The sequence below is a fragment of the Capricornis sumatraensis genome, chromosome 17 (assembly GCF_032405125.1).
Source record: "Capricornis sumatraensis isolate serow.1 chromosome 17, serow.2, whole genome shotgun sequence".
NCBI classification, from domain to species: Eukaryota; Metazoa; Chordata; class Mammalia; order Artiodactyla; family Bovidae; genus Capricornis; species Capricornis sumatraensis.
The window spans coordinates 68,858,300-69,002,478 of NC_091085.1; the positions used below are offsets into that span (position 1 = coordinate 68,858,300).

At 39.2% G+C, this 144,179-nt stretch overlaps 3 protein-coding genes, 1 non-coding gene and 1 pseudogene across 4 annotated transcripts; 4 read left to right on the forward strand and 1 right to left on the reverse strand.

Annotated features, from left to right (window-relative positions):
* Positions 1–1,131: 1,131 nt before the first annotated feature.
* On the forward strand, positions 1,132–1,778 carry LOC138094096 (claudin-6-like; annotated as a pseudogene).
* Positions 1,779–16,722: 14,944 nt separating this feature from the next.
* NAA25 (N-alpha-acetyltransferase 25, NatB auxiliary subunit) lies at positions 16,723–79,784 on the forward strand. Its single transcript, XM_068989904.1, has 24 exons — positions 16,723–16,780; positions 25,909–25,994; positions 26,440–26,578; positions 30,446–30,564; positions 35,223–35,297; positions 36,388–36,495; positions 36,866–36,944; positions 38,469–38,580; positions 39,117–39,206; positions 40,220–40,389; positions 44,528–44,640; positions 51,943–52,150; positions 53,009–53,098; positions 58,973–59,153; positions 59,808–59,907; positions 64,493–64,644; positions 65,172–65,297; positions 67,599–67,842; positions 68,512–68,635; positions 69,783–69,848; positions 71,698–71,795; positions 72,927–73,037; positions 77,350–77,496; positions 79,543–79,784. The coding sequence occupies exons 1-24, from the start codon at positions 16,723–16,725 to the stop codon at positions 79,663–79,665; spliced, it is 2,919 nt and encodes a 972-aa protein (XP_068846005.1). The 3' UTR covers positions 79,666–79,784.
* Positions 79,785–85,513: 5,729 nt separating this feature from the next.
* Positions 85,514–92,994, reverse strand: ERP29 (endoplasmic reticulum protein 29). Its single transcript, XM_068990004.1, has 3 exons — positions 92,733–92,994; positions 87,594–87,732; positions 85,514–86,277 (listed from the first exon to the last, which is right to left on the reverse strand). The coding sequence occupies exons 1-3, from the start codon at positions 92,868–92,870 to the stop codon at positions 85,775–85,777; spliced, it is 780 nt and encodes a 259-aa protein (XP_068846105.1). The 5' UTR covers positions 92,871–92,994; the 3' UTR covers positions 85,514–85,774.
* An 8,978-nt stretch (positions 92,995–101,972) lies between these two features.
* Positions 101,973–129,942, forward strand: TMEM116 (transmembrane protein 116). The gene is made up of 10 exons (XM_068989621.1): positions 101,973–101,986; positions 102,465–102,528; positions 110,480–110,611; positions 122,091–122,195; positions 124,249–124,298; positions 125,398–125,481; positions 125,824–125,962; positions 128,162–128,306; positions 128,905–128,978; positions 129,736–129,942. The coding sequence occupies exons 1-10, from the start codon at positions 101,973–101,975 to the stop codon at positions 129,940–129,942; spliced, it is 1,014 nt and encodes a 337-aa protein (XP_068845722.1).
* Positions 102,246–102,350, forward strand: LOC138094218 (U6 spliceosomal RNA). The gene has a single exon (XR_011146246.1). It is a non-coding gene; the product is annotated as a U6 spliceosomal RNA (small nuclear RNA).
* Positions 129,943–144,179: the final 14,237 nt, after the last annotated feature.

Sequence of the window (144,179 nt, forward strand, 5' to 3'; positions counted from 1 at the left end):
TGTTTCAGGGCTCTAGAGCACAGGCTTAATAGTTATCGCTCATGGGCTTAGTTGCCCTGAGGCATGTGGGATCTTGCTAGACCAGGGATCAAACCCATCTCTCTTGCATCGGCAGGCAGATTCTTCACCACTGAGCCACCAGGGAAGCCCAGGTTTCAGAAGTTTGAAACAGATTTTCCCATAGCAGCTGTATTACACTGGCAATTACAATCTCAAACGGATCCGTGAAATGTTATTCAATTTATAACAAAGCTGTCCCCTAATCCTATGAACTAAACAGAATCCTTTCAACAAAACTTGATTTTCACTAAGTCAACCAGAGTTGGGTTTTGTCTTGTCATTAATTATCTTGTCTGATTAAAAAAAAAAAACCACTATAAGAACCTGAATCCTTGAGAATGTATCTCCTTTTCTCCCTTGCCCCACCCCCACACACATATCCTACAGCCACAGGAACAGAAAGGGAATCATTTTTTCTCTCCTTGAAGCTGCTTTTTTGACCAAGAGACTTCTAGGAAACTAACTTACATATAGGAATCTTCATGCTGTGTAATTACAAGGATGACTAACACTGTTTTCAGCAATAAAAAATAAATGGACTTGGGACTTCCCCGGTGATCTGGTGGCTAAGACTCCCTACTTCCAAAGCAGAGGGCCCAGGTTCCATCCCTGATTGGGGAACTAGAACCCACATGCCTCAGCTGAGAGCTCATATGCTGCAACTAAAGACCCCGCATGCAGCTATGAAGATGCCCCTCGAGCCGCAACTAAGACCCGGTGCAGTCAAATAAACACATGGACTGTGCTGTGCTAGGTTGCTTCAGCCATGTCCGATTCTTTGGGACTCCATGGACTTTAGCCTGCCCAGGCTCCTCTGTCCATAGGATTCTCCAGGCAAGAGTACTAGAGTGGGTTGCCATGCCCTCCTCCAGGGGATCTTCCTGACCCAGGGATCAAATCTGTGTTTCTTATGTTTCCAAAGAACCTTGGCAGGCAAGTTCCTTATCACTGGTGCCACCTGGGAAGCCCAAACAAATACACAAATACAAATAAATATTGAAAGAAAAAAAAATAGACGCAGCCAGCTACTCCAAATCTCTGTGGACTCCTTTGCTGCTCCTCAGCCTCACCATGGCCTCCTCTGGTTTGCAAATACTGGAGATCATCCTGATGCTGCTTGGCTGGGTAAATGTCGTCATGTCCTGCACCCAACCCCTGTGGAAGGTAAACGTTTTCATCAGCAATGGCATTGTGGTGGCCCAGGTGGTGTGGGAGGGGCTTTGGATGTTCTGCGTGGATGCAGTGCGAGGTGTGCAACTTGCTGCTGGTGCTGCCCCAGGACCTGCAGGCTATCCGAACCCTCTGCATCATTTCTCTACCTGTGGTCCTGCTCGGCCTGCTGGTCTACCTCGTGGAACCAAGTGCACCCCCTGAATGGAGGACAAGAATTCCAAGGCATGTCTGGTGCTCATCTTCCAGATCATCTTTGTCATCTCAGCGGTCCTGACCCTGATCACCGGGTGCTGGACAGCCCACACCATCATCTGGAACTTATACAATGCCCTAGTGTCTGAGGCCCAAAAGCGGGAGCTGGGGGCTTCCATCTACCTGGACTAGGTGACTTCTGACCTATTGTTGCTGAGTTGGGGGCCACTGTCCTGCACCTGCCCTCCTGGGGTAGGGGGTCCTAAGGGCTCCAGTCATTATATGGCCTGATACTCACCATCAGCCCACACATTTGGGATTCTTCCAAGTGCCCCACTAAGAATTACATCTAATTCGAGTAGGGAAGTGGGGGTTCCTTTGACAGTGGAGCCCAAACCTTTGAGCTGGAGTCAAGGAGATGGTGATCCATGACAATTTTGGGGCTGTTTTTGCTTTTTATTGAGGGTGGGAGGGCAGTGGTTACTCCATTTGATAATCCACGTGGGCTCTGTTACTGGCGTTTCTCAGCTTTGAATGATGGAGCTAAAAAGGTGATGCTTCTGAGTTTCTGTATCACTCTCCACCCTGGACAACCCTATCTTAGAGGCCAGCCTGGAGCTTCGGGCCCCATGTGAAGGGTGCTTGCTGTCCAGGTGCTCTCATCCTGTCCCCTGCTGATGCTGGCAGCAGGGCCTCCTTAGGTGTGTGTCATCGCTGCAGTCCTGACCCTGATCACCGGGTGCTGGACAGCCCACACCATCATCTGGAACTTCTACAATGCTCTAGTGTCTGAGGCCCAAAAGCGGGAGCTGGGGGCTTCCATCTACCCTCCTTAGGTGTGACACACACGCCTTCCCTTAGTGGTCAAGCCTCTGGAACCCCCAGGGGCTCTTGAGCCTCAGAGAGCCTCCAGAAGGGCAGGTGACAAGTTACTGAAGACCCGCCTGCAGCCATGTCCTCTGATCTCTGGCTCCTGTACCCTGAGTCATGGCCCCCTGTACTGGCCCCTAACTCTCCTGTGCCCAGCCCCTGTGTACGTCTGCCCTGTCCTGCCCACACTCACCAGTTTTAGTGAATAAAGCATGTTTTGTTAAGTTAAAAAGAAAAAAAAAATAGATGGACTTCCGTGGTAGTCCAGTGCTTAAGACTCTGCCTTCCACTGCAAGGGCGTATAGGTTCCATCCTTGGTTGGGGAACTAAGATCTCGCATTCTACACAACTTTAACTTCTTACAAATGGGTTACTTTTATAAGCACACACACACACAAAGAATCAAAATTTCTCCCTCTTCTCCCGATCTGCACAAAATGTATTGATGAGAGAATCCTAAGTCAGACTTTTATACTTGCTGACTGCTTTGTATGCCTTGTTGGTTGAGTAATCTGGCATAATATAGTTTTCTTTTTTACCCTATTTTTCAGTTTTATTGAAGCATAATTTACAAACCCAGCAGCCATTTTAAGTGCACAGTACAGTTTTGACATCTGTAACTATGGCTACAATCAAGCTAGAGTTCCGATCATTCTTCTCCGTCTACACTGCTCACCCAGACCCTGGCAGCCCATGTGATGCTTTGTATACTTCAGAGTGAAATTCCATAGAAGTAGAATCACACAGTATGTCCACTTCTGTGTCCAGTCTCTTTCCCTCAGCATAATGTTTTTTGATGCTCACCTATGCTATTGATCATATCAATAATATATTCCCTTTCATTGCCTAGTAGCTTTCCGTTGAGCTTCTCCTGTGACTCAGTTAGTAAAAACTCCACCAGCAATGTGGAAGACCTGGATTTGATCTCTGGGTTGGGATGATCTCCTAGAAGAGGGCATGCCAACCCACTCCAGTATTCTTGCCTGGAGAATCCCCATGGAGAGGACCCTGATAGGGTGCAGTCCATGGGGTCACAAACAATCGGACATGACTGAGCAACTCAGCACAGCACTAGCTTTTCATTATATGAATATACCACAATTTGTGTTGATAGAATTGATTCCAGTTTTTCATTAATAAAGATAAAGCTGCTAGAAACATTCTGTACAAACCTTTTGGGAGGACCTATGTTGTTTTTTATAAATTTTTTTAATATTTACTTATTTGGCCACATAGTGTCTTTAGTTGTGGCATGTGGGATCTTAGTTCCCCAACCAGGGATGGAACCCCAACCACTTCCTTCATTGGGAGCTCAGAGTCTTAGCTAATGGATCATCAGGAAAGTCCAGGACATATGTTCTTATTTCTCTTGGATTAATACTAAGAAGTGGAACTGTTGGATCATATGGTAAGTTTATGTTTTAATTTTACAAGAAGCTGCCAAACTGTTTTCCCAAAATGACTGTACCATTTAACATTCCCCCCAGCAGAGTATGAGTTCCAGTTGTTCCACATACGCACCAACTTGATATAATTATGCTTTGAATAAATAAACAAAAGAATAGCATGCTCCTATCTCCTGGGAACAACTCACTTTCTTCCCCTGCATGGGTGACCCAGAAGTTCCTCTGAATTCAGAGTTTAAAATGGGAGGCATCATCCAGGGTACCAAGGAATAAAATAGAAATAATGACAAGCTCCAAGTTCACCTAACTCCCAGGGGTGTCTTACTTTTACTGGCCTGTGTCCAGCAGCAGAAATTTAAAAAAGTTTATCCAACATTTTATTGCTAACCAAAAGAGGCAGGTAGCGTGGGGTGATTTACAGCAACAGCAGAAAGGGTTTAGGTGAGACTTGTTTACTAGACAACAATCCGTAAAAGACGATTAGATGCAGTTCCTCTTCAGCTCAGTTCACTCACTCAGTCATGTCTGACTCTTTGCAACCCCATGGACTGCAGCCACGCCAGGCTTCCCTGTCCATCACAAAGTCCCGGAGCCTTGTTTACTAGGAGACAATCTGTAAAAGAGGATTAGATGCAGTTCCCCTTAGGCAGTATTTCTCCAACTACAGTTTAAGAAACTTCCTCCCACCGCCTCCCACCCACTTGTGCCAGGATCATTTGGGGGCTTGTTGAAGAACTGCAATATTTGATGCCAGACTACCCCTCATCTCTCATACGTGCAAACGCCACTCGGCTTTATAGATGCTGAATTTTGGGGAACAGGACCTGAACTTTTCGCTTCCTGGTTCAGGCAGATGCAGCACTGACCGGAGTGGAATTTTGTTAAAGCCCTTGGGATAGGTATTGCCTTGCTGGTCCTGGCTCTGCCAAACTCAAACTGTTGGATCACATGGTAAATCTATGTTTTAATTTTACAGGAAACTACCAAACTGTTTTCCCAAAGTGATTGTACCAGGATGGGGAAGTGGAGGTCCCTCTCTTCTAGCTAAAGCTGTCTGAGAAGCCAGAATGGACTTCCCCCACCCAAGCACTTGCCTGACTTTCCCAGTTCACAAACACTGTCCGCCTCCCCCATCCTCTACCCCTCTCAGCCTCAGCCCCAGCTCAGGGTTAGGGCTTTTTCTAGCAGAATGAAGCTTTTCCTTGTGTCTTCAGCAGGCACCCTCGCTCTTCCCTTCCTTGCACATGCACTTGGCAGTAGCTGTCTGGAGTCACATATTCCTGGCCTGGTGCCTCACCCAGACTCTGACACATAGAAGGCGCTCAATTCATACTTCCAGGATTACAGCAAGGTGTTCCTGATGGTCATCTCTGATCTGTAGAAGTTGCTGATTTTCTTTATGAGCTGCTTCATATGAAATGTTATAGTTTTATTTTTGTTTGGCCAAAATCAAATTTGTTTTCATTGAGTTGAATTCCGCTTTATTCTCAGCCATTCCATTTTCCCTTCCCTCAGGTCTTCCCCAGCTTCATCCATTTTCAGGTACCTGGTCCCACCTGTCTGCATGCTTAGTCTCTCTGATGCTTTTTCAGATACACTGAAGGGCAACTCTGCCACTGAGCAAGTCCCCAGACAACGGGGGACTATCTTAGCTAGTTTTGCTTTTTTTTTTTGCCACACAGCACAGCATGTGGGATCTTAGTTCCCTAGGGATCAAACCTGTGCCCACTGCAGTAGAGAAAATGGAGTCTTAACCTCTGGAATGCCAAGGAAGTCCCTCTGTTTGTTTTTCTTGAAGTATAATTGATTTACAATGTTGTGCCAATCTCTGCTGTATAGCAAAGTGACTCAGTTATACATATATATGCATTCTTTTCATTATGGTTTATCCCAGGAGATTGGATAGAGTTCTCTGTGCTATGCAATAGAAACTTTTTGTCAATGGGACAATATAGTTTTGATTTGTTTTAATTTGTATTGAGACAAATGACACAATAAAGTGCAGAAATCTTAAGGGTATAGTGCAGTGAATTTTTCATAACAGCTCTCCTGGGATATAATTCATGTATTAATACAATTCACTCAATTAAACTTTTAGTGGTGTTTAGTATATTCACAGAGTTGTGCAACCATCACCACAATTAATTTTAGAATATTTTTGCTACCTCAAAAGGAACTTTTGAGCTCATGAGTTGTCACTCTCTATTTCTCCCTTTTCTCCACTCTGGGCCTGGAAATCACTACTCTGTGCTGGACATTCATAGGAATGGAATCGGACAATATGTACATTGTTGTGACTGGCTTCTTTCACCTAGCATGATGTTTTTAAGATCTATTTATGTTGTAGCCTGGGTCAATGCTTCATTTTTTTTTCCTGCTGAATGATATTCTTTTATGATGGATATACCAATTCTGTTTTCCAATTGTCGGTCGATGGACGTGTGGGTTTGTTATGACCTGAATTATGTCCTTCAAAAATTAGGGAACTATACTCAAGAACCTATTAACAATGTATAATGTAATAACATATAAAGAATTTTAGAAAGAACACATTCACTAGTGGCTCAGTGATAAAGAATCCACTTGCCGATACAGGAGATGTAGATTTGATCCCTGGGACAGAAGATCCCCTGGGGAAGGAAATGGCAACCCACTCCAGTATCCTTGCCTGTAGAATCCCACGGCCAGAGGAGCCTGGGGGGCTACAGTCCATGGGGTCTCTAAAGAGTCGGACATGAACGAGCGACTGAACAACAATGAATACACATGTGTATATACATATATATCTATAACTGAATCACTTCGCTGTACACCGGAAACTAACACAACACTGTAAGTCATCTGTATTTCAATAAAATAAAAAATAAAATATTCACATGTTGAAGTCCTAATTTCAAGCACTTAAAAATGTGATTGTATTTGAAGACAGGGTCTTTAAAGAGGTAATTAAGTAAAATGAGGATGGGCCCTAATCCAACTGACTGGTTTCCTTAGAATAGGAGGAAATAGGGACACAGACACACAGAGAGAAAACTATGTTAGAATACAGGGAGGAAACAGTCAAGTAGAAGCCAGTGAGAGAGGCCTCAGAAGAAACCAACTCTGTTGACACTTTGATCTCTGTCTTCTAGCCTTCAGAATGATGAGAAAATATATTTCTATTTACGGCACATAGTCTATGGTACTTTGCTCCAGCAGCCCTGAAAGTGAAAGTGTTAGTCACTGAGTCGTGTCTAACTCTTTGCCACCCTACAGACTATAACCTGCCAGCCTCCTCTGTCCATGGAATTCTCCAGGCAAGAATACTGGAGTGGGGAGCCATGCCCTCCTCCAGGGGATCTTTCGACTGAAGCCAAGTCTCCCGCATTGCAGGCAGATTCTTTACTGTCTGAGCCACCAGGGAGCACCTAGCAAACGAATAAAGGGTTGTCTCCACCTGTTGGCTACAACGAATAACGCTGCTATGAACAACGTTTGGGATTTTGTTTTGTTTTGTTTTTTGTTCTTGGCCATGCCACATGGCATGTGGGATCTTAGTTCCCCAATCAGGGATGAAACCTACACCCTCTGCAGTGGAGGAGCAGAGTCTTAACCACTGGAACCGCCAGGGAAGTCCCTGAATATTTGTATACAGGTTTTTGGTGTAGACATATGTTCTCATTTTGCTAGGAGAAATTCTACCTAGAAGGGGAGTTTACACGATGAATTTTTACATATGTTTACATGCCTGTTACCACCACCTAGATCAAGAAATAGAATATTTCCAGCTCCAGTGGGTTCTTTTAGGCTCTTTCCCTATTTAACCCTATTCCCTATTCCTACAGGATAACCAGTCTTCTGACTTCTATCATTGTTTTGTGTTCTCACCACAAAAAAGAAATAATAATTTTGTGAGATGATAGAGGTATTAGCAATTGCTAAGGTGGTAATCATATTGCAATATATGAATGCATCAAATTAACATGTTTTATACCTTAAATTTATACAATATTTTATGTCAATTATAGCTCAGACAAATAAATAAAGAAGTTTTACCTGTTCCTGTATATCATGTAAATAACTTATTATATACTCTTCAGTGTCTGACTTATTTCATGCAATATTTGATTTTATATTTCATATTTCATGCAATATATTCACTCATGTTCTCACATATAGCCTTAGTTTGTTCATTATCATTTCTGCATAGCATCCCAAATAAATTTTGAGCATATCACAATTTATTAACCCATTCTACAGTTGATGAACATTTGGTTTGCTCCTATTTTGTTGAAGAATGAATTTCTAGTTCTTTGATTAGATATGACATTCATTTCAGTTAGATGTGCACTCAAGCGTGGAATTCCTGGGCAAGCCTGTAGGGTATGCATTTATCGGTTATATAAGTTCCAGCCATCCATGTATTCATAAATATCTCCACTTCTCATGAGTTGGTGATTCTCAAGTATTTATGGTTAGCCTTTGCTTCCCCACCCCCCCAACTAACCTCTTAATTTCCACCAATGAGTTTTGGGTTCTTTCTTCTTCTATCTCTCAATGATCCCAGGAGGTGGCCTATTAGTTGGTCACCTTATGATTACCTGGAGGTACTTAGACAATTGACAAGCTGGGAAGGGGAAATAAGGCCTTTGGCAGGGAGTAAAGGGGGAGGTTGCCATTTGGAATGACTTTTTTCCCCTTTGGCCATGCCACGGGGCTTGTGGGATCTTAGTTCCCTGACCAGGGATTGAACCTGGGCCCTCGGCAGTGAAAGCCGAGGGTCTTAACCACTGGATTACCAGGGAATTCCCAGGAGGTTGCTATTAGGGAGTCATCCTAGTGTCTGCTACAGGAAGTGCACTCATACACACCAACCCTGTCAGTGAAGGTAGAACTTTCAGGGTAGTCTTTAAAAAATCCTTTTTGTTTGATATTTTCCACATACTCACAGGTATATCCATCTATTACGGAAGAAACACTTGTGAACGCACTGGTAGAAAATAGTCTCCTAGTCAAGGCGCCAGGCCGTGAAACACGCTATTGGTATGCCCTTCAGGCTCCGAAATGTTTACATTATTCTGTCAATTCTGAAGCAGGTGGCTAGGAAACTGCTGACTTCTGGGGGCTCATACATACTCATAAGGAGAATGGACATTGGACCTGAGTCCCCAGGGCATGCTGGAAAATCGTCCAGAGCTCCTGGTTACTAGGCAGAGTTCCCAGAAGCTGCTGCTCTCTGCCCCCTGGCTTCCTCATCCCTTAGATGCTTCCACAGAGCCCTTCTAGATCCAGAGAAGGAGACACCAGGCTCACTTGCGTCATAACCTGATTTTCCAGAAAACTCACAGCTGTCTTGGCCCCATGCTGCCGAAGAAAGTACTTCCTGTTTCCCAGGGGGAAGAACCTTAGTGCATAGTCATTGTTTTCCTAAGGGTGGTTTGCTGGCTGGCAGAAGTAGTGTCATGGGGGAGGCGGGCGGGGTTGCTCGTTAAGATGCATTTTCAGGCCCACTTCACACCTACTAGATAAATAGGTAAACATTTCTGCGGCAGAGTCCCAGAATGTTCATTTTAGAAGTTGGTGGGTTCATTTTAGAATTTTAGAAGATTCTTGTGTACAATGAACTTGGAGAACCAAGTTCAATTACAGGAAAATTAACAACATAGATACATTCTTGAAACTATATCCAGTCCCAAGTACCTGCTTCCACCAGCTTGAAGAGCTTGCAGTTGTACCCACCTTCTCTTGTCCCTGCTAGGACTTTGAAAGCAGTTTCTGTCTGCTTTGACTTGTCAGGCTTTCCTTATCCTTCAAGACTTGGCTTTGATCTCACATATTACAACAAGCCTTTTAAGAACTCTGGGTAAGGTACCCCTCCTCTGGCCCCCACTGCCTCCTGTGATCACCAATCAGAGCCCCTAGAGAGCTACAGTATTGTTACTTGAGGAGGTGCCTGTCTATCCTCTCAAACTGAACCAGCTGCTCCAAGTCTGGGCTGACATTTTTTCATGGGCATGTCTGGCACCTAGCATATATAGTGCCCAGTAGGCACTATACAAATATTGAATAAAGGGAAGAATTATCTATTATAATTTGTGCTTTTTTGTGCTTATTTTAAAAAAACCTTGCTTACCCCATGTAACAAAGATATTCTTCTATGTTTTCTTCCAGAAGTCTTATTGTTTTACTTTTTACATTTCAGTCTGTGACCCATCTTGAATTAATATTTCTGTATGGTCTGAGGTTGGGGTAAAGGGCTTTTTGTTTCTTTGCCACACTTGGGCGTGAGGGATCTTAGTTCCCCAACCAGGGATTGAACCCTAGCACCCTGCAGTGGAAACACAGAGTCCCAGCACTGGACTGCCAGGAAAGTCCCACAGGTTTTTTGTTTGTTTGCTTTTAAGGTATATCCTGTTGCTCCATTTACTGGGGAGCGGGGACTTCACTCTTCCACTGAACTGGACTTGGGCCTTTGTCATAAATCCAAGGACATGTATCTGGACTCTCTATCCTACTCATCTATTTGTCGGTCTTAGGCCAATAGCACACTGTCTTAATGACTGCGGCTTTATGGTGTGTCTTGAAATCTCATCATGTAAGTCCTGCTACTCTGTTCCTCTTTTCTGAGATTTATTTGGCCACTATAGGTCTTTTGCATATAGATTTTAGAATCAGTTTGTGAGTTTTAATCTCTTATCCTTTATGCTTTATCTTCACCAGAGACCTGACCACACAGCAGCACTACTTCCTAGCAGCTCCTTTTTCCTAAATCAAAGACTGCCTTCTTGGCAGCTAGCAGCCATTTGCAGCTGACAAGGCTCTTCCCAGAGTTCAGCAACCCAGAGGCTGTATAGATCAAGTTCAGACTCAGAACACAGCTTCCAGTCAGCTCCGCAGAGCCCTTATTTGTGGCCCCAGCATTGACCTGCCCTTGAAAGGATCCTGCAGACTGTCCTGTGACTAGACAGAAATGCATATGGAAATGTAATATATGATAAAGATGGCATTGTGTGCTTTGTGAAAAAGATGGATTATTCAAAAAAGAATATATTTGAATCAGTTCTAATGAGGTGGATGAAACTGGAGCCGATTACACAGAGTGAAGTAAGCCAGAAAGAAAAACACCAATACAGTATACTAACGCATATATATGGAATTTAGAAAGATGGTAACGATAACCCTGTATGCGAGACAGCAAAAGAGGCACAGATGTATAGAACAGTCTTTCGGACTCTGTGGGAGAGGGAGAGGGTGGGATGATTTGGGAGAATGGCATTGAAACATGTATAATATTGTATAAGAAACGAATCGCCAGTCTAGGTTCAATGCAGGGTGCAGGATGCTTGGGGCTGGTGCACTGCGATGACCCAGAGGAATGGTGCTGGGGGGCAGGTGGGAGGGGGTTTCGGGATTGGGAACACGTGTACACTCGTGGCGGATTCATGATGATGTGTGGCAAAACCAATACAATATTGTAAACTAAATAATAATAATAAATCAATAAAAAGATGGATTATTCAATAAATAGGGTTTGGAGCAACAGGAAAAGATAAAATTGGAACCCTACCTCATTATTCATGCTGAGTAAAATTCCAAACAGGTCAAAGGTTTAAATGTTAAAAACAAAACCATAAGATTACTAGAACTCCTAAAGCAATTGAAAAAAAATACAGCAGTGGGGAAAAGGCTGCAAAAAAAGAAAACACTTCTTCACGGCAAACCACCCCCTCCCCATATCCCAGAAGTTAAAGGGAAAACAAAAGGCCTTCCCTGGTGGCTCAGTGGTAAAGAATCCCCCTGCCAGTGTAGGAAACATAGGTTCTGTCCCTATGTAGGTTCTGTCCCTACCCAGATGTTGTCAGGCAACTAAACCCCCTACGTCACAACTATTGAGCCCATGCTGTAGAGCCCCGGAGCTGCAACTGCTGAAGCCACGTGCTGAAGCCCACACACCCCAGAGTCCATGCTCCGTGGGAGAAGCCACTGCAATGAGAAGCCCATACACAGCAACTAGAAAGTCACCCCTCGCTCACCACAACTAAACAAAATCTCACGAGCAACAAAGACCCAGCACAGCCAAAGGTAAATACACTAAAAAAACATTATTTTGAAAGAAATAAAGTTATTAAAAGAATATGAAAACGTAGAAGGAAGGATACTGGCCAATAGCAGAATGCTGCTTATCGCTGAGGAGCCAGGGAGATGGGAAGATAAAGAAATGTACCTACAATATCAAGTCTATGCTTGTTAAAGGTAACATTTGTCAGACCTGTGTGATATGTATACATGATTATTATTCTCTCCAGCTTTAGATTTTGAAACATTTCATTATTGTTAAAGTTAGGAAGCATAGTTTATAGAGGAATATTATTAAGAGGATGTCAGTGTTCTCAACTTATATTAATGGCTGCACAACTTGGTAAAATGTAGTAAAACAGCATTGAATTGTGTTCTAGAAGTGAGGGAATTTTATAGTGTATAACTAACACCTCAATAAGAAGTTGAGCATAAATATTGCAAAGATATAAGGAATCCCTGGAGGCTCAGTGGCTGGGACTCAGTGCCTTCACTACTGGGGCCCGGGCTCAATCCCTGGTCAGGGAACTAAGACCCTGCTGTAGCCACGTGTTCCGGGAAACAAACTCACTCAGAAGACAATGCAGATAGTGGAGCGCAGTTTATTACACCACCGGGCACAGGGCAGAGTCTCCTCTTAGCCAAGGACCCTGACCAGCATTTGTGAAAATCTTTTATACCCCATGTGTACGTGTCTGAACCCACCATCCCAAATTCCTTGAGACTTACATAAACCAAGGAAAATACAATCCCAATAACCCCATCATTCATGTGCTATGTGCTCATGTGCTCAAACAGTCAAACAATTAGCCAATAATCAATAAACCCGAGGTTACACTCTGACAGATACAGAAAAATTTATGGCTTGTGTGGAGGAAGGGGTGATTAGTGTATGTTTTCTCTTAGGCGATGAGTAACCTAGATACGATCTTCAAGGTTCCCCTGTCTGGAGCGGGGCTTATCCTTCTGTTGTTTTCATAGGCACTAAACACGGAGTTCAGAGTCCATTGAAAAGCTGGCTGAGCATGATCAGCATGAACAGGCCTAGGATGGAGTCCAGGCCCTATGAATTGCTTCTTCAATCCCACAAGCCTTGTGGGCAAAAAAGAAAAAATATTTACAAAGATAACTGGGCTGCATGCGGCCTCTTACTTACACAACTAGGGATTGAACTCACATCTCCTAGAAATTGGGAATGCAGAATCTTAACCACTGGACCACCAGGAAATGTCCTCTGTTTTATTTTTAATTTTTTACAATTAAATTGAGATCTATCCCTTCTAATTTGAAAGAGGCCTGGACAATTTAGCATCCATATGCCACCTGGTGGACAGAATTGGAAGTACTAGAGTGAACAAAGGCTGCACCTCTGGGACTGAAAGCTGAAAGGGGCTCTCAGACCCATTCTCTCTTTTTCTGTTGGGAAAAATGAGGCCCAGGAGTATATCTTAAATTATTGGCCAAAACAAGACCATAACCCTCAACTCTTAACTCTTGGTTCTGTATTTTTCTGCCTTCATCTCTGTCTACCTTTAATTCTGTGCCTATTTGGTATTTTTGTCCTTCTTTATACTAAGCATTGAAGCGACTTAGCAGCAACAGCAGCATACTAAGCATTGCAGGAAATTCCAAGATATTCCTCGTGTGCCACAACTACTGAGCCAGTGAGCCACAGTTAAGTAAGCCCAAGCGCTTAGAGCTTGTGCTCCACCAGAGAAGTCACTGCAATGAGGAGCCCTCACATTGCAGCTTGAGAGTAGCTCCCACTTTCCACAATCAGAGGAAGACCTAGCGCAGCAATGAAGACCCAGTGCAGCCAAAAATAAAAATAAATACATTTTAAAAAGGTCGAGAAATCCATGAAAAATATGAATTGTGTCACTGTTCTGTTTATTCTGTGGAGGATAAGGATTAGGCATTGGATCAAGGTGGAAAAGAAAAGCAAAGGAAAATTAGAAAAGTTATCCAGTGGAGATGCTCACAACCACTACATCCAAGTAACGCACAGCCCCGCCCTGTGTCTACCAGCACGCCCCAGCTACCAGCACGACACACTGGTGTGCCTCACGGCTCCTGAGCGAGAGGGTTTCCTACCAGATCAAATCTGCCACCAAATAGGATAAGAACGAAGGGCTTAGCCCCCTGTTCTAAGTCAATATAATGGAAACCACCACTGAATGAACATCTGTTGTATACCAAGTATTTTCCCATAACATCAACTCTAAGGTACAGAGAGAAGGATAGGCTTTTGGCTCCCTTGGGGGGCATCTCATTTGATACCTGAAATTATTTAGGCCAAAGTATGTGAAAGGTGCCGCTCAGGGAGCAGGTAAGGACAGGCCTAGACTCAGGTGACTGCTTCAGTCTTAGGCTTTTGAGGACAAGGAGTAAGAAAAAGAAAAGAAAAAGGCTAATTCATCCTGCTTGTATGCCAAACAGGCTTTCAGGGTGGAGGGAGACATATTCTACGTAGCATGGTGACTCAAGGATCTAAAGGCCTCTCTTAGGTGGGTCCATAAGACTCCAGCCCTGCCAAGTTCAGGTAGCAGGGTGCCAAGCATCAGCATTCCTCTTGGGCCAGGCCAACAAAGGTAATCTAATAACATAGCTGAGTAACCACAGTCCTGGTCAGGAGCCTCCCTTTTAAGGTGCTGCAATTTTCCATTCTGGGAAATTCTTGAAACTCAGGTAACTCAACAGCTCTCTCCTTTGTGTCACAGATGAGCCCCAGGTCTCCTCCCTTCTCCCCCTCTCCAAGCCCAAGTCCAGCCCAGTCCTGCCTGGCCGCAGCACCTAAGAGCAAGCCTGGGATCAGCTTACTGGAGGCGCCTGACCTTCATTCTTGCTGGTTAACATGATTTGGGAAACATGGAGTTCTCCCTGGGATAGGGTTTAGCAAATAAATGTGTAGAACCCCTGTGCACCTGAAACTGATACAATCTTGTAAATCAAGTATTAAAAACTCTAAGTCACCTGGCTAAATGTGAATTTCAGATAAACAGTGAATATCATTTTAGTGTAAGGATGCCCCAAATATTGTACCATATTTGACCTGACAACTCTACCCTGGAGGTATCTGTTTATTCATTTATCCTGAGCGTATTCTAGAATAGCAATTGGCAAATGTTTTCTGTAAAGGGTCAGATAGTAAATTTATTTTAAGCTTCTGGGCCACAAGGTCTCTGTTGCAACTACTCAATTCTTCTGTTGTAGCACAAAAGCAACCACAGACAATGCATAAATGAATAGTTGGGTTCAATAAAATTTTACTTATAGACACTGACCTTTGAACTTTATATAACTTTCACGTTGTGAAATATTCTTCTTTTATTTTTCCCCAACCATTAAAAAATGTGAAAATCATTCTTGGCTCACAAACTGTACAAAAACAGTAATAAGGTAGATTTGGCCTATGGGTCATAATTTGCCTGCTTCTGATCTAAAAAAGGATAAAACTTTTGTCTGAATCCAAATCACAAGAGGATTTGTAAAGATACAAATCGCCGACCCTACTCCCAGAGCATTTGATCCAGTATGTCTGGAGCAGTGCCTAATAATCTTTCTAAGTTCCCAGGTGATGCTCAAACCCGTGTCCTCTGGAGTGGAATGGGCAGTGAGGTCCCCATCTAGTGTATTTTAAACTCTCCTCAGCTTTCGGAACTATTTTCTATGAGTATCATAGATCATATCTTCATTTGAGGGACTCTCTCTCCCCAACCATCCCCATTCTCACTAAGAATTTTTCTGTGTAATTGCTTCTGGAATTTTCTCTTTCAGCTAGAAGTCAGGACAGAATTGGGATGAGAGTTTCTAGTGCATTTGGTTTTTAAAAAGTAGTCACCTCCCCCCCCCCACCCCGGCCGCAAGTGCATTTAGGGACCTTTGTGGTGGTCCAGAGGTTAAGACTGTGCTTTTACTGCAGGGGTTCTATCCCTGGTTGGGAAAATAAGATTCCAAGTACTGCAGGGTGCGGCAGAAAATTTTAAAAAACAAACAATAAAAGCACTCTAAAATCTTTGATTTTGGAATAATTTTAGACTTAAAAAGAGAGTGAAAAGAGGATTAAGTTTTCATATACCCCTTAACCACTTAACATCTTGCATTACCATGGTACGTTCATCAAAATGAGAAACCAGCATTAGCAAAATACTATTAACTGAACTCTAGACTTTATTTGAATTTCAACTCTTTTTCCACTGATGCCCTTTGTTCTGTTCCAGGATCCCAAGGAAGATATCACATTATGTTTGGTTGTCTTGTCTCCTTAGGTATTGCTGGGCTGTAACGGCTTCTCAGTGTTGCCTTATTTTTCATGACCTTGACAGTCCTGAAGCCTACCGGTCAGGCATTTTGTAGAATGTCACTCGGTGCGATTTGTTTGATGGTTTCTTTGTAACTAGTCTGAGTTTATGGGTCTTCCAGAAAAAAATACTACACAAGGGAAGTTCCTTTCTCATCACCTCAAACTGGTAATGTTAACTTTGATCCCTAGGATGCTTCTTAGCAGGCTGAGCACCGAGGAGAGGGTGAAGGGACCTCGAACTTTTCTGGCACGTTTCTACTTGTCGCTCAGCACCCTTTTCCCCCTACTGTCCCCGGGGTCACCCTCCCACAAGAGTTTCCGGTTCCTCAACAGTGAATCAAAGGCAAGTCTAACTGGTCCTTCAGCACAGAGGAGAAACAGGATGAGCAGCAGCAGCCGAGCCCTGTCTTTAACCAAGTTTCTCCCCCACCCCTCCCCTCACTTTTCACCAGCAAAAGGGAGGAAAAGGAGCCACTGAAGCGACACACCTTGGGGGGCGGGGGGCGGGGATGCGGTTTGGGTGTCTGTGTTTTCCGCGCCGGCGCGTTCTGTCGCAACCCCGCGACCATCGCGATAGAAGCGCGAGATCGGCGCTGGCCCTTTAACAGCCCCTTCCCGGGGGCCTGCCCCGCGCGTGCGCACTGCGGTCCTGCGCTTGTCATCATGGCGACGCGGGGCCATGTGCAGGACCCTAACGACAGGCGCCTCCGACCCATTTACGGTGAGTGCCTGGGGCCAGTCTGGTCGCCAGCCGAATGCGCCGAGGGCTTCCGAAGCCGGGGCGAAGGCCCGGGAGGGGCGTTGAGGGGCCAGAAGCCGAGCCGGCGGGCACAGGGGGCGGGCCGCGCGGGCCTCTAGGCCTCAGCCACGGGCCTCGCGTAAGCGCCGGCCTGGCTTTCTCGAGCCCTGAGTTGGTGGCGGCGCGGCCACGGCGGCCGCAGGTCGGCAGAGCCGGCCTGACAGGCAGGCCCTGTGAGACACTACTCTCGCCGGGACCTCCGCTACCCGCAGGCTGCGTTGTCCGTCCGCAGGTGGAAGCTGGCTCCGGCATGAGGGTGGAACACCCCAGCGTGAGGGAAAATTCCCCACTAAAGACTTTTTACTTGAGGGAGCGGGGCCTAAAGGGTTGTCTGACTAACTGTGCTCGGGGCACAGGGAGAAACAGGTCCAGAGAAGGGAAGGGGCTGACGCAAGGTCAACCCATATCGAGTCAGGAGCAGGCCCGGATTTGAGGCTCCCAATACAGAGCCCTATGGTGGAGGAACAGCTGCTCTGGGCACACGTGGGAAGTGGGGGCGGCGGGGCGGGGGGGTCTTGGGTCCAAAATAGCCGTGAAGCGACTCCAATAGCTGGTGTCGGGGGGCATGCAGGGAGGGCTCTTCCTTCTTGTAGCTTCTCTGGTCTTTCCTTTGCAGCCTGCCTTCCGCGTGCTAAGTGGATCCCCTTTCATAACGCTTACCTCAACCCTCAGGCTTTAAGACCTTGGTGGCATTCTGCTCTTCCAGTTGGGAAAAATCACGTATTTGAGTAAGGGAGGAAAACCTCTTCAGTAATCGAGACGTTCTGTAATTGGAAAGTGGCCCCATTTGTATTTCCTTTCCCTTTAGATGCTTCTGTGGTCTTGGTCTAGTTCATAGTGAGGAAGACTTCAAGGTCAGTGGCTTTCCGAAAGGAGGCCTCGTGTTTATAGGGTAGATGTTACTTATATGGAGGCTGAGATGATTTAACTTTTTTGGATGGGGGTAACTTTATGTTTCTGGTACAACTGGTAGTGCTTTTTGTAATTTGTATAATGTTTTGCTCTTGAGTCTTATTTGATTCTAGCAACAGCTTTGTTGATAACACCAACAATAATAATTATTATTATTAACAGCAATAATGTGGATAGTCTGCTAATTATGTCAGTCACTCTCCTTGGCCTTTTATATTTATTATTGTTTGATCTTCACATTTTCTTCTGGGGTGGGTGGTTTTTCCCAGCTCCTTCTCCGTTCCTCTCCCCTTCTTCTTTCCACAGATGAGGAGACTGGGGGCTTTATTGATGTGTAATTCGTTTAAGGTCACTTACCTAACATGAAACTGGTATCTTAACCCCTGGGGACTGTCCCAGACTTTTTAACCACTGTGTTAGAAATCACCTTAGTTTGCACTGAAGACACTGATTTGCCAAAGGTCACAAAGGTGGAGAGTGGTAGATTTCCATTTTCCCAGGGCTGTAAAGTCCTGTGTATTCCAGTATCCGTTTTAAAGGGCAGAGATGAAGTATACAAGGGTGTCTTGAGGGTAAGTTCTGAATCCAGAGTTCACAGTGGGTAGCTCATCACTGCTTTATAGCAGCTGCCTGCAGACTTTTTCTTTTTTAAAGACTGAATATTTTTAAGAATAATTGGATTTCTAAAAATTGTTCTTGAGGACCAAAGAAAATGTCTTTGGTGCCCCATAAATTGCTTAGAATTAATGTTTTGAACTATCCAATAGGAAAACTAGTCCCTTTCACATTGTTAGACATCAGGCTATGTTAACCAGATATGTAGGTCATATTAAAACTGAAGTCAGAATTATGTAGCTTTTCTTATAGTTACATGGGAAGAAGATTAGAAGATAGTTTCTTTAGGAGTTCCAAGGCAATTAATATACACTGGCAGAATTAGGGAAAGGACTGCCCTTGACTTCAGCACTTCTGACCTCTGGACCTTGGGACAGCCTCTGCTTTTGTGTTTAAATACCTTGGCATCCCTAAACCACTATTGTCCCTTGAATTTATCTCGTTGGCTGACACATGAAGGAGCTAATGCTTGGCGGTGCTTACCCACCAGCCCAAAGTCCAACAACACTCAGCACTGATTGAGTGCTTGTTTGTGTGCTGACTGTCCTGTTTGGTAGGTAAGATTATTGTGAGCATCGTACTGAAGGCCAGAGATTAACTTGCTCAGGGCTGCAGCTAGTAAATTGTAGAGCTGGAATTTGAACGTGGCCATTCTCACTGGAGAGCTCAGCCCTTACTGAGACTCTGCAGCCTTGCTGTCTTTTGTGCAGCATTATTTATATTACAAAGGTTTAGGATTTTACAGCTGTTAGAAGCTTTGCCTATGACTTCAGCTTTTGCTGATGCAGTTGAGGGTAGAAGAGGACAGGGTGATTAATTGTGAAAATTATGGTAGGTTGAAATTCTGTTTTTGATGTCTCTGTATGTAATAGCTAGTTGTTTAGTCTAATGTCTTTAGAGTGTTTCTCTTTACCCATAAATTGGTAAGTTTGGGTATTGCAGTTTTGGTTTTTGAAAACCATCTTAAGTTTCTCAGAATGCCTACTTTATTGTTTTCTCCTTTCAGTAAAATTATTCTCTTGTACTTTGTGGTTCTGAACAGATTTTCTATTCCCATGTGACTTGGTGAGCTCTAGTGCTTGCTTCTACCATTATTATTTTAAAATGTTTTTAGTAGTTAGTAGGGGTGTAGAGTTGGTAGTGATGGTCAGATATGGTACTTAATAAATTTTTATAGGATGCAGGAATTGTAAAATAAAAATAGAGAAGTTTCAAAGAAAAAATATCTCTGTAGTCTTTAGAATACACACACACATACTTTTATGGCACGAGATCCATTCTAATCTTTGTTACTGACTTACGGTCTTTTTTTTTTAATATACTCATTTAAAAAATTGTGCTGGGGTATAGTTGATTTAGAGTGTTGTGTTTGTTTCAGGTGTACAGCAGAGTGACTCAGTTATTCATGTATCCATGCTTTTTTAGACTTTTCTCATGTAGGATGTCACAGTGTTGAGTAAAGTTCCCTGTGCTACACAGTAGTCCTTGTTGCCTACTGACTTGCAGTCTTGCTCTAGCCTGAATCATGTGTGACCTGTTTCCTAGCTGTGTTTCCTGAATGATAATCACTTCTTTGGTGCTTTAGGACATTTCCCTTCCATGTGTAGCCAGACTCCAAGTAATTATTTTGCTATAGTTTGTTATTAAAACTTCCCAAGTCTTCACATGATTGTTCTGTATATTCTGAACCTTCTGTTGGGCGGTGTTAGCTCAGTGAGTCTTGTCCTGTTTCGCCCCAAGAGTGACAGGGTGTCTTGGTGAGTGAATATTATCTTTTCTTTCTGTAGAAAAGTCACTTGGCACAACCTGTAGTCTTCTGTTCTGAAATCTTGACCTTTTAAAAAGCTCTTAGACTTTGAGATTCTAAAAACATTTTAAGCTTAGAAAGACATGATGCATAGAAAAATCCTAGAAGAATGCACGGAGTAGAGGGTAGTGGGTGTGTAGGGCAAGATTACAAGACTAATAATTCTTTTCATGTTATACCTGTATAAATCACTTTTTTTCCCACTATACTGTATTATTTTTATTATTTAAAAATTAACTGAAAAGACTTTTAAAAGTCCAGTTTGATTACAGGAAGCCATCACTAATCATTGGTTCCTTGAATATCCTATTGTGGTCACTTTGTATTTATGTATCTCTTTCTCCCGCATTGTAAAAGGATGACTCTGGGAAGTAGGTTTAAAAAGGACAGATGCAGGATGGAAGGCCATCAGTTCGAAGGCATTATTTGTTTTTAAGTTCAACCATTCATTTTTAAGTTCAACCTCACCACCCCCCGTCTTGCACATTAGGTATTTAAAAAAGGCTTGTTGATTAAAAGAATGTTTCACCTACAATTTGTGTTCTTGGTAAAAGCAAGACTTCTGTTCTCAAACATTTAGGATTTTTAAGCAAAGAACATTATAATTTGAAAGTGGAGCTGTCTTGTATTCAGTCTTTTTCTAAATTTGGAGCAATATCTTGACTAGTCTCTGAAGTCCTTGTAGAAAGTGAAAATAGTGCAGGTTGTCAATTTCAGCTACTCTGCAAGGTTTAAAAGCATTTGCAAGGACACCTAATTTAAAGGCTTTCCTTTTTATTTGTGAGACTGATCCCTTTTCTATTGTCAGTATTTGTATGATTGGACTTATGATTCTTAAGTATGTTGGTCCCAGGGCCTCTCTACAGGGCCCGTAGACAGTAGGCCTGTGTCAGGGCCTACTGCTGTCTGTCTGCACCTGCAGGGAAGAGGAGCTTCTGTTGGCCGTATTACCCAGGAACGGGGCTGGCTCATTCGTTCAGTAGATTTTGATAGTCTCTTACCAGTGGTTTAACCCCGTGTTCCCCAGATTTTTATCATTCTTTTATCCAGTCTGATGATTTTAGCTATATTATAGTATCATCTGTACTATTAATTACTTAATATTTTTCTCTAAGTTGACTGTTAAATTTATTTAAAAATAATTTGTATTATTGGGCTTCCCTGGTGGTTCAGTGGTAAAGCATCCGCCTGCCAGTTCTGGAGACGCAGGTTTGATCCCTGGGTCAGGAAGATCCCCTGGAGAAGGAAATGGCAACCCTCTCCAGTATTCTTGCTTGGGAAGTCCCGTGGGCAGAGGAGCCTGACAGACAACAGTCCATGGGGTTACGAAAGAATTGGACACGACTTAGCGACAGGGCTTCCCTGATAGCTCAGTTGGTAAAGAATGCGCCTGCAGTGCAGGAAACCCTGGTTCGATTCCTGGGTTGGGAAGATCCCCTGGAGAAGGGAAAGACTACCCACTCCAGTATTCTGGCCTGAAGAATTCATGGACTGTATAGTCCGTGGTGTTGCAGAGAGTTGGACACGACTGAGTGACTTTCAGTTCACTTCACTTAGTGACTAAACAACAACAAATCTTTATTGTTACCATTAGTGGAAAATCTGTCACTTGCCCTGAGAAAACAAATCATAAGAATAAGTACCTACAATGAAAAGAAAACAATGTTATTAAAGTCTTAGAGAGTTGGACACGACTGAGTGACTTTCAGTTCACTTCACTTAGTGACTAAACAACAACAAATCTTTATTGTTACCATTAGTGGAAAATCTGTCACTTGCCCTGAGAAAACAAATCATAAGAATAAGTACCTACAATGAAAAGAAAACAATGTTATTAAAGTCTTAAATTTTTTTTTTTTGTTGAACCAGTGGCATGTAGGATCTTAGTCCTGTAACCAGGAATTGAACCTGCGCCCCCTACAGTGCAAGCACAGATTCTTGACCACTGGCCTGCCAGAGAAGTCCCTTAACTAGTTTCTGATAGTTGTGGAACTCTCAATCTGAGACCTGTTGCTTCTCTGTTTGAAAAAAATGGGGGGGGGGGGACATTAGCAAATATTAAAGAAGTGACAGGCAAATGCCAATTTGAGTATCTCCTTAATATAAAGGAAATATTAGAAGTCAACTTTCTCACTGTGTTATCTAGTACTGCCTACAGAGATCACCTAAAAACAGAGTAGTTGGAGTGATAATTGTACTTTGAAAAACTGCTTTAACTGACACATATCATCTTATTTCCTGTGTCTGATTCGTGGATGGCTGACTGGCTTACTCTCATTAAGGGAACCATACCAGTCCTAATGGTCAAGCCACAGTTACCCTTGAGTAAGCTTTTAAAAAGACTTAAAAAAATAGAATTAGGATATCATTTTTTGGCCTTTTTTCACCAAATGCTACATAATTTATATTACAAAGTCAGTGATGTAAAGTGGAAATAAACATTTCCCAAAGACTCAGCAACCAATTAATCAGTAGGCTTCCAGGAAAGGGGAGCCTGACAGCAGGCTGAATGTGGTGGGGTATCTTAGCTAAAATTCTTTTGGGTTCAAGGAGCAGAAACCCTTTGACACAAGCTCAAGTAGAGTGAGGTTGTTTATAAACCCTGTGGGAGCCTAGGGCAGGAATGCAGTGTTCTAGAGCCTGATGGAAACTGGAAGGCTGTCAAGATCTGAAGCTTCTTTCTCAAACGCTTGTCTCTGCTGCTCGTATCTGTTTGTGTCTATTCTTTTCTCTGCTAGGTTCTCCAAGCCTTTTTTTTAATGTGCTTACTCATCACTTATGCAGGGCCCAAGTGCTGGCTGAAGATAAAGTAGGGAGAGGTTGTTTGCTTAATCAGCACCGCCCCCTATCCCCCCATCTATTTTTTGATAAAGATAACTGACATTATTCTTTTATAAATGTTATATGAATGAAGAGCCAAGAGATAACTCCCTTTTCACTCCCCATTAACCAATTTGCATCTCCCAAGGCTCCTTCCAGATGGAAATTCTGGACCTGCCCCGGATAATCTCAAACTGGAAATATTTATTGCCTTCTAAATGGAGTTCTACATAGCTTTCTGACTCCAGGTTTCAGCATTGCAGTTATAGATTACCAGGTTTACCCAGCTTGGGTCAAATGTCCATTCCATTGGGCTTGAGTTATGTGATCTAGACATACTCATCCAATTCTACCCCTTCAGCAGAGTCTGTGGAAACCATTCCCAGAGAAGAGGGCAAGGGTACAGGATATTAATATATCAGAGCCTTGTCAACAACAGAGAGGAAAAGTTAAATATCCTTGTAGTCCTAATCTCTGGTCTGATCTGTTTATGGGGAGATCCTCAGAGTTGGGGTTTCACCAAAGATACCTACTCTTTGAGAAGGCTTCAAGATGTGGTCCATGAACCTGGAGTCTTACAGGACTGAGTCAGACATAACTTAGAACTCACTCTGCATAAGACCAACACCAGGTTATTAGAAAGAGAAGATATCATTTATTGAACTGAAATGTCTCTCAGATATTCTATAAGGACAAATGGTGCCCTGTCGCCAGAACTAAGAATTTAAGAAAACTGGTATTAGGTATTCAGGCCAAGATTTTGTGTGCTTTTAGATTTCTGTGATTTCGCTCTGAGTATTAAGTCTTTGATCTTTTTTAGATTGTGATTCCTCCAGAGTAAGTCGTCTTAATCATTGTACCTAGCATTATTGGTGCTCGTTGGTATTAAGTGCATTGAAGAGAGACTAGAGATGAAACTCATGTATTCATGTGGTTGTTTTTTAAAAGTTGTGGCAAAGTATTCATTGGAGAAAAATTGAAGCCGTCAGGTAAAATGATAGTGCGTTTCTGTTATTTGGCCTTGAGCCACCAGGGCCGTAGCTGATTTTGAATTGTCTTTGCCTCCTCTCTCCCTGTTGCTAACGTGGGACCTTGACGAGCAAAGAGGGACCAGCTGTAGTAGCCGATTGTGAACTAGCTTGTGTTCAGCCATCTTTCTGTGTTCTGAATCAGCAGCTACCACTCGATTTCCCATTTATAACACTTCTTTCTTTCCTTTTCTAGAAATGAATCTTTGCTTTTATTAGATAAATATTTTTCAAGTTAATCAGCTTTGTTTTACTAGAGTGGTTTTTCCTATTCACCCACACACCCCTCTCTTCTCCCGGCAGTTTCCCGTGTTACTAACATTTGCAGTGGTGTGGTGCATTTGCTATAGTTGCTGAGCCAATGTAATATGTTATTGTTAACTCCCTAGTTGACTAGTTTACATTAGAGTTCATTCTGTATGTTGCGCATTCTGTGGGTTTTGACAAATGAATAATTGAGGCATACCGTCATTACAGGATCATACAGTTTCACTGCACTGAAAAATCCCTGCTCTCCAGTTATTCATCCTTCCCTCGGCTCCTGGCATCCACTGACTGTTCCACTGTGCCTATAATTTTTGCCTTTCTCAGTATGAAGCTTTGTCTGTTGGCTTCATTCTCTTGGCAGTGTGCATTTAAGAGTCCTCTGTTTTTTCCTTTGACTTGCTAGCTCATTTGTTTTTATCACTGAATAATATTTCATTGTATGGAGGGATGTACCACAGTTTTTTATCCATTCGCCTACCGAAGGACACTTTGGTTCCTCCCAAGTTGTGGCAGTTAGGTACAAAGCTGCTGTAAACATTTGTGTGCAGATTTTTGTGTGAAAGTAAGTTGTCATCTCATTTGGGTAGATAACAAGGAGCTGGATCATATGGTTAGAGCATGTTTAGTTTTTTAAGAAACAGCCTGTCTTCCAAGGTGGCAGTGCCGTCTTTGCATTCCCAGCGGCAGTGAGTAAGAGTTGCTTTGGTTCCCTGTCCTCACCAGCCTTTGGTCATAGATTAGTTTGAGTTGTTCGTGTTTTGTCAGTTCCCATGCTGATTTGGGACCTCAGTGAGCCAAGAGGGACCTGGTAGTAGTCGCCGCGTTTAGTCATCTTGTATCTAGAGTTGGCATCTACCACTGTTGCCCATTTAACACACTTCTCATTTTCTTTTAGATCCTCTCATTTGGAAATTAATCTTTGCTGTTATTCTACTTTTGAATAATAATTGATTGGTTTTCTTCCTTAACAAAATTTTATAACAAGTCTCCATATTCCTTGAGTTTTGGAATGGATGCATAGGTTAGGGAACTTATAAGTCAGTTTTTTTCAAAGTCAGTGCTAGTTTCTGTTTCAACTAACGTATATGAAAGAACTGTTTTTCCTACCTTGTCTACTCCTAATATTGCTGGATTTAATTTGCCACCCCTGTTACTGTCTCTTTTTTTTCCCCCAGCAAATTATTCTTAACTCCGTGACATAGTAAGTACACGTTACACATTTTATTGAGGGAATGTGGTCCATTTGGTAGATTTGAAGTTTGAGTATAATAAACTGTTTTTTTAGATATTTTAATTTTTGTGTGACTAAACCCATTTGTTTCACATAGGTAAAAATATTAGTGTCATCTGTCATCTAAATATATTTGGTCTTGAATCTTCATTAAGGACTAGTATAACTGGATTATATTGCTTTTGGATGAGAAATGACTATAACAAAATATAAGATTGGGTTCTGGACCATCCTGGCTGTTTAGAGTTCATATCGCTCCATGATATTTTTAAATACCAAATTAGGACACTTTTTGAAATATCTGATACTAGCCTATACATTTTTCATATTTGTTGTTGAAATATAATGACCCTAACTTCTGTTTTCATAGATTATCTTGATAATGGTAATAATAAAATGGCAATTCAGCAAGCAGATAAGTTGTTGAAAAAGCATAAAGATCTTCATTGTGCTAAGGTAAGTTCATTTGCCTTTGAGTTACTTATATTGGTCGGTTATATATTATAATCTTTAAAGGGAAAGATGTTTCATTAATCTCTTTAGTGCCTGTGTTTTTCAGAGTATTTCTTAGGCCATATATTTTCCTGGTCCCTTAAATGCCATAAATAGTATTTAATTAAAAGCTCACTGCTTTTTTCTTTGGACATGACTTCTCTAATTTAATTATTCAATTTTCACAGGTCCCTTTAAGGGCTGTTGTACAGTTTTTTTGTCTTGCTTTGTGCATTCTTAATATGACTGAAATAGGAAAGAATCTTTATTTGCTGATATTTTTAGTGAAATAGTTGATTCGCAACCTAGGCATATCTATCTTGTAATTTACCTTGTGCTTTCAAGTTGCCTTTCTTTGGTTCACATTTCCTTTTCTGTTCTTTAAAAGCAGTCTTGTCTTTTCTCTCAGGTGTTAAAGGCAATCGGTTTACAGAGAACTGGAAAGCAAGAGGAAGCCTTCATCTTGGCACAGGAGGTGGCCGCTCTTGAACCCACAGATGACAACTCGCTGCAGGCACTGACCATTCTTTACCGGGAGATGCACCGACGTACGTTTCTTTCTTTTCACTGTTTTTAAAACTGTGCTTAATTTTTTGGATATTTCTGGTTGACTTCTATATTTGTCTAATTTACTTACCACTCATGATTTGATGGATGACAGCAGGTAAACTAATGCATTAATCATGGCCTGCAAAGGCTGTGGACAGAGTGGCTATTTTGCACATATTAGGATCCTTGAATTGGAATGAGGACTTGAATTTCATTTATGACATTTTTTTTTGCTAAATGAAAGAGTTGCTTTTTCCCCACTTTAAAAATCCATATATTTTTGGCTCTGCGGGGTCTTTGTTGCTGCTTCGTTGGCTCTTCTCTAGTTGGCGTGAACGGGGCCTGCTCTCTGGTTGCAGTGTGCAGGCTTCTCACTGTGGTGGCTTCTCTTGTTGCAAAGCACGGGCTTCAGTATTGCAGCTCCTGGGCTCTAGAGCAGAGGCTCAAGCATGTGGCACATGGGCTTAGTTGTTCTGAGGCGTGTGGGGTCTTCCCGGATCAGGGATCAAACCTGGTCTCCTTATTGGCAGCTGGATTCTTTACCACTGAGCCACCAGGGAAGCCCCTTTTCCCACTTTTTATTATGGAAGATTCCAAACATAGAAACAGAACAACATAATAAACCCCAGTGTGCCCATTACTCACCTTCAGCAATTATTGACACATGGTCAATTTTAGTCTATACCCCTCTGCCTGCCAGATTATTCCTGACGATATCCTAGGTAGTGTTCAGTTTCATCTGTAGATAAAGTTTTTCCTTGTTGATTTCTTAAATGTTTTGTTATGAGATATATATCTTTAATAATACATGTTATGGAAGAGTATGTTTTATGTAACACACTAGAACATTTGATATGAGGTAAATGAACATTCATAAACCTACCACCCAGCTTAAGAAATCGAGCATTACTAGGACAGGCATACCTTGGATATATCATGGGTTTGGTTTCACATTAGAGTGAATATTGCAATAAAGTGAGTCACATGAATTTTTTCTCCAGTTCTCTCAACCTTTATGGAATTAAAGAGAGTTAGGGTCTGCTTCTGGGTTAGGCTTTGGCTTAAAGGAATATCGTGGCTGGTTTGATTGTCTACCCAGATCACTGAAACTTACTCCATGTCAGCAATAAGGCTGTTTGACTTTCTTATCATTTATGTGTTCACTGAAATGATACTTTTTTTTAGGGGAGCGCTGCACCTCTTGGCTTGTGGAATCTGACTCCCCATCCAGGGAATCCCTGGAGTAGTACTTTTAATTTCCTTCAAGAACTTTTCCTGTGCATTTACAACTTGGCTAACTGGCACAGGAGGCCTACCTTTCAGCCTGTCTTGGCTTTCTACATGACTTTCTCACTAAGCTTAATCATTTCTAGCTTTTGATTTAAAGTGCCAGTCATGTGACTCTTCCTTTCACTTGAGGCTGTTGTAGGGTTATTAACTGGCTTCATTTCAATATTGTGTCTCAAAGAATAGGGAGGCCTGAGGAGAGGGAGATAGACAGGAACAGCTAGATAATGGAGCAGTCAGAACACACGAACATTTGTTGATTAAGTTCAAGGTCTTATATGGGTATGATTTGTGGTGCTCTCAAACAATTCCAGTAGTAACTTCAAAGACCACTGGTTGAACTTGCCTAGTTGTCCAGTGGTTAAGACTCTGTCTGCCAATGCACGGGTCACAAGTTTGATCCTTGGTCTGGGAAGACTCCACATGCTGCGGGCACCTAAGCTCGTGTGCCTCAGAGCTGGTGCTTTGCAGTTGGAGAAGCCACCGCAATGAGAAGCCCGCAAACTGCGACTAGAGAGCCGCTCTCACTCACCACTGTAAAGAAAGCTGTTCAGCAGCGAAGACCCAGCACAGCCGGATAAATTAATGGACTGAAAAAGAAAAGATCACTGGCCATAAATCACCGGAACTTTACAATAATGAAAAAGTTTGAAATATTGTGAGAATTACCAAAAATGTAACAGTGACACAAAGGAGCAGATGCCGTGGGGAAGATGGTGCCAGTGGATTTGTTTAGACGCAGGGCTGCCGCAAGCCCTCAATTTGTAAAACACACAGGACCTGCAAATCTCAGTAAGGGGAAGTGCAATAAAGAAATGAGGCATGCCTGCGATGAGAGGACTTCCTGTCTGTCCTTTGTCAATCTCATTTCCCCTTTAACTTTCTAAGAGGGATTTGCTATCCTGAATTTTTTTTTTAATTCTCTTGCTTTTCTTTAAAAATATTTTCACATTTGTTTTTCTAAGCAATACATTGCTAGTTTTGCTTATTCTTGGACTTAATGTAAATGGCTTCATACTGTGCATCTTCTGTAACATGCACTTTTCATCTAATATCCAAGTGCTTGTAGTTAATTCATGCTCACTGCCACAAAATACTTTTTTGGGTGAGTACACTAGAATCTAGGAATGGAGGTGTTCGGTCATAGGGTGTAGGTTCAGCTTAAAGATAAACATGATGTCAACTTGCTTCTAAATTTACCCTCCCACTAGTATCACCAACTCAGTGGACGCGAGTTTGAGTGAACTCTGGGAGTTGGTGATGGACAGGGAGGCCTGGCGTGCTGCAATTCATGGGGGGTCCCGAAAAGTCGGACACGACTGAGCGACTGAACTGAACTAGCAGTGTATAAGAGTTTTAGTTGCTTCACATCCTTGTCATTGGTATTCTTAGACTTAAAAATTTTTTTGCCATCAAACCATCATGTTGTGCTCCTAAAAATACACAGTTTTTGTCGATTATTTCTCAGTAAAACTGGGAAAAAAACATTTTTTGCCAACCTAGCAGGCAGAAAATGTTATTTTATAGTTCAGTTTTGTTTTTCATTCTTATAAAAGATTAAAACTTAAGAATTGAGGTATATCTGATTATTCAGGGATTATGTCAGTTTAGTGCTATGGATTCTCTCCTAGTGTTAATTATCCTACAAGTATTGATTGAATGTTTTTCTATGACAAGTATGTACTAGAATCCTAAAGGAAAGGTATTCTTTCTGCTCTCATGTTACTCATAGTCTATAAGGAAAAATAGATCAATAGATAGTATATTGCATTATATATTAATACATTGTATAAGAAAGTTATTTAAAAGATTTAAAAGTGGCAGAAGGAAGAAAGTGGCAGAAAGAAGCAGTGTTCAAACTGAGGTGGAGGGGCAGAGATGGTGTCAGGAAAGGATTACATTTGAACTTGCATAGTTTCTGGCAGCGTGCATGGGTGTGCGTATGCTACGCCTTGTCCGACTCTTTATGACCCCATCAACTATAGCCCACCAGGCTCCTCTGTCCATGGAATTTTCCAGGCAACAGTACTGGAGCAGGTTGCCATTTGCTTCTCCAGAGGATCTTCCCTACCCAGGGATTGAACACACATCTCCTGCCTTGGCAAGTGGATTCTTTACTGCTGTGCCCCCTGGGAAGCCCTGTCCTGGCAAGAGGGGATTACATTTGAACTGGCTCTGAGGTGATGTTCTCTCAGTAGAAAAGAGAGGAAAGGGGAATCCAGGCAGAGGAAATAATGTGAAGTCATGGAGATATGCTACAGCCCAGGGCATCTCGTGGAACTATAGATATTTTGATGTAGCTGGAGCGTAGTGTCAGGCGGAAGGAATTTGGAAGAAGACAGAAAGGCTAGAGAGACCTGGAGAGTCTTATATGTTGTAAATGTCATCGGGGGGCTGACCTAGTCCATTCTTTATTGAAAACACCTGAGCAAGGGAAGAGTAATGATCAGGTGAGGCAAAGCAGATATTTCTTCTTCCTTAATGATAGGAGACATCTGTTTCCCCCAAATAGGAAAAAAAAATTGCTGCTAAGATTTGTTACACATCAGTAATTAAAATCCTGTTTCTCTTTGTCTTAGCGGAGTTAGTCACAAAACTTTATGAGGCAGCTGTGAAGAAAGTTCCCAATAGTGAGGAATATCACTCTCACCTCTTCATGGCCTATGCCAGAGTGGGCGAATACAAGAAAATGCAACAGGTAACTTGATAACCCAAGCCTCCTGGGCTGTGCGTTTTCTCTGAAAGCCTTTTCACTGTGGTTGAACTGCAGTTGTGTGTGTGTGTGTCTGCACATGTATGCTTGCATACTGTATAGGAGTCAGTCTATGTATTTGTGTGTGTGGATCAACCAGATATTTGTGTGTGTGTTTTAAAGATGAACAACTATTCAGATTCTTTAACTGATTTATTTAACTGATTGTTCTTTTGTGGCTTAATATATGTTTTGTTTGTTTTGTTTGGTTCTAGTAAGTACAATCTAAAGGACAATCTTTAGATTGTCCCACTGCATCAGATCGCTGGTATATTTTCAGAAAATGGGCAGAAATCCCAGAACAGTAACTGAAAAGATTAGAAAAATTGGCTTTAAAAGTTTACATCTATTTTGTAAATTCAACTGTGTATATAGCCTGCTAAGATTTTTAAATCCACAGCGGGGGGAAAAAGTCCCTGTTGCTTGGGATGCTTTTTTTTTCCCCTGGATGCAGCTTCTCCTTCTCTGCTAGTTAGCACATTTCCCATATTTCTTGTATACCTGTGAAGGTGCCTCATTTGGATACATTGGGGCTGATATGTAAGTAAAACTGCCACCCCAGAGAAATGAAATTTGCCCAGTTAAGCTCATAAAGGGTTATGATGTCAAGCTAGAATTTTTTAAAGAAATGCTTTGTGGATATAATATGTTTTGAAGGCAGATATTTCCTACTTGGGTTTTTATTTGGTCTTATTTACTTGAAATATCAGGCTTCCCAAGTGGCTTGGTGGTAAAGAACCTGCCTGCCAATGCAGGATCTCCTGCAGGAGACGCTGGTTTGATCCCTGGTCAGGAAGATCTCTGGAGAAGGAAATGGCAGCCCATTTCAGTATTCTTGGCTGGAGAATCCCATGGACAGAGGAGCCTGATGGGCTATAGTCCATGGGGTCGCAAAAGAGTTGGACACAACCTGAGCAACTAACACTTTCACCTGAAGTGTCAAACTGTAACACTAGATAAAGCAGGGAAGGTGGAAGATACTGTATTAAGATAAATCCTTTAAAAATCAGTCTTTGTATTCACCTTGGCAAGTTTTTAAACTGGAAGAATTTTGAGGGGCCTAGATATAATTCTTTGAAGAAATTTTATCATTATTTTCATGTATTGTTGGAGTATATTCTCAGGAAAAGTATTCAGAAATTATAATTTTTCTTCTGTTGTAAAATGGGTGTATTTTTAAAAATTGGTAACACTAACATAAACATGTAAATCTTTAGTATGATTTTTGCTTGTAAGAGTATATTTTAAGTAAAGCATATTAAATATACATTAATATGGACACAGGTAAATAAATTACCTGTGTTTTTCTACCTATATGGTAGAAAAACTACAACACCTCATTCTCACTCCCTGCACCCATCCGTGGTACTGTGTGTCTTTATTTGTTCACATAGAAAGATATTCCCAGTAGTGATTGAAAAGAGCAGGTTGTAAAATGGCCGCCTCCCCCTTCTCTCCCATCCACCTCTCCTTAATAAAAGATAGTATTAGATGTATGTACTGAAATATTGCTAGGATATAGGGCTGTGGTTACTTTCCAACTTTCTGTTTTTTTTAAAAAGCTTTTGTTAACTTTATGATCCCACAAAATACATTTTTGAAATATATATTTTATAAAATATAAACATAAAATAACAAAAAGTAGAAGTTCATGCAATGGCAATATTAAGGTAAATTTTGAGAAGAGGAAAAAATAATCTGCCACTTGATCAGTTTTATTTTTGTAAGGTTTAACTTTACTTGTTGCCAGAGATATGTATAATTTTTCAGCTTGCTTTTTGGAGACTGTTGCTCTGACTTGGCTTAATAGTTACAGCTTCTCAGTGTTTTAACCATAGCTTGCTTTTGCATTGTCTTAGTCTATTGTATTGGAGGAATGGAGTCCTCTAGTGTTAAATGTCTCAGAACGGAGTTTGTTAGCTCTTATCCTACCTTTGTTGCTGCTCAAGGTAGTCACAGTTCTTAGCTCATATGTATGCTTATTTTGAAATGGGTATGTCCGTCTGGGGTAATAGGTGTTTTATAAATTACGTGCTATGTTTCTTAAGAATAAAGGCTTTTGTTCACTAGTGAATCCTCAGTTTCGAGGATAACATATGCATGATAAATATTTGTTAAATAATGAGCGCTTTGCATAAACTGGTTTAGGTAAGAGGGAGGGAAGCCAGAGAATCAGAAAGTTTAAGGATTTCTGCCGCACAGATATCTCCGACAGGTAACATTAAAGCCACCTTGAATAAAGAGTTGCTAGTTATTCACGTGATAGATGACTAGACTTTCCTTTTTCTGTTAGTGACATTCCTATTCTCTGAGTCACCAATTTGTGGCCACATTTTTCCAACTTCTCTGTGGTTGGAAATTCTCCGTAGCAACAGAATGATTGCACCTCTAAGACATTAGGGTATAGGCATGAAAATTTTCTTTTATGTTAGAAATTCATATTAATATTCCTTTTTATTTCTATATGTCATTATAAAATGTTTTCTTTACCCAAATTATTGAAAAAAAATTTTTTTAATGCTTTGCACTTCATTTCTCCAGTTTGGTTGGTATTAGAGACAGGGACCTCAAGCAATCCTGGACTCTCCTCCTTATCCTCTATGTCCATTTTGTCTCTAGAGCCTTTTTTTTTTAAGTTTTTTTATTAACATATAGTTAGTTGCTTTGCAGTATTGTGTCAGTGTCTGCTGTATAGCAAAATGAATAAGCCACACATACACATATATCCCCTCCCTTTTGGTGTTTCACTGTCCAGATCATCTTGATTCTGCCTCCAAGGGGTTTTTGAGGTTTCTCTCTCTCTCTCTCTTTTTTTTTTTGGCCACAGGGCTTGTAGGATCTTATTTCCTGACCAAGGATCATCCCATGCCCCCAGCAGTAAGAGCATGGAGTCCTGACCACTGGGCAGCCAGAGAATTCCCTGTTGCATATATCGATTCTTGGTTTAGTTCTTCATTGCCTCCCCCTATTCCTCCTATTTTCTTTCTTCACAGTACTGCTAAAACACTCTGGAGGAGTATAGATTTATACAATGTCACAGTGTTACTCTGTATAGCTTCCTTTTTGAATGCCTTAATAACAAAGGTACCTCTGTCTACCTCTTAGCCCTTTTCCCTTCTACTGCTCTTAATTTTTTGCTTCTGCTAGATGTCCTACTTGTTCTTGTCAGCATGTCTTTTCTTTAATGTTTTTGTTTAGTTATTCATTTTGCTTCTACTAAGAAATTGATTCACTCCAAATGATTATATGTATTTTTACCCCCACATCTTTGGTTTTAGACATTGTGTTTGACCTTCGAGTTCCATCTGAAAGACTGCTACTTTGGAGAAGGCTCTTCTCTGCTTTTCCTTAAAAAAAATAAAAAGGAATAAACAAACTTATTAACCTTATTTTCCTTGGAAACGCCCTGTTGTTTAGTTGCCAAATTATGTCCAACTCTCAGAAAATCCCGTGGACTGTAGCCTGCCAGGCCCTTCTGTCTATGGGATTTCCCAGGAAAGACTACTGGAGTGGGGTGCCATTTCTTCCTCCAAGGGATCTTCCTGACCCAGGGGCGAAGTCTCCTGCGTCTCCTGCATAGCAGGCGAATTCTTTTGCTGCTCAACCACCTGGCAAGCCCCTGGAAACACCCTAGCATGGTGTTTCTGTATAGGATGTTTTTTTTGTTTGTGATTGTTTTTTTCGGTGGCTTGTGGGATCTTATTAGTTCCCCGACCAGGGATCAAACCCCGTCCCCAATACTGAAGTGCTGAGTCCTAACCACTAGACTGCCAGGGAATTTCCCCATATAGGATGTTTATTTTTATTGCCAAGAATATTTTTAGTTGTCTGAATATTTGTCTTTTTCCCTAGCTTTTTTAAGTGCCTTGGGGATCAGGACTCAATCTTTGTGTTCTTGGCAGGAATAGACATTTCCTTCCACTTAATGTAATAGGGGCTCCATGTATTTTTTTCAATAGTAACTGTGATAATTAGCTCATAGAGTTCTTAGCATTGATTACTAATTGGGCAATTATGGACAGATTCTCAGTTTTACTTGAATAGATTTTTGCTTCTTTATGCCATGTTTCTGCTTTTAAGTATTTGAGTATTATACATTATACAATGAAAGGGTTCAATTCTAATTAATGGTATCTTGAAAGAACTTGAATATTTTCCTAACCTAAGAATTATTTTTTGAATGATGTCAGAGTAATTTTGTCTAACTTTGAAGTTTAAATATGCTGTATTTTTTAAATTTTACTGTAATTGATTAGTGCAGTGGCTTCAGTAAAGTTTGTTTATTGATACGATAAGCCACATTTGTTTTTGCTTGGTAGTCTACGAGAACTATATTGGAATGCAGTATTTTCTAGGAACATTGGGCTTCAATTTGAGAAAATGTGATTTAAAAGGTGAAATATTCCTGATCTTGTAAAAATTTGCTGTTTTGATTACCTCTCTTGTTAGCCTATAGAGCATATCCATCAAGTTACTAGGCATGTACAGTAACTGGCATATGTAAACATGTGGTTATTTTCCTTGGAAACTTCTTGCCACATATCGTTAACTGCTTTCTGTCTGATGTTTTCTAAACAAAATATTTATGGCTCTCTGTCTTTCAGGCTGGCATGGCTCTATATAAGATTGTCCCCAAAAACCCTTACTACTTTTGGTCTGTGATGAGCTTAATTATGCAAGTGAGTATGGCATTCAGAATGGGATTGAGATTTGTTTTTATTTTTGTGTACAGTAATTGTCCTTAATGTGTCCTCTGAACATCTTGGGTAATGTGTTGCAGCATGTGTCAAACAGGGAGTTGATACACTGTCAGCTGATTTTTTTGAATTGAGGAGTTTTGGTATTCTTTATGAGTTGATATATTGGTTTATTTGTGTGTAATACACAGTGTATTTCCCCTTATCCTTAGATCTATTACTAGGTTGCTTGATCAAGTTATGAGCCTAGAAATGTTTGCTATTGTTGGTTAGTGAACAGATCATTGAACTGGGTGACCTTGTTTTGTCACTTCTTTCTGAGCCTCAGTCTGCTCTTTTGTCTAATGGAGATGCTTATCTCCCAGAGCTACTTTGAGGACAAAATAAGATACTGTATGAGAGGATGGGGAGGAAGGTGTTAAAATGTAGCAGTTTAGAACAGAGAGGCTCAGACTAGCCTGCTTTTCAGATACTGGCTTTACCCCATGTCTTGAGCTGTTGGGAAATCTTTTTAACCTTAGTTTATCTGTAAAATAAGCATAATAACTACTCTGAAAGGTTGTTTACAGGAGGCAAATGAGCTCAGAGCAGAATCTTTGGCAATGTTAAAATGATTAATATCATGTATCGATTTTAATGATCAGTCTGAGGTAACTGTAGCTGTTAAGTAAGCCATGCTATAAATAGAAGAAATTGGCATTTCCTTTATAATATATGAACATCTCAAGAAGACATTGCAAAAGCTTTTCTCTTCAAATGCTTGGTACCGTTTATCTATAATAAACAGTATAAACGTAACCCCCCTTAATATATTTCAAGAAAAATGTTTGAATGACCTATATAAAAGTTAGTCATATGGTAGAAACTGTTTCAAGAATGTAAGATAATCTTAAGAAATCTCTTGTAAAGCAAACCATCTCTAATGTATCTTCTTGGTAAATTCAAACTAGGTCTGATATTTGACATAGTGGTTTGTTAATTATGGGCCAGAGTCACAATAATAGTCTGCATGGTGATAATATGAATAGTGCAAACGGAAGAAATTTGACTGAAACATGTCTTTCTCCTCCAGTCTATATCAGCACAGGATGAAAACCTCTCAAAAACAATGTTTCTGCCCCTAGCTGAGAGAATGGTAGAAAAAATGGTGAAAGAGGACAAGATAGAAGCAGAGGCTGAAGTGAGTAATTTAAACCCCACTTTTGTATTTGCATGTTTTTGATACTGTTACAACATTATGAATTGTTGCTTTATTCCCTTTAGAGAACTAGTTCCTGGCTCTTGTCTTTTGTGTAAATGTGAAACTGTGGAATTCCCCAGCCTAGGTGTAGTGAGTGAAGGAGCTATTGTTTCTTGCATGCTTCCAGCGAGTGTTCTCTGTTGAGATATACACAGATAGGGGAGATACTATTGCCTGATTCTCACTGTTAATTTCATCTTATTTGAAGATAGTGTTCTTTTCTATTAGACAGCTTTTTAAAAACATATAAATGACATATCTCTATTATTGAAAAGTTTCAGTGGTTACACTTTTTGTTTTTTTCTATAAGGTTGAACTTTATTATATGATCCTGGAACGTTTGGGAAAGTACCAGGAAGCCTTGGATGTTATCAGAGGAAAATTAGGAGGTAATTGAGGGTCTGTTTCTTTACATACTTACCCATCTATATTATCAAACTTTTTGTTTTTCAGTTAGATAAAACATACCTTAACAGTTATTTATTTAGCCACGAGGGAGCATAATTATTTTTTCAATTGTTTAAAAATCATTAATGTTTTCTTTGAGCTGCTTTTCCATAGTCTTTCCTGTTTCTAAAAATTTGGTTAATCTTCTTATTGATTTGCAACAGCACTTTACATGTTAAAGAAGTTAGAGCTCTTTTCTGTTGTTGTGAAAATACTTTTTTCCTTTTTGTTGGAAAATTATTTGTATGAACTTCATAGATCGTGTTAAACTATTTCTCTGTTTTTAGACATTTATAACAATTTGTTTCCTAAATATTTACACATTTTTAATTTCCTTAGGAGAAATTCATGGGAATGTAGTTATTGTTTTGACAACTCTGGTTTTTAATTGTGACTTTTTGGTCAGTTTCTTTTATGGCCTCATAACTCTGATTAGGTCCAGCCATGAAAAAGATTTTGTTTCATACAAGTAATGTATATCCTTTACTAAAACCATAACAGTAACTGATAGTTTTAACTATTTTAATTATATAAAATGTAGGAAGAGTTTTGTTTTTATTTTTAATGTTACTTTCTAACTTTGGCCTCCTTGCAGGTGAGTAGAAGTCAACTTTGTATTTTTATTCAGTTAGGTTGTAGTTCTGTGGATAAAGTTTAAATTTTCTGTAGAAAATTCATAATGTAATTGTTGGCATGCTTAATCTGCTAAACTGTTTTATTTATTGATTGATTGATTTTTATTTATTTATTTTTAATTTATGTTAGATGTGGTGGGTCTTTGTTGCTATGTATGGGTTTCTCATCACATGGCTTCTTATTGCTGAGCACGGGCTCGGTTCTTGTGGTGCTCAGGCTTAGCTGGTCTGCAGCATGTGGAATCTTCCCGGAGCAGGGATCGAACCCACGTCCCCTGTGTTGGCAGGCAGACTCTTAACCACTGCGCCACCAGGGAAGTCCTGCTAAACTGTTTTAAAAGAACAGGGCAGATATAATTTGGTCAGAAATTTAATCCTAGTTTTTTTTGTTCCCAGCTGTTGAAGAATTTGATTCATTTCTTTTCTTTTAATCTTCCTCCTAACATCTCCCCTTTCTCATCTTGTTCAAGTCCAAGCTTATTCAATGTTTTGAAAGTGTGGGTGGTGAGTCTTTGGTCTAAATATACAAGTCCTCAGATACTCTTGGGATTTTATGTGTATCCCATATACTAGATCTTCAACTCAATATGTTCTGGATCCTTTTATTTTATAGGAAAACAGGATTTAAAAGTTTATATCAGAAATATACTATTTTTCTTTTCAGGAAAATAACCTTTAGTGAGATAGATCTTTGTATCTAACCGTGATCCCATTTTCTGAGAGAGTGAATTTTAAGAACATGTGACAGTTTCCTTCTTGTATTTGGACTTTGTTCTGATTTCTGAGTGAAAATGAAACCAGCTTACTAACTTTTATTACTTTTAATTGTAGAGAAGTTGACAAGTGAGATTCAGAGTCGGGAAAATAAATGCATGGCTATGTATAAGAAACTGAGCAGGTGGCCAGAGTGTAACGCCCTTTCTCGGCGTCTCTTACTAAAAAAGTAAGTATTTGCTTCTTGGACTATGAGAGTAGAGTGGGGCTTTTTGATTTTTTTGGACTATATCTTTAGATTTCTGGGCATAAAGTGAAGTCCTTTTGTTGTGTGTCCTGGATATTTTTTAAAAGTTTTTGATGAGCCTTCATCTTTCAGTAAAGAAGTATAGTGAAACTTTTGCCACCAGGATGCTAAGTATTCAGAATGAATGCTGAAATTTCATTAATTTGTTAAACTAAGGATTGGTCTCCCCCCAGCCCACCTAGGAAGCACTGTGGCGGGTTTTCTATAAAGAATATTAGGTTTTTAGACCTGGTTATTTTATTGAAGGAAAAAATAGCTTCTTAGAAGTGTTTGACCTTAAAAATACCTTTGGAGTTGCTGCCCTTTTAGGGCTGTAGAAGAAACCCAGAGGGAAGATTGGATTTCTCCTAATGAAGACTAAAATATCACTTAGAAAATAAGTTGAGTATCATGGTTCCTCAGGCAGATTTGTCACAACTTGGGTTTAATCCTGTGTGCACCATTCAATCTGATTTTAGCTCAGATGACTGGCAGTTCTATCTGACTTATTTCGATTCTGTCTTTCGACTGATTGAAGAGGCCTGGACTCCTCCTGCTGAAGGTGAACAGTAAGTTGTCTTTTTTCCTGAATTACAGCACTTTTTAATATGTTGTAGCAAAAAGATTTCCTTATAAGCCGAATTGAATTTTCTGTCTCAATAATGTATCTCTTTCAAAGAAAGATTTTTTTTTCCATTTTAAAATAAATACATGTCCATTGTAAAAATCCTAGATTAGGACAGAAACGTATGGTGTGAAAAATGTTAGTTCCTAGTTACCCTATCATCCCAGGATGTTTTTTTCCCTAGTTTTATCGAGATATGATTGACAGAAATTACTCTTGATAATAGTTTGATATCTTCCAGATTTATTTGAAAAAGACTTTGATGTTCTCCAAATTTATTTATATTATGCATATACTAACATAACTATTCTTATTTAACATAAAAATGAAATTCTTTTAGATGTAATAATTTACCACTTGATAGTCTCCCACCTTAAAATGTATCTTGGCCGTCTTTCCATATATAGTAAACACAGATTTGATTAATCCTTTTTAGTGACTTAAGAGAACTCCGTTTTAGAAATGTACGAAATTCATTCAGTCTGTCTCCTGTTGATGGGTACTTGTATTGTTGCTGATTGCTGTTAAATAGGATCTTTTAAAAAAGTGAATAAGGAAATAGGATTTATGGTAACCAATTATGAAATGATGCTTACTTTATAATATTAACTAAGTCTCTAATTCTTCTCAGACTCATTTTCTTAGCACTAAAATTTACTTACATTTTTAATTAGGTAATATTTTATATATGCAAAATATATAAATAACGTTTTTTTAAGAAAACAGTAGAGGTGGTTAATCTCTGTAATAATCAGATGCCAGAACTGGGAGGAATCACGTGTCATACTAACCATCAGAATATGTTCATAGCTTTTGTTCTCATTTGTATTGTTTTATTGTTATCAGATACTTACTGTTATTTTTAATTTGTTTCTTGAAATCAGTTTGGCTTGACTTGTAAGTTTTGGCACAGAACAATAGAGGCACAAAATACCTTTTTCATGTGTTTATACCCAGCTCTTTAGAAGGAGAAGTACATTATTCTGCAGAAGAAGCTGTGAGGTTTATAGAAGATCGGATAACAGAAGAATCTAAAAATTCTCGCCATCTCCGAGGACCACATCTAGCTAAACTGGAGCTGATTAGACGTTTACGACGTCAAGGTTTTAATGATGAGTACAAACTGGGTAAGAAGCTGTAGTAATATTTGGGAACCAGGGAGAAGGAATAGGGACACACTTGGTACCCAAGGGCGGTATCTGTTCTCTGAGGCCTACAGTATAAAGTTGTGTTTTGCGAAGCAAATGTCTTCATAACCTGAAAAGAATTACTGATGACTGGATCACTAATAAAATTAGGCCTCAGTCACACACGCAACTTAGCTTAACTTTAACATTTCTCTCTATGCCATCAGAGTCTTTGTCAGGCATTCTTTTGCTGACCTAACCATAATATCAAAATAAATTTCAAAGTAAAATAGCCAGTTCTGTAAAAGTTTGAGGATTTCAAGAAATGAATGAATGAATTTCTTGAAAATATGTTATAAGCACTCATAAAAACACTGACAAAATAACTTCTGGCCAAGTTAGAGCAGTTAACAGTTGAGAAAATTTATAAGGATAATGACAAGATGGGAGAGAAGAATGATTTGGATAGTAGAGGATTAAGAGAGACCTTCAGGAAATTTGATGAAGCACTTAGATGTTTTTGTAAAATGGTTCTTGTTGAGCTTACTGCAGAAGAGTGAATGTGGTCATATTGTACTAGTTCACAGTTTTATGGGGAAAAAGCACTACTCCCAGCCAAAATCTGCTCATATTAAGAATTAGAATTAGCTTTAGTTTTAATTATACCCTAAATTTTGTTAGGTTTAGAATCGTGAACTTTAAAAACATTTTCAGTTTCTTTTTTCTTTTTGAAGACAAAGCTCCAAAGAACCTTTCCCCTTCCCCCCTACCCCATTCATCATTACAGAAATTTGGTTCTCATTAAAACTTGATTAAGAGGGTTTTTTTAGGGACCAGTTGTCCTCAGATGATGAGCACTTCTCAGTACCTAAAACCTATCCTAGAACATCTCTTTCCCTTCTAATCATGTAATTAGTGTTCTCTGCAGTTTATGCTGAAATTAACTGGCTATCTCTGTCATTCTATATGTCGATTATTCACAGCCAGTTTTGTATTCCATGTTGACTTCTTTCTTTGGGTCTACCTCAGTCACTTTAGTTTGTATTTATTCCCGAATTGCAAATGAAAATCGTTCATGTGACTTTCAGCAAAATATTGTTAAAATATATTTCAAAGAATTGTTTTTTTTTTTTTTTCGGATTTCCCTGGTGGTCCAATGGTTAGGACTCTGTGCTTCCACTTCAGGGGTCCTGGGTTCAATCCCAAGTTGAGGAAGTAGGATCCCACAAGCTGCATGGTGCAGGCAAAAAAAAAAAAATGCTTTCTTTCCAAAGATGGAAAGAAAACTATTTGGATCTGCTTTTACACTTGCTATTATATTCATCTCCTATCTTCCTCTTCCCTCTCACCCACCTGAATCTTATAAATTGGATTTGTCTAATGGTTTAAGGGACTAGATCTGATAGACCGCCTGATGAATTATGGACGGAGGTTTGTGACATTGTACAGGAGACAGGGATCAAGACCATCTCCATGGAAAAGAAATGCAAAAAGGCAAAATGGCTGTCTGAGAAGGCCTTACAAATAGCTGTGAAAAGAAGAGAAGTGAAAAGCAAAGGAGAAAAGGAAAGTTACAACATCTGGATGCAGAGTTCCAAAGAACAGCAAGAAAAGATAAGAAAGCCTTCCTCAATGATCAATGTAAAGAAATAGAGGAAAACAACAGAATGGGAAAGACTAGAGATCTCTTCAAGAAAATTAGAGATACCAAGGGAACATTTCATGCAAAGATGGGCTCAATAAAGGACAGAAATGGTATGGACCTAACAGAAGCAGAAGATATTAAGAAGAGGTGGCAAGAATACACGGAAGAACTATACAAAAAATATCTTCACCACCAAGATAATCACAATGGTGTGATCACTCACCTAGAGCCAGATATCCTGGAATGTGAAGTCAAGTGGGCCTTAGAAAGCATCACTATGAACAAAGGTAGTGGAGGTGATGGAATTCCAGTTGAGCTATTTCAAATCCTGAAAGATGATGCTGTGAAAGTGCTGCACTCAATATGCCAGCAAATCTGGAAAACTCAGCAGTGGCCACAGGACTGGAAAAGGTCAGTTTTCATCCAATCCCAAAGAAAGGCAATGCCAGAGAATGCTCAAACTACCACACAATTGCACTCATCTCACACGCTAGTAAAGTAATGCTCAAAATTCTCCAAGCCAGGCTTCAGCAATATGTGAACCGGGAACTTCCAGATGTTCAAGCTGGTTTTAGAAAAGGCAGAGGAACCAGAGATCAAATTGCCAACATCCGCTGGATCATGGAAAAAGCAAGAGAGTTCCAGAAAAACATCTATTTCTGCTTTATTGACTATGCCAAAGCCTTTGACTGTGTGGATCACAATAAACTGTGGCAAATTCTGAAAGAGATGGGAATACCAGACCACCTGACCTGCCTCTTGAGAAACCTATATGGAGGTCAGGAAGCAACAGTTAGAACTGGACATGGAATAACAGACCGGTTCCCAACAGGAAAAGGAGTACGTCAAGGCTGTATATTGTCACCCTGCTTATTTAACTTCTATGCAGAGTACATCATGAGAAACACTGGGCTGGAAGAAGCACAGCTGGAATCAAGATTGCTGGGAGAAGTATCAATCACCTCAGATATGCAGATGACACCACCCTTATGGCAGAAAGTGAAGAGGAACTAAAAAGCCTCTTGATGAAAGTGAAAGTGGAGAGTGAAAAAGTTGGCTTAAAGCTCAACATTCAGAAAATGAAGATCATGGCATCCAGTCCCATCACTGCATGGGAAATAGATGGGGAAACAGTGTCAGACTTTACTTTTTGGGGCTCCAAACTCACTGCAGATGGTAATTCCAGCCATGAAATTAAAAGACTCTTACTCCTTGGAAGGAAAGTTACGACCAACCTAGATAGCATATTCAAAAGCAGAGACATTACTTTGCCGACTAAGGTCCGTCTAGTCAAGGCTGTGGTTTTTCCAGGAATCATGTATAGATGTGAGAGTTGGACTGTGAAGAAGGCTGAGCACTGAAAAATTGATGCTTTTGAACTGTGGTGTTGGAGAAGACTCTTGAGAGCCCCTTGGACTGCAAGGAGATCCAACCAGTCCATTCTGAAGGAGATCAGCCCTGGGATTTCTTTGGAAGGAATGATGCTAAAGCTGAAACTCCTGTACTTTGGCCACCTCATGCGAAGAGTTGACTCCTTGGAAAAAGACTCTGATGCTGGGAGGGATTGGGGGCAGGAGGAGAAGGGGATGACCGAGGATGAGATGGCTGGATGGCATCACTGACTCGATGGACGTCAGACTGAGTGAACTCTGGGAGTTGGTGGTGGACAGGGAGGCCTGGTGTGCTGCGATTTATGGGGTCACAAAGAGTCAGACACGACTGAGCGACTGAACTGAACTGAACTGAACCTCCCCACACAGAAGAAGTTTTTGTCTTTTTCTTACTAGTGAGTGATTCTTAGTCTCTTTTGGATCACAGAGACCTGTGAGAATCTGATTAAAGCTATGGAATATCTGTTTCTAGGAACAGAAGGAACTGAGGCCTGAAATCTTACAGAGATCTTATTAAAAATCTCTGCTTCCTAAGTCTAGTTCAATTTGAGAGCATTCTACTTTTATTATTTTTATTTTTGATTTGAGGAAAAATAAAATGAGCTAGTAGCTTTCTGCATATCGAGGTTTAAATTTTACATTGTGACTTTGGAGTTATTGGCCCATGGCTCTTCCCATTGACTTTCTCTTCTGTTGGCGTGCCTGTTAACAAACATTATCTTTCATGCAGTTAACATTTATTTAATATTTGTTAAGTAGTTCAAGAACTGGAGAAAAGCATGTTTGTTTAATGCTTGTGTATAGACTCAAGTATTTAAACTTTAATGAACACTTTTTAACTATTTAAACTTCAGTTGAATGAAAAACTTCACATTTCCTCAGTGTAATAACTGAGTTGGTAAGATTCAACTTCTTTTTCAAGTATTCGTTTATTTTTAAACTAACAAGCCATCTTCCGGCCCTCATTGTCATCCTCATTCTCATTGAAGCAAAATTTTCATTTAATTGAAATAAATGTTTCTCAAATCAGACTTTTCACTTAAATTAGAAATTTCTTTAGTCCATGAATTATTTAGTGATATTTTACCCTCTTCTCTCTTAGGTGATCCAGAGGAATTAATGTTCCAGTATTTTAAAAAGTTTGGGGATAAACCTTGTTGTTTCACAGACCTCAAGGTGTTTGTTGACCTCTTGCCTGCTACACAGTGTACAAAAGTAAGTAGGGTTCTGTTGGTTACCTGTATTTATGGTAACTAGGGTAAGAGTCCATGTTTCTTTTCTAAAATGGCTGAAAGTAGTGAACATGAGATTATCAAGATATTGCTCTATCAAGCCAAGTAGTCTAGGTGCTGCAGATACAAGGCATAATTTCTTATAAAGCTGGACCTCAATGAGAATAAGCCCCTGGTAGGTAATTGAATTCTCCTGGTGTGTGTGTGTGTGTGTGTGTGTGTGTGGTAATTGAATTCTCCTGGTGTGTGTGTAGAGAGAGAGAAATAATACAGAGAGATTTGTATGTCTTTCACCCATTTTGCCTATTCAGATTTCACCCATTTTAGGTGCATTCATTTGTATGTATATGTGGGGTGTGTTTGTGTGTGTGTATTTAGTGTGTGTGGTGCATGTGGATTCATGTGGCCACTGCGTAGACAAGATGCATAGTAGTTCTGCCACCACAGTGCCCTCCATGTGTTGCCTACCCTTTTCTGCCCACAGCCACCTCCCTGTATCTCCTTTACCCATCCCTCTCCCTTAGCAACTGCTAACATGTTTTCTTTTTCCACATTTTATCATTTTAAGAGTGTTATGTAATGGAATCATATTATGTATAACTTTCTTTACTCAGCATAATTCCCTGGAGTTCATCTGTGTTGTTGCATGTAACATGTTCATTGCTGGTACAGCAATATTATTTTGAATAATATTCCTTGATATGGATGTACCACAAGTTTCTTTAACTTGTTGAAGAACATCTGGGTGTCTCTGGTTTTAGGCTATTACAAATAGAGCTGCTGTGAACATTTGCATGCAGGTTTTTTATGTGAACCTAAGTCTTCATTTCTGTGAGAAAATGCCCAGGAGTTCAGCTTTGGGGTCTTATGGTAGCTGCATGTTTAGCTTTTTAGAGAAAAGGCCTAACTTTTCCACAGTGACTAGGTCTCTTAAATTCCTGTTAGCTATGTATGAGTCATCTGGTTTTTCTGCATCCTCATCAGCATTAGGTGTTACCACAGTTTTTTATTTTTGCCCTTCTGGTAAATATGCAGTGATGTTTCATTATGGTTTTAATGTGCATTTCCCTAATGGTTAATATTGTTAAACATTTTTTCATGTGCTGATTTGCCATCTGTATTTTCTCCTCAGTGAAATGTCTGTTATTATCTTTGGCTCATTTTCTAATTGATTTTTTTTTTTTTTTTACTGTTGAAGTCGCTCAGTCGTGTCCAACTCTTTGTGACCCCATGGACTGTAGCCTACTAGGTTCCTCCGTCCATGGGATTTTCCAGGCCAGAGTACTGGAGTGGGTTGCCATTTCCTTCTCCAGAGGAGCTTCCTGACCCAGGGATCAAACCTAGGTCTCCTGCATTATAGGCAGATGCTTTACTGTCTGAGCCACCAGGGATTTTTACTGTTGAATTTTGAGAATTCTTTAGATAGTCTTGATGTAAATCCTTTGTCAGATATGTGGTTTCAGATATTTTCTCCCAGACTATAGCTTGTCTTTTCATCCTCTTAATAGGATCCTTTGCAGAGCAAAGTTGTATTTTTGCCCATGTCATGGGACTTACAGGATCTTAGCTCCCTGGCTGGGGGTCAAACCTTAGCAGTGAGTCCTAGCCACTGGACCACCAGGAAATTTCCAGAGTAAAATTTTAAAGTTTGATGAAGTCCATTGGGCTTTCCTTTTAATGTCTTGTCTCTGATTTTTTCAAAACTGTAGCAGTTAATTGCTGAATTTGTCAAATCACGATTTATTCTTGCTGAAGCTGTCATCAAATCTTAGGGATTTTTAAAAAATAAACCTTGAAGGCCCAAATAGACATTTCTCTGAAGAAGACATGCAGTTGGCCTACAGGCACATGAAAATATATACATCACTAATTATTAGAGAAATGCAAATCAGAATGGGCTTCAACAAAAAGTCTGCAAAAAAAAAGTCTGCAAATAATAAATGCTAGAGAGGGTATGGAGAAAAAGGAACCCTCCTATACCGTTGGTGGGACTGTAAATTTGTGCAGCCATTGTGGAAAACAATATGGAAGTTCCTTAAATCATTGAAAATAGAACTACCGTGTGATCCAGCAATCCTACTCCTGGCATATAGCCAGAAAAGATGAAAACTCTAATTTGAAAAGATAACATGCATCCCAGTGTTCATAGCAGCACTGTTTATAGTAGTAAAGACAAGAAGGCAACCTAAGTATTCATCAGCATATAACTGTATAAAGAAGATATGGTGTGTGTATGTCTATGTCTATATGCACACACATATATACATATATTGTTGTTTAGTTGCTAAGTCATGTCGACTGTTTTTCACCCCTATGGAGTGTAGCCCACCAGCCTTCTCTGTCCATGGGATTTCCCAGGCAAGAGTACTGGAGTGGGTTGCCGTTTCCTTCTCCAGGGGATCTTCCAACCCAGGGATTGAACTCACATCTCCTGCATTGGCAGGCGGATTCTTTACTATTGCACCACCAGGGAAGCCCTTACATACATACATGGTAGACATACACACACATGAAATGAGATATTCACTATAAAAAAGAATGAATGTTGCCATTTGCAGCCCAGATGGACCTAGAGATTATCATACTAAACGAAGAAGTCAGACAAATATATGATATAACTTATATGTGCAATCTAGAAAATAACACAGATGAACTTATTTACAAAACAGAAACAGACTCACAGATGTAGAAAGCAAAATTATGGTTACCAAAGAGGAATAAGGTGGGAAGGGACAAATTAGGAGTATTGTTTAACAGATACACACACACTACTATATATAAAATAGATAAATAAAAAGCATAAGAAACTATATTCAATATCTTATAAAAGCCTATAATGTAAAAGAATCTGAAAAATAACTAAGTCACTTTTCTGTATATCTGAGACTAATACAATATTGTAGCAACTATACTTCAGTAAAGTTAAAGAAAAAAAAACCCTTCATTTTGGAATAACTGCATTTATAGGAAAGTTACACTAGACCCTTCACCCAGCTTTCCCCAATGTTAACGTCTTAAAAACAGTGGTACATTTGTCAGAACTAAGAAACTGATACTGTTAATTGGCCTTTAGACTTTATTTGTATTTCTGTAGCTCTTCCATTAGTGTCCTTTATCTCTTCAGGGATCTAAGCCTGGGTACCATATGGTAGTTAATTGTCAACTATCAGGATTTTTTTCATGTGATTAAATCAATGCAAATCAAGTACATGCTGAAGTGGCGTACCTTTAGACTCCTCATCCACAGCAACGTGTATTGGATCAGATTGTTCACCCATTAATGAGAATTTCACACCTTCTTGCATATTAAAGGTTTTTAAGCTTTTAGCCCCGAGTATCCTTGGGTAATGGGCAGTTGGAGTAGAACACCAGTTGGAAGAACAGTGTGCCCAAGGTAGGATAGAGCACTATATTAAGAAATACTAGTGTCTGTCAAGAAAGTCTGTGACCTTTGGGTCAGCTTTACTTATAAAAAGCTCTTAATTAGTGGAGGTCGGAAGTCTTCCTGTCACAGGGCTCCCACCGTCTGTTCTTCCAGAAAGCTCTGTCACCCCATGTGGAATGAGTGAAGCTCAGTGGGAGAGCAGTGGTGAGGACTACAGCGTTTGTCTCGTGACCTTCCCCTTAGTCCACCTGCACTCAGTGCTCTGGCAGTCTTGAGGTTACACATCTAGGGCAGATGGAGCAGTGCTTTCCCAAACTGGTAAGTAGCCAGTGTTCTCTGTTGGATTCTGAAATGACTGCCACCATTCACTTTGGTTTAGAAAAGGTTAGTCTTGGAGTGGTGTTAATTAAGCTCAGACTAAGCTTTAGAAGTTTTCTAGATAAATTGTAACATATCCAGAAAAGAAGGTTCTGGGTTATACTTGAAAACCTTTGAGAAATGGTTATTGGAAGAGAGATGTTTGGTCTGGTGCTAACAGTACTTTATTTCTCCTAATTTGAAAAGCTCTCCTGTAGAAGAGGGATAAGAACAGGGACCAGCAGGAAGTTGTTGCAGGAAATTAAGAATTTGGCTCAGTGAGAAAAAGATCTTTTTTATAGTCACAATTCTCTAAAAACACAGTGTGTGAGTTTCATGCTATTGGAGGGATTAAAGCAGAAAATAGAACCATGTGGGAGAGAGAGATTCATTCAGTAAGTGTCACCTATGTTATGTGCTGAGTGCTAAGGTAGGGAACAATTGACCATGCTTCATAGTGCTTACCATCTTGTAAATTAAAGCATCAAATGATGGGAATGCATTAGAGGAGTGCTTACATCTCATTAAACTGAGATTCGTATAGGTTTGCTAGCACAGTTTCAGAACCAGAAACTCTACTTTATCGACATGTTTGAAAATCTTAGGTCACCTCTGTGACCCCATATAGTAATAATCTACTGGGAGGAACCCTCTAGAAATAGCGAAATACCAGCAGTGTTGAGGTGGTCATTGTTCAGTGAGACAAAGGGTTTGAAGGCTATTGCAGTGAGTTTTGTAGTCCTGTGTAAACTTTTTAATTGAGAGGGGTAATTATGCTGCCACAACTTGTTAAATGTAGGATGACTTCAGTAGCTAAAAATTCCGCCACTCAGCAGTATGTTTGTCAGAGGATTGTGGACTCTCCAAGTAAGGTTCACACAGAACTGCTGTCCGGCTGAATTAGGAGACACGTTCTAAAATGGAACTGGTCCCTAAGAATGAACCATACAGTTCAGTTATCCCAAGTGTCTCACCCCTGGTGACATTTTTATATTTTGTTTACTTTGTCTTGGGATTTTAAGTTAACAGTAAAATATTTCCAGTTTTTAAAGAAGCTTTTTGTATAGCAGTAAAACTGTAAAGTCTAAAACAGAGAATGAACATATTGTTTTATGACAAAACCTGTTGGGAGGCCTTAATAATAAACATAACTAGATATATAAAATGGTTTACAAGAAATATGAAATGGCTTATAAGAATGGAAGAGCTGGCAATAAAAATTATGTGGGCATTTAATAAAAAACATGAAAACTAATGCCACAGAGTTTTTGTTACAGATGTGGTTATCTGATCATAATAAAGTTAAAATTCATACAATTGTAGAGAAATTGAAGCAAAGTTAAGACAAATGTGAAACTGCATGATAAGTAGGAATTTTAATTTTTATTTCTATCTAAAAATTACATGTATAAAATTGAAGAAGTCAAATGGTACTACAAGGCTTATCTTGAAAAACAATTGCAGGTCTTTGCCTTCTCCAGCCCTGGTTCTGGCTCTGTGCAGACAAATTACTTTGAACTCTTAACTGTTTCTTTTGTTATTTAATGCTGTATTTCTAAATTTTACACTCATATAGTTCTTTATTTTTATGATTACAGTCTTCATCTGTTGGTATCCTATTGTGTGTGTGGGTTTAGTTGCTAAGTCATGTCCGATTCTTTGTAACGCCATGGATTGTAGCCCACCACACTGCTCTGTCCATGGGATCCTACTGTGGAAAGCAATAATTTAATTTCTAACATCCTACTTCTCTTACGTACTTTCCCCTCAATATAGTATAGTCATTATTCACTGTTTATATTTTTATGACTAAATATTCACAGCTGAGCCACTTTATATATGGAGATTATAGCTTTTTTACACAACTTTCTTTCTTGGAGTTAATGTTTTTGTTTTTTGTTCATTTCACCCCAATCAGTCTGACAGAACCATGAACGTTTAAAACTCCTCTTACCGGGTTGTCTGAAATGTGAGGTTAATAGATCCGTTCCAGTCTCCCCTTGAGTCTACAGTGTCTCTGGTTCAGCTTCTCCTGGGGATGAAGGGAAACCCTGACTTATACTGGGTTTAGGAATTCACTCAGTGACCTTGGGAGGGGTCTAACTTTTTAGAATTTAACAGATTTTCCTGTTGAAATTTCACCAGAACTTTAGCTTTAAGACATACTTCCTGCCTTTAATTTCTGAGTCTTCCAAGGCTCCGCAGCTAGAAGAGGCTTGCTGTTTATTGGTGGTCTCCCCATTGCATACTACTGGATTCCAGTGTTCTTGACCCCATACATTGGTTATTACCTACCACCTGCCCTTGTGCCTTGTATCTTTTGAAATCTTGTTAATGCTTTTTACTTGCTGTCATCTCTTCACATTTCACATATTCTAGATCCTTATGGGTGAATCCTTTTTTGTTCTTCACTGTCATCTTCATAGGATCTTGGAAGGGAGTGAAAATAGCCTATGTTTAATAAATGTGTAGTTGGAACTTTTTTTTTCCTTTAAAATAATGTATTAATTTTGGATCATAAAATAGAGGGAAGACACAAAATATAGTGACCCCTTGGCTGGATTTCTCTTCCATAAACACCTTTAGAACCCCAGATTTGTGCTGCTCAAGCATTCTCTCACATCCTGACAGCTGCAAAGTATAGCATCCAAGCATGTGTGACATGTAAACTGGTACTCTGACTGCAATGTAGGGGTCCCTTCCAGTTAAGTCTTCTAACTCATTTTTGCCAGTAGTGCAACTGAACTGGTTGTGGAACTCACGTTTTTAAAAATTTATTCTATATTTAGAGAATTAAAAACATTTTAATACAAGATGTTACCATAGGGATGGAATTTCCTAGTCCAGTGGTTAGGACTCTGATTCCACTGCAGGGGACCACAGGTTTGATACCTGGTTGGGGAACTAAGATGTTGCACGTCACACGGTGTCCCCCCCCCCCCAACCCAAAAGATGTTACCATTGGAAAAACTGGGCGAAGGGTACACAGGATCTGTGTTATTTCTTACAACTTCATGCAAATCTATAATTATCTCAAAGCTTTAATCAAAAAAACAATTTAAGGCTATTGACATTCCCTTCAGTATATAGTGTTTCCTTTAAGAATTTATTTGTAGTATAATAGAGTATTTGTTTTAGGGTAATTGTTCTTTTTTACAGTCTTCCTAAATAAACTTTTTCATTGCTACATTGTATATTATGTTAATGTGTTGTGATTTAAGAAACATTTTCACAGATCTTTTCATCTTTTAATGCTTATACTGCATGGTGTTAGCATTAACACTTTTGACCAGCAGTGAATGTTTCACATGTGCCTGTTTTGCTGGAGTTTCACCAGCAAGTGTGCTGTTAGGAGTGTTTTGTTGGCAATTTTGGTAGACAGAAAATGGAGCTTTAATTTGTATTTCTCCTTGATGTCTTTTTCTAGACCATTTCAGTATTTGTTAATTGTGACCTACTAACAATTAACATGAGTTAATTGGAACTCAATTAAGATGAGTTCCATTTTCAGACCTGTACTTTTTTTTTTTTTCAACTTTGCAGTTCATTAATCAGTTACTCGGAGTGGTTCCTTTGTCAACACCAACAGAGGATAAGCTGGCACTGCCCGCCGACATCAGAGCTCTGCAGCGACATTTGTGTGTGGTGCAGCTGACGAGGTTACTTGGCTTGTACCACACGATGGATAAGAACCAGAAGCTGAGTGTGGTCAGAGAACTGATGTTAAGGTACCAGCATGGACTGGAATTTGGTGAGCAACCTTTCAAAGTGTTCAGTAGTTCCCTGCTCTGCTAAGACTTAGAAGTCAAGTTTGTTTGTTTTTTTCCTTAATGTCTGTATACTTTTTTCTTTAATTGGAGGCTAATTACTCATAGCACACTATTTTAATGCTTTTGGCAGGAAAAATATTTTATCAAGTGGGAACACTATCCAAGTAATAAAATGCAAAGCCTTTCTTAAGCTTGGAGTTTTAAAAAATTTTGATAGGCCCCCAGATAGCCATATTCTTCTTGAGCTGGTGAGCCCACTTTTCATCACATTGGGACTCAGATGAGTTGCAGAGTTTATGATAATTGTCACATTTTCTGCTTGTAGGCCTTAGTATTCTTAATATATAGACTGTGTAAATGAACAAAAAGAATGTTGTAAATTGTGAGGTATATATTTAGTTTAGAAGTAGATGATGTTTGAATTATTTATTGTGTGATAAAATATAAATTAAATTATCTAAGTGGATGATATTAGTATTTCTCTAACTGTATTCTAAAAAATTAGGTGAGGTAATGAGCATATTATATTAGTTGTACGTGGCTCTTGATGTCTGTTCTTTCCTTCTCTTGAAACCTTTCACAACCTTTCACATAGTCCTTTTGGAACTATTTGGAGTATAACCTCTGTTCTGAAAGCCTTTTGCTCCAGCTGAGTGTAGTTTCACCTTTTTTTGACTCTTTTAATTCATGGCTTATATTTTCTTCTGTTATTTACTTTATTCTTAATAGTTTCTTTTACCCTTCTTCCTGCTGTCGTTTTCCAGCTTTACATAACTCTTTGGGGACAGTAATCATTGAACAAATCTTAAAATACAGATATGATTTTTTTTCCCCTATAGGGAAATCCTGTTTGAAAACCGAATTGCAATTTTCAGACTATTACTGTCTCCTTGCTGTCCATGTGCTTATTGATGTATGGAGAGAAACAGGTAAAAACCAGTGATTTCAGTTTAACTTTATTTTTACTCTTTGTTTTTATTGATTATAAATCCTTAAACTAATTACATAATCCAAGACTTTGATTTATGCTTTTAGGTTTTTCTTCTTGCCTTTCTCCAGGGTGCTTCTAGAAGAACCCAAGTCTCCAAATATCCTCTGTATATTCAGGATAATCTTAAATCAGTGGATATCTGTTCTGTTTTAAAATGTTTCTGAATAGTGAGTAAACAACCTATTGCAAAGTTACAATAATTAAAATGCAGAGAAACTGGTTTAGAGATAGATGTATGAATCCATGGAATGAAATAGCCATTTTTGTTCATTTAAAATTATATACACGGGCATATAATTTTTTTTGGAATATAGTTCAGATTAACCCATTTAAGACAAAAATAAGACTACATGGTAAAGGAAACATCATGACTCATTGAGCAAGAGAAGAACGATTCAGCAGATGATTCAGCCTTTTCTTTAGGTCTCATACTCTGATATTTTCTCTTATTAGCAGTTTTTGAGAAAAAATAGCTACTTATTGCATTATTATTAATGAAAATAAACTGCAGAAGAAACAGGGCTGGTGAGACAATGGTGTGTGCAGACACAATCCTGCTCTTGTGGATCATTTCACCAAGCACTCAATTTTGATGTCCTCCTCATGCTTAAAATCCTTCAGAGATGCCCTATTTTCTTGAGGATAAAGGTCAGCCTTCTTAGGATGGTTTACAGTGCTCTCTAATCTAGCATCTGCCTGCATCTCCAGATTCTTAAGTACTTAAAGCCCTAAATCTACTTCTTTGTTGTTGCTGTTTCTGTCATTGAACATCATGTTGCCTCTCTTTGAAATAACCGTATCACCTCCTTCCTCTAACTTTTACTCAAAGAGTGCCTCTGAGAAGTGTGTCTTGATTTCATCCCTTTCTCATTGCAGATTTTATGCCCCTTCTGAACTTTTGTAGGACATTGTATATACCCATATGCTGCTGCTTGTTATACTGTGTTCTGCCGGAGGTGGGGAGGAAATTCTTTTCATCAGAGTACTTGATATCAGAAGCCCCAGATTCAGGAGGTTGCATAGAGCTGTAAAAGTCATCTTAATGTAAAAACCGTAATGAACTGATTACTTAGTAATTTGATCTCTACTCAGATACCCTTCCGCACTTATTCGTAGCATCTGTTCTTGCTCATAGTGACATGGTTTTCCTAATCTCTTGGTTTTCGAGCAAGATATCTGACCATATAATAATAATAACACTTGACACTTATTGATCATCAGGCACTTGAAAGTACTTTATATGAATTCAGTTCAGTTCAGTTGCTCAGTCATGTCTGACTCTTCGTGAACCCATGAATCGCAGCACACCAGGCCTCCCTGTCCACCACCAACTCCCAGAGTTCACTCAAATTCACATCCATCGAGTCGGTGATGCCATCCAGCTATCTCATCCTCTGTCGTCCCCTTCTCCTGCCCCCAGTCCCTCCCAGCATCAGAGTCTTTTTTTCCAAGGAGTCAACTCTTCGCATGAGGTGGCCAAAGTACTGGAGTTTCAGCTTTAGCATCATTCCTTCCAAAGAACACCCAGGGCTGATCTCCTTTAGGATAGACTGGTTGGATCTCCTTGTAGTCCAAGGGACTCTCAAGAGTCTTCTCCAACACCACAGTTCAAAAGCATCAATTCTTCGGCACTCAGCTTTCTTTACAGCCCAACTCTCACATCCATACATGACCACTGGAAAAACCATAGCCTTGACCAGATGGACCTTTGTTGGCAAAGTAATGTCTCTGCTTTTGAATATGCTATCTAGGTTGGTCATAACTTTCCTTCCAAGGAGTAAGCATTTTTTAATTTCATGGCTATAATCACCATCTGGAGTGATTTTGGAGCCCCCAAAAATAAAGTCTGACACTGTTTCCCCATCTATTTCCCATGCAGTGATGGGACCAGATGCCATGATCTTAGTTTTCTGAATGTTGAGCTTTAAGCCAACTTTTTCACTCTCCTCTTTCATTTTCATCAAGAGGCTTTTTAGTTCCTCTTCACTTTCTGCCATAAGGGTGGTGTCACCTGCATATCTGAGGTTATTGGTATTCCTCCCAGCAGTCTTGATTCCAGCTTGTGCTTCCTCCAGCCCAGCGTTTCTCATGATGTACTCTGCATAGAAGTTAAATAAGCAGGGTGACAATATACAGCCTTGACGTACTCCTTTTCCTATTTGGAACTGGTCTGTTGTTCCATGTCCAGTTCTAACTGTAGCTTCCTGACCTGCATATAGGTTTCTCAAGAGGCAGGTCAGGTGGTCTGGTATTCCCATCTCTTTCAGAATTTTCCATCGTGTATTGTGATCCACACAGTCAAAGGCTTTGGCACAGTCAATAAAGCAGAAATAGATGTCTTTCTATAACTCTTGCTTTTTCAGTGATCCAGCGGATGTTGGCAATTTGATCTCTGGTTCCTCTGCCTTTTCTAAAACCAGCTTGAACATCAGAAAGTTCAAGGTTCATGTATCGCTGAAGCCTGGCTTGGAGAATTTTGAGCATTACTTTACTAGCGTGTGAGATGAGTGCAATTGTGCGGTAGTTTAAGCATTCTTTGGCATTGCCTTTCTTTGGGATTGGATGAAAACTGACCTTTTCCAGTCCTGTGGCCACTGCTGAGTTTTCCAGATTTGCTGGCATATTGAGTGCAGCACTTTCACAGCATCATCTTTCAGGATTTGAAAGAGCTCAACTGGAATTCCATCACCTCCACTAGCTTTGTTCGTAGTGATGCTTTCTAAGGCCCACTTGACTTCACATTCCAGGGTGTCTGGCTCTAGGTGAGTGATCACACCATTGTGATTATCTTGGTGGTGAAGATCTTTTTTGTACAGTTCTTCTGTGTATTCTTGCCACCTCTTAATATCTTCTGCTTCTGTTAGGTCCATAGCATTTCTGTCCTTTATTGAGCCCATCTTTGCATGTTTTAAACCTTGTTAACAATACAGTTAAGGTTGTTACAGTTTTACAAATGAGGGAAATACGGAGCAGAGAAATAAAGAAGGTAGGTTGTCCTAAAATCATACAGTGTAAATACATGGAAAGTTACAGATATTATAGATGCAAGGTTTCTTTCTTACTGTTTTTTAGGATTTTCATTTTATTCTTTTTTCTTTTTTTGGTTTCTTGAAGTCAACAGAAGTAATGCTGAATGTTCCAGTTGTAGACATAGTGATTGTTCAAGGTGGAGCTGATAAAAATTAGAAATGTTATAGAGGGACTTCCCTGGTGGCCCAGTGGCTAAGACTCCACGTTCCCAATGCAGGGGACCTGGGTTTGATCCCTGGTCAAGGAACTAGATCCCACACACCGCAACTAGAAGATCCTACATATCATAACCGATACCAAAGATCGTGCATATCGCAACTAAGACCTGGCACAGTCAAATACATAAATAGATTAAAAAACAAAAGAAATGTACAGAAAATTGGGAGGATGTCTAGAGAGACTGATTTGAATGTGAAAGGATTAAGAAGAGCACTTTAAGATTAAATTGATGATGCTCTCAAACACTTATTCAGGGACTTCCCTGGTGGTCCAGTGATTAAGACTTCACCTAATGTAGGGGATGGAGGTTGGATTCCTAGTCAGGGAGCTAAGATACCACATACATGGGACCAAATAAACTAAAATATAAACACAGAAGCAATATTGTAACAAACTCAATAAAGACTTTATGATTCTGCTACAGGAATGAAATGAGGCATGAAGGATATAATTTTTCCCCCTCTCTATTTTTACTGGGATATAATAGATAAGTTACATTATGTTAGTTTAAGGTATATTATATGATAATGTGTTGCAAAATGATTACCACAGTGAGTTTAGTTACAGTTCATCCCCTCCCATAGCTACTCCCCTTGTGATGAGCATCTACTCTCTTCAGTTCAGTTCAGTTCAGTCGCTCAGTCGTGTCTGACTCTTCGCGACCCCATGAATCGCAGCACGCCAGGCCTCCCTGTCCATCACCAACTCCCGGAGTTTACCCAAACTCACGTCCATCGAGTCAGTGATTCCATCCAGCCATTTCATTCTCTTTTGTCCCCTTCTCCTGCCCCCAATCCCTCCCAGCATCAGAGTCTCTTCCAAGGAGTCAACTCTTCACATGAGGTGGCCGAAGTACTGGAGTTTCAGCTTTAGCATCATTCCTTCCAAAGAACACCCAGGACTGATCTTGTTAACTGTAGTCACCATGCTATACATTATATCCTCAGAACTTAATGTATTTTATACCTTTTTGTTATATTATAAAAATTAATTAGAAAAATTTTGTCCCCAAGATCCTCATCAACCCTTGATGTTCTTTGATTTGGTGAAGAATTTGCATAGAGTTATAGTTATATTCTAAATTTTGCAAAATAAAATAGGTTGATAAATGTCTTCATAATGTTGGGTGTAATAGTTCAGAAGTGTGCTATTTACTTTCAAATTTTGTTTCCATTTAAAAGAGATTATTAAAAAACAGAAGTTAAAAAAAATTCTTATGGTTATCCTTGAATAACATTGGACTTAAAAAATTTATCTGTAATTGTTCAACTGTCTCTTCTGCTCAGTTCTGAACCTGTTGAAGCCAGCAACCACCTATGAGTCTCTGGGTCTTATATCTAGTGTTACTGCAGAGTTTAGGTTACTGAGTGTTGAATTAAATAAAATTACAATTGTGAAGACCAGTTAGCCACATGAGAAAACACAAAATTGGATGTATGCAGTGATTACTACTGTGTAAAAGTAATTATAGTTCAAAAGCAATACATTAATCATAGTGGTAGTTTGAGTAGATCTTGGGTAGTTTACATAGTTTGGGTAGGATTATAGATGATATTTATTTAAAACCCCAATTTTTGGTTATATTTTATTTCTTTTCTCTTGGGAAAAAAGCATATAAGATATAATCTCAGAAGCTCAGTGCTTGAAGCTTTCCATTTTAGACATTTTTTTCCTAAACAAAAGTAAATGGAAAATGGTATATTTTAATCTCAATTTTCCAGGTTCCTAAAGATACTAACATTTTTGCATATTTCCTTCTCTGTTTGTGAATGCTTTATATACTTGAGATGAACTCTTCATACTCATTTGAATTCTGTATTTTTTACTGGTCATTACTGTTTTTTTTTTTTTTTTTTTTTGCTATTAAAAATTCCTTGTTAATGTCAAATGGCTGTATGATATTTCCCTGTGTGGGTATAGCTATAGTTTACTGTTCCTCTCTTATTAGTACAGTGGATGTCCTTGTATGTAAAACTTTATCTGCATTTCATATTATTTTCTTTAGATAATTTCATAAAAGAGAAATTACTTACCCATTAAGAATATTGATGTGTGTAACTTTTTGAATTTTGGTACTCCAGAAAAAGTGTATCATTTTAGTTTAATTATTAGAGGGCAATTTTTTTTCAAATATTAGTTGACAGTAGAGTTACATGTGGAAGAAAAATGATGTCTAGAGAAAGCATCTGTCTGGGGTTTTATAGAGAAAACCCTGTACTGGGAAGGTTGGTGGATTCCAGTTCTCCTTCGAAGTCCATCTCTTCTCAGAATCTATGATTCTGTGAGATTCCAAACTTCTCTTTAAGACCCAGCAAGTTAAAGTTGCATCGTTTTTGCAGATCTTACCTCAGTTAAGAACTGAGATAACTATTGAGGGACTGTCTATTCAGGGAAATTCCCTATTTTGCTTTCAGGTTTGTATCTAAAATTTGTTCTATGCCACCCAGCCTAATCCTTAAAATAGTTAGTGGAGGGGATGATATTACTAAGTTTTTGTTTTTTATTTTTGAGAACCCTCATTTGCTGTCAAAAACTGGATAATGCTATTATATTTTGGTTCTAGGTGATGAGACCGCTGTGTGGCAGGCCCTGACTTTGTTGGAAGAGGGACTAACTCACAGCCCTTCCAATGCTCAATTCAAATTGCTGCTTGTTCGAATCTACTGTATGCTGGGGGCGTTTGAACCAGTGGTGGATCTGTACTCCAGCCTTGATGCTAAGCATATCCAGCATGACACCATTGGGTTGGTAGTATATACTCTGAATAATGAGCAGCCCAGCAGGGTGGAGTCCTCATACATGGAACTCCAGTATTTTAATTTTAGCAGAAACGTTGTTCCTGTGTTATGTTTTGTAGATTAAATAATCGCCTGTTATGTATGACCCATTGCAAAGCAGATTTTTATATCTTTTAGCATTTTGTGGTAATTTTAAAATTGTACAATTTAGAAATGGTTAAAAAATTTTTTCCTCAGTTTCAAAAGAACAGTTAACGTACTTTGAACTCTTTTTCCTTAGCACACATTGTTTTGAAGTCTACTTCTGCCTTGCAGTTGAGTTTGAGACTTCTACATTATGCATTGATCTCAGAGATCCTTTGAATTTGTATTTTGATTGTTCTTTGTCGTGAATCAAGGGTATTTTCTCTATGTCTCATAGAGGTGTTTTAGGAAGACAGCATTGTATAAAACTGAATTAACTTTGCTGTTTTTTTTTTTAAATTTGATTCTGTGAATTACATCATTTCTTTAGCACAATTTTTTAAACTTTTCTTATGCCTAGCTATTTGCATAATTTGAAGTGTAGTATTTGATACTAGAGGTGGGTAGTAATTTGAAGTGCAGTATTTGATACTAGAGCTGGATGGGTGTAACATTTTTTTTTTCCTTCCGACCTAGTTATCTTTTGACCCGATACGCCGGATCCCTAGGTCAGTATGCTGCTGCGTCCCAATCGTGTAACTTCGCACTCAGGTTTTTCCACTCCAACCAGAAAGATGTAAGTGAAAACAACATTTCTTTTTTTTTTTTTTAATGTGGTCTTGGTCCGGTGAATGCACATGATCCAGAGAGCATCTTCTTCAAGTCACAGATGCACACATGAGGGCGCACCATTGTACTTGCCAGCGCCTTAGGCCATACCTTCCTGGCGGAAGGCTGGTAGGCAGAGGTAGAGAGTTATCTGTGGTTGTTAGAACGGGTGTGTTTAATAGAATCCTTGCAAGTGCATTTAAAAACTGGTTATTAACAGAATAGGAAGTGCCTATTAGGTCTGTCTTTTAATCTCTAAGAGACTTTCTAAGGGTATAAGAAATAGCCCATAAGAGTTTATAGCCTGGGATGCCAAATATGATTTTATAATAGCATTTGTTCTCTATTTTATGGATTTCTGAAGTTTATGGCAACTGTACTGATTATCACAGAGAGTACACTTACCTTTTCTTCAGTTATAAAATTGAGCATTTGAAGGACATTTTAAGAAACTTAAGTCAATAATTTGTATTTTAAAGTGACAATAAATAAGATAGAGTTTTTATGTGCCATAATGAAAGGATGGGATTTGCACCATATTTTTCACTGCAAGCAGATGTTGTCTCCACTTGTCAGTTAAGCAGAAGCCTTTGTGGGAAAGCCATATGGTCTCTACTAAGTCGAAGTATGCAGAACCACTCAGGAACATACGTGGAGAAAAGACACGCCTCAGCAGTGGCCACTACCTGCTTGCTTCTTGTGTGCTTCTAAGACTCACCACCTGGAATCTGGCCATGCCTGGTGTCTGCCCACAGTGTTCCATTTTCATGGTCTAATAGCAACTAAGAAACAGCAACAAGGAAGCTGGTTTCTGAGGTTCTTCTTGGCCAACACTCATGAAGATTTTTTTTTAAAGCCCTTTTGTAACTATGACTGCCACACCTGGTTATCTTTCATCCTTCATGTGTATATTAAACAGGAAGCGGGCATAGGATAGAAGCATTTCTAACCACTGGAATACAGGTTTGTTGCTCTCAGCTTGTGATAATTAAATTCTGCCACACTTCAAGGCATGGCCTAGAGGGCAGGTGTAGCACAGAGTGGCAATCTTTGCATCATCAGTTGACTTTTAAGCTCTATCCCTCTTCCCCCATGACTCCACTTCCCAACAGTGATTGTGTCTGTTCAGATCTCATTCTGTGCCCTAACTTCTGATTGGGGAGAGACAGAAGTAGGCACCTGCATTTAAATATATTGTTCAGAAGCTGCTGACCTAGCTTTAGGGTCAGAATGGAATCTCTAGGACCTTGGTTCTAAAATCTCCTAGCATGAGTGGGCAGTCAAATTATAAATCTGCGAGTTTTCACTGTGTATTCAAATGTCTGTGCTTGCCATTCTCTGTTTCACTACCTGAGGAAAAACTCCGAAGAAGAGTATATTTCAAATCTCATTCTGACTCTCATTACTGTGTTTCTAAGGGAAAGGTTAAATAAACATTTGAGATCCTGAAGAATCCTTTTCAAAGTTTTGTTTCTCAAATAGCTTTGATGTGGGAGTGGGGGGTTAATTAAGGGATTAATCCAAATCTGGAGTTTGGTTTTTGTCCAGTTTTCAAACATCCAGTGTTCTAGAGGAACTATATTTGTTCATGAATTGGTCAATAAAGGCACATTATTTTATGCTAATAAAAATTAAGCTTTAATATTTTCCCCCACAAAATACATTTTACCTGAAGAAATGTTCTGAAAACAATATACTCACACATAAAACAAAACAAAACAACCCAACTGAAAGTACTGTAATAGGGAAAGGAGATCTCCAGGAGTGATTTGAGAGAGCACACTGTCCTCAGTGGCTTTTGGTATCTTTGTTTGGTATTTTGCCGATGGCCATGTGTGGCAGGAGTGACTAATTCACCTGAATATATGAGATGCTGAAGATGATAAAAGTAAAGCATTTATGAATCTGGGACTAGAACTCTACTTGAAATTTATTCGTATTATTACTAACTAGGGAAAACAGCTATTTAATCACATTAAAGTATATAACTGAGGGGGAGGAGAAGGTGATGACTAGGTCCTGGGGCTAAAAGCAAGGCACGATACAGCAAGGCAAACACCTTAAACTGTACTGCCTAGGCCAAGTCCCAGAATAGGAAAATGGAGACTGTGGTGTGGACTGTTCCCTTTAGGAGTCTGAAGTTAAGAAAGGTCATGGTTGTAGTGTTGTACTGTCTGTGTTAAACCTCCTGACAGTATTAGAAATACCTCTCTGGAAAGCTAAAGCTCTGTGTTCTACATCTTTTATGCTCAGTAGTTTTTGGCATCCCCAGATGATTTTTTGCTTGAGTGACTGATACATTTCAGTTCCCAGTTTGTTCTTTGAAAGAACACCTGCTCCTTAAAATCCTGGAAGATCTGCTTTGTAAGGCTTTGTGCTGTGGGATTGAAAGTTCTATTTGGAAATCTACATAGGGATTTTCTTTTTGGAAAGGTCATTGTCTGCCGTCATCTTATTTGGAGTAGATTTTTATAATACAAGAATTAAGAGCTTATATTCACATATCTCCAGAAGTAACGTACATGTTCATACTTTTAAAAAATTGCCTTTAAAAGTCTCTGTTTTAGGTATTCACAAAGATCATCATTCAGGGATTTAATGTCCATGTATTAATATTCTACTAATTTTCACAGTGACCAGGGTTCATTTCAGGCATCCATATGGGATCCAAATAGCCTCATTGGTGCATAAATGAATAGAAATGGGTACGGACAATACTCTGTGATATTCAGAAGTCTTTAAAGTACCCGTGGCTTCCAGTTTTGCCTGCAGTTCCAATAAGGCCTTGTTGCTTCAAAGTGTAGTACTTCCTCAGTCTTTGTCCTGTTGGTAGCTGCCCAGGCCCTTTCCTAGCTCTGCAGGGATACTACACTGCAGTATTAAAGGAGGACTATTTCAAAAACAGAAGCCAGAGAACTCTGATTACGCTTAGTTAGTTAAAGAACTGCATTCCCTTTTTGTGGCCTCTTATTCTCTTGCCTTTTTTTTTTTTAAGTGGTATTCCATGGCCCACTCAGGAATTAAAAACTTCCTTTGCACTCGGTAAGGCTGAGTTCTTTCCTTTAATCACAGTGTATTTTGCAACTGTAATTAATAAATTTGATTGGAATCGCCAAAATAAAATCTCTGTCCCGATTAGTCTCTGGATCATATGTTCCTAACCAGCTGCCTTTCCCCTCCCAGCCCCCTCCCCCCAAACTATAAGGTCCTATTGCAAGGGCTGATGTTAAACCTGGCTTTTCCAAGCCAGGAGGCCATTGGATAGGCATACGTGTTTAGGGAATCCTGGCCTCTCCTTGATTGGGCGTATCACTGTCAATCAGGCTAGAAGGTACACTTGAGCTTTTTCAGATAGTCCTTCTTTAAACCTGCAGGATCACAAGTAATCTTTTTAATTTTCTTGTGTCCGTCCGTCTTTAATTTCTCCAGATACTGCAGGCAAACAGCTCGCCGAGGTGTCCCATGGGGGTTTAAAAGCCGCATCGAATGCAGTTGAATTAGCGCCCGTGGCGCAATCCCGCGGCCTGAAATGAACCCTGCGAGGCTGTGTATCAGAGGGTATGTTGTTGACTATTGGCCTATTTTCCTATTGGGCAAATTACTCGGTCATAATGGAGATGGGGACAGAACTGACTGAGGCTGTGCAAAAAGACTAGCTTTTCTGTAAAGGATCTTTGGGGCAGACATCAGCTTTGAGCTTAATACTTTCCTTAGCCCGAAAGGGTGCTCTTCTGACTTCTGATCCTGATGGCAAAGGCCCATACCCATGAAGTTCTTCCCTGAGATTTCCTTCTGTTGTGCCAGAATTTCTGTTTAGTATTCTTTATCTTGCCTCTGTTCATGTTTCATCTGTATATATATATTAATCTAATTAAAGTACATGTGTTGAGTGTTCCCTTTATTTACCTGTTTATGGCATTTCTAGCATAGTAGTTTGGATGGACTGGTAACCTGGTTTTTGAATTTTCTGTCTTCAGAATGGATTATGACATGAATTTTTTTAGGTCTTTTGTTTGATGAATTCTATCTTGATGCAATGCACGTATATCCTGTGTTTATTCAGAAGTAAACAAAACCAAGAGGCAGCCTGTCATTTTTTCTGAAGGAGAGTACTTTTTACTTCTGATGGTAGTGGGATGGTTATATTATACTGGTGTTTTGGTATAAAAGAAAGTGTATCTTAGATGCAGAAAAATATGGAGTAACATTCCTTCCACTATGGCACTAATCAAAATTTCGACTGATGTGTATAACAAAACTTTCAGTCCTGTTTAAATGAAAGGCACAACTCCTAGGAGGAAGTCTGTGTGGTGGTAGCAGTGGCTAAGTATTATTAGTAATAATACTAGTGAAGAAGACATTTGACTCCAGTATATGATAGAAGAAAAATAACATTTTTAAAAGCTGGTATTCTGCTTGGTGACCAAAAACTTTCAAGATTAGGTTTCAACATCTTAATTTTAGTTTGAGTGTTTTGTTTTGTCTTGCAAGGTTTGTCTTCATTGACTGACATGTGAAATATTTATACCAAGGTGATGTCTTTCCTCCCCCAGACCTCAGAATATATTATTCAAGCTTACAAATATGGTGCATTTGAGAAGATCCCAGAGTTTATCGCTTTTAGGAACAGGCTGAATAATTCTCTTCATTTTGCACAAGTCCGTACTGAGCGGATGTTGTTAGACCTTCTACTTGAAGCAAATATGTAAGTATTGCATGAGAACTAGTAAGGGACTAAGGGATTAGATCAGATGCTGAGAGCCATTAATGGGCTCATGGGTGTCATTAGTGGGCTTAAGCTAAAGAAAAATGAGGCAGTGGGAGTAGGAGGGAAAAGGGAAGTAAGGAGAAAGTGCCTGTCATGGGAAGTGATCGAGTATTGTCAGCACCATCCCAGGTTCCACACAGAAGCCAGCTGGACCGTGGTCATTGTCCCTCGTCCATGTTGTGTTTACAAAGTTCCCCATACCCCACAGACATGAGATTTTGAGAGTTAATGCTGATGAGTTTTATTTTGGTTGGGCTTTCAGATGCCTTTCTCTAGCTGTGTAGCAGGCCAGTATGATCAATGCTTGGTTCTATTTCGTGTTATATAAGCTGTTACTTCTTAATAGTAAAGCCTTCCTTTCTTCACCCTTTCCTTTTCTTTCTAGTAAAACAAAGTCCTGGCTAGTATGTTTTCATGACTATTTTACTATTGAATAATACTTAAATAAAATTTCTATATCCCAGATCAACCAGCTTAGCAGAAAGTATAAAGTCAATGAATCTTCGGCCAGAAGAAGATGACATTCCATGGGAAGCCTTGCGAGACAACAGAGACTTAAATGTTTTCTTTAGCTGGGATCCAAAAGACAGGTAACTGGAATTTAACCCCAAGAAATTTATTTTTAAAGAATAAGGATGATGTTAATGTATGGCAAAAACCACTATAATATTGTAAAGTAATTAGTCTCCAATTAAAATAAATAAAAACAAAAAAACAAAAAACTAGGTGCCAATATTCCCTATGAATACAGATGTAAAAACACTCAATAAAATATTAGCAAGCTAAATCCAAAAAAAAATAGCACTAGGATGAATTTAAGAGTTATATGTATATAAATATATATAATTATGTCATACAATAACATGTATATATAATATACAAATATAAATATATTTTAATATATACAAAATGTCATACAATAACATAATATATAAAATATAATAAATATTAATATATTTTAATATATAAAATATATACAATATATGTTATTTAAATATATATAATACATACATGTATATAATTATGTCATACAATAACATGTATATTGTAGGGATCAGAAAATACAGGTAAGCCAAAGGAAGAAAATAAACCTCACCCCTATGTTGAAATTACTGGCTAATCTAAAAGTTCCTCTTTCACACCATAACATGAAAACAAGTTATAGATGGATTAAAGATTTTATGTTAAAACTTAGAAATTCTAGAAGAAAATATAAAAAATATTTTTAAAAAGTTGAGAAAGCTTTCCTTAGCATTGTATCAGATCTGGAAACGAAGGATTTGACCCCTGTAAATATTAACTTGCTATATAGAAGTAAATTTGTTAACAGGTTCTAGAGGTATCTGGTAAATTATTAACTTTCTTCATATATATTAATGTCCTTCACATATACAGAGAACTCAATAAATCAGTAAGAAGCAGATAACTGAAAAAACAAGTGGAACAAAGGGTTTAATAGGAATTTCAAAGAAATGCACTTTATATCTATATTTGTATTTTAACCTATCAGACAAAGATTTAACCTATTGGATAAAAAAAGATTAATCTTTGTTCTCAGCAAGGTTATGGGAGAATGACTATTGTGCATTTACATGGCAGTAAAACTTTATATAACTTTCCTATAGGGAATTTTAGTGATACATATCAAGATTGAAAAGACTGTATACCAGCTTGTGGCTCAGCTGGTAGAAAATTCACCTGCAATGTGGGAGACCTGGGTTTGATCCCTGGGTTGGGAAGATCCCCTGCAGAAGGAAAAGGCTACCCACTCCAGTATTCTGGCCTGGAGAATTCCATGGACTGTGTTGCAAGATACGACTGAGTGACTTTCACTTTCACTTCTAGGAAAGTGGAAACTAAGAAGTTGCAGAGACATGTGCATGAGGTAGTTCTGAATATGCTGTGATTCAGTGACTTGCCAGGACTCTTGGGACTCTGCATGTAGTTGGACTCACAGCTAAGGTCTTTTGTAACAAAAGGAACCAGCAAGGGAAAGAGATTCAGGTGATCTGTGGAGGACCCTGTGCACAGACTTCCAGTGTTCTCTCCCTCCTGTGAAGGAACACGCTGGGCATGCTCCTTTCTTGAGCAGCGGAAAATGAAGTAACGTGTGTGCAGTATTTCTGCCCAGAGAAGCCCGTTAACAACTTGGTGCCCTAGGTTTTTATCAACTGGTTTATGTAGGCACCCACTGTGTAGCATGTACCAACATTTCAGACTCCCAGAAGGAAAGCGCTGTTCACCCTAAACCACATGATTGTGTAAACAGTCTAGGCACAGTGAGCCACTGATTATTTAGGGAATGGTTGGCACACTAGGTTCCCAGACCTCAGCCAGGGGCCAACCACTCTGCAAGCAGGCCTTTCTTAATAAAGATAATAGCCCCAGGCTTACTATGTTAACTCTTTTTTGTACACACTGTCATAAAAAGATGCAGTTTACAAAACAGTATAAACACTACTATGAACCCATTTCATTTGTTTAAAATATATAAATATTTGTAGTTCATTTTTTGTACATCTATATTGTAAAAGTATGAAAAGATCTATTCCAAGCATGTTAATATTTTGGATTCTTAGGCTATTGGGGCCCATTTTCCTGCCATTTTTTAGTATTTTTTATATCGGTGTTGTTTGAATTTTTTATATTATGTATTTTATCATCAGAAAAACCAGTCTCATGTAAGGGGAAAATGGCTTGTTAGATAGGTTATCTTTCCATTTTATGGATACCAAGGTGGTGACTTGGACTGTTTTGGTTTGTCCAAGATCGTTCAGCTATTAAATGAAAGCTGGGATCGTTCAAAGTCATCTTGACTAATGAAAGTGAACCTTAAAAGATTTAAAGTTGACATGAATAAATTGGATGGTTTGGGAATGTTTCTTTTTAAGGGATGTTTCTGAAGAACATAAGAAACTTTCCCTGGAGGAGGAGACAATGTGGTTAAGAATCCGTTCCTTAACGTTGAGGCTAATCAGTGGACTTCCAAGTCTTAACCACTCTGTCGGGCCCAAGAACTCAGAGAAGACCACTGAGAATGGAGTGTCCTCCCGGATTGACATTCTCCGTTTGCTCCTTCAACAGCTGGAGGTGGCCCTGGAGACGGGAAAGCGGTTTATTGAGAAGGACATTCAGGTATCATCAGTGTTTATTTACAATCAAAGCTGCAAAAATCTGTGACTGTCTTTTTGAAAATAGGAGTTGGGGTTGGGCGAGTAGTAAAGTGGGGCTTCCCAGGTGGCGCTAGTGGTAAAGAACCCGCCTGCCAATGCAGGAGACACAAGAGACACAGGTTTGATCCCTGGGTCGGGAAGACCCCCTGGAAGAGGGCATGGCAACCCACTCCAGTATTCTTGCCTGGAGAATCCCATGGACAGAGGAGCCTGGTGGGCTACAGTCCATGGGGTTGCAAAGAATTGGACACAACTAAAGTGACTTAACACTTACGCATGAGTATTAAAGAACAGAATTTTGTCCCAGTTTATGGCATCTACAGGAAAAAGATAAAACTTTTTAAACTTAGTGAATTGCAAAGGCTTCCTCAGTATCCAACTTGGATAGTGAGGAAAAGCAGAATAGTTTTTTTTGTGATGATTAACTTTTAATACCTACCAAGAAATTAATGCAGTGTTTTTGTTTTCATCATAATGATTTGGTTATTATTAGCTTGCAGATCAAAGCTTTGTGATTTAATCATGGAGATAGATTTTTATACAGTAGTTACTGTTCCTTGTTTTCTCATTTTGTATTTTATGAATTGAAATTTCAGTGGATTTAAAGAACATCACTTTTTCTCCTTTCCAGTACCCTTTCCTTGGTCCTGTACCTACCAGAATGGCTGGATTCTTTAATTCTGGCTGTTCTCAGTGTCAGACCAGCTCTTTTTATCTTGTTAGCGATATTTATGAGCTGGACATCAATGGTTTAGGTAAGTGTATACTTGCATGTATATTTACGGCATCTTTGTCACTGAAAACTTAGTGAATGCAACAAAATATCTATCACCTCACATGTTTGGAAAAGTTTGGCAGAGGTGGAAGCTGGGAGCTGTTCTGGAACGTCGGGTTTGATATACAAGAAAATCCAGTAACAGTTTATAAGAAAATCGATTAACCGTTTACAAGTAATGTTCTAGAAATTTAAGTTTGTTCCATATTTTATTTTCTCTACCCCCTTTTCTCCCCTCCCCCACTTTCCCTGGTTAGGCACCTCTAAATACCAGTCAATCCCTTTCCTACCTTTTTAAGTCCGTTCCATATTTAAAATCATTTTTTAGGTCCAAAAGTTGAAGAAATCCTTGGTTTGTTGAAATATCGTTGGATTTCAAATTGAATTCTTTTAATTCACTCATTTATTTAAATAATTTTTTTAATTCAAGGTATCATTGATTTATAATGTTAATTTCTGGTGTACAGCAGAGTAATTCAGTTATATCTGTATATATTTTCATATTCTTTTCTATTAGGGTTTATGATAAGATATCGTTGCCTGTGCTATACAGTCGGACCTTGTCATTTATCCATTTTATAAATAGTAGTTTGTATCTGCTGATCCCAAACTATTTTATCCCTCCTCCACTCCCTTTCTTCTTTGATAATCATTAGTTGTCTATGTCTGTGAGTCTATTTCTGTTTTATAAATAGGTTCATTTGTATCAGATTGAAATTTTTACTTAAAAATGAAGGCCTAAACTTTGTAGAGAAGATATATATTTTTTCCCCTAAGCTGTCAACCCAGTGAGAATCACAAATGCCTTATAGATCATGTATTTTTCTGTCTTATTTTTCCCAAATCATAAGGCTTATTGATTCTGTCATTTAATGTATTTGAAACACATAAATTTTTAGTCCTCCTAGAGAATTTTAGATAGTGCTTTTGGCGGAAAGGTGATTAACACCTTTCTTTTCCTTTTCTCCTTCCTTTTCCTGTCCTTCATCTTTCTCTCAGTAATGGAATTTAAGTGCCTGTGGGTCTTAAAAGAAAATGTCCTTGCCTATGCTTTCAGGTGTTGGTTTTGCTTCTTTATCTTAATTTAAAAAATAAATTGAAAGTTTTTCATTGTTTGTCAATTGTAGAGGATACAGTGGAGATCCAGGAGCGAGTAGAGAATAGCCTTAAGTCTTTACTAGAACAATTAAAAGGTAAGTGTTCCAACTGTGGATTCCCATATTGTATCTGACTGTCTGACAGCAGCTCATTTTTTAATAGAAACTTGAAAGAGATTTTGAAAAATAATAATGTACACTTTTGGTATTTTTATTTATTTATTTATTTATTTTAATTTTAATTTTTACTTTATTTTACTTTACAATACTGTATTGGTTTTGCCATACATTGACATGAATCCGCCACGGGTGTACATGAGTTCCCGATCCTGAACCCCCCTCCCACCCCCCACCCCCCACCCCATATCATCTCTCTGGATCATCCCCGTGCACCAGCCCCAAGCATCCTGTATCCAACATAGACTGGCGATTCGTTTCTTACATGATAGTATACATGTTTCAATGCCATTCTCCCAAATCATCCCACCCTCTCCTTCTCCCTCAGAGTCCAAAATTGGTAGTTTTAAAGACTTGTTTCTATTTCCCTCGTATTCTAGTGGTTAAGACTACATGCTTTCAATGCAGGGGATGTGGGTTCAGTCTCTGGTTGAGGAACTGAGATCCCGCATATGCATGGCATGGTCTAAAACAAAAAAAAACTAAAAAGTTTTGTTTACAAAAATAGTAGACACTTTTTGTAAAACAGTACAGTACACAAATGGGTGTGGTCTTTTCCCCTTTACCAGTCACATTCCCGCCGAGGTAAGTAGGTGCTGTTGACATTCTGCAGTCTGTATTTCTAGAAATGTGCACGGTCATACATATGCATATGGAAATACATAGTAGTGATTTTTTTTAAAAAAATATAGGGAAATGCATGCTTTTCTGGCTTTATTTTTTGTTATCTTGGACCTCTTACCATGTCAGTTATATCCACACCCCATTTGTTTTAAGAGCTGCATAATATTCCATAATATTGAATCCATGTACTGGTTTTATTTATATACCCTGAGTACATAATATATTATGTGTAACAATGCTGAAATAAATATCTTGGGACATAATTGTTTGGGTACTTATTTGAGTATTTCCTTGGGGTTAAATTCATAGTAATGAAATTGGTAAAGAACATAGGGCTTCCCAGGTGGCTCAGTGGTAAAGAATCCACCTGCAGGGCAGGCAGGTGACCAAGGAAACATGGATTCAATCCTTGGGTCCAGAAGATCTGCTGGAGAAGGAAATGGCAATCAGGTCCAGTAGCCTGGAAAATCGCATGAACAGAGGAGGCTGGGGGCCTACACCCCATGGGGTTGCAAAGCTAAGCAACTGAGCACATACATATGTGTTTCTTTTAACTCTCTTAAATACTTTTAAAAAGTATTATTTCATTATAGCTGATTTACAGCACTGTGTTAGTTTCATGTGTACAGCTTGAGATTGTTTTCCATTATAGGTTATTGTGCATTTTAAATTTAGAAAGGGCCTTTCTTTTCCAGAGCCTAAATAGTTTTTTATTTTGTTGCTCAAATGAAGCTGAAAATTAAAAGATGATCAAGATTATGAGAGTAAAACATGAAATTTGTTATGAAGGTGCATTTCTACCATGCACATTAGTCTTTCTGTCTATAATGACACAAATTCTTTAAATCACCCACTTGAATTCTTACTTTTATGTGAGTGCCCTATATATGGAAAGACATAGCTGGTGTTTAGACCCTAGAGTATAATTTATAAGTCTGCTTTTTATCTTTTGAAGATAGTAGAGCTGTAGTCATGTGACTTTTTAAAGAGCTTAAAACAGATATTCTTTAGTGTTTGGTTCATTGGGGAGGGGGAGCTTTGTGTATTAAGTCTTTATATCTGCTTATTCTTGACTAGATTGTACAAAATAACCCTGAAACAAAAGCTGAATAAAACCATGAAATATTTTTTTTTCCTTTTTCAGATGTCTTCAGTAAATGTAAAGGTGACCTCTTAGAAGTTAAAGACGGTAACTTGAAAACACATCCTACTCTTTTAGAAAATCTAGTCTTCTTGGTTGAGGTATGTTTTTGTTTTCATCCTAAAAAACTCAGTTTTCCTTGATTTCCTTGATTGTGTGGAGGATTAATTTTCAAAAACGAACAGGTAATAGGCACCTTATACCTATAATTTAACCCATCATCACCACCTTTTGTTAATTGAAAAGCAATTTCAGTTTTCTGAACTGAATCTTTCCAAGGATATCAGGAGAATTTAATTTATACTGCTAGGGTAAAACATTGAAATTTGCTTTACAAATCTCTAGAGAATCCTCAGATTGACTCTAAATCTAGCTGTATTCTGTTCATCCTCTTTTTTGACTCAACTATTATGTAGTTTAAGTTAATTCTTGTTAAATTTTTAATTTGCTTTTTACATTTGTTGCTGCTCTTCACTAGTTGCTAAGATTCTGCATTATGAAGGAGAATCCAGGAGCTGATGTAGCAAAACTCTTTTTAGCCAGAGAGAAAAAGAGGAGGACCACAAACATTCATAGTCCATTATCTTTTTTCCTTTTGTCACATGTTTAATTACTTTCTTTTTCTATTAGTCTGTAAGCTCCCTGAGGACTGTGTTCTCTATTTTGGTGACTGGCACATTTCAAGTGTGTAAGAGATAATATGAGTGAATGAGAAACAATTGTGTGTGTGTGTGTATATATATATGTACATGAATATACTGTAAACTCCTAACAATACAAAGGAGAATAGGTGCTGACCAACTGGGGGAGAATTCTTCGTACATAAGGTTTGCACGTGAGGCAGTGTCTTATCTGGATAGAGAAGTGGGCGCGGAGAGGCATATTGTATGGAACCTTTGGATTCCATGCCTAAATTTGGACTTTTCAGTGAAAAGGATGTTAATAGATCGCTATTTCCTGCAAGGAGGTGAAAGAATATTGGACAGAGTAGAGGATTAGTTTAGAGCTGGGAGAGTGAGGAGAAGAGTAAAGGGAGTATTCTGAGGAGGAGATGAAGAAGACGTGGATCAATGTGGTGACCGTAGAATTAGAGTGGAGAGTTATAAGAGAAATTAAAGGGATTTACAAAGAGGAGCTGTTTGCATAGAATTGGTTTAGTCCATAGTCTTTGTTCCTGATAGGTATCTTGAGTGTAATCCTTATTGATGAATTTGCAATTTTTCTTCTTTCAGACTATTTCTATTATCCTTTGGGTGTCCAGTTACTGTGAGAGTGTCCTGCGACCATACAAATTAAATTTACAGAAAAAAAAGAAGAAGAAAAAAGAAACTAGTATCATCATGGTAATAACACAGAAAACACAAGTAACAATTTGGTTGCATGCTGCTTTTTTTTTTTACTCTTTTCCTGCATTTTGTAAAGGATGTTAGGATCTTATATGCATTCATTTTCTCTCCCCAGCTTAAAAAAAAATTATACAGAAAAACTGAAAGACTACTATAACGACACCCAAACATCCATACCTAGATTCACCACTTATTAATGGTTGTCACATTTCTCTCTTGCCCTTTCTCTTTTCTAACATCCCCCACCCCCATTTGTTAAACCATTTGAAAGTATAGACTTTGTGATATTTAACTCACCAAGGTAAAAGAAAGACAGTCTCCTACAAAACCACGGTACTCAAGACATTTTCGCACCCAAGATATTTAATATTGATACAATAATATGTTCACATTAACCTTTCCCCTGTTATCTCAGTTATGACTTTTATAGTCTTTTTCAGAATCCTAGAATTTTACTAAGGATTTGACACAGCTTTTAGTTGTCATTTGTCTGTACTCTTCTTTCATTGAAAGTACTTCCTTAGCTTTTTATGTTTGTCTTTGTCATTGAAGAGTCTAGCTAGATTTTTGGTAGAATATACCACAATCTGCTGCTGCTGCTGCTAAGTCGCTTCAGTCGTGTCCGACTCTTTGCGACCCCACAGACAGCAGCCCACCAGGCTCCCCCATCCCTGGGATTCTCCAGACAAGAACACTGGGGTGGGTTGCCATTTCCTTCTCCAATGCATGAAAGTGAAAAGTGAAAGTGAAGTCGCTCAGTCGTGTCCGACACTTAGCGACCCCATGGACTGCAGTCCACCAGGCTCTTCCGTCCATGGGATTTTCCAGGCAAGAGTACTGGAGTAGGGTGCCACTGTCTTCTCCTCTCACAATCTGGATTTGGTTAATTGTTTCATTAGATTTAGATGCTGTGTCCATTTTAGCAGTTAAATCAGGAGGCACTAATGTTATGTCCCATTATTGATAATTTCAGATTTAATTATTTGATAAAGGAAGTATCTGCCAGATTTCTTTATTATGAGTATGTCTTTCCTCTCTGTAATTAATCTGTGAATTGAGACTGTGAGTATCTTGTTCCCCAGAGCTTTTCACCCACTACTTTTAACATTCATTATTAGTGTGACTTGCATGAATCATTTATTACTTTGATGGTTCCAGAATGGTAATTTTTAAAAAATGTTACTAACCATTAATAATTTATTATCTGGCATTCTGTAAAATATTGTTGTATATTTTTAATATCAACTATCTATTTTAGTATCACTGTGTACTCATTCTTTTAAAAATTTACCTTACAATCCGTTGTCATCATTTTCTTTTGGATGCCCACATTTGGCTAATGGGAGCCACTTTAGGCTGGTTCCTGTCCTTGAACACGTCCTCATTGGTTTTTGAGCCCTTACTTTCTGAAACCACAAAATGTTCTAAGCACTTTGTACTCACCCATTGAACTGAAATCATACGTTTTTTCCATTGAGCCCTGGTTCCTTTATGGGGAATAGCTATTCAGAATACTAAGATCTAGTTGTTAGATGCATTAATTGCTATTGGGGTTTTATTGCTTCTAGTTAATGTCAGTGAAGAGAGACAGGACATTTATTTAGATACATACACACAGTTTTAAATAATTAATTCTTACTGATAACCTCCAGCTGTAGTCCAATATCACAGTCCTCTTCCTTCCTTCCTTCTCTCATTCCGTATTTGTAGCTTTCTTTTCAGAGTGAGAACAACAGTTCCCAACAGGATCAATATATTTATTCATTTGCTGTTTTACAGTAAACACTGTAAATAGTTTTGGAAATAGTACATTGATTCCATTACCAGTTCCAGTAACAAACCCACTGAAGTTCAAATTTTTGCAGTTCTTTTTTGTCCTTAGAATATGTTCAATGAATGTAGTAGTTGAGGTACTCTATAAAAGCACTAGAGTTTAAAACTCGGATTATGTTATTAATGGGGTGTAGATAAGATTCATGTATTTCTGTTTGTATTCAACTTTGGAGTTTCCTCTCATCTTAATTGGTTAACTTTTGAATGTGTGAAACATTAACATAATTTGTATTCTTTTCATGAGGAAAGATGTTCAGGATATATTCTGCAATGACATGCTATTCATTAATGGGAGATTTTTGTTCATTGTAGCAATATAGTAACCATTGTCATTTGAAAATTTTGATGGTTTTATTAGTAATATTAATTTCCTGCACAGTTCAGTAACAGTTCAGGAATTCTTTAGATTTGACACTTGTCCTGGGTATTACCATTTATTTACTTCTCTCCTTCATTGTTCAAGATAATTTTAACAGATCATGAGTGCAGAGTTTGAAAGTATAGACCAGAGTTGCTCTGTTACTTTCTCTTCTGCAGAAAACCTACACTCCTAGTACTTGTCAAAATAACTTTTGTTATTTGGATTTTGTGCGAGTTTTTGTAGATATTGCTTTTCTAATTTCCAAAAATGAGGATAGCCTTGTTTTTTCTGACTGTCCAAGTAACCTAAAGATATGAATAAAGAGAAGATCACCCATTTTCCCACTCAACAGTGATAACCACTACATACAAGCCAGAAATATAGAAACTTTCTATAGAACTTTCTATCAAAAGTTCTGAACTTGGCTATTTGTTTTGTTTTCACTTAATAAGGTATCTTGGACATCTTTTCATTTCAGCAAATATAGATGTATCTCATTACTTTTAATGCTTATGTGCCATCCTGTTTTATTCATATACCATAACTTATTCTCAATATTGGGTGTTTAGTTGGTTCTAATTTTCTTTTATTGTTTTATTTTTTAAAAAAATTATTTTTGGTTGCGCTGGCTCCTCCTTGCTGTGCTCCAGCTTTTAGTGGCAGCAGGCAGGGGCTACTCTTCATTGCGGTGCACAGCCTTCTCATTGCAGTAGCTTCTCTTGTTGTGGAGCACAGGCTCTAGGCATAAGGACTTCAGTAATTGGGGCTTGCCGGCTTAGTTGCTCATGGCATGTGGAATCTTCCCGGATCAGGGATCGAACCCTTGTTGCCTGCATTGGTAGGTGGCTTCCTATCCACTCTACCACCAGGGAAGTCCTAATTTTCTCTTAATATTACAAATAGTACTGCTATTAAAATATGGACAAATATACAAGATGAATTTATATTATGATTTTCTTAGGCTATCTCTTATATCTGAAATTACTACGTATACAGGTTTCCCCTGCTACCAAGATACAGTATTCCTTTGAAACCTTTCATAAGCCCAAGTGGCATAAAGGAAAGAAGCAATTACCTTAAGACACATCTTGCTAATGGGATACACAGAACAGGTTGAGATAAAGCACAGATGCTTACAGATAGAGTTCAGAGTATAGTTGATGTTGAGTATAGTTCCAGTGCTATTCTTGTTGCTCAGGGTGTGCACTACTTCTATAATAGCTTGCTGCAAATGCTTTTCACCTTCTTCCTGTTAAAGTGAAAATCTTCTTTGGATTTCTTTTGGTTAGCAAAAACAGGTACTAATGTAGGTCTTTCATAAAAGCTGAGTGGCATGAAGTGAACTTTCAAAAAGCCAGAGATACCTATTCTTCTGTTTTTACATTCTCCAATGGTGTGGTATATCTTTACCCATTCGATAGGCAAACATTGATACTCCTGCCCGCTGCCAATTGGTGTTAAAAGAATTCTGTTGATGTTGCACCTTCAAAGAAAACTTCTTGAGTGAAAAGCTAGCTTTACTAGTTGATTGGCTGGGTTTCTTGTGTTTGTCTGTTGTTTTTTTTTTTTTTAATTATACCATTACTGGGATTTTTTTTGTTTCCTTTTTTCCTTTTTTAAAGATTTATTATTTATGGCCGCACTGGGTCTTCGCTGCTGTGCATGGGCTTTCTCTAGTAGCAGTGAGCATGGACCACTCTAGTGCAGTCCATGGGCTTCTCATTGCCAGTGGCTTCTCTCGTTGCCAAGCGTGAGCCCTAGGGCGTGTGGACTAGCAGTTGTGCCCTGTGGGCCCTGGAGCACAGGCTCAGTGGCTGTGGCCGCGGGCCCAGGTGCTCTTTGGCGTGTGGAATCTTCCTGGAGCAGGGATTGAACCCTTGTCCCCTGCATTGGCATACGCATTCTTATCCACGATGCCACCAGGGAAGCTCTCTGGGATTTCTTCGATACATTTTCTGTTTCTGTTTTCGGCCAAGGTTTTCCTATTGTGGTGGTACTATTTTTTGCATTGATGTGTTTTGAGCTATTGACTCTTAACATAATTATGTGATACAAGCATTGAGGAAATATGTTTGATAATCTTTCAACTTCTTAAAAGTCTTTTTTTTTTTTTAGCCACCTGTTTTTACCAGTTTTCAAGACTATGTTACTGGGCTTCAGACTTTAATTTCCAATGTTGTGGATCATATTAAAGGACTTGAAACACATCTAATTGCACTTAAACTTGAAGAACTTATTTTAGAAGACACTTCTCTCTCGCTGGTAAGAGACTGTAGTTGATCAGCAGTAAGTTATATAGAGATAGTCGAGTGTTCTCACTTCTGTCACAGGGACAAGTTAGTTTTCAGTTCACCATTCTCTCCTTGTAGGACTTGAGATTAGAAGGCCCCTGGCACTAGTTTTTTATTGTGGTGGTGGGGTCTTCTCCCCGTCATCCCCTCATCCCTGACTCTTCCCTTTTATACATTTTTTGGGGTTGTTGTTTAACTGTGAAAACTGCTGACAGATTGTTGAGGAGTGGAATTATTATTGTTCCTATTTTGAGCACCAGAGGAAACCAGACATACTTTTGAGAAATCCAGGGACAATCTCCTTGACTGAGAACTTTCCTGCTGCTGGATTGCCTGGCTTCTTTGCCAGCCCAGCAGTCATCACATAAAAAAGGAAAGATGCTGAACATCAGAAATAATTATGTCAATATTAGTTACGCCAGAGCAAGTCAGCCAATAAGGAAGTATGGAATCAAAGGAATTAGTTTTCTCCTGATCATTGTTTTTAGGCTGGTTTCTTAAAATTCTGCAAGGAAAATCCCTGTAAAGTCACTTTTTAAAATGTAGGTTCTTTTTAAAAAACAGATTTAATAGAACAAACAAATGGTGTCAGGTGAGTTAACATGCACCAGCCTGGAGTAGGTTTAGGATTTTGGAAGGTGCCAGAAGGGCAGTTGTGGAGCCACCTGTTTCTAGATCGTTGTTCCAGTGATGTAACTCTGATCTTAAGGGAATGATTTTCTTGAGTAGTTTGTCTAACTTGAGCCTCTGCTGATGACTGAGCTCCCCCAGTAATATGAGGCAGCCACCATCCCAGCCCAAGAGCTCCACCCAGGCCCTTGGAGGGAAAGGAATGAATGGAATCTTGCTTGGCACACCAGCTTTAAAAGATTGTAAGCCCCTCTTTTGTAAAAAACGTCAACATATTAGAGCTTTGAATAAACTGCTTACTATGGTAAAGGGCTCAGAGCATTTAACATTTCCAAAGATTGATTAAAGGAATCAGACAAGTGATGCCTAGAAGTTTGGTTTTAGCCAGTTAAGCTGTATATTCAACTGTTTTCCTATGTACTTTAGAATGAATATAGACTATATAGAATGAATATAGGTCATTAGAGGTACTAATTGATGAATTATTAATTTTTAGTATTTTTGTTTCCCTCTTTTTAAGCCTTACATTGTTTCAAAAAGTAAAATCTGTACATGGTGAAAAAAAAAATTCGAAGAGGAAAGCAAGACTATGTAGTACTGAATAAAATAGTTTTGTGTACATACCTTTTAATGCATGTTTGGGTAATAAAGTGTGCTTATCTGGTTTCTTTTGGGCTTTAAAATACTGCCAAATTCACATAAAGTTAAACAGTTTTTAGCCAATCTTTTCTGTATTTAAACACTCCACCCATCCCCTTTATTTTTTGTGCTGTCTACCACAGGTCAAATGAGCAGCAAATATTTAACTCACATATTTGAGCAGCCTTAGGAAAACTTTGGTCTTTTTTAGTTGTTTGGCCTCTGGAATCTGTGGACTTTATTAAAATGGAGGGAAGTGTGTCAGTATTATAACTAAAAAATATGATACTGGTAAATGTGATGCCTTTAGAAAGTGGCTGTGATAATGTCTAAATTAATAATAAATTTCTGCTTTTTTCCTGTTTCCTGATGACTAATAGTAAGAAATCTCAGTTTTTCTACTTTGTATAGCTCATCAGAAAATTGTAGTGACTTTATGGCCAGAGTACTTAGTAATTATTTTTCTAACTTTTTTCCTTGATCAGAAATCTCAATTTTCTGACTTGACTAAGATTACTTGAAAGAATAGTAATGCTAGAGCAACAGGGTCTTAGTGAAAAGTCACATGGAGAAACAGACATCTGTGATGAGATTAGCCATCTTTGCATTTAATGAAATTGAAAATGACCCACTCCATTGTGATGGAGCTTCTGATGGAGTTAAGTGGTAATTTTAACTTACATGTGAAAAACTATAATCTGGGGGAATGCTTTCTGAGCAGGACCACTCATTCTTATTTCCTTTGTAGGAAGAGAGAAAATTTTCAAAGACTGTACAAGGGAAAGTGCAGAGCAGTTATCTGCACTCACTTCTGGAAATTGGGGAGCTGCTGAAAAAAAGACTTGAGACCACAAAGAAACTAAAAATTTAAAAGTTAGTGTGAACCACGGGCACTGATGATTCTACAACAGAAAATGACATCATCTTCCCAGGCAAAAACTACATCTGGTTGACCATCATTTTAAATCCAGAACTTCCTCATAAAATGCATGAAGGACTTTGATTGTGAATTAATTTTTTAGGTATTAAATGTATACAACTGATTAAATTATTGTATATAAACCAGAAGCAGGACCCTTGTCTGGGTTTGACCACTTTTTATACATGTTCATATGCATATGGCAGCCACAAGAGAACCCCACTTTTCTTCTTCCCTTCTATCACCAGAAACATCTGGTGGGTGGTGGTGGTGGTTGGGGGTGTCCTATAAAAGCAGCAATAGAAATTAAGCATAAAGCATTGAACTCAGAGCAGCTGAATGGCCCTACCATTACAGCAGTGGGTGTTTTGGTCTGGTCCTTGAGCCTTAGGAAGCAGGAAGCCAGTAGAAGGGGACCATGATTGGGAGCAGGCCCTCTTTCCAGCTGCTTAGATCCCACAAAACCCAAGGTAGGTACTCAAAGGGCTTCCAATTAAATCTGGCGTAAGCACCTGCCCCTGAAGGGCATCACTCAGATGATCACAGGCCCTCGTTTTTTGGCTTAATAATGTCAGTGGCCAAGACATCCCCATCCTGGCTCCTGCAAGAGTTAAATCAGACAGGCTTCTGTTAACTTAGAGCTGTTTGGAGGGGAAAGTAGTGCAGACCACTTATAAGCCTGCTGAGGACTAGCTTGCTATCTTTTGTCTGTTTGGGAAAGACAGGAATCACTGTTTTAAAGAAGAGAGGTGTATATAATTTATGCAGGCAAGTCTAATACCAGTGTCATTGGTTTTGAGATATATATATATATGTATATGCTTTTACATATATACGTATATTTTCAGGCATATATATGCATGTGTATATATGCTTGAAAATAAAGATTTAATACTTAGTGTTTTTTAAGTGGGGGGTTTGGGAAGGAAGAAAGGAAAGAATGTATATTAATATGGATTTAATCTAGGTTTTAAGTTTTAGGCTGGCAAAAGAAACATTATCAGTTGGGTTTGAGGTTGCATTTACTTTCTTCAAACTTGAGAGTTATACCAGGATGGTGTTTAACCTTGTTCACCTGGAGCTCCCCAAGACTGTAGCTTTAGAGGTTGGTCTGACAGAAAACGTAAACATTGCTCTTGAAAATGTTACACATTTTATACAATTGCTTTGGTAATTTTTTTGTGTTGGAATCTGTGCTTTAGTCTTTGGTCTTTGTTATCCAAATACCATTAAAGTTAGTAATTCTGAAAAAGCAAAGAAATGAATTTGATGAGGAAATTCAAGTATCTAATGGAGGATTGGTCTTGAAGGCCTTCCATGTTCTCTCCAACTCACTTCTCCAGTGAAATGTGATACTTTTTTCTTTTAAAAGCAACCAGAAAAAGAGCTTAGAAAATCTCTTTATGCAAAGCAACTGCATTTTGTTTCCATCATTTGGACTTTAGATTCACAATTTGATAGGGTGATAACTGTCTCAACTTGCAAGGAAACTGTTTTGAAAATTACTGAATTACCTTTTCAAAATAAGACTTGCTGGAAATCTTAGTCCATCCAGTAATTTCAAAAAACTAGATTTGATGTTAATTGGTAGCCAGAGCTTTCATACCCCATCCCAAAAGGAAAGAACTGCTTTGAACAAGATGAATTAAAAATTGATTCCAAATCTAATAACATTTCACAAAACTATGGCCTATTTAGATGGAACTTTGTGTATGGGGGGGTGGGGCTATGTGTGTATGGCATGTGTTCTTGAAATGATGTTTCTCTGAATATCCAAAAATACTGTACATAGAAGTAGAAATGCTCTTTGAAACAAGTCTATCAACTGACCATGATCATTCTAGAATATGTGTGCTCAGTGAGCTGGCCTTGGTCCTCAGGGACAGTGTGTGACTCCAGTGGTCTGCCTACCTATTTTCTTTCCTAGGGGCATCTGGGTCCTCTGCTGGTTTTAGTGACAAACAATGTTACGTTGGGGTTATGCTTCTTTGTTACTTAACTGATTTCCCTACTAAATGTAGCATTTCAATTAGATCCAACCTCTTACATTTTGAGAGAATTGTAAAAAGAATGAAATTATGCAGAAATGGCCAATATCTTTTATTGATCTGTTCTTTTGGAAACTGTCATGCACTATAAATTGTGTACAGTTAAAAAAATATATATATATATATTCTTACATGAGTAAAAAGCACCCTCTCCAGCAATTGTATGTCATTGGTATTTGAAGAGAATTCCCAAATAACTCATTGCTGCTGCTGCTGTTTTTACTTTGTTTGGGTTTTTTGTTTTTATTTTGTGTGGAAAATTGATATTTAAAAAAAAAGGAAAGGAGAAAAAAAAAAGACTACTGTTTACAGACTGAAAAATTAACTGCTTTTTATACTACTGAGATCCTAAGTTAAGACTCCAAAGCAAACATTTGGTTTAAATCATATATCTGATGTGGATAAAAGGTAGAGAAATTTTTAGTGTTCTCCACATAATGGAAAATGTACAAATGCCTAGTTGTGTTGCCCATCAATTTTGTATATTTTCATAATTTTAATTGTTCAAAATTGCATTATATTTTGCAGTCACTATGTTCAATCTGGATTTGTCTTTCATTTTAACTTTTAATATAAAAAGGGGTTTCAATGTATCTACAGCCTTGTTATTGAAACTCTTCCTACTTTTTTGCTCTGAATTATTAACGTGGGAAGCATATATTCTTCCTTCTTCAGAATTAAGTGAAGCATAGCAAATCTACTTTAAACTGGATGGGTTAATTTATATAAAACACTTTCAGTTTGGCACTTTTGCCTGGTTCATTTTTGTTCGTGTTCTTAGAAGCCACAACTTTTTAAATGGTATAATTCATTTCAATTTTGTATTGTTACATTCCTCAGAAAAATGATAATACTTGTGAATTTAAAATTACTCCAAGGCCACACCAGTCCTTTTGTTTAATAGCACCTTGCGCTTTAGTATTCATTAGTTAGATTTATCCATGTATTGGGCATTTATTGTGTGCCAGATTCCATGTTAGGCTCTGCTGATATAATGGTAAATGAGACTGTGTATCCTAGTTAGTGGCTGAAGTGGGGGAAGAGACAATAAGGGTAAATATTAGTTTGTAATTAATTCCTGACTAATAAAAGTCAGGATATATGATAGGCAGGGTCACCAGAGGACCTCTCAGATGGTGCCATCTAACCTGAATGAGGAAGAGTCAGCCTTGGAAAAGGGAATACAAGTCAAAGGCAGGAGACTGCTGAGCATGTTCCAGTGACTGGGAAAAATGGTTCAAGTGCCTGGGACTTAAAGGAGTGGAAGAGGAGTACAGATTGAGATAGAAGGTAGAGTGGGATTAGAGCAATCAGGAACTTGTAGCCTGGGGAAGGAATGAGATTTCTAAATTTAGTGGGAAGTTACTGGAGGATTTCAGGCAGGCTGATGACATGGGCTTTTTATCCAAGAGTATATGAACGTACAGGCTGAGATCAAACGTTTATTCATACATGCAACATAGTGGGAAGAGCTGTTTTTCTTTCTAGTTTCCTTTCTGTTCTGTGATATTAAATGCCCTTAATTGAGCCCTGGAAAAGTCAGTTTTGCTTCTTCAGTTATGAATTAATGCCACCTCAACATTTTTTTCCCCTTTAACAAAAAGTGGGCACTTGGCTGTTTCTCACTGCCATTTTTGAGTTCCTCAAAAGGTGGACTCAGGTTTCTGTTTTCATGTTCCCTGTTTTTGAGATGCTGTCACTGCCTCGATGCAGAGGGTAAGCAACCATGAGCCAAATGCTCATAAAAATTATTTGTGGGGTACCTGTGTTTATGCTTGAGCGTAGTAGTTTTTTGCAACCTCAGCTTCCACATACCTAGTAAAAGTGGGTTCTAGATAATGTACTGTTTTACGGATGAGAAAAGCAGTTATTGCGGATAAGGCTACTAAGGCCAGGCAGTAAGCTAAGGGATGGGTAAGATTCAAACTCTTAAGCATTGATGAAATGAGCTAAAAATCAGTCTCTCTCTCCCCCCACCCCCCACCTCACATTCTTCATCTTGATTCTATCTTAGAGGTTCTCTATTGAAGAACCATTCTTTCCTAAAGCAATTCTAATGCCTCGTGTGTGTGTGTGTGTCACCAATTACCAAGGACTATTAGTAAAATTAAAAATTACCCTTGGCACTACTTGAGATAACTTGCAGGTTCTTTAGAACAGGACTCATGTTGGCTCCGGGGGCTCATTGTGCTTCAGTTTATCTGGAAATTCCCTTAAAAATTGTGTAGGATTTGATTCTAGGAAGCCATAGCCTTTATTACAGTCTAGTTATTGTCCACACAATATTAGTAAATTATATGCTAGTAAGTAGAGGGAAGGAATCCATTGGACGTGTTAGGGAAGATTTTTGTGTGGCATATACAAATCACTGCAGATTCTAAATGAGAAACACGGCCTACCTTTAATGAAAAATATTTATGCAAAGAGTCTTTGATGTATGATAATCCAGTGCCATGCAATAGCCCGCATTTCTTCAACTCAAAACCCTAGGCTTATAATGATAGAAGGCATGGACCCATCCAATGAAATGCCCGTGGGTGGATTGCCACTTTCCTGTCTTTCCCCTTACAATTGAGAAATGAGACCATATTCGAGGACTGAATTTAGTTTGAGAGTCCTTTCTCTACCTGTCATTTGTCTTACTCTAACTTCTATAAGACAACAAATACTTCAAAGAATGGAAATGACTGTTTAAGGTAGATGAGAAAATACTAGGACAGCTCAACAAGTTTACCAGTGAGAAGTATGGAAAAAGATCTTCCGGATTTTTCAGTTAGAACTGAAATACTGAGTAGGGGACATACTGAAATTATTGGGCCTAATATATAAATAGTTATTCTTTTGTCAAATATTGAGAGTATCGATGCTGGCCATGGTCAGGTGTTTAGGCTTAAACATCTTTTATCTAGTTGGTTTGAATTGTTAGCCTAAGCTGTGCGATTTCTTTTGTTGTTGTTCCATCCAATTAAACACATGAGTTTTGCTGTATTTTTTGTTCCAAGTGATTTTAAATACCCAATATGGCTGAAATGGAGGAATTTAAAGTTTTACTTGCCAGCTCTGCTTGATTTAAATTTCTTTGTGTGGGTGCAGTTAGACATTTTATAAGCTGCAGTTTGATATTTTCAAATAGTTAAGTATGGAAGTGTGAATGCTACCATGAAGCTTACTATTGCAGATAATTGCTCATCACTCTTGAGAAGAGATTTGAAAGTCAGTACAGTGCTCTCCCACTATGCTTATTAAAAAGCTGGTGGTTACTGAGTAATCAGCAGTGACAGGTGACTTAGATGGACAACAATCCCTTTCTAAAGAAACTTTCAAATTGAACTGAGTTATATCATTTACCTGTCTAGATGCGACTCTTAAAGAAACTTACCAGATTATACTGGTAAAACTAAGAATCTGCTATATGTATCTTACGGAGTATGGGAAAGAATTTACTGCTATTCAACTTCAAGGACCAGAAAACGGACAATGCATTCGACCAGCTGCAATCAGTCCACCTGAATCTGAACACCTGTGGAAAGGAAATTAAAGGTAAGTCTTGAGCTCAGCCTAGTTTCCACAGTGTTACCAGGTTAGTCTGTTACCCTGGTAGAGCAGAGTCCACACCACCTTAGCTTTAAAAAAATAAGTTCCAAGGAAAAAGCAGGCCACAGGCCAAAGTATAATTTGTAAAAGAAAACTAAATGGCTACAGGTCTACTTAACGAAAACACAGAAACTTTAATTGGGATCAGAATCATACCTTTCAAGAACCTGGGCAGTATACTCCTCTTTATAGCACCAATTTCTTCTGAGGGGGAATTTCACAAGCCATCTAAGTGTTCACCAGCTATCCGCGACCGGCTACAGAGATGTTCCAAGCCTAGTCACATCAGCGTCAGTATCCACGCATGCTTAGATTTCTGGTTTCGTGCCACTGCCTACAACTCCCTGATATCCCAGGAGAGTTGCACAGCCAGAAGGTAACTTCCCCCTCCCCACCCCACCAAACCCTGGAGTGCCTTCTCACAGCTCCTCCTTCTCACCCCCCTTCTTCTGGAAGGCAGTCAAAATGTTTAAGCTCTTCTGGAGTTCTTCCTTCTTCCCATCACTCATCTTGTTCTTCTCAATCAGCTTGGTGATCCTGGTCATCTCTGATGCTGGGAAATCCTCACCTTGGTCCAAGATCTTTCCCATGATCTTAAGGTATTGCTCAGCCCACTTCTTGTCAGTCTCCTTCACACTCGCGAGGTTGTCCTGCCCCTGCTTCAAGAGGGACTGGCGGGCCTCCACACCAGAGGCCCTGATGAACTCCCCAGCAAGGGTGTCATACGCAGGCAGGCAACCAGGCATACCTAGGTAGATCCCATGTCCCTTTAGCCAGCGCTGGATGGCTCCAACCTTAACTGCCCCACTATACAGGATTGGGTTCTCAAAGTCCCCATCCTGGAAGAGATAGAAGACTGGGTAGCTCTCTTTGTCCAGCTTGTATTTCTCACTCAACTCCATATTCAGCTTGTCGCCATAATCTGTGAATGGAAACCAGAAATGAGGAACAAGACCCCGAGGAAGGCATGGCAGGAGGTCGCTGTGAGGCCCGAGCTGAGAATTCCAGCTGTCAGAATTCCTCCTCTGCTACTCCCTAACCACGGGGCATTAGTCAAGTCCTTTACCTCTCTGACCTTCATTTTCCTCATTTGAAAAGGGGGAATTCTGCATATTTATTATACGTGCCACTATGTGCCAGGGACTGTCCTCTAAGTGCTCGGGATTTAGTTGTGATTAAGAGTACCACACTCCCTGACCTCAAGAGCTTACACTCTTCAAAGGGTGAGAAGAGATAATAAAAGAACGTAAGTGATTAGCGCCATGACAAAAATGAAACGGTGACATGTGAAGATGACATGAACTCATGGACCTGAAAACGCAGCAGCCAGACATATCAAGATGTGGGAAGAGTGTTTCAAGCAGAAAGGACTGCAAGTGCAAAAGCTGTGAGGCAGGAATGAGCTGCATGTGTTTAAGGATTACGGGAATGTGTGGAAGGTAATGAACATGTCCCCTAACACTTGAACGCTCTTGGGAGGACCCAATAAGGGGATATGTGCCACTTAACCTGGCAGAGTTAAGTGTTTAATATGTGGTGGTGGTTGTTTTGGTTGCTCAGATGTGTCTGACTCCTTTGCAACCCCATGGACTGTAGCCCATTAGGCTCCTCTGTCCAGGGATTGCCCAGGCAAGAATACTGGAGTGGGTTGCCATTCCCTTCTTCAGGGCGTCTTTCCGACCCAGGGATCGAACCTGTGTCTCCTCCGTTAGCAGGTGGATTCTTTACCACTGAGCCATCAGGAAAGTCCGACGTGGTAGCTGTTACTATTTGCTATGTCTTTCCCAACAGGCAGTGGGAGCCCCAAGGGCTGACACAATGACAACTACTTGCTTATACCTCGCCAAGACCACCTGTTACTGGGTAGTGGTATAGGAAGTGTGGGGTTCCAGTCCTAGGTCTGTCACTTTATAATCTTGAGCAAGTTTCTCTAAGCATCTGTTTCTTCATTCGGGGATCATAAAACTTTTCACAGTTGCCACAAGGATGACATACATGTAAAACACTTGGCACAGTAGCCTGGCACACAGTAAACATTTGAGCTGAGTTTCTGTGGTCATAGAATCGGCTCAAGCTAAGCCTGCCATGGGTACCAGACTCCTTGAAAGGCAATGACCCCATTTACACTAGATGTGTGTGGCTCAGACAGGAAGATGCTGGGGTGTTCTGACAAATAGGGAAGTAACCCCTAGTTTCTTCCCCCTCTGCCCTCCTCAGTCATTCCAGACTTATCCATACCTGAGATCCCCACCTCTGCCACCAGGAGATCATCACTGGAAGCTGAGTTTTCAGCCAGACGCTTGAACTCATCCTGCTTCTCACCATAGGGGTACTGGGTGTCAAACTTCACCAGGACGAACTTGCTTTTGGGAATGACCTGAGGGCACACAGAGCTGAGCAAGTGAGGGTTCCCAAGGACCTTTGGGGCTAATTCCCTTTCCCCAGGGACCTCTTTCAGGGTGGAAACCAAGCCCACAAGGGAGACAAACTCACAAACATTCATTCATTCGTTCCTTTATCCCTCGATTCATTTAACAATTTGATGATGTTTGCTGTGTCCCGGGGACCCCATTAAGTAGTTGCTCACACTAATCAAACTGTCTGCAATAAACAATGCTACAGACGTTCTAAGGCCTTCTCTTCCAGTGGCCCTTTGGTAAGACTAAGGAAGCCTACCGTTAGCACACACTAGGTTAGCCCCTGTCACGCCCATCATCCCAGGGGGCCTTTCTGGAACCAGCCAACCATCTATAAAGGAGCTGGCACCATGAAAGACACTCTGGTGAAGAGGTCCAGAGTTTGAACTCTGCAATTTCAGGGTTCACAGAAGTTGCTGAGAGGCTAGGCTTGGGACAGTGTCCCCTCTCTAAGCGAGTTGGATTCAGTTTAGATTGGTTAACGCAAGCAGTTATGTTAGATCTCTAGGATCTAAACTGTCAGGATCAAGATTTTTATTTTAATTGTAAAATTTACATCACATAAAATTTGCCATTTTAAAGTGTACGATTCAGTGGAATTTATTGCATTAACTATGCTGCACAACCATCACTAATACCTACTTCCAGAATATTTTCCATTTTCATCATTGAAAAGGAACCACATATCCATTAAGCCGTCATTCCTCAGTCCTCCTCCTAAGTGACCTTTTGTGTGTGGCTTGTTTCCCTTAGGATAATGTTTTCAAGATTCATTCATGCTGTAGCATGCATCAGTATTTCATTCCTTTTTATGGTCAAATAAATATTCCATTGTATGGATATATCATATTTTGTTTATCCATTCATCAGTTGAGGGATATTTGGGTTGTTTCCACCTAACGGTTATTTGTGAATAGTGTTGTTATCAACACTTGTGTACAGGCTTTTGTCTGAACACCTCTTTTCAGCTCTTCTGGGAACATACCTAGGAGTGGAATTGCAGAGTCATATAGCAATTCTATGTTTAACTTAACGAAGAAATGTAAAACTTCACTTTGATGGTTTTACCCAATGCACAGATTTTTATCTAATAAGCTCCCTCAGGTCAGTAGCACTGCCTTCCCTCCTACAACCTTTTATTTTTCTAATCAAAGTCATCATGGCTGGTTAATTTTTCAACACAGGCAATCACTGCTGTAATTAAATCAAGCTGACACTATTCCAGTTTTTGTTAGTCCGTGTTCCTTATTTTTTTTTTGATGTCTATTTGGTTTTAAAAAATATATAACAGTGCCCAGGGACACAAAGGAAGAGGGAGAAGGGTCCAGAACAGGTAATCTTTAAATGGTCACTGATCCCCGGAAGTCTGAGCTCTGGAGCCTAACAAGCAGGGAAGACTTAAAAATATAAATCAGACCACATCCCTCTGGCCCATCTGGCCTTATTTTAGTTTCAACAAACATTTCTACTCAGATCCTTTTCATTTGCTATCTCTACTGGCTGGAGTGCCCTTTCCCTGGGCCTTTCCATGGTTATCAAAGCTGAGTACAAATGTCCTCTCCGAACAGAGAAGCCTCCTGTGCTCATACCATCTAATTTTGCTTCCTTTCCATCAAACTCTATCATGCCACCATGCACCTGTTTCTTCACTGCATTAATCACTCTGAAATCCTTATTTGCTTGTTGTCAGTCCTCTCCACTAAAATATACATTTATGAGAATAAGGACCCTCTCTGACCTGTTTTCTGCTGTATCCCTAGTGCCCAACAGCACCTAGCCTGTGACAGATACTCCAAAAATATCTAATAAATGAACAAACCCAGGATAGGCTTTGGTAGCAGATGCAACATGTCCAAGGAGAAAATTTTTTACGAAAACACATGATAACCTACCTTCAAAGGGAGTTCCACTTATATTATAAAATAATATTAGTAATCATGTCTCTCTCTCTCTGTGTTAGGTCACTCAGTCGTGTCCGACTCTGTGACCCCATGGACTATAGTTCACCAGGCTCCTCTGTCCATGGAATTTTCCAGACAAGAATACTGGAGTGGGTTGCCATTCCCTTCTCCAGGATTAATAATCAGACAGTGATTTAATACTGAAATAGAATAGAGAGGACTTCATCTTTTATTTTCACCATTTTTAGCCATCACAGAATGGTTTTGAATGGCAAAGTATAAGTCACTAAGTCATGTCCGACTCTTTGCAACCCCATAGACTATATATAGTCCATGGAATTCTCCAGGCCAGAATACTGGAGTGGGTAGCCTTTCCCTTCTCCAGGGGATCTTCCCAACCCAGGGATCGAACCCAGGTCTCCCGCATTGAAAGTGGATTCTTTACCAGCTGAGCCACAAGGGAAGCCCTTGTTTGAATGGCAAACATTTGGATGATTAATTTTTTCTTGTTCTTTTATTCAATCTGTACCTTTGAACTGCTTTAGAAATCTCTCTCCTTTCCTCATCCTTGAGGACTCTGTTCCACATTAACCTACATTTAGGCACCTTGTTTCTTCAATGTATTGATGAATTCATCATTCATTCATTGAACAAAAAGGTACTGACAGCCTATCATTGCCAGGCACTGTTCTAAGTGAATACAGAAGTAAAGGGAACAGACAGGATCTCTTACTTTTAGTGGTCGTAAAGGGCAAGAAACAACAAAAAAAAAAACAACACTGGAGATCATAGAAAGACCCCTGGATACAGTAACCCTAGGAAGCTCCCCTTTTGTTCTACAGTGATGGAAGAGAGTGAGATTTAGAAACAGACTGCAGAAAACATTTGTTCAGTCAACACATTATTACTGAGCATCTTCTAGGTAACAGGTAAACTGTTAGGTTGTGCAGATGATCAGTGAACAAGATAGACAACGTAGTTCTTCACAAGTATATAATATTCTAGTGTGGGAGATGATACACTAGGCAAGAGAAAACAAAACAGTGATGAGAGTTCAGAGAAATCAAACAGAGCAATGTGACTGGCACTTCAGATTGCACGAGGGGGAAATCTGCGAAAGCTAAAGTGTTTATCACTCAGTCATGTGCAACTCTGAAACCCTGTGGACTGTAGCCTGCCAGGACCCTCTGTCCATGGGGATTCTCTAGGCAATACTGGAGTGGGTAGCCATTCCCTTCTCCAGGGGATCTCCCTGACCCAGGATGGAACCCAGGTTTCCTGCACTGCAGGCAGATTTTTTCCTGTGTGAGCCATCAGAAAAACCCCTGGAATGGAGGGGGTGGAGGTAATTTGAAAAGATAACATTTAACCCAAGCCTGAATGAAGAGCAGCAACCAACCTTTCAAAGATTGAGCAAAGAATGTTCTAGTCACAAAGAACTGCAAGTACAAGGGCCTAAGGCAATAAGGAGCTAGGAATAGCCAGAGGACAGAGCACAGCAAGTGTGGTTGAAGCAGAGGGGGCAAAGAGGTGAATTGTTAAGGTTTGAGGAAAGGAGAGGGAAGCAGGGATCAGATCATGCAGGAATTCAGCTACTGTGTGAGTGGACTGAGAGGCTCCAGAGTGGCAATCTGCAGACTAGTGAGGAAACTACTTGAGATATAGCCCAGACTAGGGTGGTAGCTATAAAGATGGACATACACTAATAGATGAGGAAATACTGCTACCATTAACAGTGCAAAGTTTCCCTCTAAGTCACATTTGGTCTGATGTTATCCCATATCCATGTTTGGGTGGTAGTGGGTTCCCTTTGCCAAGAAAGGCCCCCAAAGCAAAGGGTGCTGTGGGGGTGTGCCTGACAACCAACTGGTCATACCTACACTTTTGAATTTTTAAACTTTGCATTCAAAGAGCCACAGGTGCCAACTCCACAACAGGGAACCCTTTCAAAAATACTGAGTTCAACCAACTGAGACAGATTTAGAGCTCCACTTCTTGGTTTCACTTCCCAGCAATGGGTACAAGTTAAGAAAATAAAACGACTGGCTCTCTCTCAACACTCAGCTTGCCCATCACAATGGGCGAGATTAAAAAGGTGCCTGCTGCTGCTAAGTCGCTTCAGTCGTGTCCGACTCTGTGCGACCCCAGAGACGGCAGCCCACCAGGCTCCCCCGTCCCTGGGATTCTCCAGGCAAGAACACTGGAGTGGGTTGCCATTTTCTTCTCCAATGCATGAAAGTGAAAAGTGAAAGTGAAGTCACTCAGTCGTGTCCACTCTTAGCGACCCCATGGACTGCAGCCTCCCAGGCTCCTCCGTCCATGGGATTTTCCAGGCAAGAGTACTGGATTGGGGTGCCATCGCCTTCTTCGAAAAAGGTGCCAGTGGGTGCAAAATTAGAGGACAGGGACTGCATTCAGCCTTCAACATTCCTAACGTCCATTTACCCAGGCCAAGACCCCAATTCTGTAAATATGGAGGCAGGGGTAGAGGCAAATCCTTCCATGTCTCCACCAGATTTTATCCCAAGACATTCACTACAGGGTGGACGAAACGAAACTTATTCTTAAAACCTGCACTTCTTAAGGAGACGCAGAATATCTATACAGTGGTTGCAATGGAAGCCAACGCGAGAGAGGCGCTGAAACGCAGGCTAACAAGCCGCGTTTCGTTCGACCTTCGTCCCAGCTGCGCTTGGAGCTTGGTGGCATCCGCCTCGCACCGCCCTCCAGTTCTCCAACTTGGGACTCAAGGATTGGATCTCGCCCGGCACCGCCCTCTTCCCTTAGGCGACGGGAAGGCTGCATCTCCGCAATACTTTAGCAAAAGAGGAAGCAAATGCAAATACTGCAAAGGTGTTTGGGGACCCTCGATCGTATGCTCTATGGTCAGGATACGGTCTGGGCCCAGAGTCCATCAGTCCTACAGGACGGTGGGAAGTCCCCGGACCGTCGCCACACACCACCTCCTGCCAGCTGTCAGTCCCCTGCGTCCCCTCACGGGTGCGCGCTCCCTTGGGCGGTCTGGCTGCACCTGCGCGCTAGATTCCCGGCCCCTTTACCTTGTAGAAAGTGATTGTATCCAGGGGAAGGGCGCCCTTGGTGTGCAGGCCACTGCTGTCTTGCGTAGCGGAAAGGAGGAACAGGAGCAGTGGAAATAATGGGGAGAGAGAAGCGGCGCGGGGAATGGCGGCAGCCATAACGCCGGATTCTGGCAGTAGGTGCTGGGAAGGCTGCAGTGGAGGAAACGCCGAGCCAGGGACCACGAAGTTTAGGCGGGCAGGCTCGGGTGCGCGCACGTGTACAGCCCACCAGGCACACGCCAGCCTAGGCTGAGAGGGAGGAGCCACGTGAGGGGCGGGGAAATGGAGCTGCCGCGCGTGCGCACTCGGCGAAGCCCGCGCAGGTCGAGGGTGAGGGCGGGGCCGCGTAGGGGGGAAGGAGGACGGACGGCAGTGCCGGGGAGGCTGGGGGAGAGGATGAGGAAGCGGCGGAGGAGACGAAGAGTCTACTGCGCACGCGCACTCTGCGAGGTTGGCCATCCACCCGGCCTTTTCCTCTCATCCTACGCCTGAGGCGCGGCCAGAAGCTCGTGTTTGGCGTGTCTGCAACTTTTCGTTTGCTGTCTCCTTTTTCGAAGGCGACGAGGCAGGCCTTCATTTGTTTCTGCCTCTAGCCCGTCAGGCAGTCGGCTGGGACCTCTTGCTACTTTGTTAGCCAGTATGACTGCAACAAACCCTCCGTCAGGTGGCCCAGGATTTTCCTCAGTCAGTCACACTCCCTCAGCCGCGACCGCAGTTGGACAGTGAGACTCAACTCTTGGTCGGTGTGGCGGTCAGGCCTTTCCTGCCGCTGCCCAAATCCGATATTAGGCCTGCTCTGTGGTGAGTGCCTCACCAGGGAGGCTCTGGGCTCCTATAAAAATAGGCTTCCTTGAAAGAAAGTTGTCATGTGACATAGGTCTACCTATGTCCTAGGCGCTCTGAAAATTTTTTTGAAAGTTCTAGTAATTGTCTTCAACCGGTGTTTGTTCAGGGTAGTTTGCACCATATCCGGGTTTTGCCCTCGGGAATACAGAATGCAGAGCTGTGTACTGAACAGATTCAGTGGTGGGAGATGGAGACGCGGAAATAGCCTTATAACCATTATAATGTAATTGGTAGAAAATAAGACTGTTAATTTCGTGCAAACACAAATGGAGATTTAGTCAGCCAGGAGTGCCAAGGAAAGTTCTGGATGGGAAAACCTCTGGTGGCTGGGTCTTGAAAAAAGAGGTGTTTACAAGGCAAACACCAAAGAGTATTTCTAGCAAGGGGGAAAGTATAATGAATCTGTGGCGGTAAACGGGGGTTGCGTTGTAAGGGTCTTATCAAGATAAGAGGTTTGGAGCCACCAGAGCTTTTATCCAGGAGAGTGACTTAGATTTGCCGTCACTCAGCAATAAGGGGGGTGGCATTGGAAGGCAGAAAGCTGAGGGCAGGGAAATTCATTGCAGTAGTCTTGGTGGGAGAGACTAAGATCCAGTAATAGATCCTAACAGTAAAGATGAAGAGATGAGGATGGACTTGAGAAACTTTTATAGAGTAGAATTCACAAGACTTGATGAACAAATGGATGTGCTGATAAAAGAATAAGTTATATAACACATTATAAGGGGCTTAGCACCAGATTAACCATTGTGTTGTTGTATAGTCACTGAGTCACGTCCAACTCTTTTGCCACCCCAGAGACAGTAGCCCTCCAAGCTGCTCTGTCCGTGGGATTCTCCAGGCAAGAGTATAGGGGTGGGTAGCCATTTACTTCTCCAGGGGATCTTCTTAACCCAGGATCGAACCCCTGTATGTTCCATCTCCTGCTTTGGCAGGTGGAGTCTTCTCATTGAGCCACCTGGGAAGCCCGGAGTAACCACTGCAGGTGTCCAATAAATGTGTGTATGTATATATGTATGTATAAGAGAGTCATCAAAGATAATAGCCAATCTTGGATGGCCAGTTTAGATAGAAATTTTGAGAGAACCCTCTGTATGTGTGTTGGGAAGGTTCAGAAACATTTGAGTTTTCCTTTGTAAATTATTAAATAAAATGTGCCACATAGACAAATGAATAGAAGTTGGAGGAAGGGATAATTACTGTGAGGTGGTTTAAAAAGTCTTCGTGTAGGAGTTGGAAATGGAGTTAAGCCTTAGAAGAAAAAATGTTTTAGATGAAGAACAGATTAAAAAGGAGAAGTTGTAATGAGCAGGATGCTTTGGGGAATGACTGGCTTGGCTTGAAGGAGTTCTTGAAACAGAAAGTTAAGACAGTTTTAAACCCAGTTAGGGGAGAATCTTGAAAATCAAATGCTGTTTTGTCCTGTAGTCAATGTGTGCTTGTGTGCTTAGTCACGTAGTCGAGTCTGACTCTTTGTGACCGCATGTCTGGTAGCCGCCAGTCTCCTCTGTCCATGGAGATGCTCCAGGCAAAAAGACGAGTGGGTGGCATGCCCTCCTCCAGGGGATCTTCCCAACCCAGGGATCAAACCCAGGTCTCCCACATTGCAGGTGGATTCTTTATGTTTGAGCCACCAGGGAAGCCCCCTGTAGTCAATAAGGAGCTATTATCCACTTCTGAGTATATGAATGCCTAGAGTACATCTGTGGTAGTTAGTATGATTGATCAGGAGTGACTTTCTAGTCATGATTCACTTAGAAGTGGGTTTTGAAAAAAGTGAAAGAAGTGGCTTGGTTGGAGAGGGAAGGGAAACACTAGTACTTTTGCTATGAACTGCAAACATATAGTAATTGTATTAAGCTCCCTTTCTATAGTGCACTGGTCCCAGTTAGTTACCTCATGATATAATTAGATTTCTTGGCTTCAGGACCTTGACAACCATCATCTATACAAATAAGCCAAGTATAAGTCTCCATATTTAGGAAGTCATAAAATCCCAGTTGACACTTGTGGAAAATCAAAAGGCTCACCCTGGGTATTGAATGGAGGTAGGAAGGAGGAGGTGGCAAGGCATGTTGGTTTAGTGAAATAAGAAGGAAGGAAAAGGACATGGTTTACTGAGACAACTAATATATAAATTCTCCCATCTTTTTTTCCTAACATCATCAAGCTGATGACCCCCCAGTCTCACTGATCTCTTTGCTCTTTCTCTTATACACAAGGCACATTCCTGCCTCAGAGCTTTTATACTGGCTTTCTCTCTCTAGAACATTTTTTTTTCAAGATACTCATATGGCTGGCTCCTGCATTTCCCTCAAGCCTTTGCTTAAATGTCAGCTTCCTAAGATCTACCCTGACCATCCTTGAAAAAATCGGTTCTCTCTGAGCATTCATATACTCCAAAGTGGATAATAGCTCCTTATTGACTACAGGGGGCTTCCCTGGTGGCTCAAACATAAAGAATCCGCCTGCAGTGTGGGAGACCTGGGTTTGATCCCTGGGTTGGGAAGATCCCTGGGTTGGAGGAGGGCATGCCACCCACTCCAGTCTTTTTGCCTGGAGCATCTCCATGGACAGAGGAGACTGGCGGCTACCAGACATGGGGTCACAAAGAGTCAGACTTGACTATGTGACTAAGCACACATTGACTGCAGGACAAAACAGCATTTGATTTTCAAGATTCTCCCCTAACTGGGCTTAAAACTGTCTGCTTTCCATCTCTCTTCTCCCTTATTTTTTTCTCCATAACACTCTTCAACTTAACATACTGTATAATTTCCTTATTTTACTTAGTGTCTGTTTCCCATGAAGGATGAATTTGGTTTTGTTTTTCTTATTGTTTTGTCTTTTGGGTTCACTGTTCCCAGCACCTAGAACAGTGGCGCATGGTAGATGCTCAGTACATTCTTGTTCTGTGAATAAATGAATCAAGTCAATGAGAGAGAAACTATTCTATGCCTCTTTCAAAATTCCATTGATTCTTTCTTCATTCCCTTCTTAGATCACATCTTGTTCTTTGGCACTATCCTCTCCCTTAGAGCTAATTGCTTTTCCCCTGCAAGGTTTTGGTGTTATTAACAATAGTTCTTTTAACAGAGATGTCTTAATGAACACTTAAGGCAGACTTCTCATTAAAAAATTGTTACAGAGGGAAGATTTGCTCCACAGTATGATTTTCTCCAAGCCCTGTACTCCTTTAAGAAGCTTTCAATATTTAATAACCATTTACTGAACATCTTTTACTCACACACTTCTGGGGACAAGGGTTACACTGGTGAAAAAAACAGATGTGCTGCTGCAGTCCTAGAGGAGAGACTAACATTAAGCACGTATACACATAAATATACAAGTCTACCATCCTTTCTCCTTATAAAAATGTTTTAGTTATCAATGGCTTTCTACAATTTCTAAGACTCCTAGCAATTTCTACAGTTTTCTACAACTTTAGCAATTTTTCCAGCTTTACATGAACTCTCACCTTTCATTCAGTGGTTTATTGGGTTAACTTCCAAGTTTTACCAAGGCCCTGGAGTGTAATTTGTTCAGGCGAGGAGTGGTGTATTCATTTAGAGCAGTCAGGTGCTCTCTTAAAATGTTTATCTTTGGTTCCCTCTTACAGTGTTTGTTTTACACTTTTTATTCTAAATAACATTCTTTTCAGTAGGAAAGACAGAAACATGTTATCCATTAATCATTATATCATGAATTTCAGCAATGGGAAATATCCTTCCTTGCTTTTGTCCCAAACTTCATTTTTTTAGACATTAGAGTTTTGAGATACAATTTAGATACCATACAATTCATCCTTTTAAAGTATACAATTCAGTGGTTTCCAGTAGAATTGTACAACTATCACCACTAGTTAATTTTAGAATATTTTTTATCACCCTAAAAAGAAAGCCTGTACCCATTAGCAGTCACTCCTCAGTTCCCTCCCAAACTTTCTTGCCCTAAACAACACTAATCTACTTTCTGTCACTGTAAATTTGCCTGTTTTGGACTTTTTGTATGAATGAAATTGTATAATATGTTGCCCTTTGTGATTAGCTTTTTCTCCTAGCCTAATGACTTCAAGACGCTTACTCCTTGGAAGGAAAGTTATGACCAACCTAGATAGCATATTCAAAAGCAGAGACATTACTTTGCCAACAAAGGTCCATCTAGTCAAGGCTATGGTTTTTCCAGTGGTCATGTATGGATGTGAGAGTTGGACTGTGAAGAAAGCTGAGCACTGAAGAATTGATGCTTTTGAACTGTGGTGCTGGAGAAGATTCCTGAGAGTCCCTTCGACTGCAAGGAGATCCAACCAGTCCATTCTGAAGGAGATCAGTCCTGGGTGTTCTTTGGAAGGAATGATGCTAAAGCTGAAACTTCAGTATTTTGGCCACCTCATGCGAAGAGTTGACTCATTGGAAAAGACTATGATGCTGGGAGGGATTGGAGGCAGGAGGAGAAGGGGACGACAGGATGAGATGGCTGGATGGCATCCCTGACTCGATGGATGTGAGTCTGAGTGAACTCTGGGAGATGGTGATGGACAGGGAGGCCTGGCGTGCTGCGATTCATGGGGTTGCAAAGAGTCGGACATGACTGAGCGACTGAACTGAGTAGGTGTGAAATGTCATCTCATTGTGATTTTAATTTGTATTTCCCTGGTGACTTATGGTGTTGATCATCTTTTCATGTGTTTATTGGTTATTTGTATAATTTCTGGGATAAGCCTTTTATTTTAAGCCTTTGTCTATGAATTCCCTGGTGGTCCAGTGGTTAAGGCTTTGTGCTTTCACTGCCAGAGCTCAGGTTGGATCCCTGGTTGGGGAACTGAGATCCTACAAGCTGTGAAGTGCAGGAGAAACAAAACAAAACCCGTTGCCCATTTTTAAATTGGATTGTATTATTGAGTTATAGGAATTCTCTATCTATATACAAATCCCCTTATTAGATATATGGTTATAAATACTTCCGTGGGTTGTCTTTTTTCCTGTCTTGATGGTATCCTTTGAACTAAAGTTTCTAATTTTGAAGAAGCCCATTTATATATATTTTTCTTTTGTTGCTTGTGCTTTTGTTATCATATCTAAGATGAAATTGTCTAATAAAAGAGTTCTCTTGATGTCCCATTAATTTTTAAATTAGCTTTCCCTGTTTCCCCATTAACCAGTTTCCTATTAGTATCACTGTACTGTTAAGAGTAAGAACTGTGATCAGACTGAGTTTGATTGTAGGTGTTATCACTTGATAATTCTGTAATCAGAAGGAAAATGACTCAACTTCTTTAAGCCTCTTTCGTCATCTGTAAAATAGGAATAGTACTTCTTACCTCAAAGATTGTGTTGAGGATTAAAATGCTTACATAGAAAGCACTTGATAACTGGTAATGATTATTATTAAAAGTTTTCTTTAAGTACTATTTTTGCTTAATTAAAATACTTTATTACATAGGTGTTTTCTTGACTTTGTACCCCACTGCAGTAACTTGATTCTGGTAGAAATTTAGTGAATATCTGTTAAATTGATATGTCCTATATACTAGTAGAGCTTCTCAGGTGGTGCTAGTGATCGAGAATCCACCTGCCAGTCCAGTAGATTTAAGAGACTCAGGCTCAATCCCTCGTTTGGGAAGATCCCCTGGAGGAGGGCACAGCAACCCGCTCTAGTATTCTTTCCTGGAGAATCCCACAGACAGAGGAGCCTGGCAGGCTGCAGTCCATAGGGTCACACGAAATCAGACGTGACTGAAGTGACTTAGCACACATGCACATATACTAGTGCAGAAGAATTGATGCTTTTGAACTGTGGTGTTGGAGAAGACTCTTGAGAGTCCCTTGGACTGCAAGGAGATCCAACCAGTCCATCCTAAATGAGATCAGTCCTGGGTGTTTGTTGGAAGGACTAATGTTGAAGCTGAAACTCCAATACTTTGGCCAGCGAGGAGCTGACTCAGTTGAAAAGACTCTGATGCTGGGAAAGATTGAGGGCAGGAGAAGGGGACGACAGAGGATGAGATGGTTGGATGGCATCACCGGCTCAATGGACATGAGTTTGGGTAAACTCTGGGAGCTGGTGACGGACAGCGAGGCCTGGCGTGCTGTGGTTCATGGGGTTGCAAAGAGTCGGACACAACTGAGCGACTGAACTGAACATATACTAGTAGCCCATTACATTGCAAACTGGGATGCATTTTAACTTGCTAAGGAGCTAAGTAAAAAGAAAAGAGAAAACTGAAAATATATATCACCCATTTCATCATTTGGGCTTGGATTAGCCCTTGTAGAAAAGGATTTGGGAGGATTATGTTTCTAAAGACATTTCACAGGGAAACAGTGCTAAATATACAGGCAGGGGATTAATTTATAGAGAAAAACAGAAAATAAATCCCTAAATGTTGGTTGGTGGTATAAGCCATTTTAGAAGAGAGGCCAAAAGAGAAAAGTTCTCTTGCCAAGAGTAGCAGACTGATTTGCTGTGGCTGTTCTTGACATTTGTTCTTGACTGAGACAAGAGTCCTTTGTTCAAAAGCATTCTCTTATCACTGGTGAGACTGTCATTAGTCCTTCACCCTTATTAGATAGATGTGTGATTAGAGGCCTCAAAACATTCCCTAAGACTTTATGGTAGGAGTTTCTGATCCAGAAATATACTGGTATTTTAATTTGTTTATCTAATAATTTAAGCAAAGTGATTAGAGCCTACCTCCATTTAACAATGTTCTGTCTTCCACTGCACATGATATTCTTAATTTCATGTGAAAATATGAATAATATATTTAAGTTACTCATGATTGAATTTATATTATCATTAAATATTTGTGAAATGTATAAGGGAATGGTTAGATGAAATATAAATAGTTATGTAAATGAAATATTCTTCCTTCTGCTTTCTCCTTCCCCCAATTTTTGTCCAAATTTTTCCAGTTCTTCCAGATAATGTTCAAATGACAATCAGTGTACATTATTTTTTGTGACAATTATTCAAGATTTTGGAATTCAAGTTATTTTTCTTACTATAGTATAAGATTTTGGAATTCAAGTTATTTTTCTTACTATAGTATAAGGTCCTGGAAGTCTAGGTCTGTGTCTTTTTTGTCTTTATATATTTCATACCAGTGTTTTGTACAAAGTTGATTTATAAACATAAGCATATTAAATTATGTAATTTAGTAATGTAATTATATGGTGGGAATTTTGGTACAGAATATTGAAGAAAATGTTACTGTTAAATAAATATGAGACATTAATAACCCCTTCTTCTTTCACACCTTTTCCAGATATTACTAAAAACTGACTAATTGAGTGAATATACAGTCTCTCTTCCCCAATACAGGCTATTGTCCCTAAACAGGAACACATTTCAAACAGAACTCCCTTCTTCCCTATTTTTCTCTCCATTTTTTTCTATTCCATTTCTCCCTTGCAGCTCCATTTATCTTTTCTTAGTGACTCATTCTGTGTACTTTTTATTATTCCTACCTCTTGCCCCTTCTTAGAATTCCTAATGCTTTTTAGAACTTTGTTTCCTTGTCACCTGCTCTTTCTATTTTTGTTCTTTCTGCTAGGCTTTCTCCTCCACTTCTCACTACTTTCTCTCCTTGCCCTCAAGATACAGGGCAGGATTGGGTAGGGAGGAGCCAAGCTGGTTAAGGGTGGAGCTACCTGTTTACTGCTTGGAATTCAGAACCTGACCAGGAAGGATCAGGCTGCTTAAATTTAGCTGAGGCTGAGTTCCGTATGGCCTTCCTACTGGAGACTAGCATTTTGGAGGACAGTTGGGATTTGGTGAGACTAGAAGCAGCCCCTCTCTTCTGTTTGGTTCCCCCTTCCTTCCTCCCTGGTCTGTATTTTTGACTAACAGTATCTCTCTCCATGCGATTAACTTTTCTTCTTCCTTTTCCCCTGTTGCTTACTATTCTGTTTTTTCTCTGTCTAGCTCTCTGGCAGTCAACTTCATTTAGTGTCTGTTTGCCTTTTCTGTTACCTACTCTTTCCACTTACCTGACTGTTCTCTCTCAAAATTTAACTTTTTCTACCTCGTCCCCATTTTATTCTTGACTCTCTTAATTTTCTAATCCAGCTCTTTTTATTCAGTCATTTTCTGTCCACCTCTCTATTCTTTTTATCTTAGTGTTTCCCAGCGATGTAGCAATAAGGGAGGAAAAAGGGCCACCCTGGCTTTCCAGGGGCCTATTCACCCCTTTTACTCATTTTCAGACCTAACATGTTTTGATTAGGCAATGAAAGGTTTGTGTTCTGCACAGATAGTTAATAAATAGTGAAATTAGAGTAAGGTTGAATATTAAAATTTAAAGACTTTATTTTATTCTCATTTTCTCTTTTTATTTAGTTTTTTTCTGCAATACAGTGGATACAGTTTGTCATGGCTACTCTGAGGTAAGTTTATTTAATCTCATGTAATGTGACTGTTTACTACAAGCAGAACTGGAGAATTCTTGTAGTTTCTATATCTCCGCCCCCCCACCCCCTGGGGATTAACCATTATTCTTTAGAGAGAGATGCTCTTCTTTACCATGCTGATTTTTTCTGAATAATAAAATGTAATAACATCAACAACTACAATAATAAAAAAACAGATTGAAGAAATCAAAGGATATTTTGGTCAACAGGATTGATTTTCAAAACCAGTTGCAAAGTGTTCACTTTGGTAGCCCATATACTAAAAATTGTAATGTTACAGAGATTAGCATAGCCCCTGCTTAAGGATGACACACAAATTCATGAAGCATTCCATATTTTTAAAACTGTGCAGTTTAATTTATATCAATTATATTTCAGTAACTATATAAAATCAATAGCAAAAACAAAGGAGCCCCAATTGTCCTGTTTAATGAAAGTCTTTTATCTCTGTCAGTGTTATAGGTTCAAGCTCACTTGTTGCCTATGCTGTATTCCAGAACATACAGAAATCTCCAGAGGTGAGCCATCTGTTTTCGTGTTGGATTTGAATTTTCAGTGACTTAGCCTTTGAAATAATTAAGTAAGGTGGGTGTCCCCTGTAAGTGATGGAATAATTCTATAAGTTGCTTGTGAATTTGTCATTTTGATACATTGGGATGCTTTAGACATTGCCAGTAGATCTCCCTTTTCTTTTAGTAGTTATTTTAACTATAATTTTTAATACTGAGAAATTGACTAGATGTGGATTAGTGGATAAATGTAGATTTTTTTGGAGTATGCATTAATTATTAAAGTCAAGGAGATGGAAGCCTATAATTTGCTCTAAGCATGGCAGGGTCCTGCCAAGAGGTGAGTTTTCTGATGTTGATAGGTTGGTAAAGTTGCTAGTGGGGCTGGAAATAGTTCAAAGACTGCTATACAAAAGATATTTATTTTGCTGTTCTGGCCTTCTGGCAATTACATTTAACAGTGAAAACAGAACAAAAATACATCCTATGTAAAACTAATCATACCAAAAAAACCCTTTCCTTTTGTTGAGATGTAATTGACAAATAGAAATTGAATATTCTTAAGGTATTAAAAAAAACCAACCAGGGAGTTCCTCAGTGTCCTAGTGGGTAGGTTTCTGGGCTTTCACTGCCTTGAAAAAATATTTTAAGAAAAATATAAGGAAACTTTAAAAATCAGGCCAGGTGGCACAGAATTAAGCAAAATGTAATTTAGAACATGTATTAGAGAACTTTTGTAATGTAGAAAATGTCACTAGGTTTTATTTGGCCCACTTTAACTCCATATGTTAAATACTTTATCTTGTTGGTCCTCATCACTGTCCTGTGAGAAGAATGGTATTAGCTAAATTTTGCAGATAAGGAAATTGAGACTCAAAAGTCATGAAATAAGTTGTTCAAGTTACACGGTAAGTAGCAGAGCAGGGATTTTTCAAAAGCCTTAACTCTTAACTACAATCCCCCTTCAAATTAAACACAATTTTCATAATTATTGTATTATTGCTACATATGCCCAGCATTCTAAACACGCTGTTCAGGACTTCCCTGGTGGTCCAGTGGTTAATACTGTGCTTCCACTGCAGTGGGCGTAGGTTTGATCCCTGGTTGGGAAAGTTCCGCATGCTGCTTAGGGCAGCCAAAAAAAAAGAAACATTTTTCATTTAATCCTTAAAATAATCCTGTGAGGTAGATATTATTAGTCTGATATTATAGATGGAGAAATGGAATCCTTATTAAATTGATGGATTTTCCTAAGGTCTCATAGCTAGTAAGTATTAAAACTAGAATTTGGATGCAGACTTATCTTGTTCCAGAGCCTCTCCTCACCTGTATTTTTTTTGTTGTTGAAGATTTTTTGTTTTTTATGTGGACTATTTTAAAAGTCTTAACTGAATTTGTTACAATATTGCTTCTGTTTTATGTTTTGTTTCTTTGGCCCTGAGGCATGTAGGATATTAGCTCCCTGATCGAATCTGTACCCCCGGCACTGGAAGGCAAAATCCTAACCGCTGGACCACCAGGGAAGTCCCTCTCCCATACACTTTAAACCGCTGAAATATAGTGTCTAATGAAAAGAGAATTTTGAATTTCAGAGATAGAATGTGGCTATGTAAGTAAAACTAGAAAGTAGAAGTCTTGATACTGTGTTGTTAGTTGCCTGCCAAAGTAATCAGGCCACACATCTTCCTGTGAGGTGAAATTACTTAATGTTTGCTTCCTGGATGTTTATTAAAATTTTCATCCAGGTGTGGTTAAGTTAATAAAATATAAGTTACATAGAAAGGGGTAAGCAGAGATTCTCAGTCTCAGCCACTATTGACCTGTAGAATTATATGATTATTTGTTATAAGTGGCTGTCCTGCATCTTAGGATGTTTAGCAGACTTTGCCTATTGGATGTTACAGAAATCTTCCTCACCCAGTTGTTATAACCAAAAATACGTTCAAATGTTGTCAGAATCTCCTGGAAGAAACAGTCACTCCTGATTGAAAATCGCTGCTCTAGGGTGACCTCTGCCATGACAGTGGGTTAGAGCTTTATAAAGATGTGGTGTCTAGTTTGGCCTGGGGTACAACCTTTAATTTCTCTGGCTTCAGTGCTCATACCTTTCACATAACCAGAGCCTGAAGGACCTTCAGTTCAGTTCAATCGCTCAGTTGTGTCCAACTCTGCGACCCCATGAATCGCAGCATGCCAGGCCTCCCTGTCCATCACCAACTCCCGGAGTTCACTCAGACTCACGTCCATCAAGTCAGTGATGCCATCCAGCCATCTCATCCTCTGTCATCCCCTTCTCCTCCTGCCTCCAATCCCTCCCAGCATCGGAGTCTTTTCCAAGGAGTCAACTCTTTACATGAGGTGGCCAAAGTACTGGAGTTTCAGCTTTAGCATCAGTCCTTCCAAAGAAATCCCAGGACTGATCTCCTTCAGAATGGACTGGTTGGATCTCCTTGCAGTCCAAGGGACTCTCAAGAGTCTTCTCCAACACCACAGTTCAAAAGCATCAATTCTTTGGTGCTCAGCCTTCTTCACAGTCCAACTCTCACATCCATACATGACCACTGGAAAAACCATAGCCTTGACTAGACGGACCTTAGTCGGCAAAGTAATGTCTCTGCTTTTCAATATACTATCTAGGTTGCTGATAACTTTCCTTCCAAGGAGTAAGCATCTTTTAATTTCATGGCTGCAGTCACCATCTGCAGTGATTCTGGAGCCTCCAAAAATAAAGTCTGACACTGTTTCCACTGTTTCCCATCTATTTGCCATGAAGTGATGGGACCGGATGCCATGATCTTCGTTTTCTGAATGTTGAGCTTTAAGCCAACTTTTTCACTCTCCTCTTTCACTTTCATCAACAGGCTCTTGAGTTCCTCTTCACTTTCTGCCATAAGGATGGTGTCATCTGCATATCTGAGGTTATTGATATTTCTCCCAGCAATCTTGATTCCAGCTTGTGGTTCTTCCAGCCCAGCGTTTCTCATGATGTACTCTGCATATAAGTTAAATAAGCAGAGTGACAATATACAGCCTTGACGTACTCCTTTTCCTATTTGAAACCAGTCTGTTGTTCCATGTCCAGTTCTAACTGTTGCTTCCTGACCTGCATACAGGTTTCTCAAGAGGCAGGTCAGGTGGTCTGGTATTCCCATCTCTTTCAGAATTTTCCACAGTTTATTGTGATCCACACAGTCAAAGGCTTTGGCATAGTCAATAAAGCAGAAATAGATGTTTTTCTGGAACTCTCTTGCTTTTTCCATGATCCAGCAGATGTTGTCAATTTGATCTCTGGTTCCTCTGCGTTTTCTAAAACCAGCTTGAACATCAGAAAGTTCAAGGTTCACGTATTGCTGAAGCCTGGCTTGGAGAATTTTGAGCATTACTTTACTAGCATGTGAGATGAGTGCAATTGTACGGTAGTTTGAGCATTCTTTGGCATTGCTTTTCTTTGGGATTGGAATGAAAACTGACCTTTTCCAGTCCTGTGGCCACTGCTGAGTTTTCCAGATTTGTTGGCATATTGAGTGCAGCACTTTCACAGCATCATCTTTCAGGATTTGAAATAGCTCCACTGGAATTCCATCACCTCCACTAGCTTTGTTCGTAGTGATGCTTTCTAAGGCCCGCTTGACTTCACATTCCAGGATATTAGTAATTATTAATTCAGTAGTTCCTACACATTCTGTTTTCTTGGTTTAGGGAAGATTCCAATTTTTCCAGCTTAAATATCAGTCATACTGCTGCTGCTGCGTCGCTTTAGTCGTGTCCAACTCTGTGCGACCCCCGAGACGGCAGCCCACTAGGTTCCCCGGTCCCTGGGATTCTCCAGGCAAGAACACTGGAGTGGGTTGCCATTTCCTTCTCCAGTGCATGAAAGTGAAAAGTGAAAGTGAAGTCGCTCAGTTGTGTCCGACTCTTAGCAACCCCATGGACTGCAGCCTCCCAGGCTCCTCTGTCCATGGGATTTTCCAGGCAAGAGTACTGGAGTGGGGTGCCATGGCCTTCTCTGGTCAGCTATACTACACTTTTTTTTTTATTTGTTAAATAAAATTTTTAACAACAAAGACATATGAGCAATAATCTGAATGAAAGATAATCATTAAATTAATAATTATGGTAAATTGGAGAAATCCATGGGAAATCTTTGAGTGGACTAGCTGATTAGACAGTGACTCGGAGAGGCAACCCTTTTTAAAAGAGAAGAAAGTGGCTTAGGCCAGCCAATGTTAAAAAAAAAAGACAGATGTACTTCACTACACTTGTGTGGCTTCATTTCCTTATGAAGGTCACTTTTGATATTCTTTGTAACTTGATTTCACTGGAAATATTGGGAAGTGGGGTTTTGGAAGAGTGTTAATATGGGTTGCTTTAGGTGTTTTACCTTTCCAGATAGACCTGGACCCAGAACCTCCTCAGGGAAAGCCTTTCACATAATGCATTCTGTCTCTGCATTTTATTTTGCTCTTGATTTTAATTAAGTAAATACAGATACATGGGTTTTTTTAAGATTTTTCTTTCATGTTTAGGATCATTATTAAGCTTTTTCATGTCTTTCTTAACTACTGTTCTGATTGTATTTTTATTAAAACATTTTTTATTTTAAAAAAATATTTGGCCAGGCCACATGGCATGTGGGATCTTAGTTCCCTGACCAGGGATCAAACCAGTGCCCCTTGTAGTGGAAGCATGGACCACCAGGAAAGTACCTTTTTAAAAAAGTTTTAAAATTTTCTATATTTTGTACTTTTCTTAAAGTATGGCTTCTATCATACATGTCTTTGTGTTGCCTTTTATATAGTATCTTGTTAAACCGAAGGGGTGACATTTTTCTTAGTTCAATAATGGATGCATCAGTTTTGTTTTTTAATGGTATATTCTTTACATATATATATTTTAGAAATATTATTTATTTATTTGACTGTTCCTGGTCTTAGTTGCATCACATGAGATCCTTTAGTTGTGGCATGCAATCTCTTAGTTTCATTATGTGGGATCTAGTTCCCTGACCAGGGATTGAACCTGGATCGCCTGCACTGGGAGTTGGGAGTCTCAGCCACTGAACCACCAGGGAAGTCCCAGGTTTTGTTGTTTATTTGATTTTGTCTCCTGTTAATAGAACTCATGATTTTCCATCCATGAGTGAAAGTATATAAACCTCTTTTTATCCTTTATTTCTCCACGAACAACCTTAGGTATGTTTTAATGACCAGCGGTTCCCTATGTTTAAGGTTATTTGTTGAATCATTGACTATAATTATGTTCTTGCTCACAAGAGCTGCTTGGCTGCCTTTCTGCTCCAGAGTTTATTTTGTATTCTGTTTTAATTTTTTACCCATTAACAGTTATAAACTTGTGGTAGGTCATAGACCAGTAAAATCTGTGAAAGAATTTAGGTTTTGCATTTTTCAGCTTAATATAGATGGGATAACACTGCATTTTTGAGGATGTATTGCTTTGTGATTTGCTTTTTTCCCTCATTATTACTTCTGAGGTTTGTCCATGGTGTTGTGTATAGCTCTGCTTCATTTCTTTTTCATTGATGTTTAGCACTCTGTATTATGAACATACCACAGTTTATCTGTCTGTGCTGCTTTAAACAATCTGGTAGATGTCTTCTGATGCCCACATGCAAAAATTTATCTAATGTATTTACCTAATAATAGAGTTGCTATAGGATATGGATATCCCGTAGATAATGCCAAGCTTTCTTCAAATGGTTGTGTCAACAGTGTATGAAATGACTCATTGCTTCATGTTCCCCTCAGTAGTTGATATTGTCAGACTTTAAAATTTTTTGTCATGGTGTGTAATTTTTGTCTCAGTGTAGGTTTTTTTAAAAACTAAAGTTTATTTATTTTTGACTGTGCTGGATCTTCGTTGCTAAATGTGGGCTTTCTCTAGCTGCAGTAAGCAGGGGCTATTCTCCTGTTGTGGTGCACAGGCTTAGTTGTCCCAAGGCATGTAGGATCTTAGATCCCAGACCAGGAATTGAACTTGTGTCCCCTGCATTGGCAGGCAAATTCTTAACCACTTAATTGGGCCACCAGGGAAGTCCCAGTCTCATTGTCAATTGGTTGATTTGACTTTTGGTCCCCTTGTAGTTTATAATTGTTTGACTTTGGTCTCCTTATAATTTTAATTTTTTAATTTCTTTTATTACTGATTGGGTCAGATGTATTTTCACATGTTTATGGTTATTTGAATTTCTTTCTTAACTACCTGTTCAAAGCTTGTGTCCTTTTTTTAAATTAGTTTTTCTTACTGCATTTTAAGAGTTTTTGTTTGTCTTTAATATTGTTTGGATACTGTTCCTTTGTTAGTCATATGTGTTACAAAGATCTCCCACTTAGTAGCTTGTCTTTTCACTTTCTTTATGGTATCTTTTGACAAACATTTTTCATTTTAATGTGGGCAAATTTTTAATAGGAAAAACCTTTCCCTAAAATTGAAGACATTCTTACCTTTAAAAAAACATTTTAAAAAACCTTTATAGATTTTTGTCTTTTACATTTAGGTCTTTGAACTAGTTGAGACTAATTTTTGAGCGTGTGAAATAGAAAGTTGGGGCCCAATTTCATTTTTATCCATATGGATACCCAGTTGTTCTAGTATCACATTTTGGAAAGCCTGTTCTTTCTCCACCCAGAAAGCTACCTCTGTCTTGTATCAAAAGTTTATAAATCTTATATATATATATATATATATATGTTTGCATGCTTGGGCTTGTTTGAGACTCCATTCTGTTCCATTGATCTGTTTGTCCATCTCTGGGCTAGTACCACTGTATCTGCTTTATATTATATCCAGCTTTATATTGTTTTGGTATGTGTAGGATAAGTCCTCTTTCTCCTTTTTCTTGAAGAATGTCATGGTTAACTTGATATTTTGTGTTTCAGTATCAAATTTAGAGCTAACTTCATCAAACTATATAAGAAAATATGTTGAGATATAATGATTTATATTTAATCTGTGTATCAGTTAAAGGAGAACTGACATTTTCATAATACTGGATCTTACAGTTCATGAGCATTCACCTTAGATCTTTGGGGTCTTTTAATAAACATTTTATTATTTTCTCCATGGGGGTCCAAAACTGTTTTCAAGAAAGTGGGAGTGTGTAGACCAAAAGGAGAAGGATACTAGAAAGTGAGACAGACAAACTTCAGAATGTAGCTAGAAATTGAAAGACAACAAATATAATTCTTGCTGGTATTTTTCTCTACCTTGACTTTTATTAATATGAAAGCCTATAAGATGAATAAAATCTTAGGATCTTGTCCATAACATGATAACCATAGTTGATAACACTATATTGTATAGTTGAAATTTGCTCAGAGGATAGAATGTAAATGTTAAATGTTCTCACACACATTTATGTTACATAGGTAAATATGTGAGGTGATGGATGTGTTCATTAACTTGAGGGAAATCCTTTCACAGTGTATATATACATCAGATCATCACATATACTTTAATTATCTTATAATTTTATTTGTCAGTTATACATCCGTAAAGAAAAATTGCAAATTAAACTATAAGAAAATTTAAAAACACCTGTTTTCATGTTCTTTGTGTTCTTAACCATATCCTAAAACATTCAGATCTCATTTCTTGTTGTCAGAAGATGTTGGCTGTGCAGCTAGAACACTTAAAATTTCCCATTTGAGCTATGTCTCCATTACAAAATTTTTCATTTTTTCTTTCTTTCCTTTGACCCTGTATCTGAGGAAGGAATGTCTCTGTGACGGAGAAGTTCCTTTGGTTCCAGAACAGTTGGAATAATTGAGATTTCAGATTCCTTCCTACCTGGATTGTTCATTTAGATTCCCTACAGTTAGCCAGTAGCAGAGGGCCCAGAGAAATTATGCCCAGTTTTATATTAGAAAGGTTAAACCTAATTGATTGTTACATTCTTTTGGCTGCATCATTTTTGAAAGTATGAATTTTCTTGCTTTGACAGAGAAGACCACTCTTTTACCTGAGCTTCTCTGACCTCCTTTTGGGGATATACTGGCTCACTGAGGCACTTCTCTATGGTACTTCAACAGCCAATAAGGACATTGTCTGCTATAACCTGCAAGTAGTTGGACAGGTGAGTGCTACTAGATTGTGACAACATCTTGTATGAAAGGCACACTCTGATCTAAATAAGAAGTGAAGAAAACCCATTCTGGAAAGTGGGACCCTTTTATTTATTGTTACACTTTGAAATAATGGCTTTTACTGTTTTTCCACATTAAAAAACTACTTACTATAGAAAACTTGGAAAATATAGAGAAGCAAAAAGGTAATTAAATCACCCAGCTATAATTACTCTTTAATATTTTATCTATATTATAATATACATAATATATATTATATGTAATATACATAATATATAGTATTTTCAATCTTCTCTATAGATAAATGCATTTTAGAGCAAATATAATATATTAATACTCTTTATAATCTGCTCTTATTATTCAACATACTGTGACCATACTTTCACATAATGGAGTATATTTCAACATCTTTTGAGATTATTGCATTTTTTATTAATATAATAAACATTGACTTTTAGAAATACTACATATGATTATATGTAAGTTATATATCTTTCATAGATTTTATCAGTGGATTAACCTATCTAGTACTATCAGTATATAATGTTTCTGAGACTTGGGATGTGAAAAAGTAGAGGTTAATGTGCAGTCTATACTCACTCCTGGTTACTTCCTCTGGGAGTTGTTGCAAGAGGGTAAATTTGTTTTAATTTAGTAGGAAAATACTAATATGTAATTAGTGATATGAACTCCAGGTACTGATAATATGTTACCTATCTCGTATGAATTTAAGTATCTTAGAGACATACTTTATTCAGTCCTGCTTATAACCTCATAAATAGGGTTAAGGCTGTGTTTTCTCAGGTAATAATAAACAATTATTATATTATAATATTATAATCTTTGTTGTTCAGTAGTTTCAGTTGTGTCTGACTCTTTGCGACCCCATGGACTGTAGCCCTTCAGGCTTCCCTGGCCTTCATTCAGTTCAGTTCAGTTCAGTCGTTCAGTTGTGTCCAGCTCTTTGCAACCACATGGACTGCAGCACACCAGGCTTCCCTGTCCGTCACCAACTCCCGGAGCTTGCTCAAACTCATGTCCATTGAGTCAGTGATGCCATCCAACCATCTCATCTTCTCTTGCCTCCTTCTTTTCCTGCTTTCAGTCTTTCCCAGCATCAGGGTCTTTTCCAGTGAGTCAGTTCTTTGCATCAGGTGGCCAAATATTGGAGCTTCAGCATCAGTCCTTCCAGTGAAAGTTCAGGGTTGATTTCCTTTAGGATTGACTGGATTGATCTCCTTGCAGTCCAAGGGACTCTGAAGATGATTCTTCATTCAGCACACAGTTTGAAAGCATCAATTCTTCGATGCTCAGCCTTCTGTAGGGTCCAACTCTCACATCTGTACATGACTACTAGAAAAACCATACCTTTGACTATATGGACCTTTGTTGGCAAAGTGGTGTCTCTGCTTTTTAATATGCTGTCTAGGTTTGTCATAGCTTTCCTTCTAAGGAGCAAGTGTCTTTTAATTTCATGACAGCAGTCACAGTCCACAGTGATTTTGGAGCACAAGAAAATAAAAGTCTGTCACTGTTGCTATTTTCTTCCCCATCTATTTGCCATGAAGTGATTGGATCAGATGGTGTATCTTAGTTTTTTGAATGTTAAGTTTTAAGCCAGCTTTTTCACTTTCCTCTTTCACCTTCATCAAGAGATTCTTTAGTTCCTCTTCATTTTCTGCCGTAAGGGTGGTGTCATCTGTTTTTCTGAGATTACTAATATTTCTCCTGGCAATCTTGATTCTAGCTTGTGCTTTATCCAGCCTGGCATTTCACATGATGTACTCTGTATATAAGTTAAATAAGTAGGGTGACAATATACAGCCTTTGATGTACTATTTTCTTTTTTTTTTTTTTTTGATGTACTGTTTTCTTAATTTTGAACCAGTCCATTTTTCCATGTCCGGTTCTAACTGTTGTTTCCTGACCTATATACAGGTTTCTCAGAAGGCAGTTATGGTGGTCTGGTAAAATTCTCTTTAAGAATTTTCCACAGTTTGGTGTGATCCACACAGTCAAAGGCTTTACTATAGTCCATGAAGGAGAAGTTTTTCTGGAATTGTCTTGCTTTTTCTGTGATCCAGGGGATATTGGCAACTTGATCTTTGGCTCCTCTGCCTTTTCTAAATCCAGCTTGTACATCTGGAAGTTCTCAGTTCATGTACTGTTGAAGCCTAGTTTGAAGGCTTTTGAGCATTATCTTACTAGGAAAAAAAAAATCTGCATTGGAATCCTGAACCTGATTAACTTTGTGACCTTAGGCAAGTACTTCATCTTTCCACACTCAGTCCCCTAAATCTATAAAACTGTCACTAGTAACAATTACGTTGTGTTTGGGACAGATGTGATTGTTACTTTATTTTTTGAACTTTACTGAGCTATGTATTCAAAAACTACATATATTTAAAGTGTACATTTTTTTATATATGTATGAAATCATCACTGCAATCAAGTTAATAAACATTCCTATTTCTGTCACCCCCTAAAATTATTTCAAGTGTTTTTTCCCTTAAATGCATTATAAATAGTTGCTTTTAAAAATACTAGTTGGGAAGAAGGAAATGGCAACCCACTCCAGTATTCTTGCCTGGAAAATCCCATGGATGGAGAAGCCTGGTAGACTACAGTCCGTGGGGTCGCAAAGAGTTGGACATGACTGAGCGACTTCACTTTCTTTCTTTTACACAGGATTAAAAGAGGCTCCATGACGACACTTGGTTCCTCCTGAACTCGTTTTTCTCAAGCGTTGAGCTGCTATTGGCTCAGCAAACCAGTATGTCTTACTCATGAAAATGTTTTTCTTAATTAGCTGTATTAATGAACCTCTGTATTTGCTTGGAAATCTGCCTGTCTTCAAGATTCATGTCAATTGTTTTATGGCCAGAGATGACTCTCTTTCTACCAATTCTATCTCAAAATGCTTGCTAACCAGTATAGAATGCTTTGCTAAAAACTAACAACTATCTCAAAATTCTTGGTGATCAGTATGTAATGCTTTGCTAAAAACTAACAAGGGGCCACTGTTTATGTCCCCTTCTGATGTCTATGTCAGAAGCTTTCTCTATCCCTTTACACTTTAATAAAACTCTGCTACACACACCAAAAAATAAATAAATAAAAAAATACTGGTTGGATGTTTCCAACATCTGGCTCATTTCTGAGTTGATGTTTAATGATTATCTTCTCCCATAAGAGTCAGTGACATTTTTCTTTTCTTTATATATAGAATGTAATTATCATCTCATCATCTTTAGGCAGTGGTTCAAATCTCAGTCTGCTTCTCTAATCCTTGGCTATGCTGTTTTGGGACTGCCATGCTCATGCATGGTGTAGGGATTAGGCTGAGACTTCTGTGGAATCACACACAGAATCAAAGCATCCTCATTTCTGACTCTTATCATGTCTGGGATTCTCCCCATACATTTCCATACCTTCCTACCTGATGGGAGCCCTTCTCCGGTTTCTGTAGCCTAAAGGATGGGTTTCTATTAGAGTTTTAGGTGCCTACATTGAGCAGCATCATGATTGGGGCACACATTTGAGACAAAACTGTGAGAAAAAGTTTGGGAAACTTATTTCTGTGCAGTTCACTTCTTCACATTTGATTCCCTTCTGTAATCCAGTTGCTTTTGTTTACTTTTCACAGTCCTCAAGTAGTTGATTTTTATATTTTTACCAGACAGTTTTTGTTTGTAATCAGTGGAAGGGATGGACTATAGAGGGCTTAAACACAGTAGCTTATTTATTTAATGAATTAGTTGTAGTTTTTGAAATTGTGGTAAAACACATTTAACATAGAATTTTCCATTTAACCATTAAAAAATTTTAGGTTTTGGTAAAAATACATAACAAACTTTAGTAGTTTAGCCACTTTTAAGTATACAGTTCAGCAGCATACATTCACATTGTTGTGCAACTGTTACCACTATTCACCTCTAGATATTTTTATTATCCCAGACTGAAATTCTGTATCCTTTAAATAATACCTTTCCATTTCTTGTACCTTCCAGCCTCTGGTAACCACCTGTGAATTTGACTACTCTGGGTACCTCATGTGTGTACTAAGTTGCTTCTTGTCTGACTCTTCATGTCCAACTCTTTGCGACCCTGTGGACTAAAGCCCACAAAGCTCCTCTGTCATGGGGATTCTCCAGGCAAGAATACTGGAGTGGGTTGCCATGCCCTCTTCTAGGGGATCTTCCCAATGCAGGGATTGAACCCATGTCTCTTTTGTCTCCTGCATTGGTAGGTGGGTTCTTTACCATTAGCACCACCTGGAAAGCACTGGGTACCTCATATCAGTAGAATAATACAGTATTTGACCTTTTGTGTTAGCTTGTTTCACCGAGCTTAATGTCTTCAAGGTGTATCCATGTTGTAGCATGTGTCAGAATTTCTTTTTTTAAAATTTAAGATATAATTGATGCATAATATTTTATTAATTTCAGATATACAGCCTAATGATTCACTTTTTAATAGATTATCGTTTATTTTATACATAGTAGCTTGTACTTGTTCATCGCCTATCCATTTTTTGCCCCTCCCTCATCTGTTTTTTTCCACTGGTAACCACTTGTTAATATTCCAGGCAAGAAGATAAACAAGTGGTTTCAATCCATAGGGTCTCAGAGAGTCACACAGGACTGAAGCAACTTAGCACAACCAGTTGTTTATTAGGTATAACTGTGAGTTTGTTTCTGTTTTGTTACATTTATTCATTTGTTTTATTTTTTAGATTCCACATATAGGTAGTAACATATAGTATTTATCTTTCTCTGATTATTTCACTAAACATTATACTTTCCCGTTCCATCTATGTTGTCGTAAATGGCAAATTTTCATTCTTACTTATGGCTGAGTAATACTCTATTTTGTGTGTGTGTGTGTTTATTTATTTATATACCACATATTTTGTATCTGTTCATTTGTTGATGGACAGTTAAGTTTCTTTCATATCTTGGTGATATAAATAATGCTACTATGAATATTGGGAAAAGTTATGACCAACCTAGATAGTATATTGAAAAGCAGAGACATTACTTTGCCGACTAAGGTCCGTCTAGTCAAGGCTTTGGTTTTTCCTGTGGTCATGTATGGATGTGAGAGTTGGACTGTGAAGAGGGCTGAGTGCCAAAGAATTGATGCTTTTGAACTGTGGTGTTGGAGAAGACTCTTGAGAGTCCCTTGGACTGCAAGGAGATCCAACCAGTCCATTCTGAAGGAGATCAGCCCTGGGATTTCTTTGGAAGGAATGATGCTAAAGCTGAAGCTCCAGTACTTTGGCCACCTCATGCGAAGAGTTGACTCCTTGGAAAAGGCTTTGATGCTGGGAGGGATTGGGGGCAGGAGGAGAAGGGGACAACTGAGGATGAGATGGCTGGATGGCATCATAGACTCGATGGACATGAGTGTGAGTGAACTCCGGGAGATGGTGATGGACAGGGAGGCCTGGCATGCTGCGATCCATGGGGTCGCAAAGAGTCGGACACGACTGAGCGACTGAACTGAACTGAACTGAATATTGGAGTTTGAAATTGTCTTTTCAAATTACTGTTTTCTTTTTCTTTGGCTGTATATGCTCAGGAGTAGAATTGCTGGATCATACGGTAATTATATTTTTTTCATGAACCTCCATACTGTTTTCCATAGTGGCTGAACCAGTTTACATTACCAGCTGTTCTAGGGTTCTCCTTTTCCCCACATCCTCACCAACATTTGTTATTGGTGGTCATTTTGGTGATATCCATTCTGACAGATGTGAGATAATATCTCATTGTGGTTTTTATTTGCATTATCCTGATAATTAGCAACACTGAACATTTTTGTGTGTGCCTGTTGGCCATCTGTATGTCTTCTTTGGAAAAATGTCTATTTAGTTCTTCTGCCCATTTAAAAATTTGGTTTTTTGGCTTCTTGATATTGAGTTGTATGAGCTATTCATATATTAGCTCCATATTGGATATATCATTTGCAAATATTTTCTCCTGTTCTGTAGTTTGTCTATTCTTTTTCTCAGTGGTTTGCTTTGCTGGGCGAAAGCTTTTAAGTTTAATTAGATCTCATTTGTTTATTTTGCTTTTGTTTCCTTTGCATGAGGAGACATCCTAAAAAAATATTTCTGTGTCAGAGTATTCTGCCTATGTTTTCTTCTAAGAGTTTTATGGTTTCCTGTCCTACATTTAAGTCTTTGATCCATTTTTAGTTTATGTTTGTATATGGTGTGATCATAGTAGTTGTTGTTGTTTGGTTGCTAGGTCGTGTCCAATCTTTTACGACCCCTTGGACTGTAGCACACTAGGCTCCTCTGTCCATGGGATTGCTGAGGCAGAAATACTGGAGTGGGTTGCCATTTCCTTTTCCACAGATCTTCCTGACTCAGGGATCAAACCTGCATCTGCTGCATGGCAGGCTGATTCTTTACTGTTGAGCCGCCAAGGGAAGCACTGTATGGTGTGATAAAATGTTTGAATTTCATCCTTTTACACATAGCTGTCCAGTTTTCCCAGCAACACTTATTGAGGAGTATCTTTTCACATTGTTTATTTTTGCCTCTTTTGATAGATTAATTGACCATAAGTGTATGGTTAATTTCTGGGCTCATTATTTTGTTCCATTGATCTGTGTGCCTGTTTTTATGCCAATACCATACTGTTTTGATGACTTACCTTTGTACTGTAGTCTGAAGTCAGGGAATGTGATACTTCTAGCTTTGTTCTTTTTTTTTCAAGCTTTCTTTGGCTATTCTGGGTCTTCTGTGGTTCCATATAAATTTTAGGATTATTTGTTCTAGTACTCCTAAGTATTTTGATAGAGATTATTGCCTTGAGTCTGTAGATTGCTTTGGATACTATGGACATTTTAACAATATTAATTCTTCCAATCCGTAAACATGGTGTATCTATTTCTTGGTATCATCTAGTTTCCTTTGTCACCATTCTATAGTTTTCAGAATATGTCTTTCACCTCTTTAGTTGTTTTTTTTTTTTTTGATGCTATTTTAAATGGAATTAGTTTTTTTGCTTTCTCTTTCTGATAGTTCTTTATTAATATATAGAAGAGCAACAGATTTCTGTATATCAGTCTTGTGTCTTGCAACTTTACTGAATTCACTGATGAGCTCTAGTAGTTTTTTGGTAGAGATTTTTAAATTCTGTATGTGTAGTATCATGTCATCTACAGATGGTGACCATTTTACTTCTTCTAACTTGGAGGCCTTTTCTTTTTCTTGTCTGATTGTTGTAGCTAAGACTTGTATTACTGTTGAATAGAAGTGGTGAGAATGGGCACCTTTGTCTTATTCCTGATCTTCGAGGACTACTTTTCACTGTTGAGTATGATATTAGCTGTGGTTTTGTCATCCATGACCTTTACTATATTGAGGTATGTTCCCTCTATACCCAATTTGTGGAGAGTTTTTTTCATAAATGGATATTGAATTTTGTCAGAAGCTTTTTCTGCATCTATTGTGATTATCATGATTTTTATTTTCCTGTTTGTTAATATGGTATAACACATTGACTGATTTGTGGATATTAAACCATTCTTGCATTCTGGGATAAATTCCACTTGATCATGGTATATGTTCCTTTTTATGTATTGTTGAACTTGGTTTGCTAATATTTTGTTGAGGATTTTGACATCTAATTTCATGATTATGTTGTACCTTGGTATGGTTTCTTCATGTTTCTTATGTTTGGTTTTATTAAGTTTCTTGGACATGGTGGTTGTATTTTCATTAAATTTGGAAAATTTTTGGTTATTATTCCCTCAAATATATATATTTTTTCCTCCCTTCCTCTCTACTCCTGCTGGAATTCCAATTCCATATTAGGGATTATTAGCCTGCTTGTATTGTTACATAACTCACTGAAGTTTTGTTCCTTCTTTTCAAAGTCTTTTATCTCTAGGTGTCTCATTTTAGTTTCCAATTCTGTGTCTTCAAGTTTACTAATTTTTTGCAGTTTCTAATTTTCCCATATATTTTTCATCTCTAGACTTTCAACTTGGATCTTTTTTATATCTTTCATTTCTCAATGTTGTGCTAATGCTTTCCTCTACCTTCTTGGACATACTGAGTATATTTACAGTAGTTCCTTTAACTTTTTTCCCCTAATTTTTATAATCTAGGTTGTTTCTGGGTCCATTGCTATTGATTAATTTTTCTCTTGATATGGGCCATAATATCCTGCTTATCTACATGACTTAAAATATTTTAATACACACCAGATAATATAGATTTTATATTGTTGACTATTAGGTTCTATATATACATATAAATCCCCTTTAAATTCAGGAATTTTGTCTTCAATGTAGTTAACTCTGAGTTCATTTGATCCTTGGTTTGTTTTGAAGGCTTGCTTTTAAGCTTAGTTAGGGCAGTATTTCATGTATAGCTAATTTGGTTTGATTAGTAGGGCAGTACTCTTCTTACGATTTTACATTATTATTCTACAATACTGCCATTCAGCCTATGGATTAAGAAGTCTTTCCACACTGGCTTATGGAGACATAAACTATTCCTTTAGGGATTTTTTTTTTTTGAAGATTGTTCTACATGTTCCTTTCTGGTGCTTCTTTCTCTGTTCTTCATGGTTTTCTCTCCCATGTGTATAGATTAATACTTAACCAAAGACTTGAAGGTACCTCTGCAAACCTGCAGAGCGCTAGGTCTCTATGTATCTGCCTCTTCTCTGATAATTTGCTTCACACATTTTAGCTGCCTTGGCCTCCATGAACACTGAAATCTGTCTCAGCTCACAGACAGCTTATTTCTTTTGGATTCCGCTTCACCACACTCACTTTGCCCAGCTGGTTAGCTGGGTTCAACTTGTTTGTTTTTCTTTTTTCAGGGATTACTGTTCTGTACTGATTGTTATCCGATGTTTGAAAACAGGGTGTTTTCATGTATTTTGTCCAGGTTTTAGTTTTTTAAGGCTGAGGTGCAAATTCTATTCCTTTTATTTCATCAAAGATGGAAGCAAAAGTTCCTTCTCTTGGATTTTTGTCCTGCTGGCTTGTTGCAATCTTGTCAGCTCTTCGATGTTTTTAAAGATTAAAAAAATATTCATGTTTAGTTCTTTTGAATGGAAAGTTCAGTTTGGATAGTCTAGGCTTTCATTATTAGAAATGGAAATTCTTATGTCCTTTTCTTTATTTTTTAAATTCTTATAGGAGTATAGTTGATTTGCTATATTGTGTTAGTTTCAGGTATACAACAAAGTGAATCTGTTCTACATAAACAAATATCCACTCTTTTTTTAGATTCTTTTCCCACATAGGCCATTTCAGAGTATTGAATAGAGTTCCCTGTGCTATACAGTAGGCCCTTACTAGTTAAGTATTTTTTATATAGGAGTCTGTAAAAGCCTCTTGATGAAAGTGAAAGAGGAGAGTGAAAAAGTTGGCTTAAAGCTCAACATTCAGAAAACAAAGATCATGGCATCCGGTCCCATCACTTCATGGCAAATAGATGGGGAAACAGTGTCAGACTTTATTTTCTGGGGCTCCAAAATCACTGCAGATGGTGATTGCAGCCATGAAATTAAAAGATGCTTACTCCTTGGAAGAAAAGTTATGACCAACCTAGATAGCATATTGAAAAGCAGAGACATTACTTTGCCGACTAAGGTCCGTCTAGTCAAGGCTATGGTTTTTCCAGTGTTCATGTATGGATGTGAGAGTTGGACTGTGAAGAGGGCTGAGCGCTGAAGAATTGATGCTTTTGAGCTGTGGTGTTGGAGAAGACTCTTGAGAGTCCCTTGGACTGCAAGGAGATCCAACCAGTCCATTCTGAAGGAGATCAGTCCTGGGATTTCTTTAGAAGGAATGATGCTAAAGCTGAAGCTCCAGTACTTTGGCTACCTTATGCGAAGAGTTGACTCCTTGGAAAAGACTCTGATGCTGGAAGAGATTGGGGGCAGGAGGAGAAGGGGACGACAGAGGATGAGATGGCTGGATGGCATCACTGACTCGATGGACGTGAGTCTGAGTGAACTCTGGGAGTTGGTGATGGGACAGGGAGGCCTGGTGTGCTGCGATTCATGGGTTCGCAGAGTCGGACACGACTGAGCGACTGAACTGAACTGAACTCTATATGTCAGTTCCAATCTCACAATTTATCCCTCCCCCACCCCTTATCCCCTGGTAAACTTGTTTATTTTCTACATCTGTGATTTTACTTCTGTTTTGTAAAAAAGTTCGTTTGTACCCTTCTGATGTCCTTTTCAATTAAAAAATGAAATAGGAAAAGATTCTATGATATCCTTATAAAAATAGAACAGTTGACTGAGAGGAAGTGAATAATGTGGTTCCTCTGAACAGTCAAAAGGATAAAATAAGGACGCTGGGACATATTTTAGGTAGGCCTGGGTTGAATTCTCAGGCTTGGCCCAGTTTTGCATAATAGAGATACTAGATGGTAAGTTACTAATAGACCAGTAGTTAGGATTCTTACAGTAGAAAATAATGAAATAAATTGAAAGAAGCCATCAGTTCAGTTCAGTCGCTCAGTCGTGTCCGACTCTTTGCGACCCCATGAATCACAGCACGCCAGGCCTCCCTGTTCATCAACTCCTGGAGTTCACTCAGACTCACATCCATCAGGTCAGTGATGCCATCCAGCCATCTCATCCTCTGTCGTCCCCTTCTCCTCCTGCCCCCAATCCCTCCCAGCATCAAAGTCTTTTCTAATGAGTCAACTCTTCGCATGAGGTAGCCAAAGTACTGGAGTTTCAGCTTTAGCATCGTTCCTTCCAAAGAAGTCCCAGGGCTGATCTCCTTCAGAATGGACTGGTTGGATCTCCTTGCAGTCCAAGAGACTCTCAAGAGTCTTCTTCAACACCACAGCTCAAAAGCATCAATTCTTTGGCGCTCAGCCCTCTTCACAGTCCAACTCTCACATCCACACATGACTACTGGAAAAACCATAGCCTTGACTAGACGGACCTTAGTCGGCAAAGTAATGTCTCTGTTTTTCAATATACTATCTAGGTTGCTCATAACTTTCCTTCCAAGGAGTAAGCGTCTTTTAATATCATGGCTGCAATCACCATCTACAGTGATTTTGGAGCCCCCCAAAATAAAGTCTGACACTGTTTCCACTGTTTCCCCATCTATTTGCCATGAAGTGATGGGACCGGATGCCATGATCTTTGTTTTCTGAATGTTGAGCTTTAAGCCAACTTTTTCACTCTCCTCTTTCACTTTCATCAAGAGGCTTTTTAGTTCCTCTTCACTTTCTGCCATAAGGGTGGTATCATCTACATATCTGAGGTTATTGATATTTCTCCTGGCAATCTTGATTCCAGCTTGTGTTTCTTCCAGTCCAGTGTTTCTCATGATGTACTCTGCATATAAGTTAAATAAGCAGAGTGACAATATACAGCCTTGACGTACTCCTTTTCCCATTTGGAACCAGTCTGTTGTTCCATAGTGGGACAGTTATGATCAGTTGTTTTGATTTTCATCTAGGTATTGTACATCTCCTCATTTTTCTACACCATCAATTATATCTGGTATCTGTACAAAGAACTGAGGATGAAACCTAGCCAGAGTGCACAGAGGACATTTTCACTGGTAAGTTTTATTCAGAGGTGATAGTTAAGAACAGTATGCTAAAACAAATCCACATGTCTTTGACAAATAGTTTAGCACTCAGCACTGACTAGGTGAAATCATGGGAGTTAATAAAAGAGAAAACTCATGGAATTTCCCCTCTGTTGACATGATTTCTCTACTCTTTTGCCACCATCACCACCCCTGCCGCCACTGCCACCACCACCACCACCAACAGGATTTGATTATAGGAAACATTATTTACAATATTGCCATTCTTGCCTGGTTCCTTTCAGTAGGGGAAATCCTTCTTGGCTCTATGCCAATCCATCATTGTTAAAGAAGACGATCTTGGTGAGCAGATAGGGAAATGCCCAGCTAGTTAACCTGGGATTTGGGTTGTGGATATTGGAAAGGCAGAGTTTTGTGCTCTAAAGTATTTTGTTGGTATGTGTGGGTTACACATATTGGTTTGCAGAAAGGCAGAGGAATAAATGCATGGTAATTAGAAAACAAGATGGATCCAGGAAGCAACCTGTTCCTTCTTTGAGTCACAAAAGAGTTTTGGACACTGTCTAGCATTACAGAAAGAGAAGAGAACACTTGGTAAATAAGTCAATATACCTGGATCCTTTTCTGTGTATACATATCTTACATATATAATTCACCTATTTCATGTGTACAGTTCAGTGGTTTTAAAAGTAAACTTATCAGGTTGTAAAATTATCTTAAATCAGTTTCAGAATATTTTCTTCACTCCAGTAAAATCCTTCATGCATATTTACTGTTAAATTTGTTTTCCATACCCTGCCCTGCCCTTGTTGTTCAGTCTCTATGTCGTATTTGGCTTACCCTGCCCTAGGCAACTGCTAATACACTTTCTATGTCTGTAGATTTTCATTTTCTGGACATTTCATATAGATATTTTATATATCATACAAAATATTTTGGTGTCTGGTTTATTTGGCATAATGCTTTTGAAGTTCATTCATTGTATCTAAGTAATTCATTCCTTTCTATTGCTAAATAGTATTCCATTGTATAGTACTCTTAGTTCCTTATTTTTGATTCTTTAAGTAAATCACTAGGTGATTTAGCAGATTACATTTTTATGTTGTTAGCAATGTTCATTTCTTTAACTCTCTGTGTTTATTTTATCTTACTCAGTATTCTACTCATTTTATTTATGCCGTATCCATTCTGTCGTGGCTTTTTGAAGGAGAATTTTTGTTCAAGAGCACCATAGAATAAATGAATCTAGAAAGCCTCCCAGCATATTTTTTCCAAAGCCTACAGTTTTAGAACAAATGAAAGTGGTATCCTGTCATGCACATGATGAAATGCACCAAATGTTTGTTGAATGAATAAGTGGTATTATAGCATTGTGAAAAGAGCATTTGAAAGTAAATTAGGAAATCTGTCCTCTAAACCTATTTCTGTCATTTATCTCCTGTATGACCTTGGGCACATCATCTTCCTTTCTTGGGCCTCAATTTTTCATCATAAAAATGAAGTGCTGGGGGACTTCCCTCATGGTCCAGTGGTTAAATATCCACCTTCCAATGCAGGGAACATGGGTTCCTATTTTCTAGATAGGTCTTATATTCAAGGTGCCTTTTTTGATTCTGTCTTATACTAACCCTGGGCTGTGAATGGTTTCTGCTGGTCATCTTATACATAGACTTTTACTCCACCTATAAGGTCTGAACAGTTTACACCTCCCTTGATCTAAAAGAGGAGACGATTGAGCAGTTATTAGAAGATGAAGATTTACTATGTAATTTCATATTTGCCTTTCTTCTTAAGAGAATTTGTTGTGGTATCCAAGTCTTATATTAAGCTACTCTCTGCAGGCCCTCTACTGGTGTATTTTTTAATATACAATAATACAGATAAATTCTCTTCAGTGCTAAGGAACTGTTCATTTCATTTACTTTTTTTATCAAATATTGCTTAACTGAAGCAAACCTGCTATTGGGAATTTTTGTACTATCAAATAGTAAGTGATGACCTGGTATTATTATAATATGATTGGCAATATCCTGAGATATAGTCACATTTATTATTTTCATAGGTTATAGATTATACCTGCCGAATTAGTCAAATAGCCATCATTTTGTCCAGGTAAGATTTTTTTTCCTTCCTAGAATGGTGTAGACTCATTATTCTTGGGTCCAGGTGGGAACAATTAAAAGGACAGAGCTCTTATTTCCATTCATTCTGTCACTCCTTGGTCCTCACATAGCTTTACTGAGTAGGAAGCAACAAACGTGTAATTACTGATTTCATTTTCCCAGGTAAATAGGCAAGCAATTTGAAGTTACAGACTGGGTTTTAGCCCCAGTTCTGCCATTAACTGTGTGTGACCTTGAGTGAATATTTTTCCTCTAAGTCTTTTGACTTCAAATTCCTTTTCATGTATCATGAAAGCTGTAATAGATGATTTTCAAGAACTTATTCACCTTTATAACATTGGGTGAGACTCTTTTACTAAACTCAGAAAGGATCTGGATCTCACCTAAAGTGATGGTCACATTGAGTTGATTTTAGACATTGTTATCTTTTACTCCTGGATCTTTTCCAGTTATAGGAATCTGCATATATTAAGCTGGATAAATAACTGTTTGCTTAAGGCTGTGTTTTGGAAAATTTCTCAGGGAATGGACAGAGCACATAGGTCCTTGATAGATTTTTCATTTCATTTTGACCCACTTGGTTTTTTAATCTGATCATGCAACTCCCAGAGTGCATGCTTAGTCACTCAGACATGTCCGACTCTGCAATACCATGGACTGTAGCCTGCCAGGCTCCTCTGTCCATAGAATTTTCCAAGCAAGAATGCTGGAGTGGATTGCCATTTTCTGCTCAAGGAACCCTACCAACCCAGAAACTGAACTCACATCTCTTATGTCTCCTGCCTTAGCAGGTAGATTCTTTACTGCTTTGCCACCTGGGAAGCCCATAGCTCCCAGAGACTGTGAAAATCTGTTAGGTTTTATTAACCTAGATATAAAATGCATTTCCTGCTTCATTTCACCAGGAACTTGAAAAGAAAGTATACTTAAAATTTTTGAAGTATTTTTCTTGAAGAAATTAAATGTGTATGTTTTCATGGAGAGTGGATAGGGTAATGGTATTGGGAGAAGGATAGGAGAATATTTTGCACAGGGAAAAAGGCATAAAAAAGTCTGAATATTAGGGTGATAATTTTTTTCCCTCCCAGTCTGATACCTCTACTGTTGATGGTACCTGTATTCTGTTTGGGCAACGTCAGTGAATGTTTCCGCAACTTCAGCCAGAGCCACAGGTAAGTAAGGACCAAACCTATCATTTTCATGGTAGACTACACCTATTCTTTTCTGTAAATAAAGATGGAAGATGACTTTGTACATCCATGCTATCCAAGGTGCTTGTATTTTAAATAGGTTATGGATAGGGGCTATAGTCAAGGCTAAAAATACATTAAGTAGAAATATGACATAAAGTGATTAGATGAGAATGTTTCAGTGAGAAGGAACAAGGTATTATGGACAAGGCTTACCTAGATGATAAGTAAAATTGCATACTCATTAACTTTTGTCGCACTGAATGGCTCTCTCTCTGGTCTTGCATCTGTAGCAACACTCCAGACCATTGATTCTCTTCCTAGGTGTATCCTGATGTATTCACCACCACCAGCCATGGCTGAGCTCCTGCCTTCTGCCAACACATCAGTCTGTAGCACACTTTATTTTTATGGGCTCATCATTTTCCTGGCCAGCTTTGTACTCAGCTTCTTCACCATTGTGGTACTGTACCTCCCTATCTGCCTTTATGGAAAGTGGGATGGGGTGGGGTGAGGTGGCGCAATATTTCTGGGCCTGCATGGGAAAGATGTGTTACAGAGGCACTTCTTATAGTCTTAGAACCAAGGAAGTGACTGGTACCTATTGATAATTTAATTACTTTCTCAATCTTTTGTACTTCCCAAAGTCAAATGATGAGTGGGGAAAAGAGCCTGTATTCGTTAGGTGAGAATTATGCTCACTCGAGAACTAGTATGTGTTCCTATGGATCCTCATGAAGGACCAGACCAGAAAACTAGTATGTGTCAAGTATATTCTTTATATAGTATGATTTTCTGGAGCACAGAACATGTTCTTTGATTTAATTTTCCAAATTAAGAGTTTTCTTTTCTTGGTTCTTTATTGAATATAAATTTGTGCTTATCCTATATCTAACTGAGTTTAAAGTATTGAGTGGTTCATACAGTTACTAAATACTCCTTTGATATCATCAGAATGATGGACAAATAATCATCTGTGGGACAATATGTTATTTATATATAACTGCCTAGGACAAAATCAGTAAGCAAGGAAATATGCCTTTTTATTTACCAGATCTACTTTTCAGTATCATTTTCTCCTCTTTACATGCTAGTTCAGGGATTATAAATTATGCTTGTAGACCAACTTTATCCCACAAATTTTTTCTTTTTGCTAGCATACCTAGCATGTGTGAATGAAATGCAATTGTGGAGTATTTTCTTTGATAATTCAAAAGTAAGTTATGGAGGTAGCTTTGATCAAATCAGCAACTTTGTAAAGAAAGCACAGTGACTGCTTTATGTTAAAATGACCTTGATGGTTTTCGCTTAGAACTGATTGACAAGAGAGACCGGTCTCCCAAAACATGAGACCCTGGGGATTCCTGTTTGCTTCTTCAGAATAACCTAGACTTCAGTGGGCATTCAGAACTGGCATTCTGATTCTTTTTTAATTGGAAGATGGTGAACTGATTTCTACTAGACATAAATAATCTCAAATCAAGTTTTGGCCTCCTTTTGATTCCTGTGTCTGTGGGTAAAGGAAAATGCATGACTGAACTTAAGGAATTGGGTTATTAACTTAGATAGTGAAAAGTGAAAGTGAAGTTGCTCAGTCGTGTCCGACTCTTTCCGACCCCATGGACTGTAGCCTATCAGGCTCCTCCGTCCATGGGATTTTCCAGGCGAGAGTGCTGGAGTGGATTGCCATTTCCTTCTCCAGGGGATCTTCCCGACCCAGAAATCGAACCCGGGTCTCCCACATTGCAGGCAGACACTTTACCATCTGAGCCACCAGGAAGATCTGGATTATTTGAAAAAAGTTTCAGATTTGGTCACTTTTTTTTTGTTGTTGTTGTTTTACTTGTTTTACTCACTAAAGTTGTGTCCAACTCTTTTGCAATTCTATGGACTATAGCCCCACCCAGGCTCCTTTGTCCATGGGATTTCCCAGGCAAGAATACTGGAGTGGGTTGCCATTTCCTTCTCCAGGGAGATCTTCCCAACCCAGGGATAGAACCCACATCTCCTGCATTGGCAGGCAGATTCTTTACCACAGAGCCACCTGGGAAGCTCAGGTTTATTACCTAACTTGCTCCCCAACAGAAAAGATATTTAACTGATTTATATTTATTTCATTAACTAAAGCGTATTCAAATTGCTCCCAGTTGGAAGGGAAAAACAATCTGTTTTCCATCTAAAGATAGTAAGAATCTTCCTAAAACTTTTTTTGGGGGGAGCTGAGAATATTAAGCTCTGCCAAGTGCTAAACTATTTATTTAAAAGGTTTTAAGCTAGGACACTGTCTAACACAACCTCTAAGAAAGTATTTTGTAAGAGAATCTGGTTATATCTTAGTTTTAACTTCCCATGCATATTGTAGGTAACCTCATTGAGAAAAATAAAAGCCTTAGGGTTGATGTAAATTTTACATATTGAACATGATAACCACAAGTTTGACTAACATTTGTCCATTTCCTTGGCCAAGCAAAGGATCACTCTGGAGAATTTTCTCTCAAAAAAAAAGAAAAACCTTATCTCAGATAGTAAAGACAATAAAGATAAGAGGATGGTCTTTCCTGCTGTCAGATCCTAAGAGAAGGCTCTCTCCAAAATGACAGACTAGACAGGGTAGTTTTAGTAAGTGTTAGGCAGACTACTCACTGCTCTAATCCATGTTTAGGTTTTACTCATTCAAGCCCAGACACTCTACAAGAAGTTTCTGAAATCGACTGGCTTTCTGGGGAGTGAACAGTGGGCAGTGATTCACATCATGGAGCAGCGAGTACGTTTCTACCCAGTGGCCTTCTTTTGCTGCTGGAGCCCAGGTGGGTATCTTAACTGAAAGATCTAGGCAGTGAAAAGGGTAATTGTTAGACTGTAATCAAGCAAAGTAGTTTCACCAAAAAGTATGACTACAAATTCCTATCCAGCATATAAAATTTACTTTGGTCCCACCCATATTTCCAGTTTTTCTCAACCTCCTTAACTTCTTTTCCTTCTTATGTTTTTAGAAACTGAGATAATTAGACATGTAATAATATGAGAGGAAATGTCATGACAGAACTCAGAAATATTAACACCTGCCCTTCCTACTGCACAGAGTTGTAATGTGAGGATCAGATTGGATAATGTTTATGAAAAGGCTTGATAAACATGTTAAAAATCATAACTTATGTCCTTCCTATAGTATGTTTTGCTTCCCATTACTACTCTTAATAATCTGCAAAGTTTAATCACTGAGGAATAGCAGTGGAGACCTGCTGTTGGAGGAGACCTGAAGCCAGTGGTTTATATAACTGGTTTATCTCACTGCTAGTCTTCATCATGCCTGTAATTCTCACAGTGCTTAAGTGTTTATACTGAAAAAATTTATGCTCAGATACCCAGAACTGGCAACAAGATCTGTGCTTCGTGTTTTCACAGCTGTCATTCTGATGATCATAAAGCTGACGAAACTACAGGACACCAGACTTCATATGGCCCTCTATGTTCTCCAGGTAACATCTTCAAAAAAACATCCAGCATGTCTGTTCTTACACTTTGTTATCCTGTTCTCTTACACTGCCAAAATTCAGTAAGCACCTTTTCCCCCACTTAGGGTATTTCTTTCTACATTGCAAGAGAAAAATATATTATTTGCATTCAGTTCTGAAAAATGTGAAAATTTCCTCATTGATGAGGTAGATATCTTTATGGAAGCGCTGCCATGCATTTCAGAGCTTGTGTGTCTCTAGCCAATTTCATTTTATTGATGTGTTTTTTTAAGGGATGGGTAACAAAAGACAAGCTCTTCCAGGTAATGTTCTTATGAAACACTGGTAGTGACATGATTGTCTCTCATCCAGAGTGAAATGAATAGATAAATTAGCTATTCTAGGTGAACAGAGAGAAAGAAACAAAGAAAAGAATGATTCTTTCCCCCCTTGTCAGATTTAGGTAGGTTTTTGGGGCCTCTCAGACTATGCTGCTTGGCAGTTTCCTCAAGCCTAACCCAGGAAATAGGGCAGTAAGGTGGGATATTGAAACCACTTCATTGTCTGTGTGTATATGGTAAGAAATATGACTAACTCTCATGACAAAGAACAGTGTGAAAAGTGAGTTCAGGAAGAGATGAAAAATAGTTTTTAAAAACAACACCGAATCTTGATTTTTGAAGTGAATATAACAGTGATTTATAAATAAGAGGAATGGAACTCCTCCCTAAATCTCTGAAAACCTGAAGGATGGGCTCCATCACCCCTTCATCTCCTCCAGGCTCTAACAACATCATCTCTGGGTCTGCTCAACTGTGGAGTATATGGCTGGACACAGTACAAGTTCTACCAACTAAAGCAAGAGGCTCGGCGTGATGCAGACACCCAGACACCATTATTATGCTCACAGAAAAGATTCTATTGCAGGGGCCTGGATCCGTTGGAGTCAACTCTTGCTTTTGCTACTAGCACCTCTACCATTCTTTGAAACTAAAAACTAGAACATCCAGAACTGGAATTATTCTGCGCTAGTGGTTTGGGCAGAGTGTTTGCGGCCAACATCTTAAGTCTTTTCTAACCATACCTTAAGGTATAGAAGTGAAAGAGAATATAGTACCATGATTAGTAGCTACTGTAGTTGAAGTGGATGGAATCTATCCATTATTCTTAGATCCACAGATTAAGTCACTGTTCAGGGAGATGAAGCTACTTTCCACCTAAGAGATACACTCATATTACTTGAATAGATATTAGATTTGTGGAGTCTCTTCTGGAAAAAAATAAATTTCAAGTTATTTTTAGTTATTATTTATACAAAATATTTCCAGGCCCCCTACTGAGTGGTTGTGGGGGAAGCAGTGTGGCATGCAACAACTTTCTCAGATATTTACATTGCTTTTCCTTCTGTTGAACAAAGAAAGTCCTGGTTTTACATTCTTTGAACAGAGTTTTGGAAATTCAGAAGAAGCAAGGACAGAAGGTGTCAAAAAAGTGATAGGGAGATCCTCAGACACTTGACATCCTAGTCTCGTATATATTCCATGCTGTTCTAGGTCTTAAGAATAGAAACCATTCCCTTCTAGAAAGTTAAGGCCAGTCTTTTGAAGTTACAGTGGATAATAAGATTTAAGAGAAATCAGGACTAAAACTGAAACAAAAACTTCTCAACTCTCATTTATAAGCAGAAATCCTAGGTTGTAGGTTTCATAGTGCTTAGATGTGGAATTAGATTGAATATTATGAACTTGCCGTTTTTGTAGGTTAAAATGGTCTAATGTCATCTATTTTACATGGTTCAACCTGACTGGAAGTGCTAAATATATGTTTATTGAATAAATGAATAAACAGGTGAATGAATGACTAACAAGTAGAATTGAACCTTTGGGAAAGAAAAGACTCCCACACTGAAGAGGCTCATTCATGGGTAGGGATGTTTAATGTTTCTTCCTCTTTAGTCATGTAACAAATGATGTTTGGTCTCTCCAGTTAAGTCAAGAGCAAAGCCAAACCAGGGCCAGGGCATCAGATGCTGTGATGCCTAAACAAAGGGAAAGCCAAATGGACAAAAAACTAGAATGATAATCAACTAAAACATCTAGAATGTTTATTAAATCAGATACTTTTCGCCTAATATATTTCCTTGGCCTGTGCAAGCTAAAATCATTAAGATTAGAGAAAATTGACAGAGTAGATTATAACGGGAGATAAAACAGTATCCAATATATTAGAAATATATTAGATAATATATTAGAAATCAGTCCTGAATATTCATTGGAAGGACTGATGTTGAAGCTGAAACTCCAATACTTCAGCCACCTGATGCGAAGAACTGACTCATTAGAAAAGACCCTGATGCTGGGAAAGATTGAAGGCAGGAGGAGAAGGGGACGACAGAGGATGAGATGGTTGGATGGCATCACCGACTCGATGGACATGAGTTTGAGTAAGCTCCGGGAGTTGGTGATAGACAGGGAAGCTTGGTGTGCTGCAGCCCATGGGGTCACAAAGAGTTGGACACGACTAGGTGACTGAACTGAACTGAAGACAATATACTCTGAAAAGTAAGTACCAGAGATCTTCCCAAAGGAATTCTCAATAGAAATGTTGTTCAGTTGCTAAGTCATGTCTGACTTTTTGCGATCCCATGAACTGCAGCATGCGAGGCTTCCCTGTCCTTTACTGTTCCAGGAGTTTGCTCAAACTCATGTCCATTGAGTTGGTAATGCCATCCAACCAATAGAAATGTTAGGAAACTCTTTAGGTTTTAGGCCATGAGCTTCAGCCTTTCTAAGGATGGTAACCTGACCTCATTCTATCAAGATATCTTGAGGCCTTTCAAGGGGTGTAGCACAGATTTTTGGGTAGCACAGAATGATAAAGATACCTCACCTAGAGAGCTGCCTTCACTTCTTTTAATTTAAAAACTAATAAGAATTCAGCATATAGAAAGACAGATGGAAACAAGAATTCTTTCCATAGGTCTTGAGGGATACCTGAGGTAAGGAGCCCATTTCTTAAAAAGTCCTATCAGTATCACTTTATATTTGACTTTATTTCCAAAAAGAAGATAATTATCAAATGTCTGTCAGGTTTGTTTATTTTCTCTGATGAATTTTTTGCATTGACACTGGTCTTGGATATTCTATAGATGTAGGCAAGCAAAAAGATAGTAGGAATGAAAAATAATAGAAGGTTAGGCAAGATTAGGATCATCAGCTCTTCATTATACTGAGAGTAGGAGGGCCACTATTCAGACTGCCCCTGTCGCCCTTGAATTCACATGTAGGAGGAGCATAGACATAGATACAGTGGCAGTTCTTAAAATTTCTGCGAACACCCCTCCCGTGACTCTGATACTTGTCTAGGTTGCAGTCGTAGTGGGATACAGTGATATCTATGCAGCTTTGATTAATACAGGTCTTTCTTGGACCACATGTTGTATCATCTGTCACCTTCCCCTCATTAGCCCTGTCCGTGGCTTCAAAAATCTCTGTACTGCACCACCACATGTCCTGCATGGAGAAATGGGTAAATGTTTGAGGTTTTTTCAATGCATGAGAGCCTTTGGATATTTTCACATAGGCACCTCCCACATTTTACATCTTTGGCGTTGCACTGGCTGAAGACTTCACTGCCACAGTTCCAAAAGCTGTCTCCCTTGGTATTGATTCACATTAGCAACTTTCCTGGGCAACCTTTGTACCCCTTTCAAAGATTTTAACGAAGAGATTGTCTAGGCTTCAACCCTGGCCTTGGCAACAATAAGCTTGTTCCTTGCAAGGGGTGCCATTTTGCTTGTAGGTATCTGTGTGGCACCACTTGGGGTGCCATTACAGTATTCTGGGAGGTCACGCTCATCCACACTGAGGGGGCAAGGTGTGGTTGTCTTTAGAGATTTGTGGTTTTTGCAGCAAGATCCAAATGCAAAATCTGACCCCTTCTTCAGCTGGCATGAGGGCAGACAACAGTGATTCTTTTGAAGAACACTGCCATAGTCACATTCTTCACCCTTATCTACTGTCTTTTTCCCACAGTACAGATTTCAAAAGGAGCTTTGGACCTCAGGTTTATTAAATAGGCAGCCCTTTCTGTGCAACAACATGCGGAAATAGGGAAGCTGCAATTGCTGAAGCTCATATCTATAATAAATTCATGGGCTGTATAGAGATTCTGGCCATGGAATTTACAGACCACATGGTCATTCTTCATTCCCAAATGATGGCCAACCTCATGAGCTATGAAAGCTGAGAAGTTTGGTGTATCTTTTTGAAAGAAAGATTCATCGAGGTTGCATTCTTGGCAGTGCAGATACCACAGAAATAATGCATGGCCCTGGTAATTCCCAAAACTGGCCAGTAGTCACATGAGCAGCATCATGTTCACCTCTCCCAAGAGATGCCAGTCTCTCTAGTGGTTAAAATTTTTAAGTGTTTGCTACAAATTCAGGAAGATTTGCACAATGGTTTTTTCTGCCCATATCTCTAACTTAGTAAGTACCACTTTCATGTTATATCCTTGGTGTACCTGTTTACCAGTGGAGAAGGAAATGGCAACCCAATCCACTATTCTTGCCTCGAGAATCCCATGGACAGAGGAGCCTGGCAGGCTTTTAGTCTGTGGTGTCTCAAGAGTCGGACATGACTTAGTGATTAAACCACCACCACCTATTGACCAGAGCATGGAATCTGTTAACATCTTTGGGATCTTGGTAACTTATTATTCCCACATTTGGAATCACTGTCAACCACAGTCAACTTGAACATACTTGGGAAGTGGCCATATATAAGGCATAGGAACTGAGGAAGTCCTGTTCTGCTCTGAAATTGTGAAATGCTTAAGAGTTCCTCTTACTTATCTTCACGGATTACACAAGACTAACCTGATTTTGAAGATATGCATAAACCATATGCTGAGGATGTATAGGCTTGATGCTAAAGACAGTGCCATATAAGGTCAGGATTCCCTTTTGACCTGAGCAAGGGCTGATTATCACAAAAGAATCCAGATCATCCTCTGAATACTCAGTCATCCTGAATAAAAGCAAGACTAGTTTCCCATTTTGACATGTATGAAGAGGGAACTTGTGTAAAACAGAAACAAATAATCCTTTCTTTTGCTTCAAATTAATAATAATATGTCATTTCCCTTGTTTGGGCAGGACTTTGTACACTTTTTCTGCTTTTTCTTCTTGTCCTCTGAATATCATCAGGTTCCTAGGAAAGACTTTTATAATAAAGAGATTCACGCTACAGTGTATCCCTGGAAAAACAGTCAGAATTACCAGTCAAGTGACACTAGGCTTTATATGGGAAGGGCCCATTCTCAAATGCCCTAAGTGGGATTCCTAAAAGAGAAATCACTCCAAAACTTAACCCATTATCACTTGATTTCATAGAAGAAAGGATAGGAGGCAGGCAGAGTAACAAACTGGGGTCGTCATTATCATGGCCCAAGTGAAACAGCAAACTGATTGTGAGTTGATTTCCCTGGGACACAGTTATTTGTCAGTGACACAGTTGTTTAGACAAAGATCAAAACTGTGTCGCCTGCAAGAAGAATAGCTGCTCCCACCCTCAGAGTACTACATGATGACACCTACCTTTTGTCTATGTCACTTCCTATTCCTCTCGAGCTCTCACTCTTTGGGGGTGTCCTCACTTTGTAACCACCCTCAAAAAACAGCAGTTGTAGTACTCTTTGGAGAAGGCAATGGCACCCCACTCCAGTACTCTTGCCTGGAGAATCCCATGGACGGAGGAGCCTGGTGGGCTGCAGTCCATGGGGTCACTATGAGTCGGACACGACTGAGCGACTTCACTTTTGCTTTTCACTTTCATGCATTGGAGAAGGAAATGGCAACCCACTCCAGTGTTCTTGCCTGGAAAATCCCAGGGATGGGGGAGCCTGGTGGGCTGCTGTCTATGGGGTCACACAGAGTCAGACAGGACTGAAGCGACTTAGCAGCAGCAGTACTCTTTAGCCGAGTTCCTGCTGTCTTCATAGAAAGGTATATCAAGGAGAGGAAACTTTTAGACATCCAGCCAGTACAGTGATAACAGATCAGGCCCCAAGAAAAGAAAAGTATATAACCTCTTCCCTCAGTCCTAGTTTCTGTGGAACAGCTTTATCCTCCTGTCATCTAGTACGCTTTTGAATATTGACACTATAAAGTTTCCAGAGCAGGGGTTCGTGGATTTCTGAGTAAGTCACCGGCCTCTGCTGTTTAATGCCATTTACACCATTCTCTGCTCTATATCTTATAGCCCATTTCAAACCTCCAATCCTTTTCCTTTTTTTACATTATTCACAATGTTTGTTTATTTGCTCAATCCTAGAATACATGTGAAGTATTCTTAGAGGAACTAACCCAGGCCTCTGTGAAAAGGAAGTCTATGAACTGGAGAACAGAGTTTATGTTCAGTTCCTTTATTTTTAGCCTTACATATGAGGTCAAAATAATGTTTCCAAGAATTATTTAGATTGGTACTGTTTTATCCAGACCTATTCAGTGTGGTCATGTTATTCATTTCTAATACAGTTAAGGTCATATGTTACTTTTTGTATTTCATTCTGATTTGCTCCCATATTTTGGATGATGCTTATTATTTTGAGGGAGTACGTGAAATGTTACCATGATTCTAAAAGTCAGTGCGTGCTAAGTTGCTTCAGTTGTGTCTGACTGTTTGTGACACTGTGGACTGTAGCCTGCCAAGCTCCTTTGTCCACGAGATGCTTCTGTCATGAGAAATACTGGAGTGCGTTGCAGTGCTCTCCTCCAAGGGATCTTCCCAACCCAGGGATTGAACCCACGTCTCTTACATTTCATGCATTGGCAAGTGAGTTCTTTACCACTAGTGCCACCTACTATACCAAAAAAGTGTATTCCTAGTACACCTCCTTGAGCCTTTAATCTGTTCCCATGTCCTCATTCTTTCCACTCAGTTTTCAGTCATCAGCCTCAATAGTACTTGGTTTATTTTTCCTGTATTTCTTTCTGCACAAATAAGTAGATTTTCCAGTACTTTTGCCTGGAAAATCCCATGGATGGAGGAGCCTGGTGGGCTGCAGTCCATGGGGTCGCAAAGAGTTGGACATGACTGAGCGACTTCACTTTCACTTTTCACTTTCATGCATTGGAGAAGGAAATGGCAACCCACTCCAGTGTTCTTGCCTGGAGAATCCCAGGGACGGGGAAGCCTGGTGGGCTGTCGTCTATGGGGTCGCACAGAGTCGGACACGACTGAAGCAACTTAGCAGTAGCAGTAACAGTAAGTATATACATCTGTATTTCCTTATATTCCCCTTTTTCATATGTAAATATAGCATAACATTATCTACTTTCCTTTCTAAACTTAAAGATATAGCTTGTAAATCACTTCATATCAGTTTATAAAAAATCTTCCTCATTCTCTTTTTTATAATTGTGTAGTATTTAGATTTATGGATATACCATAATTTATTCAGTCACTCTCCTATATGTGGGCTTTTAGGTTGTTTATTTTGAAATTAAAACACTATCATCAGCAAATAATGTTGCACATATATTATTTTGTGGAAGAATATTCTTAGAAATGAGAAGATTGTGTTCATACTAATGACAGTTATAGCTTGTCTGATATTCCCAAATGTATGAAGGGAACTTCAGAAGCTTTTTGCCACTTTTAATTCCCACTAGTAATGTATTAGAATGCCTGTTTCCCCAAAATCTAAGCAACAGAATATATCACAATATATCAGTTCACCAAACTGATAGAGTATAAGTAGCATGTCAGTATTGTTTAACATTTACTTTTTTCTAATTTTGAGTGAATTTAAATATTGAATGTTTAAAAGCCATTTTTATATCTCTTAATAATTGTTAATATTTTTTCTTATCAAGCTCTTGGTATTTTTTTCTTCTCAATTTTCTCCCTGTAGCTTTATTGAAGTATAATTCACAAATAAAATGTATTTGAAGTGTACAACATGATTTGATGTATGTATAATTGTGAAATATTTATTGTGCATATAAATTTTATAAAAGACAATAAATAGAATAGTTTAAATAATTTTGGGAATGAATAATGTGGGAGGAACCACTCTACTGAGTTTCAAGACTGTGTGGTATTGGTGATGGGACAGACACATAGATCAATGGAACAGAATAAAGAATTCAGAAATAGAGAACCCAGATGTATGGTCATCTGATTTTTTACAAAAGGGGAAAAGCAATTCTGTGGAAGGAGAATAGTCTTTTCAGCAAATCTTGCTGGAAAATTGGACATACATGGACAAAAAAGAGGAACTTTAACCTAAACCTAACACTTCATACAAAAATTACCTCAAAATGGATCATAGATATAAATGTAAAATATAAAACTTTTTAGAAAAAAACATAGCATATATTTTAGATCAAAGACTTGCTGAAGAATTCTTAAACGTGGCACCAAAAGCATGATCCATAAAATTTTAAAATCCATAAATTGGACCTAATCAAAGTAAAAGCTTTTGTCAAGAACCTTAAGCTGAGACAGACAAGATGGCAAGAGTAGAAGGATGTGAGCTAACCACTTCTTATGAAAACACCAAATCACAACTAACTACTGAACAACCACCAACAAAAATTGCTGGAACCTACCAAAAATGATCCCCTACATCCAAAGAGAAAGAAGCCACAAATGAGATGGTGAAGTGAAGTGAAGTTGCTCAGTCTTGTCCAACTCTTTGCGACCCCGTGGACTGTAGCCTGCCAGGCTCCTCCATCCATGGGATTTTCCAGTCAGTGAGACGGTAGGAGGGGTGCAATTGTAATAAAATCAAATCCCATACCCACCAGGTGGGCAGTTCACAAACTAGAAAATAATTATACCACAGAAGTTCTCCCACAGGAGTGAAAATATTGAGCCCCATGTGAGGCTCCCCTGCCTGGATGTCTGGCAACAGGAGGAGGAGGCCCCAGAAAATCTGGCTTTGAAGGCCAGTGAAGCTTGATTATAGGAATTCCACAGGACTGGGGGAAACAAAAACTCCACTCTTGGAGGGCACATACAAGGTCTTGTATGCACCAGGACCCAAGGAATAAAGCAGGGACCTCAAAAGAAAGTGTTGCTGAAGTTCCAGTACTTTGGCCACCTGATGGGAAGAGCCAGTGCACTAGAACTTCCCACAGCAACTTCCCACTGTTTCTGGGAAAGATTGAGGGCAGTAGAAGAGGGCGACAGAGGTTGAGATGGTTAGTTAGCATCACCGACTCAATGGACATGAATTTGAACAAACTCAAATTTAAATAATTTTGGGAATGAATAATGTGGGAGGAACAGAGTAGCCTGGTGTGCTATAGTTCATGGGGTTGTAAAGAGTAGGGCACGATTCAGCAACTGAACAAAAACAACATAAAAGACTGGGCTAGATTTACCTGCTACTGTAGGAGGATCTCCTGCGGAGACAGAGTTGAGAGGTAGCTGTGACTCACTTCCTGCTGCTTCCTGGGGGAGAGAAAAAGTTGGGAAAGGCCCCAAAAATCTCTGGCCAGAGTTATTGGTGGAGGTCTTGTCCTGTATTTGGCCAGTCTGTGAAGACAGAGAGGTACCTGGTTTGTCTGACACAGACACCAACAGAGAAAGTTAAAGAAATGAAGAATCAGGCAAACATGTTCCACATAAAGGAACAAGTTGATCTCCAGAAAGTGACCCTAATGAAATGGAGGTATATTATTTACCTGATAGAGAATCCAAAATAACTTATGAAAATGCTCAGTTCAGTTCAGTCACTCAGTCATGTCACGCCAGGCCTCCCTGTCCATCACCAACTCCCGGAGTTCACTCAGACTCACGTCCATCGAGTCCGTGATGCCATCCAGCCATCTCATCCTCTGTCATCCCCTTCTCCTCCTGCCCCCAATCCCTCCCAGCATCAGAGTCTTTTCCAATGAGTCAACTCTTCACATGAGGTGGCCAAAGTATTGGAGTTTCAGCTTTAGCATCAGTCCTTCCAAAGAAATCCCAGGGCTGATCTCCTTCAGAAAGGACTGGTTGGATCTCCTTGCAGTCCAAGGGACTCTCAAGAGTCTTCTCCAACACCACAGTTCAAACACATCAATTCTTCAGCGCTCAGCCTTCTTCACAGTCCAACTCTCACGTCCATACATGACGACAGGAAAAACCATAGCCTTGACTAGACGGACCTTAGTCGGCAAAGTAATGTCTCTGCTTTTAAATATGCTATCTAGGTTGGTCATAACTTTTCTTCCAAGAAGTAAGCATCTTTTAATTTCATGGCTGCAGTCACCATCTGCAGTGAGTTTGGAGCCCAAAAAAATAAAGTCTGACACAGTTTCCCCATCTATTTGCCATGAAGTGATGGGACCGGATGCCATGATCTTAGTTTTCTGAATGTTGAGCTTTAAGCCAACTTTTTCACTCTCCTCTTTCACTTTCATCAAGAAGCTTTTTAGCTCCTCTTCACTTTCTGCCATAAGGGTGGTGTCATCTGCACATCTGAGGTTATTGATACTTCTCCCGGCAGTCTTGATTCCAGCTTGTGTTTCTTCCAGTCCAGCGTTTCTCATGATGTACTCTGCATATAAGTTAAATAAGCAGGGTGACAATATACAGCCTTGACGCACTCCTTTTCCTATTTGAATCCAGTCTGTTGTTCCATGTCCAAACTGAAGTCAAAGAGAACAGCACATGAACAAAGTGAGAATTTCAACAGGGAGATGGAAGATACTAAAAAGTATCAGATACTAAAAACTCACTAGGTATTCATACTTTAAAACTTTAATGGGAATACAAACATACTACATTGTTATTGTTGCTCAGTCACTAAGTCATGACTCTTTGTGACCCCACGGGCTAACTAACTAACTAACTATCCCCATGGACTCCATAACTAAGTCATGAAACTTAAGAACACAGTAATTAACCTGAAAAAGAAAGTCAATAGAAGGGTTCAACATTAGAGTAGATCAAGCAGAAGAAAGGATCAGTGAACTCAAAGACAGCACTGGAAGTAATTCAGGCAGAGAAGGAAAAAGGAAGAATGAAAAGCAGTGAAGAAAGCTTAAGGATTTTATGCAGTATCATCAAGCCAACCAATAGACACATTTTAGGAGTTCTAATTGGAACAGAGAAAATAAGACCAAACAGCTTGTTAAAAATTTTGAAAATTTCCCAAATGTAGAGAAGCAAATGCCCATACATATCCACAAACCCCAGAGATCACCAAGCAAGATGAATCTGAAGATAATTCACACTGAGACACATATAAACAAATTATCTAAAGTCAAAGAGTGGACTTTGAAAGAGGCTATAGAAAATTGACTACTCACAATTTTTCTTTGTAAAGAAATGTCCAAAAATTCTCATTAATTTTTCCAGCAAGAACTTTGTAGGCCAGAATGGTATTAAAAAGATATTAGCATTTCCTTGTTCACTGTGACCAAGATTCACAACAAGGTAATGTTTTTTCAACAGATACAGAAAATGCATCAGTCGTGTCCAACTCTGTGCGACCCCATAGTGGCAGCCCAATAGGCTCCTCTGTCCCTGGGATTCTCCAGGCAAGAACATTGGAGTGGGTTGCCATTTCCTTCCCCAGTGCATGAAAGTGAAAAGCGAAAGTGAAGTCACTCAGTCGCATCCGACTCAGCGACCCCATGGACTGTAGCCTACCAGGCTCCTCCATCCATGGGATTCTCCAGGCAAGAGTACTGGAGTGGGGTACCGTTGCCTTCTCTGATATCATACTACAGAGCCTTAAAAAATAAAGATATCTTGCAACATGTGACAACATGGATGAACCTTGAGGATGTTATGCTGAGTCAAATAGACCAGTCATAGAAATACAAATACCTCATCATTCTATTTACATGAGGTATCTAAATTAGTCAAATTTATAGAATCTGAGAGCTGAATGGTGATTGCCATAGAGTAGGGCTATGAGGAAATGGAGCTTTACCCACTAATGATAAAAAAATTTCAGTTCAGCAAGATTAATAAATTCTGCAGATCTGCTGTACAGCATTGTACCTAGAGTCAACAGTACTGTATTACACACTTAAAATTTTGTTAAGGATTGTTGTATTCTTGCCACAATAAGAAATGAGTAAGTTAGAAATATATAATATGGGTACAGAAGATTTTAAATTATATAAGGCTATTTGTGCAACTCCTTCATTACTAAATTTTAAAATCTAAAGGAAAATGTGAAAAATTCTTTGTGGAGGTAATATAATCTTAATTCCCTAACTTGATAGAGCTGGCATTTTTAAAAAGTCAGAAATAAATTTCACTTTTTCTGGATGTAGATTAAAACAATTTTAGAAATATATTATAATTAAAATCTTGTACAATATTCAAGGCAAACACCATGCTAAAAAAAGTTTATGCCAGAAACATAAGCATGAGTTTAGCATTAAGAAATATATTATCATAATTCATCACATCACAAACTAAAAGAGAAATAAAATGAACATATGAGTACATGCCCAAAAGTTGTTAAAAGTCGCTAGTTATTCATATTTTAAAACTTTAATGGGAATACAAAAATGCAACATTGTTATTGTTGTCCAGTCGCTAAATCGTGTCAGACTCTTTGCAATCCCATCCTTCACTATCTCCCGGAGTTTTCCCAAACTCATGTCCACTGTGTTGGCAATGCTATCTAACCATTTCATCCTCTGTTGCCCTCTTCTCCTGCCATCGTCTAACTTGGCTCTTCACATCAGGTGGCCAAAGTATTGGAGCTTCAACCTCAGCATCAATCCTTCCAAAGAATATTCAGGGTTGTTTTCCTTTAGGATTGACTGGTTTGATCTCCTTGCAGTCCATGGGACTCTTAAGATTCTTTTCTAGCACCACAATTCGAAAGCATTAATTCTTCAGCTCTCAGCCTTCTTTATGATCCAACTCTCACATCCATATATGACTACTGGAAAAACCGTGGCTTTGACCATATGGACTTTTGTCAGCAAAGTGACGTCTCTGCTTTTTAATACACTGTCTAGGTTTGTCATAGCTTTCCTTCCAAGGAGCAAGCATCTTTGAATATCATGGCTGCAGTCACCATCTGCAGTGATTTTGGAGCCCAAGAAAATAAAATCTGTCGCTATTTCCCCCATTTCCCCTTCTGTTTGCCATGGAGTGATGGGACTGGTGCCATGATCTTCATTTTATGAATGTTAGGTTTTCAGCCAGCTTTTTCACTCTCCTCTTTCATCTTCAATAAGAAGCTCTTTAGTTCCTCTTCACTTTCTGCCATTAGAGTGGTATCATCTGCATATCTGAGGTGCTTTCTCCTGGCAATCTTGCTTCCATCTTGTGATTCATCCAGTGTGGCATTTCACACAATGTACTCTACATATAAATTAAATAAGCAGGATGACAATATACAGCTTCGTCTTACTCCTTTCCCAGTTTTGAACTGGTTCATTTTCCCACGGTCAGTTCTAACTGTTGTTTCTTGACCTGCATATGGGCTTCTCATGAGACAGGTAAGGTATTCTGGTATTCCCATCTCTTTTAAGAATTTTCCACAGTTTGTTGTGATTCACACAGTCAACGAAGCAGAAGTAATATGTTTCTCTGGAATTCCCTTTATGATCCAACAAATGTTGGCAACTTGATCTCTGGTTCTGCTGCCTTTTCTAAATCCAGATTGTACATCTGGAAGTTCTCTGTTCATGTACTGCTGAAGCATAACTTAAAGGATTTTGAACATTACCTTGTTAGCATGTGAAATAAGTGCAATTGCACAGTAGTTTGAGCATTTTTTGGCATTGCCCTTCTTTGCAATTGGAATGAAAAGACCTTTTCCAGTCCTATGAGTTTTCCAAATTTGATGACATATTGAGTGCAACACTTTTAACAGCATCATCTTTTAGGATTGTAAATAGCTCAGCTTGAATTCCACCACTTCCTCTAGCTTTGTCTGTAGTAATGCTTCCTGTTTGTAGTAATGCTTCCACTTGACTTCACACTCCAGGACGTCTGGCTCCAGGTGAGTGACCACACTGTCGTGGTTATCTGGGTCATTAAGACCCTTTTTGTATAGTTCTATGTATTCTTGCTACCTCTTCTTAATCCTTTCTGCTTCTATTATCCTTACCATTTGTGCCCTTTACTTTGCCTGTCCTTGCTTGAAATGTTCCCTGGATCTCTCCAATTTTCTTGAAGAGATCTCTAGTCTTTCCTATTCTCTTATGTTCCTCTGTTTCTTTGAATTGTTCACTTAAAAAGGCTTTCTTATCTCTCCTTGCTGTTGTCTGGAATTCTGTATTCAGTTGGGTTTATATTTCCCTTTCTCCTTTGTTTTTTGCTTCTCTTCTTTTCTCAGGTATTTGTAAAATCTTCTCAGACAACCAATTTGCCTTCTTGCATTTCTTTTTCTTTGGGATAGTTTTGGTCGCTGCCTCCTATACAGTGTTATGAACCTCTGTCCATACTTCTTTAGGCACTCTGTATACCAGATCTGACGCCTTCAATCTGTTGTCACCTCTACTTTATAATCATAATGAATTTGATTTAGGTTTTACTGGAATGGCCTAATGGTTTTCCCTACTTTCTTCAATTTAAGCCTAAATTTTGCAATAAGGAGCTCATGATGTGAGCCATAGTCAGCTCCAGGTCTTGTTTTTGCTAATGTATAGAGCTTCTCCATCTTTGACTGCAGAGAACATAATTAATCTTATTTCAGTATTAACCATCTGGTGATGCCCATGTGTAGAGTCGTCTCTGGTGTTGGATGTTTGCTATGACCAGCATGTTCTTTTGACAAAACTCTGTTAGCCTTTGCCTGCTTCATTCTGTACTCCAAGGCCAAACTTGCCTGTTACTCCAGGCAAGTTGCTTCCTACTTTTCATCCCAGTCCCCTATGATGAAAAGAACATCTTTTTTGGGTGTTAGTTCTGGAAGGTCTTGTAGATCTTTGTAGAACCGTTCAACTTCATCTTCTTCAGCATTAGTGGTAGGGCACAGATGGGGATTATTGTGATGTTGAATGGTTTGCCTTGGATACAAACCAAGATCATTCTATTGTTTTTGAGATTGCACCCAAGTACTGTATTTCTAACTCTTCTGTTGACCATGAGGGCTATTCCTATTTCTTCTAAGGGATTCTTGCCCACCATAGTAGGTATAATGGTCATCTGTATTAAATTTGCCTGTTCCCAACCATTTTAGTGCACTGATTCCTAAGATGTTGACATTCACTCTTGCTATCATTTCCTACATGATCATGTCCAATTT

What these genes read in the sequence shown, in the direction of transcription:
- ERP29 (XM_068990004.1), bottom strand. Translation starts at nt 92,870, where the DNA reads ATGGCTGCCGCCATTCCCCGCGCCGCTTCTCTCTCCCCATTATTTCCA. An exon ending in ATACAATCACTTTCTACAAG is followed by an intron (nt 87,733 to 92,732) that starts GTAAAGGGGCCG and finishes GTGTGCCCTCAG; the next exon opens with GTCATTCCCAAAAGCAAGTT. An exon ending in GGCAGAGGTGGGGATCTCAG is followed by an intron (nt 86,278 to 87,593) that starts GTATGGATAAGT and finishes TTCCATTCACAG; the next exon opens with ATTATGGCGACAAGCTGAAT.
- TMEM116 (XM_068989621.1), top strand. An exon ending in CACAGAGGACATTTTCACTG is followed by an intron (nt 122,196 to 124,248) that starts GTAAGTTTTATT and finishes TTATTTTCATAG; the next exon opens with GTTATAGATTATACCTGCCG. An exon ending in TGGCCCTCTATGTTCTCCAG is followed by an intron (nt 128,979 to 129,735) that starts GTAACATCTTCA and finishes CATCTCCTCCAG; the next exon opens with GCTCTAACAACATCATCTCT.
- NAA25 (XM_068989904.1), top strand. Translation starts at nt 16,723, where the DNA reads ATGGCGACGCGGGGCCATGTGCAGGACCCTAACGACAGGCGCCTCCGA. An exon ending in AAGAAACTAGTATCATCATG is followed by an intron (nt 73,038 to 77,349) that starts GTAATAACACAG and finishes TTTTTTTTTTAG; the next exon opens with CCACCTGTTTTTACCAGTTT. An exon ending in AAGACACTTCTCTCTCGCTG is followed by an intron (nt 77,497 to 79,542) that starts GTAAGAGACTGT and finishes TTTCCTTTGTAG; the next exon opens with GAAGAGAGAAAATTTTCAAA.